Consider the following 121,896-nt stretch of genomic DNA (forward strand, 5'->3'; position numbering starts at 1 on the left):
GTGCGAAATAGAAGCATTTTTTCATGATTTCATTCTGATAATCTTTTTTCATGAATTCATAATGACAGATGTACCTTGCTGGTCTGCTCTGAGAGGCATACAACGTGACCCGACTCTGAAATTAATTTTTATTTGAAATTATCAAAGCAATGTTGCAAAACTTGAAGAAATAAAAACGAGAAGAAAATGCGAGATTTAAAAGAAAGCTAAAGAAAATAAGCAAAAAAATGCGTTGGTTAAGAAAAAGGAAAATATTTTTTTCTTTCTAAAGTATAAAAGGGGAAAGAAACAATATTACAAAAACGAATCCAAGTCAAGGACCATGTAAAGTCATTATTATCTGACGTGAGTTCAGCTGCAGTTTCATTTCATTAGTTTGCTGTCCTCTCTGATTTGTTTTAAGTCTAAAATTGTAAATCTTTTTGTCAATTTCAATCATCGAGGATTGGGAGATTTTGGGATCTATTGAAACATTCAAAAAATGACAAATGCAAAGAATATTTTTTTTACATATTCATTATGATTAGTATTTCTGGTAGGGCGCTGGGCCCATGTCCGAGAGTTCGTGGGTTCGAACTCCGCCGGCCGAAGACTCCTCGTGTAGTAAAGTGACTGATGCACGTTAAATCTGTCGAGTCGCAAAAGTCCTCCATGTTCCAATAACAAATCAAAACCTCTGGGGGTACTGGATTGGAGATCGATCGTTCTCTGATTCAGGTCAAAATTACGATCTGTGGATGAATGAATGGATGTATGAATGGGTCCGCCCTATAAACGGGTGCGACGTATGGTGTGGTAGAAGTCGAATTCTTGGCCATAGATGGCGCCACTGAAAAACAAGAAACGCACACTCTGCCTTAAATTTCCTCGGTTTCACCAAGCAGGCTTGCCCGTGTGGCAAGTAGCATTAGAACCAACCAACCATGAATACATTTCAATTGAAGTTGCAAAATTTTGTTCTTGAATATTAATCATGCCATGGCACTAGAAGAATCGATTGTTACTCCTAAGGCTTCACTGCTTCATGCGCGAGGAGCAGTATTTTTTTTTTTTTAATTTAAACTCCATTATCCGAAAATAATAATAAAATGAGGTGTACTCGTTTACCGTAATCGTTTATCATAGTTTAAAGTAAATTAGATCTTATATCGCTTTTTAAGTGAACATTGTTTATATGAACATTATATAGTTACTATTAGCAATATATATGAGCATTATTAGTATAATTAGTTAAGATTAAGAAGAAGCGCGGTAACCTTTTTAGCTATCATAAGTTCTGGTAAAATTTTATTCGGCAAGATATATTCATTCCGGATGAAAGCAACATATTAAAAATTTGAAAAAAGGAAGAAAAATATTTAATTTTTTAAAAACCTAAATTGTGAAAAGCTCTTCCTCGTTCAATTTTGAATATTTATTTCATGTAACTTTTATTATATAATCGTTATATCTTGCTTAATAATAGATAGCAACCGTTAAGGTTAGATATTATTTGAAATTGTGCAAGAAAAAAAAATAATATTTTTGAGACATGAAAAATTAACAAAAAAAAAATAAATAAGTAATTAAATAAATAAATAAATAAATAAATAAAAATCCAAGTTCACATTTAAAAAAACAAACTAAAAATTACAGCTAGATTTTAAAATTCATACTATCTTTTAGTAACTATTTATTATTATTTTTACCTATGCACAAAATATATAAGTACTTGAGGCTTCGGAAAAGAAACTTTAATGTTTTATAGGCTGCTAACATTGCAAAATTTTTGGTAAAAGAAAACCAAGCTTAAAGTTTTTATTACTATTAGGGCTATATTTTAGGGTCCGGGATAGCCTGGCTTATAGGCCCATGTCCAAGAGGTCGTGAGTTTGATCCCCGTCGGCAGAAGACTCTCCGTGTAGTAAATGGTAACTGGTGCACTTAAATTCTATCGGGTCACGAGTTCCTCCCATAACAAATCAATACCGTTGGTGGTACTGAATTGGAGATTGATCGTTCTCTGGATTAGGTAAAAATTACGATCTGTGCAGGAATAAATGGATGTATGAATGCGTCTGCCCTATAAACGGGCTATGACGTGCGTGCGGCTGAAGTCATATTCTTGGTTATAGTGGCACCACTGAAAAACAAAAAAATGCACCCTCTGTCTTGATTTTGCTAAGCAGACTGCTGGTATTTGGAAAATGGCGTTAGAAAACAACGACTATATTTTAGGACTGCTCATAAAATGTAAAAAAAGGAGAACTTTTAATTAAACAAAAAATAAATAACTAAAGAAATAACTAAAAAAATTACCAACATTTGCCAACATTTAGGTACCGTGTCCTCATAGTTAGCTTTTAAGATTAATTTCTTTTATTGTTTCTTTAGACTTTTTGAGAAAAATTATTAAGTATTCGGAAGTAAATATCTAAGACATAATGCTTTTGCAGCTGAACATTGTTGAAATATTTCTCCATATTTAAAAGTACCTAACTTATTTCGTGAATTTAAAAGACTAAGAAGAAAAATATAACGTTATTTCAAGGCGACAATCTTTCTAACGTCACGAGCAAATGTTTTACCAAGTGAATAAATATAGCAGACAGTATCGGTGTTTTTACGAGGATTTTCAACTCTTTCGTGAAACTAAAAATTCTGCAATCCCTATGAATCACACGATGAAGAAGAAAAAAAAACGTTAAAAAAATTTGCTTATGGGTTCCCAACTTCATCGTCGCGTGGGGATACCAAATGCTGAAATGCCAGCATAAATTCAGCATTCGCATCATCAGACAAACATAAAAAATGGGTATCGTTTGTTCACTTGTTTAATAAATATTTCTGGCATCGGGGTACTTAGCAAAACACAGCTGTAGATAGTTTTTCTTTGAATTCATTTAACAGTAGGATTTTTAGTGTTTAATAAACAAAGATGTTCTCATATGTGATTAGTTTATAAGTGATTTAGTTATGTATTTATTTTTTTGTTGACAAAATAACAACAGTGCTTTTTTTTTAAAAAAGAAGAAGATGATATTTTTTATTGTAAGGATATGAAACGGAGTCAGGATTTTCTGGCATCATTAAATAAATTTTTCATAAGTCATAATCATTCATAAGTAGTAATAAATCATTCATAAGTGGACGTAACATTCACAGCTTGTCTTAACTCATATAGTGTGTGTCTACATTTACAGACACACTGTAAACATATTTGCAGTGTGTCTCCCACTTTATTTAGCTCTATAATTGGACACAAAGAAAACCAATGTGTACCAAACATGCATATTAAGAAAGTTGTTATTCAAACGCATACTTACAAGGAGTAATTTACTCCTTGCCCCCTAAACAGAAAAAAAAAAAATTGATGAAGTAAAAAAGGAGGGGAAAAGAGTGTCTCATCGAAATAAACCAATTTCCTATTCCAGACAAAATATCAGCCACATTTGTATAAGACTTGAAATATTCGATGCTACTACTTACTATTATTACCAATAGCTGGAGGACAATAGCGTCAATATTATGCTAGGTTTCGATCATGGTAGCCTTCGATTCTGGCACAGACTAAAACTGCCCTTTTTTTTGGCATAGTGAGGCTGTTTACTTACGGATTAAAGTTAAAGGAAAAAACTTCCCATTCATGACAGCAAACTTTGAAAAACCAACACTTAGAAAAATTTTCGACACAATCGAGGCGTTATACTGCTGGAAAATCTGGCTTGGGCAACCAATTTTCTCTGCAAATGGCAGTAAATGGGATTCCAGCATTTTTTGCTAATCGGTAACCTCTCTAAGAGGAGAGTCCAGGTTAATCCATTTTAGGCCAAGGATAGAAATTTTATAAAATGTGGTATTATTTTCTTTGAAACATGCTTAAATTACATTCATTAAGACAACAAAATAAGTTTCGTGCATGAAAAATAATATTTTATTTAAGAAGTAAAATGGTGCGTTTACGTACCATTGGCCAGATCAATGAGCAATTCGTTCAGTTCAACAGTTATATTTTCAATGGAAACATTCGAAATATTTTGAATGCAAATGGACTTTACATTTGATGCATAAACAAATCGTGTAGATTTTGCGTACATTACATTGTCTGCGTCTCTTTTTTTTCATACTCACTTATTGTATGTTCGATTTTATCAGTCCGTATTTTTTCTGGTAGAGCTGCGAATGATGAGCGACCTTTGTTAGGATGAGTAACTTGTAATGTACTGTCACCAGATGAATTGTTCTTGGAATCAGATTTTAATAGGGCAATTGCTGTATAAGATCTAAAGTCTATAAAGGATATTTTTGAGCCAGTTGAAATTCTATGCAGCTTCCAGAAATTTTCTATAATGCTATCAATGATGTTTGTAAATAATGGCCGCCACCATTTCTTACCTTGTATCTTGATGCAGTATTTAGCTATGGCATTGTCATGCAGGTCCACACCTCCCATATACTTACTGTAATCCGAAATAACGTTAAGTTGTGAAATCGCAACTTCTTTTCTTTCTTTGCGACTGAATCGTTTCGCATTTACAAGGGGCAAAATGGTACGATTATTAGTAACAATTGTTACCACAGCATCATCGTTCCATTTTATTGCTTCGTTCTAGTTCTTTGCTAAGTTCTGTATCCTTGATGAATGTAAAATCGAGGAAACACGATGTTTTTTTTTTCCTTCATATTTTTGGTGCCATCCAATATACCAGCTATGCGAGTTTCGCGAACTGTACCAGATGCAAACAAACCTTTTTCTTTCAAAATTTCGAATAAACTTTAGAAAGAGAAAAAGTTATCAAAATCAATTTTGTACATCTCAGGTTTTGAAACAACGCTAAATAACTTCAGAACAACGCTTGTTCCGAATGGCATATTTTGTTGATCACTGTTAGCCTCAGCACAATAAAACTAACAATGAAACTAATAAATCTCTGAATATACAATAAAACTCTGCAACCTTTCATAATAAGTGAGTCTTCAAATTTTACCTATTTCTCATGCATTCGTCCAATGGTGCGTTAACGCACCATTAAATTTGAATTAAGAAATTTTAATTTTCTTTGTTTCATTTTAATTTTATTTTCAGAACGTACAACTTTAGCCCATTATAAAAACATATAATTAACCTTAAGTTAAATAATTATACAGTTTAAAAGAATGGAAGTTTTTCAATAACCGTTTGAGTTCAAAAGCTATCGTGTTTTGAAAATTTCTCAACAGAAATTATTCACTCCAATTGAATTACTAATATTTTATAGATGACTTTAGAACCCTTAAAAACAGCAGAAAAATAAAATTATTGAAAAATATTAGACATAGTGTTAATAAAAAATTATAGCCTTCACACACAATTAATGATCCTCCCTCTTGCTGCACAACGCAGACGAACTTCTTTTTTTTTCTCATGACATGCCAATCGCAAAACGGTCTGGATCATTCCAATTCTTTTTTTCTAGTCTTCTATGCTGTAGGATATCTTTCAATACTGCCACGACTAAAATACTTCTTAATTCTTTCATTTCTTAAAATTGTTTGCATGATATATAAAATGAAGTAGTAGATGAGAATAAAAGAGAAAATCTGAAATGTAACGCTGGAAGGAGACACTTTAAGTGTATGTGTATGCTTCGGTCATTGTGGTAAACTTAACGTGGCTTTTTTACCAGACCACATGTAGACTACCGAAAACTGCTTACCAATTTATTGCCATTTATTGAGAAAATTGATGAGCCCCAAGCCGGATTTTCCAACAGTAAAATGCCGTTGAAAAATTTACACACTATATTAGCTAAAGCAGAACAAGACAAAAATCAGATTGAACAAAATCAAACAGGGTAATAGAAAGTATAATTGCTGAAGAACTATGCCAAGAGTATACATTAAAAGTCACTTTCCTCCACCACAACTAGACCTTAGCTACTTTGTAAGGGTTATTTCAAATGGGTTTATTTGTAGCGCTATTTCGAGGTTAAACGTGATATAAAAATATGATACATAATTACAGCACTGCAATGAATCTTACAAACCTCTTGTGAAGGCTACAGGACGCATTCACCCTTACCCGCTTTTTAGGCTACAATTTTGGATAGTGATTTTAATTATTGCGGGGAGAGGGAAAGGGGGATTTTAATCTGAGATATGTAAGAAAATAGTGAGGAAAAAAACGAAAAATCGTGAATTTTAATGATTTTTTTTACAACAGTAAATTGAAAAAAAGGAAAGAGAACACAAACCCTTCAGTATTATAAACGTTTATGTTTTAGAAGTTTTCATCCCTAAACCTCTCAGAAGAGAACTGTTGGGTCCTCGCCCAAATCAAACTCATGGCCATAACATTATCTTAAAGAGAAAAAAAATTCCAACTAAAGATAAAGTTTTTAATTATCATTTTAGTGTAAATTGAAAACATTTTCCTTACCTTCAATTTGGTGTAAATTGAAAACATTTTCCTTACCTTCAATTTGCTCTCATTTTGTTTCATTTTGAAATTTTCGAATAAATAAATAAATATAAATAAAAGTAATAAACAAGTAATTAAAAACGTATATAAAAACTTAGAAATAAATAAATAAATAAAACTTTAAATTAATACCGTAAGAATATGATTTTCAAAAGAAATGGGAAAAAAAAAAAAACAGTTCAATAAGCAATCGAGTTGTTACCTTAAAACTTGTTGTTGTTGTTGCTGGCCCACACGGTTAGCGGAGCTAAACCAAGCCCATGACTCCAGAGACTCTGAGTAAGTCTGTAACAAAAAGTGGATCTGAAAAGAGGTCCACTTTAGAGATATTTAGGCATTGAAGTATATGTTCAGGAGTAGCTTGTTGGTCGTTACACTTAGTGCAAACAGGGAAAACTCTTGAACCATTACTGAACAACATAGTTCTTAGGTGACCGCTTCGAAATCTTGATATAACCGTCTGATCCCGCCTGCTGCACTGAAGGGTCAGGCTGCCACCTGGGCGGTTGCACCTTAAAACTTTCATGTTTTCATTGATTCATAAAATTTAAAATAAATAAAAAAAGAATTTGTGGAGGCAGACTGTATGTTGCATTAAAAAAAATATTATTACCGTAGAATATTTTTCAAAAATTATTCACCGCCATTGTTTCAAATAATTTTCTCCACGTGCTCAAATACTATTCGATTAAACTACTTTTTTAAAGAGAGGTTTGAGGAACATGATGATATGTAAATGATTATTAATTTAAAAATAATATTTTGAGTTATTTTAACTCTTTCCGGTGCAGTTTTACTGTTCTGGCAACACTTTATCCAAAAATGTTACAAACCACTAGAAATGTAAACTAGTATTTGCATCTGAGCGTTCCCCCATTTTTAGCTAACACTATTTTTCAAGCTCCGGCCGGGAGGCTGCCTGAATGAGAAGCCACTGGTTGAGGGTTCGAATCCCGCTCAGGGTATGGATGTATCCCTCCATGTTGTCCTCTGTTATGTAAATGTGGCCGATACAGAGATTCACAGATGCATGTGACCCTTAGCGTTTCATTTTATCTCTTCTTCGACCACGAATTGTTGCTCTGAAGAAGGCAAAAAAAAAAAAAAAAATAACCCAATTAGTCAAATCCAATGTTTAAAGAATTAAGATATAGTTAAAGCATAAGAGATATTTTAACACAATGTAATATTGCTTTTACAGATTGAAATTTAAAAAAAGGGGGAGGGCAAGATTTCTTAAAAATTGGAGCAAACTTGTCACTATAGCTAGAACTTTAATTTATTAATAATAAAAAAATATATGACGAACGTTTGTAGTACTGATTACCTATATAATGAATCATTTATGTTCATAGTAATCAAAAATGGATAAATTTTTTGAAAAACAGAGCGGAAACGAAGTAGTTTTACTACCATTTTTAAAACTTTTGTGTGGATCTCAGAAATTTCAAGTGACCCGCTTGCAATGCGTTAATAATACCTATTTTAGTTCTAAACATTTTCATTCTGATTAAAACCTTTTTTTAAACTAGTTTTTCAACATTTTTACAAGTTATTTCCGTTTTTGGTTTAATAAACTGAGGGTCAGACCAGGTCAAGTGTACGATTTTTTGTTAGACATAAATTTGAATACGCCGTTCAAACGTAAGTTTTTGAACTGTAATATAATAGATCGAGATTGGCTTTATCAGTTGTTTTTTTTTTCTCAATCTTTAAATAAGTAGTTTTTCAGTTAATATTTTTTATCTGAAAAATAAACCAAGAAATCATTCATTAAAAACCTTTAACAATCATTCTCTTACCTTGAATGTTTCTAAAGGCGACGGAGCGGAAAGTTTTAAATTTGTGTGTATTGTATAAAATTTTGCATTTCAATGACTTGAAATAAGATGCGGTATGGTGAAATTGAAATACGATACAATAAAGCCTATAAGAGACGAATTAAAATAACTAAATCATGCTACATTAGAAACAATCAAAATATGGCATTGGGATATAGGAGGCAGAATGAGAAAACAGAATTTGCTTTCTTTCTTTTTTTTTATTAAAAAAGAAATATATATATATATATATATATATATATATATATATATATATATATATATATATATATATATATATATATATATATATATATATATATATATATATATATATATATATATATATATATATATATATATATATATATATATATATATATATAAGCTAAAATATTGAGAAAATATGGAAAATAATAAAAAATAATGACAAGAGAAGGAAATTATTAAAAATAATTTTTCAAAAGTATTTAAATAATATAATTTTTGATATCTATTATATTGATATATTTTACTTTGGCTATATTAATACAATATTAGAAAGCACTCCTTTTTGCGGATATAATCGTGTGGGCTGATGAAGAGATTATATCTTTTTTTTTGTTTTGTTTTCCAGATTTTCAATTTTTTTTTATTTTTTAGATATGAAAAATTATATTTTTAAATAGTTTTGAAAATTATTTTTAAAAATTTTCTTCTCTTGTCATTATTTTTTATTATTTTCCTTTTTTTCTCAATATTTTAGCTTATTTTATGAGCTCTATATACTTGCAGCTTATGCGCAGGTAATAAAACTTATTAATTTTCATCGTTTTTCTCTTTGTTTTTATTGTGCTATCTCTCTCTCTCTCTCTCTCTCTCTCTCTCTCTCTCTCTCTCTCTATATATATATATATATATATATATATATATATATATATATATATATATATATATATATATATATGGGTCATTCCCACAAAAACAGTCATTTTCATGTCCCCAGTATATTTTATGTTTGTTTTACAGCTTACGAAAAAAAAAAATTCAGGGAAAGTGTCCTTCAGAATGCAAGCTAACAAAAGAATAAAAATAAAATTATCAATTTTTATTTTTTATTTATTTTAGGTAATTAAAATATACCAATATGTCATTCCCTCACTTGTCCCCACTGCTGATTTAAAAAAAGAAAAAAATTGTTTCTGAAATAAAAATTTATTTTTTACAAATTCGTGTTTTTTATTTCAGAATACTGAAATATAGAATTCAGAAAATCAATTTTAAATTTAATTTCTGATAAAAATATTAACACAGCACTATTTTAAACTTTGTCCCCAGTGTTTCGCGTCATTCCCTCACAACAATGTTCTTATCACCTGCAATCTTCTTAGAATAAAAATATTTTTATAAAAACTTCAGAAGTTAACAACTGGCATCATAGAACAAAATTGCAGTATGTTTCCATCTTCAACTTAAAGAAGCTTTGCTGTGGAATAAATTTGAATGAATCAAACCAGGTAAAATTTTTTGCATTTGCCATTCCCTCATGTCATTTTTTAGAGTAAAATAAAATACAACTTCATCGAGAAAGTGGATAATTATATGTTGCTTTCTTGTATGAATATAATTGTATGTGATTGACTTCAGAAATTAATTAGGTCTAACTGTTATTTTTAAATTTTATTGAATTCGTCATTCCCTCACTAGTGTATAAAGTGAGGGAATGACGTTGAAGTGAGGGAATGATTCAAGAAGAGTATATTATCAAATTTTTTTTTGTTCAATCGTGCCAGCCAATTTTATTTCCCAAATCTGTAAACACTATTAAATATATAAGACTAAATTATAATAAATATTAGATATACTTAGTATGTTATCATTTTCAAACTTTAGGTAGATGTAACTTAGATAAAAACATGTATTAAAATAAAATATCATTCCCTCACTATTAGTGTCATTCCCTCACTTTTTAAATAGTGAAAATAATTAATAATTAATTAATTAGTTTGAAAAATAAATTAAAAAATTAATTTATTAAATTAATTAATTTATTTATTAAATTAATTTATTTATTTATTAAATTAATTAATTAATTATTATAATTTAATTAATTATGAATTATTTATTTAAAAAATTAATTAATTTAAATATTAAGTATAATTTATAGGATATATACTTTCTTTATAATGCCATTACATATTTCTATTAACATTAAAAGTTTCAGAGCTTTTTATTCACTTTACTTTTTCGGGATTTTATGAACTGAAAAATGACAGTTTTCGTGAGAATGACCCATATATATATGTATAATAAATAAATAAATACAAGAAAACACGAAGAAAGTTAAGAAAAACAATAAGTTTCATTTAATGCGCTCAAGCTGCAAGTAAACAGAACTCATTAGATATGTTCAAAATGAAGAATAAAACAAAGAAAAATAATAGACAAATGAGAAAAAAAGGGGGGAAATAATAAGTAAAAAAATAACAAACAACAGTTTAAAAAAGAAAAAAAAAGGGTGAAATTTATTTAAAAAACCGGAAAAAAAAAGATATTATCTTTTCTTCAGCCCACACGATTATATCCGCAATTGCGGATATAATTTCATTTGTCTATTATTTTTCTTTGTTTTATTCTTCATTTTGAACATTTCTTTGTTTATATATATATATATATATATATATATATATATATATATATATATATATATATATATATATATATATATATATATATATATATATATATATATATATATATATATATATATATATACATATATATATACATATATATATATATATATATATATATATATATATATATATATATATATATATATATATATATATATATATATATATATATATATATATATATATATATATATATATATATATATATATATATGTATGTATATATATCAAAAAAACAGAAAACAAGAAAAAAAATAAAAGATATAATTTCTTCATCAGCATTGCCGTGCCTTCTAATATGTGTTGTGTCTAAAGTTAAAAATATAGAGAAAAGAAGAAGAAAAGAGAAAAAGAAAGAGATAAAGAGAAGAAGAAAATCTATGAAAATAAAATGACTATAGCCAAAGCAAACTATATCAATACAACAGAGAGGGAGAGAAGCACTCAAAAGATGGAAACAAAACAGAACAGATTAAGTAAAAATATGTTACGTAAAACATAAAAAATAAAATATAAAGAAAAAACAGAATCATTTACAGAACGAAATCTATAGGGCGAGTAACGAATTCAAATGAACTTACATGTACCGGAATCTTTCAAGAATGATTAAAAATATTTTCGTAATTAGATTGCCAGATTACAAAATATGATAACAAAAGCGCAACTTAAGGGAAGGAGTAAAAAGCGTTAATATAGGTATTTTGTTTTATTGCGCGTTCTCACTGCAGTACTGAAGCAGGTTTGATTTGCTAGTTACAAGAATAATCCTGAAAATGGATGTGCGCAAGGTAATAATATTATACTGGACAATTGAAAGAAGTTTATAATTGATAACGTTGATATTTAATTATACAATTTTAATGATTTTAGAAAATTAACATTTATTTTTAAGAAAAGAGGGAGAGAGAAACATGATTTGCCCGTTTTACACAGATTTTTAACTAAGGATTTGCCCGAATTGGATTTGCTCAGGGTAAAAATATAAATTAGCAAAGAAGTTTTTAGAAAATTTATTAATTATGACATACAATTAAATCAGTGATTTTATATAGAATTTAATTACTTTAGTTGGATACTCATTGTTTTTATCAAATTTTGAAAGAGCTTGTCTATTTAAAAAATTTAAAACTTGCCCTAATATTGACAAAAAAGATATAATTCATAATAACGATAACTCATAATCTGTTTAAAATTAAAAACATTATTTACCTGTGGCTTTTGTAATATGAATTATGTTGGAAGAACCAGTAACCCTCTTAATATTAGAATTAATCAACATCATTCAGATATAAACAGTAATAAAATTATCAATAACCTAGAACTGAATGATTTTAGAGAACATATTTTTAACAGTGTTAAAATTAATATTTTAGATATGGTCGAAGTTATCAATTTAAGACTACAAAAAGAAAATACATGCTTTTATATAAAACTATTTTGCCGTATGGGCTAAACGATACCTTCCAACATACACAGATCAACTGTAATAACTCCTCAACTTAATCACTTTTTCATATTAAAGATAAGCGTACAAATCGAGGTAAACGGAGATCAAGAAATATTAAAACTCTCTTAATAGTCACAAGTTAATTGTAAATGTTATTTTTAACATGAATTTTTTTAATAAACAATATAATATTAAACCGATGAAAGATTTTGTTTTCTCCTTTAAGAGTAATGATGTATGTAAGCTTCAAGATCTTATTATTAACTTTTCTTTTATTAATTTACACTTAAAAATTGTTTGTTTTGATCTTGTAAAAGTTAAAATGAGTCTTATCTCCCCCCCCCCAAAAAAGAAAAATTTAGATAATTTATATTTTGTTATTAACTTTCAAAACCCTATTTTCGATAAGATTCAATTTTATAATATTTTCGAAAATTTAAAAAATTTGTTTCCATTAAAATATTTTAACATAATTAAAAACTTTAATTATAATAAAGTATAATTCTAATTATAATTATAATAAGCATAATTATTCAATTATAATAAGCATAATTATAATAAATCTCTGGGTAGAACTATATATAATTATAACGATATTAGCCTGTATATAACGATATTAGCCTGGAAGAAGAGAAAGTGAAGAAGAGAAATATTTCGATTTTGTTGATAAACATCAAAACATACTGGTAATTTAAATATTATAGAAAACTTAGAGCTTAGGAATTTAATGATAAAAAGCACAAAATTTGGACACATTTACCATGTTGAAAATAGATTTTGATTAATAAAATTCTAAAATACTATCTTAATGATCTCAAAAATGTTTATTTAAAGATATCAAATAGATTCTCTTTACCTTTAGATATGTAAACAAAATGAAAATGGTCTGCTTATTGTCACGGTAAATTTTTTTTTTCAGTAATAAGAAAAATTTAAATAACAGTAACAATTCAACAAATCTTTCTGAAATTGTCCATAAGCAAATATTAAAAAATTTTTGCAATAACTTCCATGGACAAAGTTAACAATAATTATGCTATATTTTCTGTAAAAACTTTTATGTTGAACTCTTAAATAGGAAATTAAAAAATAGTAAAAATAGCAAGCTTAGTTATTTAAATAATAATATTATCATTGAATTTTTTTTAGCTTTATATAACAGGTTAAAAATTAAAATTAGCAATATATAATTTCCTTACTTAATTATTTGTCCAAAATTTCATAAAATTACTATAAGATTTTGAACAATCGCATGTGGGTCTAATACTTACCTAATTAAACCTAGCTCCATTTTCTCTAACTACTTATAAAATTATTAACAATATTATTAAGGAAGGTTTTTCTTGAATTTTCACTAATAGTCAAACAATTTTAGAATTTATTAAACAAAATGAAATTAATTTTATTGCGACTTTTGATTTCCAGGATCTTTTCAATGGAACTCCCCTTTTTAAACTAAAAGATGTTCTTTTGAATTATTTCTATGATTTTAAAAATATCCTAATACTTGCGATTTTGATTGTTGGGAAATTCTAATTAATTTTTGTTTTTTTAATAATTATCTTTACAATGGAAAATATATTTTTATTCAAATTGATGGAATACCACAAGGATCTAATGTTTCATCTATCTTAGCTAACTTATTTTTACACTATTATGAAAAAAATTATACTCTTAATATTAAATTTGTTTTTGATGATTTAGTTATCTTTAATTTTCAAGATTACACAATTTCATTAAATAGCATTTAACCTGAGGAATTAATCTTGCCTCGTTAATGCGATGACAATATTAATTTTAATTCTGTGGATTTGGGTATTATAAAAGAAGAAAATATCTGCTTTGTTGATTTATACGATAAAAGAGATGATTGTAATTTTAATATAAATAAAATAATTACTTGGAATTCCAATATTTCAAAAACATATATTTAAATACTATTTTTAATCAAATTAATAGAATCAAAAGAATATGTAGTAATGTTTATTTATCTAAAAAACAAATAGACAAATTTTGTCAAAATTTGATAAGAACAATGGATACCCAACTAAAGTATTTAAATTTTATAAAAAATCATTCAGTTAAATGTATGTTATTATTAATTAATTTACTAAAAACGTCTTTGTTAATTTATATTTTTAGTATATGCAAATCCAATCCGGGAAAATCCGTGGCTAAAAATCTGTGCAAAACGGGCAAATCAAGTTTCTCTTTCTATCTTTAAAATTAATGTTAATTTTCTTAAATCATTAAAATTGTACATTTAAATTTCAACCTCATTAATTATAAACTTCTTTAAATTATCCAATGTAATACTATTACCTTGCGCACATCCATTTTCGGGCCAATCCTTGGTAACTATCAAATAAACGGACTTGAGTACTGCAGTATGAACGCGACATCAAACGCTTTTAACTCCATTTGCACTTCTGTTTTCATACTTTGTAATCAGGCAATCTTATTACGAAAATATTTTTAATCATTCTAGAAAGATTCCGGTATATGTAAGTTCATTTAAATTCGCTAGTCTCTTTATAAATAGATTTCATTTTATGTTTTGTTCTGTTTTTTCCTTACATTTTATTTTCCGTGTTTTTGTTTTATATATTTTTTACTTAATGTGTTCTATTTTGTTTCAATTTTTTTGAGTGTTCCTCACACTATTGTATTGATATATTTTGGTTTGGCTATATTGATACAATGTTAGAAAGCACTCCTTTCTGCGGAAATAATCGTGTGAGCTGATGAAGAGATTATATCTTTTCAATATTTTGCCAACTAGAAAATTATAACAGAATATTTGAAAATTCCCAAGGGAAAATGGAAGATTAATACATTTACGGAAATCATAAAATTTACAAGAATTAATATATTTTGAATGAGTAAAATCATTGGTGGTTCTGTATTTGTGTTTGTTGTTTGGGTTGATTTGTGTGATGAGTGTGTGTGAGTTGTGTAGAAGTAGTGAGTAGTGTGTAGAGTAGAGTGAGTGTGTGTTGAGTGTGAGTGAGTAGAGTGAGTAGTATATATAGTAGTATAGTATATATATATATTATATATATATATTATATATGTATATAGATATAGTATATAGTTATTATATATATATATATATAATATATATATATATATATATATATATATATATATATACTATATATATATATATATATATATATATATATATATATATATATATATATATATATAAATTAAAGTGATGTAGAAAAACAATTAACTTGAAATTCAACATATTTAATATTACTTTAAATTAAATTTTCTAGTCATTTAAAAACAAAATAAAATATTCCAAATTTTGCCAAGTTAGAAAAATAAATAACCACTTTATTGTGTAGTGATAAAATACCACATTTATGATAAAAATCAACTTTAAGGTTTCAACAAGAACATTAGTGCAAGTATTAAAACTGAAAACGTAATAAAATTTGCGAGATTCGGAAAAATTTGTGATTGTCAAAAAACAATTATTGAATAAATAAATAAATGTTCTCATCACTTTTAAATTGCAAAACTTCGGATAACTGATAAAAAAAACATCTCTTAGATAAAATCAAGAAAAGAGGGGATGTGAGGGGTGGTGGTGAAGGGATAGCTGTGAAACTATAAAGTAACATTAAAAAAAAAAACATGGATTTTATGTAAACAAATAATTTTAAGTCAATAAAGCAATATTGTGGAAAAAGTCAAAACTATAATAAAAAAAAAGCTAAGTAAAAAATTTAAAATATAATTTAAGAAATAATAATAATGATGAAAAATAAACTTATTTTAAAATAATTTAAATACTATAATTTATTAAAAAGTTTTGGAAATATAGTGAAATATTACAGATTTTTCCAAGATCGAAGAAAAAATATTCCCAAAGAAAAAAAATATTCCGAAGAAAAATATAACTTTTAAGTGATAAAACTTTCAACAACTGATAAAATCAAGTCTCTGATAACATTCAGATCAACATTCATTTAATGACTAAAATTATGCTAAAAGAAAAAATAGATATAAAAAAAAAAAAATCCTTCCAAAAAAAAAAAAATATTTTTACTGCTTTCTAGATATAGTACACCAAAATGTTAATAAAAATCTACTTTTCTATAAAAATTAAGGTTTACATCAATTTTACGCTTATTAGTAGAGATTCATGTGTAAAACTTCTAAAATTTTCTAAAATTTTTTCCAACTAAGAAAAGCAAGTTAAATTCTTTTGATCACTAGGAAATAATTTGACACTTTATGTTGAAATTTACTGAAATGCCTCAGAGAGTATTTTATCATCATACTGATCACTTTTTCTTATTGGAGTTTTAAGTAAATGCATAATCTCATTTTAAATTGCTCATAATTGTCAAATTTTAAAGATATAACTCTAGTAAAAGATATTTTTTCAAGTTCGTAATTGTTTAATTGGAGAATTGACAGTCTTATTTTTACTGACATGGATATTTTTACAAATTATAATGTACATTTATGTCTAAACGTAACGATTATACAAATCTAAAAAAAATATATGTACCTTGGAGAAATATTTTCTTAACATTTTAAAAAAATTATCTTAAATTTTTATCAAAAAAGAAGAATTGATACCACTTTTCACAAAAAAAAAATTGATTTAAAAAAAATAAAAAACATGTTCCTTAAAAATAATCTTTTTATTAAAATGAGTAGGAATATTTTTCTTAAACAGTATAAAATTTTAAAACAAATTTTTCCATTTTAATCGCAAAACCTATTTTCCCCTCATTCGCAAAAACTAAAACGTATATTTCCTGTAATTTAAATACATATTTTAAGGAAAATGTTAGAGACAGTTTTTTTTTAAAACAATATGTTTAGTTTTCGAGTATAAATACTCGAAAACTAAAATTATTTATCGAAAAAGCTTAGAAATAATAATTTTACTTTAAATTCAAATTTTATTTTTCTACAACTTAAAGCATACAATTCTGGAACAGTACCTTTTCTTAAACTAAAAACTTTTTTAAACACACAAAAAATTTACTTTTTTGAGAACTCAAAACAAGAAAATTATATTTTTTTCATATTAAACTAAAGCATTAATTTATATTTTTGCTTAAAACTAATTTATTTTTAAATTAAAATTCAAAGAAATTTTATTTCTATATTTCAAAAGAAAATTTTTTTTGTGTTTCACTAAAAATGAAATTTCTTTAAAATTTCTTTAAAACATATTTTTTTACAAAATAATTACAGGATTTACAAAACGACTTTTCTTGAGAATGGATTCTTCAGTATAGTAAGCTTTTAGAGCTTAACACTAAAAACTAATTTCATTAAAAATGTAATCTAACAAATGAACTAATTTAATGAAATATATACTAAGAAAATAAAACTTGTGACGAAATATATACTAATTTCTCTAAAATAGAACGTGGTAGGTAAGAAAAGTTTTGTCAACTTCTATTGTAGATAACGTTAAGGCTAAATAAGAAAACGGAACTGCGATAGACACTTATTTCTTCTCAAAACTTAGTCATTCATATTCTGAGTGTCTTGTGTAAAAACTATTTGATTCGGGCATATAAAAACCTGATTGTATTTTATCACCCAAGTACATAAATTGTGATAATGAGATCTCCCAGTCTATTTTTTATTTTTAACCCAATAGCCTTATTATCATTTCACGCAAGCATACCACATTTAATGTGGTATACTTTTACATAAGTACAATCATCACAAAATATAAAACCTTTATATCAATTTACTTTGAATTTATATTTTACAACCACTCTAACAAATTCCCTTTTAGAACTTGCAAGATTATTCTAAACTTTGCTACTATGTACAGCATAACATCTTTCTTTATCGACGAATTTGACAAGAAATGATATTAAAAATGTATTAAAAAATAGGTAAATATATGACATTAATTAAGAAATGGCCCCTGGAATCTGAAATGGATATTTTCTTAACCCTATACAATTAATGCCTCCCACGTAAAAATAGCATATCTATGGACTTGAGGCATAGGCATGATTCTGAAAACAATGTGTAATTTAGTTCCATATCACTTATCAAAAGTTTTCTTATTTACAAAATAAAGAATTCGGGATGTGAGATATGAATAAACGAATAAGTAAACTCTAAACCATCCTATCGTTGCCAAAAATAGCAAGGTATTACTTCAGATAGTGTCTCAGCCAATCAGAAAATACGTTATGCTTGACTTCGTACCACGAGAACGGAATTGTGCATGGATATATACGTCAACAACAAGAAATAAGATAAATCTTGTCCGAGTTCTAACCCAGCGTGCTTGTGACGCTACACTGTGTCATCAGGTGAAATAGGTACACCCATGGCGCGTGGTTTTGGTGCACATGGATAAACAGTATTGTTGCCAAGCAGAGAAAATAATAAGAACAGGAAGAAGGGGAAGAAATAATAATCTAATATATGATAAGGTTCAAAAGTGAAACATATCGATGAAATTGGAGTGGCTAATATTGATGTGCAATTTGTTTTTTTTTCCTGCTATACACGTGTTCATAATGCAAATGTTTCACTTATTTACGCAAACATCCAGAAGACAGTGGTTTAGATAACTAACTACTGTCCAATGGACACGTTTTAGATGACACAGAAATGATCCCCACTATAGACAAAAATATAAACTCTCACTAATTAATCAATAAATTAAGAAGAATTTACTAATGTAAATGTAATTCAATATATATATAAAATTATGCATTTTATTAATCGTATCTAATATTATGAAAATAATAGTTTATTATTTACTTATATATATATTAAATTTATGCTAATAATGTTAATTTATTTTTTATTAATATAACTAAAAATTAATATTAACATTGAAACTTCTTTTTTAAAAATTTAGATTCAATAATTTTTAAATTTATACTTATAAGTAAATTAATATTAGATCTTATACGTAATTATGCTTAACTATTTTAATTTATATCTTATTTTCCGTAAGTTTAAAATTAGATTCATATTTCTTTTTATTTTTTATTTCTCACATTCACACATAGATGGTGTCATCAGAGAACATTGTCAAACACATGATTTCTAAAGCGTTACATGACTCCATAATAAATAACCCCAGTTAATTTTATAATTTTATGAAAACCATCGTAAATTAGTGAAGTTCCCTACCCCTCACAAAAAAAGTATTGAATAAATCCATGGGCCAGAAATAACCTCCTGCCTCACGTAGGATTTTACTGTGATTAATATATAATATTAATAACAGTAAATTCTATATGAATTTACTGCTATTAATATCATATATTAATCACGGTAAAAGATTAAGAGTATTAATCACAGTATCATGTAACAATAAATATACCCAAGTAGCATCTTATATTAGATAACATCAGAAAATCGGTAAAATGTAACGTTATCTTGCACAATTTCTAACATTAGAAGGATACAAGAGGTCGCTGTTTGCTCTGCATTATGTAATATTAGATTCATTCTATGCAAACTAATATTATCTAGCTTTCGCCGGAATATTATTTTACATTAGTTTTGATGCCATATAATGTAAGATTTTGTATTTCCTGATATTATCTTGCGTTGCTTTTTATTTTTGGAGTAAGCAAGAGGAAGATTTGGATGGTAGTAGAATAATTCCGTGACATAATTTTACTTAATTTTCTGTATTGCTGTGAAGCAGCAAACATAGATCAATAGTTCTATTAGGTCATTCCATGCATTATTTACTTAGCAATACAGAAATACTAAATAAAATTATTTTAGCGAACTCTCTGCTACCATCCATTTTCCTTCCTCTTACTCCAAAGTATATCTAATGTTCAGCTGATTTTTTTGAATATTTCATATTTATTTAGGAAATAATACTGCATCAACTTTTATTGATATTTTTTTTCCTTTCTTCATACAATGGGTTTTCTGGCAATTTTAAATCATTAATAATTTTCAAGTCTTTAATTTTAAAATGTACTCTTAGCTTTTTTTCGGAAATGAGCTTATTTAATCAAAATCTCAATTGAATTTGTTAGTTTGTAAACCATATTTTATAAAATTTGTATCTTAAGCCATTTCAGTAATCTCACAATTATCATTCATTATTTATATTCTGAAATTGTAAATTAAGAAAACCACACTATATATGCTTTTTAAAAGAAAGCTCAAAATGAGTAGGGGTTTTCCACCAATTTCATTTTGTGCTATTAGGCAAGATTTTTTTTTTTAACAAATGATAATACCCTTCTAATGATGGTTCGAATACCGAAGTTTAATGGTATTAAGAAATAAAACACGCAAAAAAAAGATACGATAGAAAAGTGATGACACTGAATAATGCCGGTGTCATAATTATAAATCTAACAATAATACTTAAACTTTGTTTCATTGAAATTGTTAAGTTTGAATTCTAACAATTGTTTTTTTTCTTAAAAAAGAAAATCGTCAAATGGTTTTTTAGATACCTCTTACCTATGTGTGAATATTGCAACATTGTTTTGCTAAATTATTATTATATAAACTACTAAAAAATAATTTTTTTAATAATGAAAGTTATTAAAGTTTGGAAAAATAACTTTAAAAGAATTCTAAAATTCAGGAAAATTATTGGGGGGTGAGAGCGTATTCCCCACAGGCGCAACCAACTGTCTTTTTTTTCCTCGAATGTTTCTGTCTTGTTTTATATTGTTCGCCAAGTTTTCGATAATTGAAATAAATTTTTGGGTCTCCGAATTTATCAGTCGTGCTGCCATCTTTTGAAGAAATTAAGTAAAATTTAAAATAGTTTAAAATATTTATTTTGACGTAATATTGCAAAAATATATATAAAACTATAAAACCTAGCGACAAACGACACCGAAACGACACTCAAATGTACAGTAGTCAATTACTTACTCAAAACTACACTCATTATTATTTAATTGTTTATCATTTTTGAGAAAAATCAATTAAAAAGTTCTAAAAATTATCAAGTGCCAATTCTCTATATCGAACAAAACGATGTTTTAATATTCCCTCTTTCATTAAAGATATACTGTTATCCAATGATACTCTATTATCAAAAATTTCCTAAGTACAAAAAAAAAAAAAAAATCCAAAAACAGAAATTAAAAATTTAATATTAAATCCCAGACAGTGGGGGAAGAGGCCGCTCAACACGTTTTGTATGTAGTTCTAATTATATTTTATGCATCAAATAGAAAAGTGCACGACGCTTCAAAATTAGAGAGTTTTTTTAATGAAATTACGTACGTTTTTATTGCTTTTTTAGTGCTTTTTTAAATAGTTTTACACAGCAATATTAGGCAGCTTCAGTGTGTAAAATAACCGTATGCAAACAAATGAGCTTGGACTACCGTTTTAGTGATTCACAAAAAAACTGATGATTTGTGTGATGCTCATTGCAGGCCATTATTTTTTGAAAATTAAAGCGTTGTTCCAAAATAAGTAAATTAATAAATAGTAAATAAATTGATAAAAACAAAATTCATAAACAAAATATATTTTGCTTTTATAAATTTTAGGTAGAAGATATAATTTGAAATATAATAAATTAAAAAAAATACATATATTTTTTTAATCGAAAAAAGAATTTTGTGCAGTTTTGGCCAAATCATGAAAGGAAGTTTTCAAGGGTAAGCTTATTGAATTATGTACTTCAAGCGGAATTATTTATAATTAGGAAAAAAATAAATAAAAACTATTTCGAAAGTATAAATTTTATCGTGACTTCCAAATAGGTTTTGAAGTTATCACACGATGTGCAATAGGGCAAAGATAGTTTGAATTAATTTTTCTTTTGACTAGTATCAATTCAGTAGTTTTCACATTCACGTTAACTTCGATAAAATAAGCACGATGTGATATTAGAAATCTGCTACCTTTTCTTTCCCACAAAAAAATGAAAAATAATCATCAATTCGTGAATTTTTTAAATTGATTTTCGCCACTGTTTTTCGTGCAGTTATGATATAAAATCCAATTATTTACCTTTGCCTTGTTATCATTTTTTAAAATTCATGATGAGTTTCCGAGATCTTTAATTCAGGTACTTAAAATCAATTACCCTCCCCCGTTCTTTTAGAATTGATTATTTCATCTCGATTAATCAATCCTAATATTGATATTTGAATAGAGAAATTTTATTATTTTTTTATCAGAAGATTATATTATATTATTTTTGTTGAAATTAGATGGAAAATAGAGATTAAAGTTTAATCAGTTAAGTTGTTTTTTTCCCATTTTTATGTCTTTTGATCGTGATTGGTTCAAATTTAAGCATGGAATATTTTTCTTTTATTTTTTCCCTAGAGTTTAATTTCTTAATTCATTTATTTTACGTTTAATACTCATTACTTGCATTTATCATTAGACAAGCTGTTTTTAATTTTTTTTTTTTTACAATTTCAAGTTAATGAAGTTCGCACGCACATATTCTATTCTATTTTATATTATTTTTTAACCCGCGTTGAACAGTCGACCAAATCCAGAGTTTAAGACTATCAATGTTCAACTCCATAGCCTTGTAATTTTGAACCCTACTCAAAAGACAAGAGTCAAGCATTGGAGCAAATTAACCTTCTAGGTGGAATTTTTGATGACCTAACCCTTTATTTGAGTTACATGAAGAGGAAAGCCTCCCACAGTTAGCCCAACGGCAAGGAGATTCTATCCCATGATCCGTTCACCACTGAGGATATTTTAACGTCAGCAATTTCGTCGGTGCGAGTCGGTTGCAGAATTCGTATCAACCAGCTACAGCTTGGATTCGAACCTTTGTCACCTCATTGGAAGGAGAACGCTATAACTCCAGAATTCCTGCGACTCACGCGTACATATTTTTTATAATCATCGAAGAGCAGATCCACCTTTGAGTTTACGACTACCAATGTTCACCTCCCTAACCTTGTGATTTTTAACCCAATCCAGAAGACAAGGGAACTTCTGGATCAAGTATTGGAAGAAATTTGATTTCGTGGAGGTGCATTTTATGGAACAACCTGTATCTGTGTTACGTGGAGAGGGAAGCCACGAGAACCCATGGACTCCAACCCATGATCCGTCGTCTATCACTGAGGATATTTTTCATCAGCCCTGTGGTCGGGGTTGGCTGGGGGCGGAATCGGTATCGAGCAGCCATCGCTGAGATTTGAACCCGGTTCACATCTTAGGGAGGCGAGCTCTCTATCCCTTTAGCCAACCAGGCTCGCCAAATATAAATTCTCTTTTTAAAAATGTTGTTGAACACCTGATCCAATTTTGACGACCAATAACTGAGCTTTTGGATAACTAAAGATAACCATGACTAGGGATCAAAACATTTAGTGAACAAAAAGTCTAGTAACTGACGCCCATTATTTCAATATATCTTAACCTCTTTTTTAAGTATATTTCAATATAATTTAATATTAGCTGAATAAACAGGTCTTTTTATTCCCAATCTCAACCAACAGTCAAAAGAGTTGAGACGAGAGAGAAAATTCCAAAAATGCTTTTAATCCTTTTTATTTAATAATCTTTTAAAAAAACAAATCATCCAAACACAATCTGAGATAAAATGCGGGAGGTACTTTAGATTCTTTTATTTATTTCCCCCCCAAGAAATGTATTCCAATATAGTTCAGCAATCAACATCTTTGAAAGGTAGTTTGGTATTTATTACACGACACATATGTCTGTTTTTAAATTTTTGATAAGTTTTGGCGTAATTTACTTTAAAAAAGAACTTTTTTTGCGTGATATAAATCGCTTTTCATTAGTTTAAACTGTAAATGAACTAAATTTTAATGAAATCTAAAAATAGACAAGTGGGTGTAAATTTAACTTATTTGCAAACTTATCTTTATTATTATATTTTGGAATAAAAATATATTAGAAGCTCTAATAATTATCAATCATTATTTTTCTTAATCTAATAGAACGTCTCCTTTATTTTCTATCTTCCTCGACCTTTCTGAAAAGTATAGTACTGTCGAATTACACTCTATCATCACAAGTTTGTTAGAACTAAAAAAAATATAAATAAATAAATAAAAATAAAAAATTCAACAAAAAATATAAAAAGGCAATTGTAGAGGCTTCTTAACATTTCACTCCGTTTCCATCTTTTAAGTAATGCCCATTCATATTTCTGTAATTTAAAGAGAACAATGGACATTAAAAATAAACAGTTTTCGTTTTCAATAATAGAAGTTTATTTTCTTTTTTCGTATGCCAGCTATACAAGATATAGATTACATGAAATTTATACGCATATTTTCGCAAAAGTAAAATCGTATCTAAATCTGAGATATGTAAAGTAATCTTATTTATAATTATCCCGCGTGGTTAAAAAAAAACGATTCCATGCTTCTTTCACGTGCTATTTTGTGTATTATTATGTGTTAAAAACAACTTTTATTGAATAGAACGCAGAAGAATTCCTTAAAATAAGTGCACTTGATACGAGTATTTACTAAAGATACCTATTTTTATCTCAGCAAAAGTAATGAATAGCTAACATAAAACAATTATTTGTAGATTCATGTACAATCAATTTTTTTTTATCACCTTTGCGATTTATTTTGAACCAGTGTTATCTTAATTGATACTTGAACATCTTGACTTTTTTTTTTATCTTGATTAAATTTGTTTCATACTTCTGAATTGAGCAGATTTATGTATAAGAATACATATGAGTTAGTACGAAATAGTTTATTATATACTCAGTTTATTACATAGTCATTAGTTTGATATTAAATTATGATGCCACCAATTTGGGTACCAAACTCTTAACTATCATATTTCCACATTTGAATTTATATTTAACATTAAAACTATTAAGTTTTAAGAAGAATATCATTCATTCATTATTGCTATCTGGAGAATCCTTATTAAAAGTGAAACAAAATAGAAAGAAAAATGCGCAAAAAAGAAAGAATTTTTTTTTTTTTTGAAGTGAGACTTCTAATGCGACTTCCAACAAGGTTGCGTTAGGCGTTTAACGCTACCATGGCAACGAGCGGCTAGTGATCCTTGCAGGAGATTTTAATGTGAATTTCTCGTTACCTGAAGCTGAAACATTATTAACCTTCCTTAAAAACAAATTTGGATTGGAAATGATAAATGGTAGGAATGATCCAACAGGGGGAACTACCATTGATGGAGTTTTTGCAAGAAATATTGAAAAAAATAGAACTCAAACATTTCGTATCTTACTTTAGTTATCATAATCCCATTGTAAATGTTATAGATTTGGATATTTCTCCACTCGAAAATGATAATTAAAAGATGCGATCAATTGTGAGTTGTAAGCAATGTTAATAAAGTTTGTCTTAAAGAAACAATATGATTTCACTAAATATCAATTTCTACCCCTTCCTATTTTCATTTCCACTCAACGAAGTTTCACTTCTTCCGCGCGGAGGGATTCCACGCACTATTTTTTTTTTAAATAATCGGCAGCAGTCTGTCCATCCGAATAACCGTAAAGTTTACGGTCAAGAAAATTATTTGCCTTTACGGTTTTGAAACCGTTTATAGCTAGGATGGTTATAAAACCATGGATGCAAAAGTATACGTTCTTTTAACCATTTACGACTACTGACTTTTACGGTTTTGACCAATCTGTCAAAACCGTAAAAGAAAATTTAACTGGACATTGGAGCTGGGCTTTTTGTTAGATAATGGGCATTGGGAAGTGCCGGACACTGGAAACTCTTCATGTGTTAAAGGGAAAGGAATAAACATTGTGGTGTCAACGCTGGCACTTGAACCCCCTTTCTGTAGGTCAGACTGACAGATTAGTCTTCTCGGCTGTAATATGTGACCAGCTGCAAGAAACTAAGTGGCTTCCTTAGGCGGGTTTAGTTGGTGCGATAAAATTCTGGTTGTTAACCGTATTAGGTGCAAGCAGTCAATAAACTGTTTTTCCTACAATTAACTGCTTGAAGAGCGTTCCCTTATGAAAATTTAAGGTATATTTAAGGTTGATTTGAGGTATTTTTGAGGTATTAAGGTTGTTTTGAGGTATATTTGAGGTATATTTAAGGTTGCAGAGAAAACAGCAATAAAAATTATACCTCGTAAAGGTTGTAATTAAGGTGTACGAGGTTGATTTATATATACTTCAGCTTGTTTTGAGGTTGTTTAAAATTCATTTCAAATCAACCAGACTGATAAGGAGATTTTTAAGGTATACCAGGTTTATTTTCTTACACTTGAAACAAAAGAGGTATTTATTGAGGTATATGAAGTCATTTTATTTATACCTAAGCTTATTTTGAAGTTGTTTTAAATTCACTTCAAATCATCCAGACTGATAAGATGATTTTTAATGTATACGAGGTTGTTTCTCTTACACTTGTAACAAAAGAGGTATTTATGAGGTATAAAAAAATCAACCTTATTTCAACTAACGAGAGTGAGGTAATTACGAGGTATAAAAAATATACCTTTTTTCTACTAACGATATTGAGGTATTTATGAGGTATAAAATATACCTTATTTCAACTAAAGAGAGTGAGGTATTTATTGAGGTGTTGAAGTCATTTTATTTATACCTAAGCTTGTTTTAAGGTTGCTTAAAGTACACTTCATATTAACTAACTCACTTCCCAGAGTTCCATGTGAGCCAGCAAATGGCGTGTGTGTTGACAATCGAAAGTCTATTCGAAATTCGGTAAGTGTGCTTGACATTTATTAATTTAGTTTTATCACTTTTAATCAAATATGCTTCAATTTTGAAACTTAAATTTTATTATTTTTGTTTTAATGACGCGTCTTGATCTTAAATAATTTAAGTTGGAGGATATTCTTAGAGGCTATCGTTGTAGGCTTAGCAATAAGAGAGAATAACCGAAATATTTCTCGTCTCTGTTTTGGGTAACATTACTGGTGAATCGTTACAGCAGGCTATGCACAGTATATTTTATTGTTTGTAGTTCTGTCAAATCGAACTATTCTTTTTATTTTGCTTAAATGTATATGTTTTAATGTAGCAGTATGCACGCTGATTAATTGAGAAAAATGTTCACAATTTCTCTTATAAATAAATCATTGAAAATTGAAAGATTTTTAAAATAGAATAGAATATATATATATATATATATATATATATTATATATATATATATTTACAGAGCTTATCCACAGTTCCCTGATATTACTGAGATGGCCTAGGCTGTAAATAGGACATGCGCGGCGGCGCAGAAGAAGAGACAAGCAAGCTACTGCTCAGCCTTCCCCTAGGACAGTGTTTCCCAAACTTATGACTTTTGTGTACCCTTTCTAAATTTTTCGTTACGTTGTGTACCCCTAATAAAAAAAATGAATGTATTTTTTACTATAAAAAAATTTCACATAAGTTCAAAATCACAACTGGCAGTTGACACTACTAATTACTAACTGTTAATCTCTGCAAAAAATAGCCAATAGAAAAATACGTAAATTTTCATGGCTAGCTTTGTTTTTAAATAAAAAAAATTTTGAAATTTTCGTTTCTTGCAAGATATTTCGCATAAGAACACGTACCCCCGCTAAACTATTCCCGTACCCTTGGGGGTACGCGTACCACACTTTGGGAAACACTGCCCTAGGATATAGTACTGAATTTATACCTAAAAGAAAAAGTAATCTCTCCTAATAAACTACAGAATTCATGTAATTGTTAAAAACAATAGTTTGCTAGATATTTGATAATTGAAAACTAGCAACTGTACTAGCTCACTTCTTCATGTTTGATCACAAAACTGCTATTTTCACTACATGTTATTTTCTCGCATTTTACCCACGTTAATTATTTACTAAGCAGATTGTTATTACTTATTAGAATATTGGGCAGAATGAAATAAAATCCGATTTCAAGTTTATATGACAAATTGTTTCAAGGTTATGAGCTTTTTCATGCAGCTGTTTATGGTTCACTACTTCAAAAATGTGCGAATTTCGGAAATCTTAAATATTTTAGAAATAAGTCAGTATAGTATGCAATTTTAATCCTGAATTGAATAAAATCAATTGCAAATAAAGACATTTATTGTTAAAAGTAATATGCATTATTTTGAGTTTCATCCTATGGGATGTGTATTTATATTTAAACAAGTGTTTGTAACAACTAACTATTAGTTTTATTCTGCTTGGTGTTATAAGTTATATAGGAGATATTATACTCAACTTATTTTAAAAGTATTATTTCAAATCATTCTCTCTTAGACATTTTCTTCACATAAAATTACTCACAACTTTAAAATAAATGCTCCTTATCCGCTTGTAATTTGTTCTATTCGATTGAGTGTAAAAAAAGAATAAAGATTGGTACATAACTTTAAAATTTTAATTTATTAAACGATTGTAGATTCTTGATTACATTGATTAAAAATTATTAAAATAACTATTTTTTAAGAAACTCTGATGTGATTGACAATAACATAAGTCCTTTTCAGAATCAGCGTCAAAAATTTAAAAAAAAGCTGCTAGTTTCATGAAGTCTGACAAAAAGTTGAAAAATATAGACTAGGTTTATTGTGTTTAAAGATTTTTAAAAAAGAAAGGGAAGGAAATCTAATTATTAAACTTACAAGTACCATAATGTTACAGATGTATAGAAAAATAAAAAGTGTTAAAATTGCATAATGAGATTGGAATTATACAGGGTGTTTATAAAGTCCCGGACCCATTTTGATGTTTAATAACTCATAAAATAATAAAGATAGATTAAAATTAATAACATTAATGGTTAGATAGACTCAAAAAGTTTCATGACCCTTGTCAATGAACTTCCACGTGTGCCCCCATCGTCGCACGGAGAATATCAAGTCGATAGTCAATTTCAAGAGAGGTAGCTTTCTTTTTTACAGAAAAGACAATCTCATCAGTCGTATACTTAGACACGTTGGAAAACTTCGTATTTCCACAACTAGAAGAGCTTCAGCCACATGTCTTTTTGCAACAAGATGGTGCTCCACCTCATTGGGGTATCATCGTTCGTAGTTCTTTGAATGACCATTTTGGATGACAGGAAGATGGATTGGGCGAGGAGGTCCAATTCCTTAGCCACCCAGATCACCTGATATAACGCCGCTGGACTTTTTTTCTTTGGGGATTTATAAAGGACAATGTTTACAGGAGGATCGTGTCGAACATTGATGGCCTAAAAGCCAGAATTACAACCGCAATAGCCTCTGTGGATGCCGACATGCTTGCCGCTATCTGCCGTGAAATTGACTATCGACTTGATATTCTCCGTGCGACGAAGGGGGCACACGTGGAAGTTCATTGACAAGGTTCATGAAAGTTTTTGAGTCTATCTAACCATTTATGTTATTAATTTTAATCTATCTTTATTATTTTATGAGTTATTAAACATCAAAATGGGTCCGAGACTTTATAAACACCCTGTATATTTGAATTTCTGTAAATGTTGTTAATGGTAATACTGTCTTCAGTGTATTTTATTTTGTGGCTGTGATACATGTCATGCTTTTTAGCTACGAGGATTGAATAGAAATGGCAGAAGATATTTATCTGAAAAGGAAAATTAATTTCATCCAGTTAATTTAAATGATAAAAAAAATACTTTCTAATATTTTAAGACCTACCACTATTATTGTAAATATGACTTTCTTACTAATTTATATTTTTTTTCCTTTTAGGTTCCAATAATTACAAGTTTCAACATGTAGACGGAAACAGTATTTAAAATAATTTTGTTGGTTTGTAAAAAAAGTGAAATTTTAGTTTTAAATAAAAGTACTTTGAATTTCAGCTGACTAATTATTTAAATTTGTAGTTTTATAGCTTTAAAAATTCAAGCACCTTAGACAATTATTCTTCTAAAAACACGAGTATGAGCTCTCATAAATAATTTTTACTAACTGTAGAATTTGGATAAGTGTTATTTTAAGATGATTTAAATAAATTTATTAAAATTATAGAAGAATTATGCATTTGAAACTTTCTTTTATAGCTTAACAAAAGAAGCAATTATAATATATATAATATCCTTATATATATATTATATTTTTTATATAGTGAGTCTAAAAATTAATAAACTAGGTGGTCCGTATAACACCTCACCTTCGTAAGTGCTAAAGAAAAACATCTTTGGTTGATAAATTAATACTTCTAAAAATACAAAAATATATACTTGAGGTTACGAAATAATAACTTAAGGTAGAACATGGAACACATGGCGCTAATTAATAATAACCTTTCCAATTGTTGAAAATACACTTCAGGTTGATTTATAACAACCAGAAGTGTAAAATGGCCCACCTTAGGTTGAAAAATATATACCTCTACAAGCATAAAATTATATACTTGAGGTTGAAGAATAATTACCTGAGGTAGAACAAAATACATTTGAGGTTGATTTATAACAACCAGAAGTGTAAAACGACACACCACAGGTTGATTAATATATACCACTACAAGCATAAAATTATATACCTGAGGTTGAAAAACAATTACCTAATGTCGAGTAAAATACACCTGAGGTAGATTTATAATAAGCTGAAGTGTAAAATGACACACCATAGGTTGAAAAATATCTACCTCTACAAGCATAAAATTAGATACCTGAGGTTGAAAAATAATTACCTGAAGTCGAACAAAATACACCTGAGGTTGATTTATAATAATACTTCCACAAGTGTAAAAAAATATACTTCAGGCTGAAACATATATACCTCTGGAGGTATATTTAAGATATATTTGAGGTTGATTTTGAGGTATTCATTTGCACCCTTTTCAACCTTTACGACGTATTTAAACAACAACCTCCTTTATACCTTTAAAATATACCTCGTTTATACCTCATTTATACCTCGATTTTTTCATAAGGGTTCGCCTTTCTATGAGGTGAACCGGGTTCGAATCCCAGTCGATACGAATTCCGCATCCGGTTTGCATCGACCACAGTGCTGACGTGAAATATCCTCAGTGGTAGACGGATCACGGGTTAGAGTCCCCTTGCCGTCAGGCTAGCTGTGGGAGGTTTCTGTGGTACCGCAAATGCGGGTTAGCTCCATCAAAAAACCCTCCACGAAGGCAAACTTCTCCCACTACTCGATCCAGGTGCTCCCTTGTCTTCCGGATTGGGTTCAAGATTGCAAGGCTATGGAGTTGAACATTAGTAGTCGTAAACCCATAAAATTGGATCGGCTGTTCAACGACAGTTATAAAATATAAAATAAAATTAACTGCTTGAATGCCATCTCATTTACGGTTATTTGACTGTTTTGCTTAAATATGGTAAAATAACAATTCAATAAGTTGCTATTTAACCTTTTTTCTGAGAAATTTTTAACAGTGTATGTTTTTGTGATTTCACTATTGACAAACTTTCTATAAGTACTGTAAAAGCTTGTAAAAACGAGGCTGGAATAATACGGTACAGTTCCACATCACCGCCAAATTCTTACATTAAGGATATAAAAATTGCATGTTTATAACATGTTAAAAATTATTCATCTTCTACTATTTCGACAAAAAAAATTTCTAATAAATAAATCTTTTTTGCTGTTCAAGGGAGTAATGTTACAGGGAAAAGATTTAAATGGAAAACAATTTTCAAAACTATTCGTCTAAATCATTGTACCTCCTTTTTGACATTAAACAAAAAAGTTAAATGAAATAATAAAAACAACATATCTTTTTGATAAGCCGTCATTAAACATGAATGCATCCGAAATTAAGAAAAAAAGAGAAACATTGTAAATTTTTTTTTTTAAATATTTCTGTCTTGACCTTAATGCCTTGAATCACAGTCAGCAATCCAGAACCAAACACAGAATTAGAATGTTGTGGGCTGCGAAAGCCAGTCTTAAACTTTGCAAAAGCTGGAGGAGGCCTTTTCTTGGGGACTTATTGAATTCGTTCTTAGAATACACAATGATCTCTCTAAGGGTAAACGAACGGCTCTAAAAATGGAACCTGTCTGTTTTTTTTAAAACTTATTTTCTTTATTTTTTTCAGGTTACCCACTTTGTCAAAAGGAAAACAAACATGATGGAATGATTCCCATCGTTATGTTTGACTTTGCCCATTTATTCTTCCTATTTTTTTTAAGGAAAATATTATTCAACAAGCTATACGTTAAAAATTAATCATTGATTTTCAAAATAAGATTCGTATCATTTCGTAATGTAATAGAAAGACTGAAATCACTTCACGTAATGAAATCTATAATGTTTTGCAGCGTCCTGTAAGACTATTACTTAATTTTTTATTCTACCTATCCCAAAAAGAAATCCCGCATTACGCTACTGCTTTTGATCCTGCTAAAGACTACTACGAATGACAATAATAATAATGCATGCAAATCTATATCAGAATTTTGAGTAAACCATGCAATTAAATAACTAATACCGATTAAGGCCAATGTCCTCATTATGCGTGTTCTTTTAATTAGTCCTTAGAAGGACTATTAATGATAAAACAAAAATAAATCATAAAAATAAGTTAAAATAGGAAAAGTGAGAACGGTACTCAATGCTAAAAAATATTATTACTTTCAAACTGATTTAGATGCATAAATCGTTAAACTAGAGTTTAAAAATTAACTGTATTTCTCCTGCGTAAGATGATGAAGTCCCACTAACAATTCGACTCTATTTCGTTTCAAATACTTGGCCAATTTGATAACATTTATACTAAGGGAAGGTGGTGACAAATAGAGTAACAGATAGCATTTTTCTTATTTCTTATGTTTTTTGATATGTTTAATAAATAGTAGAAAAAATATGAACAATGTGTACAAATTATACTTTGTGTTTGTATTGAAAATTTCCTTAGAATACATGGCATAATGATAGGGACAGCAAAACACAGAAGTGGCATTTTACACATTCAAACTAGTGTTATCATAATATTTATGATATAATAAATCTATTCCTTTTAAAATGCGTAACGGAAAAAATTAAAGAATCATTATTAGAAAAATAAATTAAATAAAGGAAATTTAGTCAAATGTTACACTATCTGGAGATTGGCTTATATATATTCTCTAAATCGAGCAATATTGTGTAGTCGGCGTTGGCAACAGATTTTAAGTGCAAGGTAACTAATAGTGTTCTTGCTGTTTTTGCTTTGTTATTGAATAAAGAGCACGCAAATCAGAATATGTATGCAAATTAGCATACGTGGTTTAAAAACTTCTCATTAAGAATATCAATCTTTGTGAAAGCTGAAAGCTAGTTTATCATCGCTCTCGATTGTAATTGGTCAGGGCTAAAGAGAATAGAAGGGCTAGTTCACTCCGCTCTTAGAGCTGAAACTACGATTTTATTTCTTATGTTTTTTGATATGTGTGAAAATATTAATAGGGCAAAGGAGAATATTTATGCTTTTTTAGTGTTCTTGATGAATAGTAGAAAAATATGTACAATGTATACAAATTATGCTTTGTGTTTGCATTGAAAATTTACTTAGAATACCTGGCATAATGATGGGGACAGCAGAACAAGTGGCATTTTACTCATTCAAACTAGTGTTATCATAATATTTATGATATAATAAGTCTATTGCTTTTAAAATGCGTAATTGAGAAAATTAAAAAATTATGATTAGAAAAATATATTAAATAAAGGAAATTTAGTCAAATGTCAAACTATCTGGAGATTGGCTTACATACATTCTCTAAATCGAGCAATATTGTGTAGTCGGCGTTGGCAACAGATTTTAAGTGCAAGGTAACTAATAGTGTTCTTGCTGTTTTTGCTTTGCTATTGAATAAAGAGCACGCAAATCAGAATATGTATGCAAATTAGCATACGTGGTTTAAAAACTTCTCAGTAAGAATATCAGTCTTTGTGAAAGCTGAAAGCTAGTTTATCATCGCTCTCGATTGTAATTGGTCAGGGCTAGTAATTGGAACAGTGACGAAGAAGAAAGAAAGTGTCCAAGAAGCTCGTGCTGTTCGCTTTGCGATTTTAAGGTAAGTTTTTAAACAGCTGCATCAAATTGCCGAATATTGCCAGCGTTTGGAGATAGGGCTGTAAATCAAAGAATTGGTTTAAAGAATTCAGATTTGTCCGTTGAGGATGAACATCGCAGTGGGTGACCAAAAGCCTTGGATAACAAACTCCTTTAAGCGGTCATTGAGGAAGACAGTAGTCTAACTTGTGGTAAACTTGAAAGTCAGTTTAACGTTTCTGATAAAATAGTTAACTTCATCCTACGAACTGGCTGAGCTGGTGGGTCCCGGAAATATTAAATAATTTCCAAATCTCGTCGTTTCTCATTTTAGTGATCATGTATATCCATGCGATTCTAGGCAGAAGAAACTTCTTTTGAAATCTGAGGGTCATGCCAAAACAAAATAACCAATTAACGTCCACGCTTTGAAGAAGGGAACTGTGCCCTGTATAAATAAAACTCTGTCACATTTTTGAAAAGCGTTTATTGAAAAAAAATAGAGTGTGTATGTGCCAATATAAGACGTAGTCCTATATTATACACTAGATAAATAAAAAAAAATCACAAGTATTAATTTAAAACATAGAATTTCTATAAAAATTATACAACCTGCGTGAATTGTTGGATTACAGCAGTATAGTCAAGAATTGACTGTGATTTTGGAGTGAGTCCATAAATTTTAAACGAAAAAGGCATTTGGTGGAAAAAGCATTTGCAGGTTATAAATAATTTTGTAATATTAAAATCCAGTCTTATTATAAAATTAGGGCCCGATTAATTTATACATTTGCTCGGTATACCCTACACTGATATTTTTTCTTAAGGTCAAGTGCCATTGCCCGGTATATATTTGCCCGATACTCCAAACACTGATGTTTCTTCTAATCTATCTTCAGTAAGTATTAAAATATCGAATAAATGTAATTATATCCATGAATAAATTAATATAAAAGCGGATGACGTTTTGAATTTGTCATTTTTGAATGACATTTTGACGAATCGGAGATGTATTTTATACTTCGCTGGTTTCTCATTTGGCATTCTATAGAATGTCTAGGCAATGTGCGAAATATAAATCATTTCATACTTTACCGGCTAATTTTAGGCATTCTATACAATGCCGGTAACATATATATCGTTTGTTGTTATTGACGTGTAGGTAATGAAATCAAATAGTTTATTTAATTATCACATTCTGGCAGCATGGTGCTCACGTGGTTATAAAACTTTGCTTCATGCAATTTTATCATCTTAAAATATCTTATGCAATTTATTTCCCGCTCCTTTTGTTTTTCATTGAATCAGTCTCAGACAACAACGACATGAAGGCGCCACTCATCTTGTTGAAGGTAATTTAGAATTAAAAAAAGAAAGACGCCTTCCTCTAGAACACTTTTTTTTAAAAATAATCTTTCTCTTTCTTTTAATTGTTTAAGACTGCCTTGCAAATAAATTGCTCAGATATTTTTTTTCAAAGTTTTAAAATTTGTATTTCTAAAACAATGCTTATATAATCCTTTGTTTTTTTTTAATATTAAGAAAAATATTAAAAAAAGATAATACTTTAAAAATAATATTTTTTTTAATAAGTAATTATACAGTTCTACATAACAGTCAGTTTTATAATTTACACTCAGTTAATTTTTCATATGTCAATAATACTGTTAAATGAAAAACAATGAATAATTGTGATTATAGCTACGATTTAATTTTTTTTAAAGCTGTTTTTTAATTTATTCATTCAAATGATTATTTTTCTTAAAAAAAATATATTAGCAATTTATTCTTTTTTTGCGAAAAAAACAAACAATATATTTTATAAAACAGCAAAAAAATGCAAAACTTCGCATCAGTTTAAAAGCGTTATCTCAAAACTGTTTTTCATTATCGTGAATAATTTTAGATTCTAGCATTTGGTTTCTTTATCTGCTTTACAGAAAATTAGCAGTTTGTATGTTAATAATATAGTTTTTATTTCATGTGAAAAGTTTTTATTATTATTGTTATTATCATCGCGTTTAATCATCAAATGTTACACAAAAACTGAAAATAAAACCTTTTTGCTATAGATTTCTAAGCGCTAAATTGGATACGTTATTTTATTTTTCGTCTTTCAATGGTTTCTGAGGTATTTCTCGAAACCTTTTTTTGATGCATTACTAGAAAGACTACAGCCGCCAGGAAGTCCTTGTGTTGCAGAAGGAAAAGTGAATGTACTTTAATGCTATGTTTTTTTGTAAGACCTTTGCTTACTATTTTAAAACTATTCTTCAATTTTCACTGTATTTTTTGTTACGGTTTCGTAGGATTTGGATAATTTGCAATTAATTTAATTTGCAATTTCTTTTTTTATCTTTCTTAAAAAGCAACCAACGTAATTTCTTACGATAGCATAGTATTATGCTGCTATGAGCACATTTTATAAACTTTCTACTAGAACATTTGTAGCATATACCTTTTTCGAATGAAAGTAGAATTTGAACAACACAACATTTAAATAATTTATTGTTGAAATAAATAATAAGAAATAAGAAATGGTTATAAATAATTGTTCTTTATATTTAATATTCAAAGCGCGTAATGCGCGTGTTTTCTTCTGATATACTTTATTTCTTCTTATTATATATTTCTTCTAATATACTTTATTTCTTCTGATTATATATTTCATCTGTTATACTGTATTTCTTCCGATTATAGATTTGTTCTGATATACTTTATTTCGTCTGATTATATATTTCTTCTAATAGATATTTCTTCTGATATATTTTCCCCCTGAATATAGATTTCCTCTGATATACTTTATTTCGTCTGATTATATATTTCTTCTGATAGATATTTCTTCTGATGTACTTTATTTCCTCTGATTTTGTTCTTTTTCTGATAGATATTTCTTATGATATACTTTATTCTCTTCAGATTTCCCTTTGATTTAAAAAACTAAGAACAGCATGATTTCAAATTTATACATGTTTTTCAGTGTTTATGTTAAAATATTTGTGGTTGGTACAAATATCTTGCTTCTTTCAGGTAAGAATATTATTCTGTGCTTTTTTCTTCTTCTCATTTTTGAAGAAAAAGTTGAAAGTATGTACTTTAAGAAATTATTTTAAACCATTAAGGCTATAATTAAAAATACGAATATATTGATTCATACGTCACTGCTAGAATTTTCATTCTAAAATGATAGTAATATAACCGGAAGCAATCTGTCCATCCAATTAATCGTAACGTTCCAAATAACCGTTAACCATCCAATAATTCGCACTGCGAATAGCATTTTTTACCTATACGGTTTTGAAACCGTTTACAACTAGTATGGTTAAAAAACAATGAATATAAAACTATACGTTTTTTTACCATTTACCACTAGCATGGTGTCAAAACCGTAAAAGGGATATTGAACTGGACAATAAGACAATTTAGCACCTTTATGTGCTGCCATCTATGCGTGAATGAGAGTATCGTATTTTAACTTCCCAGGGTCACAAATTGGGGAGAGCAGGACACTGGAAACTCTTCAAGCATTGAAGGGAATAGAGGAAATATTGTGGTGTCAAAGCTGGAATTCGAACTCGTTCTTCGAAATTTCGTTCTGCCAGTCATGAGATCGACAGACTACCCCTCTCGGCTATAAAATGAACCCATCTACAAGGTACTAAGTGGTTTCATTAAGTGAGCCTAGTTGCTGCGATAAAATTCTTGTTGCTTAACCGTATTAGGTGAAAGCGGTTAATAAACGGTTTTTTTTCTCTGCCAATATTTTGAATACCATCTTTTTTAGGGTTATTTGACTGTTTTGTTTAAATATGGTCAAATAACAGTTAAATAAATTGTTATTTAACCATTTTTTTCAAGAAATTTCAGTGTTGTAAACAAAATGCTATGTGTAATAATAATGTTCTAATTTAGTAGTCATTCGCAAAAATAAGTTTAATTTCTATTAACATTGAAACATTTTTGTTTTACCAGAAATTTCAAGCTATGACTTTAAAGTGTACATGAACTTAGTCACAGAATCTGCGAGACCAAAGGAGTGACTGCTAATAGAAATGATGAAGGGGGAGGAGAGGAAGAAACGGATACAAATTAAATTTGCTGAATATAATTTTTAATATATATATAATTTTTATTTTTGTTGTGGTTTAATAAAGATGTTTTGTTTATGAAGTTTTTTTTTCTTTGCAAACGACACAGAAATGATATTAATTTAAACAAGCACATTTTCAAAAGCAACTTATAATTAAATGTTCTAATTCTCTGTTAGAACGCAAAAAACGATTTTTTAAAACTATTCCTATGTTTCAGGTAATGTTAAATAATGGTTGAGATGTCTTTAAAATAAAATATGGTAATTTTTTTAATTTTAACTTTTCTCATTTTCTCTAGAAAAATATTAATTGTTTCAATAACGAAACGCTTTTTTAAAAGAAACTAAATTGATATCTAAAGTGTTTTATGAGACTTTAAAAATTTAGTTAATTTACAGTTTGATACACATTGGGGGACACTATTATTAAGAACAAATATATTTATTTAAAAATTTCACAATTATCTATAAATATATAATAGTGAATATATCATAATCTGTGTAGTAAATAAAGTTTGTTGCATAACTGAATTTCCCAAATTATTTTTTTGCGTTTAGTTTTTTAAAGCCTAATGTTTTTAGAGCAAAAATTTGTTTTAAAAATATTAATTGGTTTTGGAAAATATTTTTAGTTTTGCAGAAAGTATAGAATTTTGCCCTGTATAATTTAAAGTAGTTTTTATATGATGTGTACCAAATCGCAAATAGTAATAATTTTAAAAAAAATTCATTTCTAAAATTTTTTTTAATTCTGTTTGTCAAACACAATTTTCAGGATTATATTGTTTACTTAAAGAGTGTAATATCTTTTATGCTATGGAAATACAAAACTGAAATTGGGGAAAAAACTTATTATTTAAGCGTGAAGATGTTTCATACCTTTTAAAGTTTCTTGGTTTAAAGCGATTTTTTTAGACGAAAAGAAATCGATAAGAATTAGTTGATTTTTTCTTCCTTCAGTGAAATTCGGAACTCATTACTAAAAATTCTTTTTCATGTTTAAGTTGGTTGTTTTTAAAATTAGTTAAAAATTGTTTAAATATCGTAAAATCTGTGATAAACAAACGATGTTACTGTAATATAAAAACTTCATTAATTCACAAAACTACTTCTCACTACTTTTAATAAGTACAGAAATTAGAGTCATTTTTTTCATTAGTGTATAATTTACATGATACAGGTCATCAGTTGTCCAAATATGATAAAATCAAAAACGGTTAATTTCCTTTTTTCAATTCCTTAGTCATTTTCTGTTGTTTCACAGGATATCCGCAGGGAGAAAAACTCTGGTAAAATTACCGTACTTTTTGGTAATGGTATTTCAGGAAAAATAGTATAATATTGGTTAATATAACCAAAAAATACGGTTTCTAAACTATTCATTAGGTAATTTTTCCATTCATATGGTAACGGTTTACCGGGGTTTTTGTTTTCATAATTATAGTTCTTATTACAGTGCATTTAGTAAAAAATACGGAGACGAAAAGCAAATTCTACCGAATAAATGATTTTTATGCCATGTTATGACGCATCATGATAAAATTGTCATATTTTACCACATTTATCAAATTTTATCATCGATTATAAAACCATATTTTATTGTTAATTTTACCAAAATCATTACCAAAGCTTTTCGGTAAAAAAATACTAAGGTTTTTTAGTGTTCTCATAAATCCAGAAACCATTTTACCATGGTTGTTTTGATCATATTTTTTCCCCACTACTCCATTAAAAATAGAATAAATGTTTTGTGATTAATCACAGCACTTGCTGCCGACTACAACTCTGAAATACCGCCTAGTTTGAGTTCTACGTAAGAGAAATATGTGTGAAGAAAATAAATAGTAAAGAAATTGGCTAAATTAGTGGATGCTTCCATAAACTATGTGTTACTCGATTTAAATACTCACAGTGGTATTGTCTTTTCTAAAATTCTGTGTTATGATTGTACATTATTAGAGAAGGAAAAAAAGAAGCCTAGTTTAATATGTCGATATCAAGCCTTTTATCTTAATGTATTCTCAGAGTCGAAACAAATTATGAGCTGAATACAGATTTCCACTTAAACCATATCGTAGAATCAAAACCGGACAATAATGATTGATGTTGTTCAAATAAACAAGGAACAGAACTGAATAAAAAAAAAATGTTCTGACGTAAATTTCACTTAGTTGCAAGGCCCCTATTAAGGTCAGGGTAGGTAAGAGAGAGAATACCGAGTCACGTGAAATAATCGTGTTATTCGTGTGCCACAATATCTCTCTATTTCAAGATCTCCCGCTGTGGGTCGGGGGGTCTTATTTAAATCTTCAACCCTCCTAGATAAATACAACTAAATTTAGATTCACGCATGCTGTTGGTGGGTAAGCAACTGGTTGGAATAAATTCAGATATAAAAGAGTGGATTTTTATTGATGATAAGAATTTCCGGCACGTTCTGGCACAGATATTACACACGACCCATTTTCAAATATTGATACGGATTGATAGATCTCTGCACACTAAAAAATCGCAAGCGACGCCTCCACTATTTTAGGCGTTTAAATTTGCGTTACATTTTGTTTTGCTGCTCAAAAACTATAAAACTTAAAATTAAAACACAAAAATTATAGGAATTTCCGACACGTTCTGGCACAGATACTACACACGCCCCATTTTAAAATATTGATACGAATAGAAACAAAATGTAACGCAAACAGCAAAGCAAAATGTAACGCAAATTTAAACGCCACCACTATGTTAGGCGTTTAAATTTGCGTTACATTTTGTTTTGCTGCACAATAACTATAAAACTTAAAATTAAAACACAAAAATTATAGGAATTTCCGACACGTTCTGGCACAGATACTACACACGCCCCATTTTAAAATATTGATACGAATAGAAACAAAATGTAACGCAAACAGCAAAGCAAAATGTAACGCAAATTTAAACGCCACCACTATGTTAGGCGTTTAAATTTGCGTTACATTTTGTTTTGCTGCGCAAAAACTATAAAACTTAAAAATAAAGCACAAAAAGTATAAGAATTTCCGGCACGTTCTGGCATAGATACTACACCCGACCCATTTTAAAATATTGATACGAATAGATAGATCTCTGCACATTGAAGAATCGCAAGCGATGCCGCCACCACTATGTTAGGCGTTCAAATTTGCGTTACATTTTGTTTTGCTGCGCAAAAACTATAAAACTTAAAATTAAAACACAAAAATTATAGGAATTTCCGACACGTTCTGGCACAGATACTACACACGCCCCATTTTAAAATATTGATACGAATAGAAACAAAATGTAACGCAAACAGCAAAGCAAAATGTAACGCAAATTTAAACGCCACCACTATGTTAGGCGTTTAAATTTGCGTTACATTTTGTTTTGCTGCGCAAAAACTATAAAACTTAAAAATAAAGCACAAAAAGTATAAGAATTTCCGGCACGTTCTGGCATAGATACTACACCCGACCCATTTTAAAATATTGATACGAATAGATAGATCTCTGCACATTGAAGAATCGCAAGCGATGCCGCCACCACTATGTTAGGCGTTCAAATTTGCGTTACATTTTGTTTTGCTGCGCAAAAACTATAAAACTTAAAATTAAAACACAAAAATTATAGGAATTTCCGGCACGTTCTGGCACAGATACTACACACGCCCCATTTTAAAATATTGATACGAATAGAAACAAAATGTAACGCAAACAGCAAAACAAAATGTAACTCAAAATTAAACGCCACCACTATGTTAGGCGTTTAAATTTGCGTTACATTTTGTTTTGCTGCGCAAAAACTATAAAACTTAAAAATAAAGCACAAAAAGTATAAGAGTTTCCGGCACGTTCTGGCATAGATACTACACCCGACCCATTTTAAAATATTGATACGAATAGATAGATCTCTGCACATTGAAGAATCGCAAGCGATGCCGCCACCACTATGTTAGGCGTTCAAATTTGCGTTACATTTTGTTTTGCTGCGCAAAAACTATAAAACTTAAAATTAAAACACAAAAATTATAGGAATTTCCGGCACGTTCTGGCACAGATACTACACACGCCCCATTTTAAAATATTGATACGAATAGAAACAAAATGTAACGCAAACAGCAAAACAAAATGTAACTCAAAATTAAACGCCACCACTATGTTAGGCGTTTAAATTTGCGTTACATTTTGTTTTGCTGCGCAAAAACTATAAAACTTAAAAATAAAGCACAAAAAGTATAAGAATTTCCGGCACGTTCTGGCATAGATACTACACCCGACCCATTTTAAAATATTGATACGAATAGATAGATCTCTGCACATTGAAGAATCGCAAGCGATGCCGCCACCACTATGTTAGGCGTTCAAATTTGCGTTACATTTTGTTTTGCTGCGCAAAAACTATAAAACTTAAAATTAAAACACAAAAATTATAGGAATTTCCGGCACGTTCTGGCACAGATACTACACACGCCCCATTTTAAAATATTGATACGAATAGAAACAAAATGTAACGCAAACAGCAAAACAAAATGTAACTCAAAATTAAACGCCACCACTATGTTAGGCGTTTAAATTTGCGTTACATTTTGTTTTGCTGCGCAAAAACTATAAAACTTAAAAATAAAGCACAAAAAGTATAAGAATTTCCGGCACGTTCTGGCATAGATACTACACCCGACCCATTTTAAAATATTGATACGAATAGATAGATCTCTGCACATTGAAGAATCGCAAGCGATGCCGCCACCACTATGTTAGGCGTTCAAATTTGCGTTACATTTTGTTTTGCTGCGCAAAAACTATAAAACTTAAAATTAAAACACAAAAATTATAGGAATTTCCGGCACGTTCTGGCATAGATACTACACACGCCCCATTTTAAAATATTGATACGAATAGAAACAAAATGTAACGCAAACAGCAAAACAAAATGTAACTCAAATTTAAACGCCACCACTATGTTAGGCGTTTAAAGGTGCGTTACAGCCTGTTGAAATGCAAGATTGACGTGCAAAAAGGACCATCTTTATTTATGAGCAAAACACAATTGTATTTTAATTCTTGTTTTTTTTTTCTTTCTTTTTTTTTCTTTAAATATTGTGATTTTTAATTTTTTCCTGGAATTTTTCTTATTTCTTAGAAATAAGTTAAACACTATTTAACCATTGCTGTAGTCAAATTATTTTATCTCTTTTGAGATCTTCATATTATTTGACTGTTATTGAAAAAAATAATAGTAATGAGAGAGGAAGAGAAAGATTAATTCGACGTTGCTAGATGTAAACATTTTTGTTGAAAGGCTTAAAAAATAAATTCAAGAAAATTCAAATCTGTTTCCCATTTGAATTTTTATAATAATCTAAATCTTGTTGACTAGTAAAAATTACTTTAATTTATTTTATCTTATTAAATTACACAATCGGTATTCCTAAGTTTTTGAACTTTTTTTCGTTGCAGGTATTGTTGATTATATTTCAATTCCAGGTAATCATTCATTTCGTTTACGATTAAATTATTTTCAAAATGTTCTGACATAAAATTATATTTACTATGTATTTTATTAGCCAAATGTTATTTGTTTTTTTTGTGAAAAAAAAATCCACCATTATGGGAAAAAAAAATAATTATGACTAAGGGGTAGTCACTGGGGTTGGTAAGCAAAGTTTCCTGGCCTTGAAAAAATTAAAAGGCATGTGTAAGAATTTTTTGACATGTGTAAGAATTAGGCCAGCGTCAGAGATATATAATTCGATAACGTATCCGTTTGACACGTGTAACTAATTTTTATATAAATGTCACGGTATTTCAAAGGAAAAGATCGTTATCAATCATAAAAAAAATATTTATAAAAAGAAAAAAAAAACGTTTATTGTTTAGATAATGAAAATTTATTTCGGGAGGAAAAAAAATGAGGGATCCATTCTTGTTTTCACGGATATTTATTGAAACTTTTAAATCTCCCTATAAGGGGCCTCCACGTTTTGGGTGCTCAATTTTATGTTACATTTTATTCTGATGAGTAAACAAAAACTAAAAGACTTAAAATATTAAAATTATGACGGTGAGTAGAAAAAATGCAAGGGTGAAGTAAAAAAAAAATTAACGTTTTATTATTAATTCGAGAATTGTTAAACTCATAAAAAAATATATATATATATATATACCATACGAGCCACTTAACAGGCAGCAGGAATGCAACCATAGAGTTGAAATTTGATATGCTGAAAGGGTTACATTTGTTTATGAACTTAACAGAGAGGTGTTAATTCTTTTTTCTTTCTTTCGAAATTCCACTCTGTTCGAAAATTATGGCAATTCTGTTATTCTTTAGCATTTTTCTTTCATTTTTTTTTATTTATTTATTTTTATTTAATTATTCATTTTTATTTAGTAATTTATTTTTATTTATTTATTTATTTTTATTTATTTATTTGTTCCTATTTATTAATATTTATTTTCATTTATTTATTTATTTATTTACTATATTTTGCTTTACGTTCCACTTTGCTTCGCTTATTTATTTTTATTTATTTATTTTTATTTATTTATTTATTAATTTATTTACATTTATTTATTTACGATATTTAGCTTTACGTTCCATTTTGCTGCTTCGCTGCACAAAATCATAACTTGTAGAAACTTTCAACTACAAGGGTGGGTAAATATAGTAAAAGGACTACGGCGGAATAAAAAAAAATTAAGTTTCGACAATTAGTAAGAAAATTATTAACTGTTAAACTTAAAGAAAAAAATACCATGTTTGGCCGATCTGAATAACGCTAAAATGCAACTACGGAGTTAAAATTTAACGGGATGAAAGTGCATTTTTATTTGATAACTTACAAAAATTTTGATTCAAAATTCCAATTTGACCAAACGTTATTTCGAATTAAATTGTTTTTTTTTCATCATTTTTTTCAATTTTTTGGTTTAAATATCTGTTTTTTATCCATTGTTGTTTGAAATTTATTTACCCCTCACAATATCTTTCTTTATTTAAAAGCTTGCGCTCAAGTGGATGTCAATCAAAAGTAACAAAAAAAAAAAAAAAAAAAAAAAAATACAGCGAGAGAGCAAGAAAGATAGAGAGAGATTACATGTTGCCAGATTTAAATCTTAACATTTTTAGTGAAATTTTAAAAATAAAAATAAACTCAATAACGACCAATAAAAATCGTTTCTTTTAATTATTGTAAGTCTAGTCAACGAGTAAAACACTTCTCATTTGTTTCTTGTTGAGACTAAGGTTAAAGGATTTTAGCTAAACTGTTATTCAAGTACAAATCATTATTTTTCACATTTAGGCGGCAATCGTATATTTCGTTACGTTCAGCATATTAAAAAAAAATGTTTTTACATAAAGCTACAATAATTGTATAGGTTGGAAACAAAATGTGCTGTGTTTTTGAGGAAAATATTGACGTTAAAGAAACAAAACAAAAAACAATAATGAACGAGAAGCAATTATGGGGGTTGGTGAGTGCAGTGAACAGGGGGCGGGGCTTCCTAATATTACTAAAAAATTACTTATGAAATAAAACAATTTCGGTTACTAAGTTGCCGGAACTATATGTTAATTTATAGATTTATTTTCACATTGCTGAAATGAGTTCTGATGTATTCTTTTTTTAAAACCAAAATTATTTATTTTTAAATCTTAAATTACGAGAACTTATTTGGGATTTGGTAGTAGAATGTACACGAAGCAATGTAAAATTATAAAGGAATTGTTTTATTTCCGCCACTTTAACATATATTTATGTATTCCGATAAATAGTTAATTTTATGATTGGGAAATATCAGTTCTAGAACACTTTTGAAAATGATATAGTTTACTTTTCATTTTCTCGAATGCAATTTAAGACGAGGAACAAAATAGTATACTACTTAACTAACTCCTTAATAGCAACTTCCTTAGTTTAATTATGCAAGCTTCCTGAATTAAACCGCCAATTTCATAATGCTTAATTAAGGCAAAATTATTTTTTTTTCTCATTTCTACTATTCCATAAATAAGAAAATGCAGAATAATAGTCAATGGTGTGGTTTTTGTGCTATAAAAAACAGCATTTCAAACACTTGTTTTTAATTGTGTCCATTTTCTTAAAAACACATTTCGAACTGTGTCGTGAATATAAAAAGTTCACCGATAAATTCTGTAAGACTAAATAAATTATGTTTACTTCTATTATAAGTTTTGAGTAAGACAGCGTCCAGGCAGCATATGAAGTTAAAACATCATTAGGAATTAACTTTTTACTTTATTAAAAGATAGTTTTTCGAGAGAAAAACATTTAACAAGGTTTTGGCATAACCGAAAATTAAATAAAATTTGAAAAAAAAAAAATGTAGATGAAGTTTCCAAAGAAACTGAGAAAAACTGAGAAGTTTTTTGTAAGACTGCGTCTGGGCAACATATGAAGTTAAAACATCATTAGGAATTGACTTTTTGTTCTATTACTAAATAGTTTTTTGAGAGAAAAAAACATTTAGCAAGGTTTTGGCATAACCGAAAATTAAATAAAATTTTTAAAAAAATGTAGATGAAGTTTCCAAAGAAACTGAGAAAAAGGACTAAACTTGAATTTTCTCTAATGACAAAATGACTAACCTTAAAATATCAATAAAATCGGGAGCTGAATATGTGAAACCAAATTTGCGTTAATTTGTGTTAACCTGGTATGTAATTTCGATGCATAATTGGTTTGTTTAGGTTATACATGGCTCTGTGCTTGTCTTTGTGTTAATGAAGAAATATACAGTGAAAGAATTGAAATATTTCTGACATAATCTTTGTGTATGAATATAAATGTGTAGAATTGATAGTTGACGAGCTAGGCTTACTCGAAATAAAATGGAAAGAACAGTAGATAACGTAAACAAATGCCACATTCCAACAACCAATCAGGATCGAGATACCTACACTACGTCACATGCAGATATCCCACTGAATACTTATTAATTTTGATGAAAGAGTATGTTTATTATATTATGAAAAAACGAAAAATGATTGGAGCAATCGCTGGGGTTGGTGAACGGAGCAAGCTGGGTCATAGTTCTCTAGTCACTCACATCAAAATTAATAAAAATAATCCAGCCACTTTTCAAAATTACCATTCTGAAATTAAAGAAAATTACAAGTTCGGATGGAGGATAGTATTCAACGGCATAAGAGACTGATTCTGCTACGTTGAGACACATCTAAACGATGTTTTTTAACCATGGCATTGAAATTGAAAGACGTCGCCAACAAAATCTGATAAAAATTTGACAAAAAAAGCTCTTCAAACTGCAATAACTTGCGAAGGAATTAGAACTTTGAAAAAAAAATTGAGTAAATGGACATGCCAAAGTTCAACTCCGTAGTTGAATTTTTCGAGCTGTAGATCGGATCGTATGGTAACATTTACTACAAGTTTAAAAAATTAACAATTCTTGAACTTGTGGCGTAACTACCACTACGAATATTAAACGTCAATTCACTGGTATATAAGACATGCTAACTCGATTCAAGCATGAGGTACCTTTTGATAGATGAAGGTTGGCATTGTCGATAGCTCCGCCTCCACATTGGTGACCCGGACGTGATTTGATCGCGCACTAACGACTACTTCGCAATCTCTTGACAGTAACGCTTACTTTGATGGATGATCCACATTTAACAGTTGACTTGCTACTTGTGATAGCGGCATCATCCACATCGTCAGTCTGTTGCTGCTCAGTCTCGTCTCGATTAAACACAATGTCGGCCTGCATACACTCGACTGCTAATGGCAACAAAGGAGCGACCACATCTGTGAAGTTTATACACCTCTCACATTCAGCACTCAAAAACCCGGTGACCTTAAAACCAGCTCTCCCGGTCCTTCGCAAGTACAGCAACTAGTGGTATCCGTTCATCGAATTCTATCCCTGATAAAATTCTGGTGGGGGAGTATTGTGGCGTAACTACCACTACGAAAATTAAACATCAATTTGCTGGTATGTAAGACATGCTAACTCGAGTCAATCACGAGGTACCTTTTGATAGATGACGGTTGGCATTTTCGATAACTCCGCCCCCACAAACTAATTAGTGAATGTTAATTTTCTGACTCTACCGTACTCCTTTGTACATATTTCTACACACCTTTAAAATTTTTAAAGTCTCCCATAGATTTTGCTCTGCAAAATAAAATGTAAAGTAAAGTTTAACTCTCAAAATAGCGTCATTAGCATTTTTTTTGTACAGAAATATGAAAGAGAAGCGTTAAGCTATTGGACAAATTTCTAGATTTATTTATGCTCAATGCCAAGCTTGTACCCGGGACCATATTATTAAAACAAACTTTTATAAAAGAAAAAAAAAAACTCTACATTTATATCCAGAAATATTCAACAGTTTAAACATGAAATATGAATACATAACACTGTGAGGAGATAATAATCAGTGCAATATAATGCAAAAATATAATTTTTTTGAACTTGTGGTTTCCAAGACGACTACCACCAAGCTGCCAATACAAAGTACAAAATGATTCATTTCCTGATGAGAAAAAAATTAGCCCTAAGACGATAATGGTTAATAATTTTTACCTGCCTTTCATTCTAATGCTTTGTATCACGAAAGAAATTAATGAAGAAATAAAGAAACGGAGCAATTTTTTTTTACAGTATCAATTTTGTGAGTTACATTATTAGCCTAACGGCGCATAGGATACCTGACGTTTTCCACAGTAACCCTTTCCGTGGATCGAACGTTTTATTCCATGCTGGGTAGAGTTACTTTATGGAGACTTCGGAAATAAGTTTATCTTTTTCGCAGAAAAGAAAAAATCTTGGAAAAAAATGCAATTTTTCCGATGCTGGACCTTATCTTACTGTCGATATAAATCCTGATCGCGTCCTTAGGAGCGAATATATCGAGCGTTTAAAATGTGATAAAGGAACTCAATTATCTAAGTCATGGTCTTTACATAAGGTAGGGAATCATAAGTTTATTTTAATGAATGTGATTGTTTTATTCGGTTTTTATTATCTTTTCAGTTTATGATCGGATATTTACGATTTTTCTTGGCTTGAGAAGCCTTAGAATCTATTTGATTATTGGATTTAAATATATGTTCAGTGCGCAAACCAAAAAAAATTTTTTTTATCTAACTATCAGATTCTTCCATAGTATGAGGCAATTTTAATGGATAGAAAGGATAAACTTAAATGTTTTAATTACTTTCTGCAGAAGATATTTTTAGATACTCAAAAGCGTACTTTCTTTGAATAAACATATCTCTTTCCCCCCGGCTGATTTGTAATCCTGACCCTTACAATATGGAAATCAGCCGCAATCTGGAAAATATGGCCAACATAGTTTAGATCAGAAAGCGGTCGAAAGTGTGGGCTTTTTAATGTTTATTTATTTCTTGCTTATTTCACATTATTATTAGAATGACTCACACGGAGTTTTAACGTAATTGTAAAAATTGTTCATCCAACTATAAATAAATAGAAAATGTCGATTCTAAAACTATTTATTATTTCATTTATTTATATACAAAAATTTTATAATCCTCTTTGTAACTTCATAAGAAATATGGCAATATGGACATGAAAACTTAAATTTCCGGTTCAAACTTTCGACCGAGTTTCTGTATGAACATTAAAGAACATTTTTAAGACTTTACTATTCCCTCCTCTTGTTTTGCGGTCAAGTAACTAATGCCGTCGGAAAAAAAAGTATGTTTGTTCAGAAAAAGTACCCTTTTGTGCCAATTACGTAGCCTTATAAGTAGTCGGCATTTAATTATAAATTATTTTGATGCAGACTTTTAAGTCCTTGTGATGGGCACTTAAATAAGGAAAATCCGACCGTACAAGAGATATTAGCGGATCGTTTCCTAAATGGAATGTGCTAAATGGAAACGTACGTCGGCAGCACGTTTCCATTTAGCACATGTGACGTCATAAGAAATCAGGGATTGTTTTTGACTGTATCACTTACCTTTTAAATGTTTAATAATTTAATAAATAAAAAATTGAGAAAAAAAACAATCAAATTTTCGGATTCAGCAGAGAATTTTCAATAAGTTAGGATTGAAAATAAGAATTTTTAAGAGACGCTGTAACTGTCCATTATAAGTGTAGCCAAATTTTGCAAAAACTATACCGTTAATTCATTATTTGGATGAGAATTGAAGCTCCGTAATGTTGCATTTAGGTTTATATAATTTTAGTTTCTAGAGAGGATTTAATTTTAAGTTGCATTGCATAATATCTAGTTTAGTTAATCTAGTTTTCAAAGAAGATACGAGTGGAAACTCTATAATGTTGTATTTAAGTTTAGTTAATTAAGTCTCTGGAGAAATTGCGAGTTGAAGCTTATGTTATTCAGTTGATTCTTCTAAATAGTTAATGCTTCTAAATAGAATGCATATTGATGCTGTATAATTGCTGTATAAATGCTGATGTTTAGTTAGGTTAGTCTCCAGAGAGCATGCGAATTGAAGTTCCATAATGTCGAAGTTTAGTATTCTAGGACAGTTAACGCAAGAATTGGCTATTTTCTCAAATCAATATTCAATTCAAAACTCCTACTACTCAACAAAATTTTTTATTGATAAGTTAATTTCAATAAAATGAAATGTTTCGGGTAAATTAATTGAAAAATCACAAAAAAATTATAAATTTAAAACTGCTCTTCAATTAATTTTACTCTAAAGCATTTTAACAAAATCAAAGCATGATAAGTTCTTTTTACCGAGATTTAATGATTTGATACAAAATAATGTTTTATTCCTAGGTCAAATAAACCAGGTCAGTTAAATCGAAGGAATTTGGTTCATATGGCTGGAAGCTCATATCGCCAAGAAGAGCACTTTACCGATAGCTCATATCAACGAAGCGATTACTTCGCCGATAGCACATTTCTAACAAATTTATATAGATATGTATTATAACCAATATAAAAACTAACTGGCGTATACTTTTTGTTGCTGCGCAGCATTGCATATCAAACAATATATCATTTTTCATAAACCGGTGGTTTGCGAACCCCAAAGCGTTCGCGAGTTGTATAGAGAGTATTTGCGAAAATATGGTTGTAGTGACGTAAAAAAACTAATAACTAACGTAAAAAAATAAAGAAAATAAAAATTGTGTTTAAGACTGTAAAAATTGTATGTAGATTTGTAGCTAGTGGATCAGATTAAATATTTTTCTACGCGGCACCAAAACAATCTGAACAATTATTTTTAAATTATAAAATTCGTTATTAGTTTTTAAATATGATTTATAAATAATAAGAACTTTCTTTTTTCAAAGCAAAGACTAGATCATGTCAGCAAAGAAACGGAATGATCATGTCGGCGATGTGAGCTGTCGGTGAAGTGTTTGTCAGCGATATGAACACTGCTCTATTGAAGTAAAGAATTAAATAGCACAATAATATACTCTTATTGAACAAAAAACAATTATTTTTGATAACAAGTGATTTCTAAATTATTCACTGCTTACAAATATCTAATTAAAAATTAATAATCATAACTTTTAGCAAAACCTCTTTGTCTTGATTTACAATTTCGCTAAAATAGAAAGGTATCAGATAAATTTTCATTTTCATTTACCCATGTAGAGCAATTTAGTCGTTTAAAAATACCTTATTTTTTTGTTGAAGAAATAATATTATAAAAAAAAAATATGTATTGTGATACACGAAAATTTATTTCCATAACAAAATTAGAATTTATTCAATGATGTATTTATCACTTTTTGCATTCAAAACAGCATTTAAGAACTTTAATTTGGCAATTGAAACTAAAATTTATTTAAAAAAAAATTGCAAACTCTCGTTATAATTTGCAATTTTGATCAATGAATTTGAAATTAGCGTATGAGTAAATTTTACCAAATTGGAAGATTGAGTTTGAGAAAAGTTTCTAATTTTATTCCATCAACAATAATGATTTACCAAAAAATTCTGAAATTATAGGTTTAGAGAAGATACATTATCATATCAGCAATTAAATTAAGGAATTAATTTAAAAACTTCGTCTGTGTTTAACACCAGCACACCTGTTGGAAATCTAAATCTTTAGTAAAAGCTTTTAAATTGAACATTATATATGTTGATCACCTGTCTAAGTTAACCTCAATGAATTAATTCCAAACTGCTGAAACAATAAAACGTTCTCTTTACCAATTTAAATGGACCATTTAAATATTTTACCGTAAGTATTCAATGTACACAGGTTGCACTGCATATTCGAAATAAAACAGGAATCGTACGTTGAAATCTACGATTATATAAAATTGAAAATATCCGTTTATTTACTTTCAATTTCCGGAGTTTTTTTTTTATTTCCGTGATTTTATTAATTTTTTTTTTATTCAATTATATCATAGCATTAAGTCTTTCTTTAAAATTCTGTTGTCATCTTCGCGCAAAAAGATTTTCCGGAAAAAAATAAAAATCAGAAGCAATTTGTTATTGAAAAAAATCTTTATTTTTTCGAGGAAACTTAAAAATTGAACCAACTGAACAATTACCATCGTTTCTTTACTAGGTTTCTGTATCAATTCTTTTTTCTTTCAGATACAGAAAATTTTTGTTCAAAATAGATGTTAAATGGCGAAAAAAAGGAGCAAATCTTTAACATTATTGCTATCGTTTTATTAATTATTTGGAATTACTGTAATTACATGTTACTACACGGTGTTTCTTGAATTTCTAAATTAAACTATTCATTATACTAGACTTATAAAAGACCTTGGTTAGAATTAGAATTATTTCTTAGCTCTGATAAATTTTCAAAACGGAATGCTTTTTTTGTCGGATAGAAAAAAGTATGTATTCACTTCATTTTTAAAGCACGCACTTTTTCTCAATACACGAATTACTAAGACATTGTATGAATAGACAAAAAAGTTTTTATTTTCATTTTTTTTTAGTCACACATGTTTTTCTTCTCACAATACTTTTATTGCTAAGATTTTTTTTAATTTTTATTATTATTTAAATTTATTTTTCCCCTGCACAGTACAGGGAGCTTATCCCAGTCAAACAACAACAGTATATTTAACCCCTTCCTTTTCGCTCCCATGAAAATGACGGGGTGAGGTTTCGCCCTCTATTTCTCGCTCCCGTTATATTTTCGACTGGAGTGCTCAGTAGTAACGCGCCAATTAGAATAAAACTAATTCATTTCTTTTGCCTGGAAAACATTTTATTTCTCATTTTACACACCAGAAAGCAGTACCAGGATATTTTTTAAATAATTGTAGATAGTTAGTTTATTTTAAACTAGATGTCAGCACCTATCAAATGGCACTAATAAAAAAACAGGCACTTTTATGACCGTTTTCTTGAAATTTAACCGATTGTTTAGAGGTTAATCAATGATGCATTTTAGTGGCGAGAGTAATTGGTAAAGATAGAATGATATGTTTGCAGGTGAATACGACCTCGAAGTCTACATGGTCTACAGGTATGGATCACAAGATGGGTGGTTGGCCTATTGAAGTAGATCCCAGATATGAAGATCAAGTATGGAGATACAAAAAGAAAATATACAAGGAAGAAGATTTTATAAATTCCATCAGAAATATGGCTGATGTGAGATTAGTTTTATGTCTTTTTCCGGTAGATAATAATTTGTTAAAACTGTATATATATTTTTTGTACGCTTTGTTACCGGCAAATTTTGAAATTCGGCATTCTATAGAATGCCTAGGCATTGTATATAATGCCTAAAACTAGCCGGCAATGTATGAAATGATTTGTATTTCACACATTTCCTAGGCATTCTATAGAATGCCAAATGAGAAACCAGCAAAGTATAAAATTTTCTGTGGCCATGCTAGTAAAGGTGATGAAATGGATATTTTGTGTAATATTTGTTTCTAAACTGAAAATAATTGTGACTTAATAGTGAATATTTTATACGAAAATTTTGTTTCCTTTAATAAGAAAGGCATAAATTATGTCTTGTACAGCTTTCATTTTTCTTTACGTATTTTGAATAAGTTTTTTTTAATGGCACTCTCATCATTTTTTCAGAATAACATTTTTATTTTTGAGAAATGAACATCATTTACATAATAACCTCATCAGAACGTTTTTTCATACTTTGCCTAAATAGCATTTGTCATTCTATATAATGCCTAAGTATTATATACAATACCTAGGGAAAGTATGTAATACTTCTCATATTTCATACCTTGCCTAAAAACATTCAGCATTATATACAATACCTAGGGAAAGTATGTAATGCTTCTCAAATTTCATACCTTGCCTAAAACATTCAGCATTATATACAATACCTAGGGAAAGTATGTAATGCTTCTCATATTTCATACCTTGCCTAAAAACATTCAGCATTATATACAATACCTAGGGAAAGTATGTAATACTTCTCATATTTCATACCTTACCTAAAAACAGTCAGCATTATATACAATGCCTAGGCATTTTATAGAATGCCGGCGTTTCACACTTTGCCGTTAACTTCATTGCCTTCTCAGTGAGCTATAAGCAAAGACAATAAATCAGGCATATGTGTACTGAAGTGGTATGTGCGCTAACCAGGAAAAAAGAAGGAATTAATTTTACTTTTCGGGTGTTTCGCCATATCTCGGAAACTTTTTAAGCAAATTGAAACATTTTTGTTTACAATTATAAAATTTGTTTACCCAAAGATAATTCCATGCAAAAAATAACTTTTAATGAAAAGTTATTATTTTTTATTATTTTATTTCATAATAGCCGAAAAATTTTGAATCTTAAGATATACAATTTTTACATCATTTTAAAGAATGTACTTTTACATGATCAAATTCAAAGTTTGAGTGAAATCGGTCGAATAGTTATTGTGAAATCGAAGTTTAAATATTAGACTTTTTTGAAATTTGATTTCTCAGGCCTTTTGTCGACCTTTTTTCTCACATTTTTATTTTGCTACGTAAAATTACATTCTTTAAAATGATGTAAAAAAATTGTAACCTTACATTTCAAAAACTTTTAGACTAATATTAAATAAAATAATAATAAATAATAACTATTCTCTAAAAGTAGTTTTTTTTAAATAAAATTTTCTTATAATTTTTCAATATGCAATTTTCGATTTTTCAATTCTCAACTTTTTTTAAATTTGAGATTTTCAAATGAGATAATTCAGATTCCAAATAATTATATTCAAAAATCGGAAATATTGAAAATGATATTCAAAATGAATAATATTCAAAAAACAGAAAATGTAATTTTTGAATTATGGATCGCTTGAATAGTTAGTTGTTTTTGATTGTCACATTGTGTATTTGTTAATAATATTAAATGAATGTGTTTTGATTTCATGAAAAAAAAGTATATTAAGAGACAGAAAGAGAGCGATTTTATTTTAAGCGAAAAACTAAACAGATAATACTAATATTTTGAATTGTATTGATTCATCTAACTTTTCATGCTAAAATACATATATAGTACAGGATTAAAAAGCATTTTTCTGTTAAAAAAGAAATTTTATGCTAAAATTTAAAATGCATGTTGTTAAACAGAAGCAATAAGCGTTTTTCTGTTTTTTTTTTTAATATGTAAAATTTAAAATGCAATAGAAAAGAGAACGTTCTTTTCAAAAATGTTTTTAAGAAAATGTTTGAATGTTATTAGAATGTTTCTACGATAGTTAAAACTATTTACGAGCCGAATATTTTTAGCAATATCTATTTTGATGCAGTTTTTAGTTAAAATTTTAATCTTACTTTCACAGTTGGTCGAAATGTTTATTAAAGAAAATAATTCGTTGAATATTTATGAAGATTATTTTGAAGGAGATGTTATTACTCATCACGAAGAAGCTCACTTCAAAACATTGAGTGTGTTCAGGTATTCATTATTTTTTTTTGTTCAAGAACTGTAAGATAATTATAATAATGAAAACTTATACTGGTAAATATATTATAAAAAATTATGAGCTCTTAAGAAAACAGTTAAGGGTATTAATAATTTAACAATGAATAAAACAGACGAAAAAGTGAAAAAATTAAAGCGAAAAAACAAAGAAAATAATGACACTTAGTATGAGAAGTTATGAGCAAATTCAAAAACGGAAGGTAACAAGTAACGGAGGATATTCGGATGTCCGCTCAGGTATTCATAATTTTTTTGTACAAAAATCGTGAGATAATAATAATGAAAACTTATACTGGTAAATATATTATAAAAAATTATTAGTACTTAAAAAAAAACAGTTAAGGGTATTAATAATTTAACAATGAATAAAACGGACAAAAAAGCGAAAAAATTAAAACGAAAAAACAAAGAAAATAATGATACTTAGTATGAGAAGTTATGAGCAAATTCAAAAACAGAAAGTAACAAGTAACGGAGGATATTCGGATGTCTGTTCAGGTATTCATAATTTTTTTGTACAAAAACTGTAAGATAATTATAAAAATGAAAACTTATGCTGGTAAATATATTATAAAAAATTATGAGCTCTTAAAAAAAAAACAGTTAAGGGTATTAATAATTTAACAATGAAGAAAACAAACAAAAAAGTGAAAAAATTAAAACGAAAAAAGCAAAGAAAATAATGATACTTAGTATGAGAAGTTATGAGAAAATTCAAAAACAACAGGTAACATTTTATAAATGCAGTCTCACTAAATTAATTTTAATTAGCCTTTTTTCAAAGGAATAAATTTTTTCCCCTTATTATACAGTTGTTTGATTATTTCATCGCGATATGCTACGAATCAAAGAATGTCATTATTTTTCCTTTTTTAACAAAATGCAATGTATGCAAGCAACAAATTATGCATCTTGTAAGAGATTTAAATGAAATATTTATTTCCGAACATTATTCCACAGCAACAATATTTATTTCAGTAGAGTTTGAACAAAATAATTTATTTGTGAGTGCTGGCGGATATAGATGATATATAAAGCGGAAGTTCTAGGAATAAAGCAAAATGTGGCTATTAATTTTCAGATTTAATCTAATAATTCCTGAAAATATAAGGTGAATTACATACGCATTTAGTATGTTTTAAGGAAACCTTCGCTTGGTGTAATGCATTTCTGCAATCAGCTGTAAAACTTTCAGAAATATCTTTTTAAGTCCTCATTCCAAATATTCTTCAATTCTGACGATCTTAATGTTTTCACCATTTTAATACTTGTTCCTTAGGCAAATATTTCTGTATCTATAACAAAGTGACTTCAAAAGAAGAGTATGGTGAATAATTCATCACCAAAACAAAAGAATTGCTGAATGAGGTTACTTTGAAGCATGTGAGCGACGTCGTGAGTTCAATCCTAGCAATCTATTAAACGACCGGCGTTGGTTGATAAGAATTCTGTTCCCTGCTGCTCTGTCGTCGATTTACAGTCGATTGCAGTTGTGCTATGGGTTTTGTGGTTTTCCTCTCTATGTAAAGCAAACGCTGCTAAGTATCATCAACAAGTCCTCCACGGTTTGTTCCAATGTTTGACGATCAAGGAAATTCCTTGTCTTTTGGGTTGGGTTCAAAATTACGAGGCTACAGAATTAAATATTGGTACTCGTAAGCTCAGAATTGGGTCGGCTGTTCAACACCGATCCAATTATATAGATATAATCGGTATACATACAATATAAAATTCAAAGTTAGATTGTTATTTCTTGTAGTGTTCTTTACAAGGAGATATTTAGTATGTTATTTTGTGCTAATGGTTTCGTGCTAATCGTGATATATATATCCACGCGGTCTGATTAGTGTAAAAGAAAAATTACGCAGCATTCCTAACATAACCAAGCCATTAAAATATAGATGTCTGAAAAACGGGACTAAGTGCTTGGCTATGGTTAAGGGATGCGTATGTAAAGTATTAAATTACTTTGCCAAAGTATAAAAGACAGAAATTATTTAATGACAACTATATCCCTGATTTCTGTTAGAGATACCTGTGAAAAACCTCGTAAGGTAACAGATATCTCTTGGTCACTGGATGGATCCAAGGTTGCTGGAGCCTATGCAGTGGATGAAGTTGTGGATTGCCGGAAATTTTATTCCGATTGCTTCATATGGGATATTGGTGAGTGCACTATTCAGTTTCAGGATAATCAATAATGTTTATTGAAATGAAATAGCTTCAAGTGAGTGCAAATGTGTTTCATTTCTAGATAACTGCAATGTGCCATACTGCACTATTAATTCTGATACATCTTTGAGAGTTGTTGAATATTCACCCAGTGATTTGGAGCTTTTAGCTGGTGGTTGCAGCACGGGACAAATAGGTAAAACAAAAGTAACTGTATCTTTTATTTTCCTTTTTATCTTATATCATGGTTGGCTAGCTTGAAGCGCGTACATCGCAGTGCGACCCAACGGACTTTTGTTGTTGATACTTATGCCACTTGCTAATACCAGCAAGCCTTCTTGAAACCAAACGAATTAAGGCAGAGGGCGTGTTTCTTAGTGGCGCCATCTTTGGCCAAGAATGCAACTTCAGCCGCATAAACGATACAGCCCATTTTACAGGGGGACCAATCATACTCTATTCATCCATAGATCGTAATTTTGACCTGAAACAAAGAAAGGTCAGTCTCCAATTTAGTATCAGCAGGTATTGATTTGTTATGGGAACATGTGGGACTTTGCGTCTCTGACAGATTTAAAGTGCACCATTCACCATTTAATTCACGGGAATTTTCATCCGGCGGGATTCGAACTCCCGTTCTCACGAACACGAGTCCAGCGTCCTACCAAGCAAACTATCCCTTCGTCTACAGATTTTTAATAGTGGCATTCAAAGATGGCGAAATTATTATCTTGTCTTCCAGAACTTGTTCAATTAAAAAAAAATAATAATATCCTTGTCAAGATTATTTCACAAATATATACATGATACAGCGCTTTTCTTTGGTTGTAAGCAAGCTTAACTGCTATTTAGGTGCAAAGTTCATTGTTTTGTTTCATTACTTCGCATTAAATTTATGCCATTCTCTTTAATCCTTTAATTATTTGCTTCATTTCAATTCCATAAAATGCTAGAACGATATTTCTTTAAGGTTGCCAGTGTTCTTTTTACCAGTGTTTTTTTTTATTTTATTTTTTTAATTCATAACATTTCTAACATACATATCTCTAACATTTCGCTTTGCTTGTTTTTGGTTTCTAACTTCTGACTTTTTGGTTTCTAACTTTGACGAATTTTATTTTCATTAGGTTTATGGGATTCGCGGATTGGTGGTAGACCTTATTACGTAACCAACTTGGCAACAAGTCATGCGGAGGATGTGACAGATATTAAATGGATTTATTCCAAGAATGGTCTTGTGTTTTTTTCAGCCTCAACCGATGGAAAGGTACTTTTAGCGATTCAGTTATACCAAAATATAATGAGCTTACACAATTTCACGTTAATTTTATTATAAAATTAATTGAAAATTGTTAAAAATAAGTTAACTTACTTTTAGCTTAACTTACCTAACATTTAATAATTGTAAACCTGTAATTAAATATAAGATTTATAAAATTTTACCTATTAAGGAAAATATACGATTACTTTAAAATTAAATGAAAGCAATATCATTTTTAGTTTTAATTTTTAAATTCCTTATATTAGTTCACACTCTCGCTATATATATTATACAAATTTTCAATCCTTAATAAAATGCTTTTTATTCATTCAAATTCAAATACAATCTTTTAAACTTGTGGTGAATGACACTTGATGTGAATACAATTTTTTCAAATATTAATTCAGTAATTAAATAGAAATGAGCGAAAAACGAAATGGAATTTTTTGATTGGTGAAGCGTTAGTCAATGTTTTAAATTTTACTATAAGCGATTCAGTTTTTTACATATTTTAAAGATAACATCAGCGATAATTTCTAACTTACAGCCTATTTGAACAAAAAAATAGTTTATTGCGCACACTTAAATATTTAATTATTTTATACTCGCTGTATCAGATAAATTCAATGAAGAGCATTACGTGGTAGCACGTGTGGTTCACGTCACAAAATTTATATTTTTATAGTTATCTGATACCACCCGCCTTTATTTTCAGTTCCTACAATTAGTTTTTTCATCTCCCTATATTTTTTTCTTCCAATGGCAGGCACTGAATTTGAATCTTTGCCTATGAAGATGCCGGAATTGTTACTCATTTAGCGTTACCCAGTGGGCACCTGTGAACCAAAGTCACGGAGGCGAGCAGCATTGCCCACGCCACACTGCCACAAACCCGTTTATAGGGTGGGCCACATTCACACATCACACACACCCACAACAGAGGACAGCACAAAGAGAGAGAGAGAGAAACATCCATACCCAGAGCGGGATTCGAACCTGTAGCCAATGGCTTTGCAGTCAGGCCTCGCTAACCGCTCAGCCACCTGGCCGGCGCATCTCCCTATATATTTTTATATATGCTGTTTAAATTTTCAGTCGCTAATAAAATACTGTTTATTCATTCACTCAAGTAAAAATATATATTTTTTTGAACTTGCAGTGGATGACAATTGATATTAATACAGTTTTTTCAAACATTAATTATTAAACTTAATTAATTAAATTAATTAATTACTTTTAGTTTTATATGGCATAAAAAAACTAATTATTTAATAAAATGTAACTAAAATAAAAAATTTTTGTAGACGTAAGCAGGAATTCACTTTAATTATATTAATTTTTTTAATTTACTTGTTATTATTAACTAATAATCAGAACGGAAAACATGAATTAATAATAAGAAAGACTTATAAATAAATATTATTGGTAAATATCGTTAAATAATGTAACGTTAAGAATTAATACCATTAAATATTATATAGGATAAGCAAATATTTATTAAAAAGTACTAATACAATTTTTTAAAATTTTAATTAAATTATTAAAGTCCATAATTTGCTTTGGATATATGATTAATTGTGTAAGGAATAAAATTTATAATAATTTATATTTGATTTATTTTTGATTTGATTATATTTGATTGTAAATCCATTAGTAGAAAGGAAAACTAAGAAGTTAGTGCACCTGATTTGATAGTTTTATATTTCTACGTTATATTAAGAAGAAAATTATTGCGGTCTTATTAGGCTTATCAGCTAAAATTTAAGTATTAGATTGGGTTAAGATTTGTACTTCCAGTTATAAAATATTAAGATATTAAAGAAACTTTGATGAACTCATTCTTGCTTAAAATGGTTATAGCGCCATCTTGTGTAAGATTATTAAGTTATCTATTTAAACAAAACGCTTTTAGTTCCTTAAATATCGAGATCAAAACAGATAATTTTCTTATGTGATACAATAAATTGAATTGTATTTCACATTTCAATAATAACTATTTGGTATTTTGTGATCGTTTTGTTTTTAATGGGGTATTTCAAATAAATAAATAAATAAAATAGTTTGTGTTAATGTTATACTTGAACAAACAATGATATATTTTATGTAAATTACAAATTAATGAGTAAAATGACAACTACTACACTCATAGTTATGGAAAGAAGTAAAAAGAAGTTTCGAAAATAGGACTCCATAAAATTTCGGGCGTTATGTAAAATTAAAAAAGAAAAAAAAAAAGGAGGAAAAAAGAAGAAGAAAAAAAAAAACTATCAAGATCAAGGTACTGAAAATCGCTTCCTCACAATTGCTATAAAAAATTTTGAAATTAGATCTTCATTTTTTCTTTCTTTTGCTCTTGTAATTTCAAAAAATTCTAATTAAAAAAATGATAAGAAACCTGTAAAATATGTACAACTATTATAAATTTCCTCTTATAAAAATATATAAAATTTAAAGGCAGTTATAAGTAATATGCTGAGGTACATAATAAGGTTGAACTAGATCAGCAATTTTAAGCTTAAATAAACAGCAAGTTTCTCTCTGTTAGAGGTGATGATTATGTGAATAATTTTAAGTTCCTGCTTGTCAAATATTTTTTTTCTTATGAAAAACTGGTTCTTTAAATAAATATACCTATATAATGATCGTTAGAAGTTTGAAAAAATATTCAGACTCATTTGTACGCATTATTTTGTAGCTTTACGTAATTGCACGTTGAAAAAATTATGTTTGTCAGGAATAAAAAAAAAACGAATGAAATTATGTTATTATGGTGTAATATTAGTTACAATTATGTTACCAAACCATATAGTTACAAATCATTTGAATTGTTTCTAAAAAATGTTTCAGAATTAATAATTATTAACTTATATTAAATATCTTATTATATTCAAATGGACAGTCACAAAACATATACATAGGGTATTTCCTCTCGCAGGCGTTAAAAGGTTTAAAAGTTATGTTTAAAAAAAAACACTTAAAAGAAGTTGAACGCTTTTTCATCTTCTTCTTTTTACGTAATTTTTCTGTGGTTTGAATGGTGGACGTATTAGCAGGGAATACTTAATTAGTCCTTTAATTTTACCACAAATGATAAGTAACTTACGATCAAATTAAAGTGTATAATTACGTAAGATTTAAAAAAATTTTTTTTTAATGGAATCATTAAATTTTTTTGTATGAATGAAGTAAATGAATATAAAATTTTTATCACTAATGGCTGATTTGGAGCTTTTAATTCGTACATATTTTTTTTTCTTCTTTAGATAATTTGCTGGGATATTAGAAACATGGATTATCCAAGTTTAGTTGTTGACTTAAATGAAGGTTCAAACGATTGCTCATCGTCCGATAGAATAACGTGTCTAGAATACAACACCTGCTTGGTAAGCTTTTTTTTTACGTCTGCATCAGTGTTTAAAATTAAGAAAATTGTTGTGTAAACTTTATTCTATCTCGAAATATTTTTTGAAAATATAAAATATCTATACAAAAAATAATCAGTAAATGTCATTTAAAAAATTCTGAAAAAATATCTGAAAGTTTGTCTCACTTTTAAAACCTTTTGTTTTTCTACAGATTATTAATTATCTTCAGATTTTATTTTGCAGAAAAATATTGTAGGAAATCTTCAGAATGAATCATGCAAAATATAAGTTTAAAAGATAGGTCAAAAACCTTCAGACTTACTTCAGAATTTACAGTTTTATTTGATCTTTAGGGTTTAGTTTATCGATTGTTATAGATAATTAAACGAAAGCTATGTGTCATGTGAATGAAGTCAGAATTGCACAAATGAATTCATATTTATAAATTGTCTTGATTTTTGACTGTGTGATTAATAGATAAAATAATTGAAATTCTACTTATTTAAAAATGCTAACCTACTGGTCGCCTGAGGGGGCTAGCTTAAGCATAAAAACAAATATTTCGATTTCAAAATATGAAAAAAGTTTTCCTTTTTTTATGCAATTAGAATGCTGAAATTTTTGTTCCAGTACTTTAATCAGCCATCTCAGCAACATTGTAGAATCTTCATTTCATTAGCAAAATGATCGATTATTTTTTATTTATGTCTGCCTATTCCTATACAAGAATGTCCTTTTCAACGGGATTTATTTTATAAGATATATTTTCAAAAATTTAAACGTTATAGAAAAAAATAATTATTAGATACACATTGGATATTGTTTTCACATTTACCTTATTTACACCGAAGAGCCATTACATTATGACCACCCTCCATCTATAACAATGGGCTCGCCCAGGTTTTCATGGTTTCTCGCGCCGGAACAATGTTTTCATGGGGCACATTAGGACCCATAATCCTCATAGAACAATCCCTGACGTCTGTAAGCTACTTGATCATAGTTGCAGACCAGGTTCACCCATTCATGGCAACAGTTTTTTCTGCGGGGGATGGTGTTTACCAACAAGATAATGCATCATGTCATAAGGGTCAAGAACATTCCAGTGACTTTCAAGTCATGTCTTGGCCCCCAAATTCACCTGGCCTTAATCTAATAGAGCATTTGTGGTTCTACTTGGAAAACCAAATTCGTGCTGCCACGCTACCCCCTCGCAATGTGAGGGAATTACAGGACCAGTTGGTGAGCGATTGGTACCAGATACCTCAGACTACCTATCAGCACCTTGTGGAATCAGTGCCACGGCGGGTGCTAGCAGTTTTGTGGGCTAAAAGTGCTCCTACATGTCATTAGAAGGGTGGTCATAATGTAATGGCTCTTCGGTGTATAACTATCATGTTACTGGATTCGTCCTTAATGGAAGTTTGGAGGTAAACAATTTGCTTATCAAAACAATTATTTGCAAAAACTTTAGTGTTGCCGAAAGCAAGGAATTAAAATTATCCAAAACTATTAAAACATTCTCAAATGGAAAACAAACTTATTTTCAAGCCTAAAAAATACCCATAATTGTGTTTGTTCAGTACAAAAGTTGACAATTTTTGTGTTAGACCAAAGTAACTACCGGAAGCAGTAGAGTAATCTCAGTTGATGGTAAATCCGTTTCTTATAAAAAATGAAATTAGTTGTTTAAAACAACGCATTTGATTATATTTAGCCTCACCGTTTCATGATGGGTACCATCAGAGGTAAAATACTTTCGTGCAATCGAAAATACACACAACCAAAGGAAATGATTGCAGCCTCATACTCAGCCAAATACTCGGATGGACCTATCTTGAAGATTCAGCGAAATTCCTTTCTTCCAAAAGTGTTCACGTCCTGCGGCACGTGGGGTGTTAAAGTAAGTGTTTAAATATTCTGTTTCATACTTTCACAGCTATTTTAGAAATAACTATTGATTTTGTGTTTGTGCTCCATTAATCTGGGCACTTTATATATACTGATTTATGAAACCTGTTATTTTTGTAAATTTGACCTGTTAGGCAAGGTATATTTATTTTTTAAATACGTTTTGTACTTGTTGTCAGCATTGTATACAATGTATGTACTACAATGTAGACAATGTATTACATTGTATACATTGTTTAGCATTGTATACAATGTCTGTTGTTTTTGGAAAAAATTATGAAAATTATTCTATACTTTACTTACGCATTGTATACAGGGACAGATTCAGTATACTATGGATTGTATACTATGCTTTGGTGTAAATAAATTTCTCTAGAAGAAACAGCAATTTATTTTCTTTGCCTTATCCTTCTTTTGTTTCTTTTCTTTATTTTTAACGAAAAATATTACTGAGTGGATGATCAAAGGTAAATAATATTTTTTTCATCAAATCAATCAATCTTTAGAGATTGATTGATTTGATGAAAAAAATATTATTATAATGCAACACAAATTTTACTTTAATCAGCTGATTTGGTTATTATCAATAACATTCGATTATGAAAGACACCAGTGTAAGGAATACCTTGTAACGTACCCCCGCCGGATTATTGTTCCGATTAATCCGGTTACTATTAATAACGCATGGAGAGTTTCAAATACTTTTTGACTTTCTTATTGCAGGAAACAAAATGTTAAATTGATCTTACTTTTTGTCCCAAGGAATTACTTTCAACTAATAGACTAACGCAAATAAATCATATTAACGAAAAAAATGAAACAATCATATTTTATTCTTTGCAAGCTAGCCATTTGGCATTGTATACAATGACTGGGCGTTTAATTATTTCATACATTGCCGGGCATTTTTAACAATTCTGTACAGAACTAAATTTACCAGTGACATACATAAATTGCCCATCAATGAATTTGTGGTCTAACCAGTTAGAAGCACATTGAATTTATGAAATATCTGTTATATCCCATATAATTATCACCCATATATTATAAATTGATTAATGTGAGATGCATTAAAATTTTTTAGAATCGTAGGTATTACTTAGAATATATTCCCTATTAAAAAAATAAAACTTTTTATCCTTATTATCCTTAAATTATTGAAACTTATATTCAATAGTTTTAACCACATAGTTTTAACCACATTTTTAACAGTACTTTATCTATAACTTCTTTTCTTTTATAACTATTCATAACTTCTTTTTCTAATATTTTATAACTTCTGTGGTCTTTAAAGCTCCTTAAAACTGAGAATATGAGGCAAACACAAATATTTAACAGAATAACTTCATGTTAATTTCCACGATTATCAGGGATAAGAAACTGATGTAAAAGATTAGCTCGTATTATTATTCTGAACACAGTTCAAAAAGCTTGTTTAAAAAAATGGACACAGCAAAAAAGGCGCGTTTTTAATGATCAATCCAAATCTAATAACTAAACGAATCTCGTACTTACTTTTCCTTATTGTTTTAAACAGTAAGCATATTTATTTCGGAGAAAAATCTAGGACTTCGGGGTCGGAGGACTGGGTATGCTACAGGCGTAACTTTTCACGTGACCTCTTCATATCCAGAATACTAAAAGATGAAGTGGTTTTTAAAAATCTAAATTAGTACAACGTAAATTTACTATCAGTATTATAAATTTATAGAATCCATAACTATATTTATATAAGCTTATGTTCAACTTATAAAGTTTTTTCAAAAAAGATTTAAATTAAAAAAAAAAAAAAAAAATGCTAAGTGATTAACGCAGATGGATGACCTCGCATAGCAAATTTATTTGAACCTATTAGTTCATTCTTTTTTTAAAAAAAAAGAAATGATTCTTACAAGAGAAGCCTCAGAAACGAAATCAAATGCTGTACTTATTTTCTTAAGCACGCATTTTTAGTTGTGTCCATTTTCTTAAACACGCATTTTTAGTTGTATCCATCACGCTCTTTTAGTTGTGTCCATTTTCTTAAACACGATTGAGTTGTGTTCAGAGTAAAAAGCTTACTGACGATCTGTTTGAGAATTCCAAAAAAAGCGAGCAGCTGTTAAATATAAGAATAAAAGAAATGACTGAAAAATTAAAAAAAAAAATGGGGGATTTAGCTTAGTTACTAGAAATGACTAAGATCAATTTGCTAAGAAATGATGATCAAAGTGGTCAAAATAAAGTTTAAACTGAATAAGTATGATTTTTTTTTATTTTTAAAAAAATTGAAATATAATTGAAATGATCGAAAAAATATAACGGAACCGTATTGTAAAAATAGTGAGAATGATTGGAGATTCAATTTATGTTTATATTTTTTTTAAAAATTTCATTTTTTTCGCCTTTCAACTTGAAAACTGCTTCAATCAGGTAGTTTTGACTAAAAAGCAATATTACTTAAATCAAACCCTAGCAAAGCGCATAGATAAAAAGTCATTTAAAAAAAAATAATTACCTTTAATTAAATGAATAATTTAAAAAAAAAGTTTTTTCCTCATAGGTATGGGCTGAGGATATAACAAGCTCTCCAATCCTAAATCTGGTGTAAGTATACAATGAAAAGTTAAATTCTTTGAAAGATTTTTCTAGATTGCTTATGACTATTACACCACTCTGCAATATTTTTTAAACCTTTACACGTTTTATTCGGATTTATTTGATTCTCATGAAAAGGATGTATCATTTGCCACTTTCCTATACATTGTTAAAAATTTCTAGGAAAAATGGTTAATAACCATAAATAAGATGGTATATAAAAAAAAATCATTTATTGACTGCTATTACCTAATACGGTTAAACAATCAGAATTTTATCGCACCAACTACACCCACTCAATCACATAATCAACGGGAGAGGGTTATACATTATATAATATTTTCTCCCTTTCTTTCAACAAATAAAGAATTCCAAGTATCTTTCACTTCCTAATTCACGCCTCTGAACTCTTAGAATACGATACTCTAATTCATGCGTAGATGGCAGCACCATGAAGCTGATTAACACCAAAAAGTCTAGCGTTCCCAGTCTCTTCCAATAGTTGAAGCAACCAGATAACCTAATTAAACCACATTACATGCTTTATTTCCAAAAACACAACTCAATCTAACTCCAACGCCCATTACATTTTTACGGATTAGAAACCTTACTAGTTGTAAATGATTAAAAAACCTTATAATTTTGTATTCATGGTTTTTTAACCATACCAGTTGTAAATGGTTTCAAAACCGTAATGGCAAAAAATTTTCTTTACCATAAACTTTACGATTAATTGGTGGTACAGACAGCTGTCGGTTATTTCACCCTAGTTTTAGAATGAAACCTTTAACAATTCAGGGACGCAGTAGCTTGGGCCTCTTTAATGGTCAGTAAGTTATGAATATTTTTGTAACCTGCTGCCCTTAAACTTCGTTTTTCGCAAATGAAATCAAAATATTATTATTTTTAAAAATTTTTAAATATTGTGATTTTTTTAATTGTATACTTGCATAAGTTTTCGTTTGCTTTTTCAGACCACAAACGGGATACGTAACAGATGCAGCATGGAGTAATTCTCGCTCTTCACTTATCTTATTTTTTATTGTATACTTGCATAAGTTTTCGTTTGCTTTTTCAGACCGCAAACGGGATGCTTAACAGATGCAGCATGGAGTAATTCTCGCTCTTCACTTATCTTATTTTTTATTGTACACTTGCATAAGTTTTCGTTTGCTTTTTCAGACCGCAAACGGGATACGTAACAGATGCAGCATGGAATAATTCTCGCTCTTCACTTATCTTATTTTTTATTGTATACTTGCATAAGTTTTCGTTTGCTTTTTCAGACCGCAAACGGGATACGTAACAGATGCAGCATGGAATAATTCTCGCTCTTCACTTATCTTATTTTTTATTGTATACTTGCATAAGTTTTCGTTTGCTTTTTCAGACCGCAAACGGGATGCTTAACAGATACAGCATGGAGTAATTCTCGCTCTTCACTTATCTTATTTTTTATTGTATACTTGCATAAGTTTTCGTTTGCTTTTTCAGACCACAAACGGGATACGTTACAGATGCAGCATGGAGTAATTCTCGCTCTTCACTTCTCCTCATGACGAAAACTACGGGACATATCGAGCTCTGGGATATTTTACTTGCTCGCCAAAGTCCTTTAATCTCTTTTAAGGTAAGAAATTAAATATATAAATTCATTAAATGTTATGGTTCGTTGTAACACACGCCTTTTAAATAGGTAGCAACTGAAGGTTTATCAAGCCTACAGTATAAGCAAAACAGTAACCAAATAGCATGCGGTACCCCAAAAGGCTGCATTCATCTACTAGAAGTACCCGAGTACTCTACTTTTCCTAGCAAACCAGAGAAAAATCTTCTTTCTTCTGTAAGTATAACCTGGTTTACGTAGTATACGTATAAGTCTATTTAGTCCTTGTATATATGTGTAAGTTGTTTGAGCATATGTAATAAAAATTTTTATACGGAGATGTTTTGTTATTTATGGATTTTTTTTACATTTTGCGAAATCTATTACATTTTTTCAAAAAGGAAAAAAAATCATATCAAAGATCGAAACGTAACCAATTATGCAAAGTACATATGAGTAATTGATAGTTTTCAATAAAACGTAACAGGGTGTTTTCAAATAATGAATATACTTTTAATCATTGGGAACTTAATTCTTATTTCAAATACAATGATTGCTATATATTTTGAAAATATGTTAATATTTCAGGCTTATCGTTCTGTATATGGAACGATCTACTTGTGAGTTAAATAGTGTGCAAAATAGAAATGCATCCATCTTTATAACAACTAGCTCGCATGAAACTTACTAAGAAAAATCGCTTATAGGTCTGATATGTTTGAAAGAACATGTTGAGTATCCAGTATGTTCGAAAAATATACTTGCCAAAATGTTTCTTTGCAAATCCTTTGTGGATTTTGTATGTTAAACAAGTACTTGCTAAAACGCTTCTCAGCAAGTGTCTTTAGTGCTTATGTTTCTCCTTAACTGTTTTATTTGTGGGGAAAAACATATACTTAATAAAACGTCATTCAGCAAATCTTTTGAGCCGTTTGTAGTCTTTGAGGGTAACATGTTTTAAGAAAGATGCAAAGTACTTAATGGATTTAAATAATATGCAAAACATTTACTCAACTGAATAATTAACTTTAATGACATATTTGAATAACATATCAAGCAGTCGATATATTTAAAACAATGTATTAACCATAAAGCAATTCAGCACAAAATGTTTAATGCTTTTTGGGTAAAACTTAACAGGTAAAGTTGCTGTTCTGATCTATTCAAACTCGAATGACTGTAGCACCCCTACGTCCTTTTCCCACTGATCAAAAAATGTCTCGGCAAATATACTTGATACGTTTCTCAATTGATGATAACTGACAAAAAATAATTCAAATTTGATTTCAGATGATTGAGAGGGAATACAAAAGAGAAAAGCTGTTGGAAAACATGACAAAAGAACAATTGCTACGTCAAAGTGAAGAAACCGAAAATGATAACATAACTCTGTCGAAGTCAGCTGATTACACGCGTGTCACACGCCAGTCTGCAATCACCAACGTTTATGAAAGACCTATCAACGTGCAAGAAATCATGGATGACTTTGCGTCGGATTTTGATTCCTATTTACAGGACTCTGACGGTGACCAAGAAGAAGATGAGAAACCATTTTTTGATTTTCAGACTGTTGATGTTCTTAAATACATGTCTGGCGAATCATCTATCGTAATCCCATAGCACTAAATTCAAATCTAAAGAATGAAGACGGTAGTAAATTAAATTTTCATCGTAACAGTACCTCTCAAACCGAATTTCGAACAATTGGTAAAAATTATTTCAATTGTGAGTCACAATAATTCTCACCTAGTTAACGCACTCATATTTTGGAAGAAATAGGTTTTATTTTCACCTTTCAAACATGAAATCTGAACAGTGCCGAATTTTTTCAATTATGAATAAGACCTGAATAATTTTTGATCAAATGATCTGTGATAGATAAAGGAAGTTATTGATAAGTGAAATATTAAAAATACGACTTTTTTATAAGGTTCGTATAAAGTACTCATACTATGGTAATTGACCTCTCACGGTCCCCGTTTCGGAGAAAATTATTTGCTTAGCATGCTAAATTTTGACAATTATGAGTTGGCTTTGAGCATGACAAATGATATTGAATAATATAGTTATTATTTATTTTGAGTGAATAAATTTTTAAAGACTTCTTTTTCTTAATCCAATAACTTAAAATCATGGGGAAGTGCAACTAATAATAATATTTGAAAGCAAAATTAGAATTATGCTAGTTCTACTAATTTTTTCGGTAAATGCATTTTAATTTTGTGTGTGATTTGCTAGTGCCGTAGTTCACCATTTCTTGTCCACCATAGGAAGAACGGTGTACAGCTAGTATAGTGTACAAAAATGTATAATTGACCTGTTTTTATCAATCATATTTAATATTATCGAATATATTTTGTTTGCTAAATATTTTAACTGTCGACAAATGATAAGAAACATTTTTGGGTTTGTGATAATTTGATTATTTATATCAATGTATTGTAAAATGATTAAGTAAATAATTAAACAAAATATTTAAAGGAGTTTTTACATCATTTTAAAAATATATTTCCAAAAACTTTAAAATGGAATATTTATGAATTTGTGTGACACTATATTCACGTTCTATAATGAAATTAAAATTGCAGTAAGACTTTTCTAAGAGTTAAAATAGAACTTATAAATTCTTTTCTTTTCCACCATGAATTCCTTTTGTCAAAACATCGAATGTATTGCATGACAATTAAGTCATGGTGGAAATATCACGTTTCCATGACAACGTGCCTCTTTATCCAAAGCAATACTTCAAAACCCAATACTGCAGCTATGTTTTCGGGATTAATGATTTGCAATCACATTCCATTTTACAGCAAATAATATAGCTTATTAAGTCATTCTTAAATTATTTAAACAGCGCTTTACAATAATGCTATATATAGAACAAAACTTATACTTCTTCCATATGGAAAGTTATTAGTAACGGTAAAACGATAGAGGTTATTCTTAGATACGTTTTCACAGAAAATGGAAATTATTTATTCGCATGTACAGCAAAGGAGGTTTTTTGGAAGTCCATGTTGTTTTTCAGATGTGGGACCGCATTTAATTGTTGACATAGATCCAGATCCGGAATTAAAGAAACAATTTGTTCAAGTTCCGACTGTAGCGAAAGAATCTCATTGTTCAAAAGATATGTCTTATCACGAGGTAAAACTTTTAAAATTTTTATTTTTCACGTAATTATTTTTATAATTTGTTTGTGCAATGGTATAATTCATACTATCCAAAGTATTAAAAAAATAATTATTATTTTTAAGCATACTGTTGCTTTTTCAGTAGTTCTGAAAAGAATAATCCCGAATAATTCCCATTTAATCCCGAAGCGCAATTTAATTATTATTTCGAAATATTATTAAATAATATATATTAAATATTTTAATGCCTGTAAAAATAAAAACGTATTTTTTTAGCTTGTTGTTTTGGTAAAATAATTTGGTAGTTTAGTAATAATTTTAAAAAAGTTTATCAAAGTAATTAAAAAATTTGGTGAATTCGGACTAATGAGAATTGAGTATAATAATAAATATATTATTCTTAAATAGATATTTTAAATAGATATTTTAAAGAGTTTATTAGCTCGAAAAATATAAATTGTGAAATAATCCATCTCTGAAGTTTGTATTTTGAAATATTTCTACTAAATGTAAGTAAATAATTGAACAATATTAATGCTAGAAATAAAACTAACGTCACCAAACCCTTTATTCGGACTAACTTCGGTGAATTCGGACTAACGAAAATGTTATAGTATAATAATAAATATATTATTTTTAAATAAATATTTTAAAGAGTTTATTAGTTTGAAGAATATAAATTGTGAAATAATCTATCTTTTAAGTGTATATTTTGAAATATTTCTACTAAATGTAAGTAAATAATTGAACAATATTAATGCTAGAAATAAAACTAATGTCACCAAACCCTTTATTCCTTTATTCGGACGGACTAACTTCGGTGAATTCGAACTAACGAAAATTTTAGAGTATAATAACAAATATATTATCTTTAAATAAATAATTCAAAGATATTAGTTTGAAGAATATAAATTGTGAAATAATCCATCTCTGAAGTTTATATTTTGAAATATTTCTACTAAATGTAAGTAAATAATTGAACAATATTAATGCTAGAAATAAAACTAATGTCACCAAACCCTTTATTCGGACTAACTTCGGTGAATTCGGACTAACGAAAATGTTATAGTATAATAATAAATATATTATTTTTAAATAAATATTTTAAAGAGTTTATTAGTTTGAAGAATATAAATTGTGAAATAATCTATCTTTTAAGTGTATATTTTGAAATATTTCTACTAAATGTAAGTAAATATTTGAACAATATTAATGCTAGAAATAAAACTAATGTCACCAAACCCTTTATTCCTTTATTCGGACGGACTAACTTCGGTGAATTCGAACTAACGAAAATTTTAGAGTATAATAACAAATATATTATCTTTAAATAAATAATTTAAAGATATTAGTTTGAAGAATATAAATTGTGAAATAATCCATCTCTGAAGTTTATATTTTGAAATATTTCTACTAAATGTAAGTAAATAATTGAACAATATTAATGCTAGAAATAAAACTAATGTCACCAAACCCTTTATTCGGACTAACTTCGGTGAATTAGGACTAACGAAAATGTTATAGTATAATAATAAATATATTATTTTTAAATAAATATTTTAAAGAGTTTATTAGTTTGAAGAATATAAATAGTGAAATAATCTATCTTTTAAGTGTATATTTTGAAATATTTCTACTAAATGTAAGTAAATAATTGAACAATATTAATGCTAGAAATAAAACTAATGTCACCAAACCCTTTATTCCTTTATTCGGACGGACTAACTTCGGTGAATTCGAACTAACGAAAATTTTAGAGTATAATAACAAATATATTATCTTTAAATAAATAATTTAAAGATATTAGTTTGAAGAATATAAATTGTGAAATAATCCATCTCTGAAGTTTATATTTTGAAATATTTCTACTAAATGTAAGTAAATAATTGAACAATATTAATGCTAGAAATAAAACTAATGTCACCAAACCCTTTATTCGGACTAACTTCGGTGAATTAGGACTAACGAAAATGTTATAGTATAATAATAAATATATTATTTTTAAATAAATATTTTAAAGAGTTTATTAGTTTGAAGAATATAAATTGTGAAATAATCTATCTTTTAAGTGTATATTTTGAAATATTTCTACTAAATGTAAGTAAATAATTGAACAATATTAATGCTAGAAATAAAACTAATGTCACCAAACCCTTTATTCCTTTATTCGGACGGACTAACTTCGGTGAATTCGAACTAACGAAAATTTTAGAGTATAATAACAAATATATTATCTTTAAATAAATAATTCAAAGATATTAGTTTGAAGAATATAAATTGTGAAATAATCCATCTCTGAAGTTTATATTTTGAAATATTTCTACTAAATGTAAGTAAATAATTGAACAATATTAATGCTAGAAATAAAACTAATGTCACCAAACCCTTTATTCGGACTAACTTCGGTGAATTCGGACTAACGAAAATGTTATAGTATAATAATAAATATATTATTTTTAAATAAATATTTTAAAGAGTTTATTAGTTTGAAGAATATAAATTGTGAAATAATCTATCTTTTAAGTGTATATTTTGAAATATTTCTACTAAATGTAAGTAAATAATTGAACAATATTAATGCTAGAAATAAAACTAATGTCACCAAACCCTTTATTCCTTTATTCGGACGGACTAACTTCGGTGAATTCGAACTAACGAAAATTTTAGAGTATAATAACAAATATATTATCTTTAAATAAATAATTCAAAGATATTAGTTTGAAGAATATAAATTGTGAAATAATCCATCTCTGAAGTTTATATTTTGAAATATTTCTACTAAATGTAAGTAAATAATTGAACAATATTAATGCTAGAAATAAAACTAATGTCACCAAACCCTTTATTCGGACTAACTTCGGTGAATTCGGACTAACGAAAATGTTATAGTATAATAATAAATATATTATTTTTAAATAAATATTTTAAAGAGTTTATTAGTTTGAAGAATATAAATTGTGAAATAATCTATCTTTTAAGTGTATATTTTGAAATATTTCTACTAAATGTAAGTAAATATTTGAACAATATTAATGCTAGAAATAAAACTAATGTCACCAAACCCTTTATTCCTTTATTCGGACGGACTAACTTCGGTGAATTCGAACTAACGAAAATTTTAGAGTATAATAACAAATATATTATCTTTAAATAAATAATTTAAAGATATTAGTTTGAAGAATATAAATTGTGAAATAATCCATCTCTGAAGTTTATATTTTGAAATATTTCTACTAAATGTAAGTAAATAATTGAACAATATTAATGCTAGAAATAAAACTAATGTCACCAAACCCTTTATTCGGACTAACTTCGGTGAATTAGGACTAACGAAAATGTTATAGTATAATAATAAATATATTATTTTTAAATAAATAATTTAAAGATATTAGTTTGAAGAATATAAATTGTGAAATAATCCATCTCTGAAGTTTATATTTTGAAATATTTCTACTAAATGTAAGTAAATAATTGAACAATATTAATGCTAGAAATAAAACTAATGTCACCAAACCCTTTATTCGGACTAACTTCGGTGAATTAGGACTAACGAAAATGTTATAGTATAATAATAAATATATTATTTTTAAATAAATATTTTAAAGAGTTTATTAGTTTGAAGAATATAAATAGTGAAATAATCTATCTTTTAAGTGTATATTTTGAAATATTTCTACTAAATGTAAGTAAATAATTGAACAATATTAATGCTAGAAATAAAACTAATGTCACCAAACCCTTTATTCCTTTATTCGGATGGACTAACTTCGGTGAATTCGAACTAACGAAAATTTTAGAGTATAATAACAAATATATTATCTTTAAATAAATAATTTAAAGATATTAGTTTGAAGAATATAAATTGTGAAATAATCCATCTCTGAAGTTTATATTTTGAAATATTTCTACTAAATGTAAGTAAATAATTGAACAATATTAATGCTAGAAATAAAACTAATGTCACCAAACCCTTTATTCGGACTAACTTCGGTGAATTAGGACTAACGAAAATGTTATAGTATAATAATAAATATATTATTTTTAAATAAATATTTTAAAGAGTTTATTAGTTTGAAGAATATAAATTGTGAAATAATCTATCTTTTAAGTGTATATTTTGAAATATTTCTACTAAATGTAAGTAAATAATTGAACAATATTAATGCTAGAAATAAAACTAATGTCACCAAACCCTTTATTCCTTTATTCGGACGGACTAACTTCGGTGAATTCGAACTAACGAAAATTTTAGAGTATAATAACAAATATATTATCTTTAAATAAATAATTCAAAGATATTAGTTTGAAGAATATAAATTGTGAAATAATCCATCTCTGAAGTTTATATTTTGAAATATTTCTACTAAATGTAAGTAAATAATTGAACAATATTAATGCTAGAAATAAAACTAATGTCACCAAACCCTTTATTCGGACTAACTTCGGTGAATTCGGACTAACGAAAATGTTATAGTATAATAATAAATATATTATTTTTAAATAAATATTTTAAAGAGTTTATTAGTTTGAAGAATATAAATTGTGAAATAATCTATCTTTTAAGTGTATATTTTGAAATATTTCTACTAAATGTAAGTAAATAATTGAACAATATTAATGCTAGAAATAAAACTAATGTCACCAAACCCTTTATTCCTTTATTCGGACGGACTAACTTCGGTGAATTCGAACTAACGAAAATTTTAGAGTATAATAACAAATATATTATCTTTAAATAAATAATTCAAAGATATTAGTTTGAAGAATATAAATTGTGAAATAATCCATCTCTGAAGTTTATATTTTGAAATATTTCTACTAAATGTAAGTAAATAATTGAACAATATTAATGCTAGAAATAAAACTAATGTCACCAAACCCTTTATTCGGACTAACTTCGGTGAATTCGGACTAACGAAAATGTTATAGTATAATAATAAATATATTATTTTTAAATAAATATTTTAAAGAGTTTATTAGTTTGAAGAATATAAATTGTGAAATAATCTATCTTTTAAGTGTATATTTTGAAATATTTCTACTAAATGTAAGTAAATATTTGAACAATATTAATGCTAGAAATAAAACTAATGTCACCAAACCCTTTATTCCTTTATTCGGACGGACTAACTTCGGTGAATTCGAACTAACGAAAATTTTAGAGTATAATAACAAATATATTATCTTTAAATAAATAATTTAAAGATATTAGTTTGAAGAATATAAATTGTGAAATAATCCATCTCTGAAGTTTATATTTTAAAATATTTCTACTAAATGTAAGTAAATAATTGAACAATATTAATGCTAGAAATAAAACTAATGTCACCAAACCCTTTATTCGGACTAACTTCGGTGAATTAGGACTAACGAAAATGTTATAGTATAATAATAAATATATTATTTTTAAATAAATATTTTAAAGAGTTTATTAGTTTGAAGAATATAAATAGTGAAATAATCTATCTTTTAAGTGTATATTTTGAAATATTTCTACTAAATGTAAGTAAATAATTGAACAATATTAATGCTAGAAATAAAACTAATGTCACCAAACCCTTTATTCCTTTATTCGGACGGACTAACTTCGGTGAATTCGAACTAACGAAAATTTTAGAGTATAATAACAAATATATTATCTTTAAATAAATAATTTAAAGATATTAGTTTGAAGAATATAAATTGTGAAATAATCCATCTCTGAAGTTTATATTTTGAAATATTTCTACTAAATGTAAGTAAATAATTGAACAATATTAATGCTAGAAATAAAACTAATGTCACCAAACCCTTTATTCGGACTAACTTCGGTGAATTAGGACTAACGAAAATGTTATAGTATAATAATAAATATATTATTTTTAAATAAATATTTTAAAGAGTTTATTAGTTTGAAGAATATAAATTGTGAAATAATCTATCTTTTAAGTGTATATTTTGAAATATTTCTACTAAATGTAAGTAAATAATTGAACAATATTAATGCTAGAAATAAAACTAATGTCACCAAACCCTTTATTCCTTTATTCGGACGGACTAACTTCGGTGAATTCGAACTAACGAAAATTTTAGATTATAATAACAAATATATTATCTTTAAATAAATAATTCAAAGATATTAGTTTGAAGAATATAAATTGTGAAATAATCCATCTCTGAAGTTTATATTTTGAAATATTTCTACTAAATGTAAGTAAATAATTGAACAATATTAATGCTAGAAATAAAACTAATGTCACCAAACCCTTTATTCGGACTAACTTCGGTGAATTCGGACTAACGAAAATGTTATAGTATAATAATAAATATATTATTTTTAAATAAATATTTTAAAGAGTTTATTAGTTTGAAGAATATAAATTGTGAAATAATCTATCTTTTAAGTGTATATTTTGAAATATTTCTACTAAATGAAAGTAAATAATTGAACAATATTAATGCTAGAAATAAAACTAATGTCACCAAACCCTTTATTCCTTTATTCGGACGGACTAACTTCGGTGAATTCGAACTAACGAAAATTTTAGAGTATAATAACAAATATATTATCTTTAAATAAATAATTCAAAGATATTAGTTTGAAGAATATAAATTGTGAAATAATCCATCTCTGAAGTTTATATTTTGAAATATTTCTACTAAATGTAAGTAAATAATTGAACAATATTAATGCTAGAAATAAAACTAATGTCACCAAACCCTTTATTCGGACTAACTTCGGTGAATTAGGACTAACGAAAATGTTATAGTATAATAATAAATATATTATTTTTAAATAAATATTTTAAAGAGTTTATTAGTTTGAAGAATATAAATTGTGAAATAATCTATCTTTTAAGTGTATATTTTGAAATATTTCTACTAAATGTAAGTAAATAATTGAACAATATTAATGCTAGAAATAAAACTAATGTCACCAAACCCTTTATTCCTTTATTCGGACGGACTAACTTCGGTGAATTCGAACTAACGAAAATTTTAGAGTATAATAACAAATATATTATCTTTAAATAAATAATTCAAAGATATTAGTTTGAAGAATATAAATTGTGAAATAATCCATCTCTGAAGTTTATATTTTGAAATATTTCTACTAAATGTAAGTAAATAATTGAACAATATTAATGCTAGAAATAAAACTAATGTCACCAAACCCTTTATTCGGACTGACTTCGGTGAATTAGGACTAACGAAAATGTTATAGTATAATAATAAATATATTATTTTTAAATAAATATTTTAAAGAGTTTATTAGTTTGAAGAATATAAATTGTGAAATAATCTATCTTTTAAGTGTATATTTTGAAATATTTCTACTAAATGTAAGTAAATAATTGAACAATATTAATGCTAGAAATAAAACTAATGTCACCAAACCCTTTATTCCTTTATTCGGACGGACTAACTTCGGTGAATTCGAACTAACGAAAATTTTAGAGTATAATAACAAATATATTATCTTTAAATAAATAATTCAAAGATATTAGTTTGAAGAATATAAATTGTGAAATAATCCATCTCTGAAGTTTATATTTTGAAATATTTCTACTAAATGTAAGTAAATAATTGAACAATATTAATGCTAGAAATAAAACTAATGTCACCAAACCCTTTATTCGGACTAACTTCGGTGAATTAGGACTAACGAAAATGTTATAGTATAATAATAAATATATTATTTTTAAATAAATATTTTAAAGAGTTTATTAGTTTGAAGAATATAAATTGTGAAATAATCTATCTTTTAAGTGTATATTTTGAAATATTTCTACTAAATGTAAGTAAATATTTGAACAATATTAATGCTAGAAATAAAACTAATGTCACCAAACCCTTTATTCGGACTAACTTCGGTGAATTAGGACTAACGAAAATGTTATAGTATAATAATAAATATATTATTTTTAAATAAATATTTTAAAGAGTTTATTAGTTTGAAGAATATAAATTGTGAAATAATCTATCTTTTAAGTGTATATTTTGAAATATTTCTACTAAATGTAAGTAAATAATTGAACAATATTAATGCTAGAAATAAAACTAATGTCACCAAACCCTTTATTCCTTTATTCGGACGGACTAACTTCGGTGAATTCGAACTAACGAAAATTTTAGAGTATAATAACAAATATATTATCTTTAAATAAATAATTCAAAGATATTAGTTTGAAGAATATAAATTGTGAAATAATCCATCTCTGAAGTTTATATTTTGAAATATTTCTACTAAATGTAAGTAAATAATTGAACAATATTAATGCTAGAAATAAAACTAATGTCACCAAACCCTTTATTCGGACTGACTTCGGTGAATTAGGACTAACGAAAATGTTATAGTATAATAATAAATATATTATTTTTAAATAAATATTTTAAAGAGTTTATTAGTTTGAAGAATATAAATTGTGATATAATCTATCTTTTAAGTGTATATTTTGAAATATTTCTACTAAATGTAAGTAATAACTGAACAATATTAATGCTAGAAATAAAACTAATGTCACCAAACCCTTTATTTGTAATGCATTCAGGTGAATACAGAGCAGCATGAGACGAGTACTACGGGAATGAACCATGTAGTTGGGGGCTGGCCATTCGATGTGGAATACAAAGATAAAGATCAAGTTACACGATTCACGAAGAGGATACAAAAAGAAGAAAATTTTATTGATTCCGTGAAGATGCTTGGAGAGGTAACAATTTTTAGAAAAAAAATATTTATACCTTTGGAAATAAATGCTGGGTGATTATAAAATAATTTTGCTTTTTTTTTGACTTACTGGTGAAGATAATGATCCAGGGATAGCTATGGCATAAAGGTATTATAAGGTATGAGTCTGGAAGTAGAAACTCTCCAATATAGCAGTGGGAGCTACAGATTAATATAGCATCGGCAAATTTCGATCTTTGAAAGAAAAAGATTTTTTTTCCAATATCTTCTGCAAGTTTATCCTTTTATAAATACTTTTTTTCCTTCTGATTGCTTTATTGTGTTAACTATGTACAGTCCGCAAAAAAAAAGATATCTGTACATCTATACCTGTACATCTATACCTTTTCATCTTAAGCAGACGTACTTATTTTTAGACATTGCCCATCTTTTTAAAACATCCCTAAGCTTGTTTCTAATCAAAATTATAAAGCTAAGTTGACGGAACAAGAAGTAAAATGAAACAAATATTGTAAAAATTTTGCTGGCTTTTACAGTATTGGGTTTTATTCCATTTTTCATAGCATCGTTTTCCGAAAGTTTAATTAAAACGAAGTTTTTGGCTAACAATTTTTAATTTTTTAGTTTTATTTAATTTTCTCTTATTTACAAATTTTGCTATACACTCTATTCTTATTATAAAATATAACTCTTATAGCTCTATCATAAAACTATTATAAATTATATTATAAAACTATTATGAAACTATTATGACCCTATTATAAAATATAACTATAACTCTTATTCTTATTATAAAATTAATAAGATTCGCTTATTAATTTTTAAAGTATTTCTTTTACCAAGAGCCATAAAAAGTCAATATTCCAATTAAGAGATTATTTTCTGAAGCTAGTAGGTAATAATTCTTGGAAGTAAGCGCTTTAAAAAAAAATCTGTCTTTAGAATTTGACTTAGCAGCGTCATCTGTTCAAACGAAGCAAGATGGCTAAATTTTCCCTTTTTAATGACGTTCGTTTACGTTAAAGATTTGAAACCAATTCCCTTTCAGACTCCCTGAATGAAGAGCAGGACATCGAAATGTTACGTGGTGTTTTTCATGATGAAACTGGTTTTACCGCATGAGCTTAAAAATATTGTTAAAAATGATTATCCAGCTTTCATGACACGAAAAATTCAAATAGCGACAGCTAGTTTTATTTTATCGAAAATACAATAAAACATTTTAAATGAAATTTTTATAGTTAACGTTTTTATAGAACGAACGATATAAACGTTTTTATAGAACGAATAGTGGGGATGCTAGATCGAGATGAAGAGAATAGAATGTAGTTCTGTTTTTTTTTCTTTTCTTTTTTGTACATCTTTTTGCTCTGTACATCGTTTTTTATTTTGAAATTGTATCGAAGTAATCATATGCACACAAGCAAAGTATTTTGAATATATTTTTGTGCAAATTCAATCATTGTATCATTTAACTTAGTTTAAAGGTGAAATAAATTTGCTGGATTTGCACGATTTAACTTACTAAGGTGTCAATAAATATGCCCTATATTAACTTAAGTACAATATGAGCTGCAAATATTCATTGCATTCTGACTTGAAGTATGCAATGGATATTGTGGATAACAGCATGTGATATAAACTATAAATATGTAAACTATAAATATATGTGATATAAACTATAAATAACTAAACACAGTGACGCGACAGCCCATAGAGGGCCAAGGTCTACTGTGCCCATCTCAGTTTTCTTAACCTTGGGCTCTGGGGTGCAGGAGCAGATGTTCCGGTCAGCCGATTGCGGAACCCCCAGTGTTTAGTTCCCAAGCATGCTTGGTACTCATTTATCAACCCACTGAAGGGATGAAAGACTGAGTCAACCTTGCCCTGCCCGAGGATCGAACAAGGGACCTGTGGCACGACAGTGCGAAGCGCTACCGCTCTGCCACCCGGCGTCATAAACTATAAATATGTGTATATTTATAGCTTGTATAGCGTTATAAGCTAAAAATAAATGTGAAAGCAGGCATTAAAATATGTTAATGCTAATTCCTTCCTAATTAGCTTAATAGTTTTTGTTTTAAACCACTTTTAAAATAAGTTAATTCTTGGCTCTCTATACCTCAGAGCTTTTCATAATGATAAATTATAAATTTGATCAAAGATTATAACCATTTATATTCTTTCTTTGCTTTTAAATTTTGTCCTTACAAACTTGATACATTATTTTTCATATGGTTTTGTATTTTTGAATAATACGTTTTACATTTATCGTTTTTTGTCTTAGCAAGTGGAGATGATTCTAATGGAAAATAATTCGGTCAACATTTACGAGGAATATTTTACTGAAGATTTGGATTTTCGAAATGATGAAGCGCAATTTAAAACTCGCAATGTATTTAGGTTCGTAAGAGATTTTTACAATTAATAATGATAATAATGTTATGAAATAACTATGAGATACATAACCTAAAGAGTGACAATTTCCGCACTTAACATAAAATTTTGTTGAAAATTAAATTAAGCGAACACATATGATACATATTTTACATTTATGCACACATTTACAATATATAATTCAAATTTTAAAATTTATGGTATGAAATTATTTATTTTAATCATTATATAGCCCAAAATCATTCATATTAAATATTTAATCATTATAAAGGGTTATTCATAAATCCCTCCGGGGCTTCGAAGCGTTATATTAAAAAAAACGAAGACGTTGGCAATAGAAGATATGAAGTTATTCCGAAAGTATTCAAGTTTTAATTTAAGCAGTTGCCGGTAGATGGCAGTAACATGTACCACTGAAGCCAGTTGTAGTAAAGAAAAATGGTGTTTACAGGCGGAGGGAATTATGAATAACCCTGTATAGCTTGTACAACAATCCTAAATATTTAAACAATAGTTATAAGGAAATTCACGTGCAATACTTGCTTCCATCTGTGGAAAAGTATAGTCTTTCTGTGTTGGAAGATTTTTTATAGAATGAAATTAAATTATCAAATGATAAATATGCTCTGAGCTGACACTTTATTATGGCCATTTCCTCAATATTTGTTGACGATTTTCTTCTTCTTCTTTAATTTAGAGTATTCTTGGTTTGGATTCTAACAAAATATTTATTGATAGGACGTTTTCTGCGCAAGCACTTTTTTATAGTGTGAGGCTGGATGGTTATGGACAAATGACTCTTTAAGTGCCTTTTACAAATTCTCAATAAGATAGATCTGAGGTTAGTGGAGCCAATCTAACAAAGTAAAATCTCCATGTTACTGAAACCAATTTTTTAAAAGACTAGCTGAATGCCGAGATGCGTTATTCTATTGAAAGAACTGCTGGTGGGATCAGTATTACAGGATGTACTTGTTCAAAAACGATGTATACGTAGGATGTTTAATCCAAACTATCACGTCAAACAGCGAACTTATTGAGAGACACTGTTCCCAGTAAATCAAGCATCACTGGTTGTGGTCAGTGAGGGGTGGGTAAGCAGTCTGTGAAGGAATTAACCCCTTCCTTCTCGCTCCCGTGAAAATGACGGGGTGAAGTTCCGCCCTCTATTTCTCGCTTTCGTGAAATTGACTGGCTGAAGTAGTAACTCGCTTATAAGAATAAAACTAATTCATTTCTTTTGCCCGGAAAACATTTTATTTCTCATTTTGCACAGCAGTAGCAGTACAAGGATATTTTTAAGGTAATTGTAGATAGTTCGTTTATTTTAAACTAGATGTCAGCACTAATCAAATACGTGTATTTGTGATATGTGATAAAAAAATAGGCACTTTTATGACCGTTTTTTTAAAAAAATTAACCGATCGTTAAGGGGTTAAGGGTGCACGGTATCAGTCCTCTTTAAACTGCTCTATCCTAAAGTTCGCAAGCAGGTCGTTTGACAGACAAAGCGGGGAGCCATCCCCACTGCAGAGGATCAAAATTGGGATAGCATGGTTTCGGATCATTTTTAGGAATGTTTCTTAGACCGTCGCCAGTACTCCATTGTTCAGCTTTAGTGCGGCGTAAATGAAGTACTGCTACCACACTACTACTATGTACATGAAGTAAAGATCCTAAACTATACTACCTCTCGAATGGCCACTCTATGACGCAAGAGCTGATTCGTATGAAACTGTTGGTTGGTCATAATAAAGTGACAGCTCAGCATAGATTTAATTTTCTCATACTATGTTGAATACTTAGATTTACGTATGATTTACTGATTATAATTATCATGTGATTAGGGACTTATGTGATATTAAACGGAAAGTTCTAGATTTATCATGGTCGCTGGATGGAAGCAACATTACTGGAGCATATTCAATTGACGAAATACATTTGAGTACATCCAGTTCCTACTGTGAATGCTATATCTGGGACATAGGTGAATGCATGTAACTTGATCACTTAAAATATAATCATATCCGTAAGCCAATATTTTTTTTTTCATTGCATAGAAATAAATTAATTTCATGATTTCTTCTTAAAAGGTATGCTGGAATAGCGTAAATAATATTCGTTAGTTATACTGTTTGTTTAGACAATATTAAATGCCTAAACTAAAAATATGAATTAAGTTTAAAATAGTCTTCAGTTTTTTTATAATAGGTCAAATTTGAGTTTAATCAAGCTTTAATAGTTTAAATTTTAAAATTATGTTTAGACTCACAGTACCCAAAAAATGACCAAAATATCGGGAAAAAAATTATTGCTTATAAAAAAACTTCAAACTATTTCAAATGCACTGAAAAAAAATCATCTCTTTATCTAAATTTTTAAAAAAATTTATGAATGATTTTAGATTGCCCTAATACAGAAACTTGCTCGGCAGACAGACTTTAAAGTGCTTTTTTTCGTAGATGATAATTTTGTGTTTTAATCTGTATTAAATCCCTATGGAGTTTTGTCTATTTAAGATAAAGCTTTGAAGCAAACTTTTTTATCTTAAGTATAAAACACTTATTTAAACTGTGTACAGATTAAGCACTTTATGAGGTATTACAATTTTTGCAGCATGTTAAATATACCTAACAGGAATTTTTAACCTTTCCTTCGACTTTTTTACCAAATAATCTATAAAAAATATTCTAATTGATATATCAACAAATGGATGCACAAAATTGTTAGGATGAATATTGTAAGCACTAAGAAATTTTTTTTTCTCGAAAATATGTTAAAATAAAAAAAAGCCTTAGGGATTTAAAAATTTGTATTTTTTAAATTTTTTTTAAAATTTCAAAAAAAATTAAACATTTTGATCATTTTTTGAAGATAAATTATTGATTATAAGTTAAATGAGCATGTAAAGCATCCACAAAATGAATGATTATACCTTTATTTAAAAAAATTGTTGTAAGGGTACTATGACCCCTTAATTTCTTTAGTGTGTAAATTGAAACATGAATTGTTGTTGCTAGGTCATATTTTTGTTTGAATATTGAATAATATTTTTATTTTTTAATATTGTTCATGCTAATAATTATAATGATGATAATAATTTAGAAAGTTGCTCATGAATTTCTACACATCCTCTTTTGCTGTAATGAAAAAAGTAACTATCTAAAAAAGTGGTAGCTAATTTGTGGATCACATAATAAAAATAATAAACCGTATCTATTTACTTTTACATTACTCTAATTATTTTAAAGAATATTAAGAATATCTAATAGAAAGGAATCTGTAAAATTATATGTTTGTTTGTTTATGTTAGAATAATTTAGTTCTTCTCTAATTACCACCGTCATTGTGCAGTGTGTAAGGTTTATTGGAAAAGAGTGTTGGAATATTTTTTGATCAACCTGACACTTAGTAAAGTTATTGCAAAGAGGCGATACGTCTTAGGTCTTATCAAAAAAATTTTATTGCGCAATTTGCTTGACTTACTTTAGGTAGTTTCGAATACTAACATTGTCGTGAAAGCTTATTGTAAATAATTTGTAAAAGATAAATTTCAAAAAGCCTACGCGAATTCTTTCTGATTGTGTAGGCTAATTGCGATCCACACTGTTCTTAATTAGCCTAAAGGCATAAAGAGTCTCTAAAAATATCAGTAAATATCGAAAAATACTTAGGACTTACTTAGTTTACTACAGAGATATTGGTTAACAGCAGATTGGGTAACTTAGTTTTAATCTAATTTACTGTTTTTGAAATTAACAGTATAGATATTTTTTATGTAGCTCCTGTGCGTGCAATAAGTTTTTTATTATTACTATTTTTTTTAATTTTTCAAAAAAAGAACTCTTATTTTAATAAACGGTGTTACATAAATTGAAATACATGATTTTAAGAAGTTAAAAAATAGTTATTATACAAAAACTGTAAATACTGCGCATGCAATAGAAACTGCATTAATAAAATACAGGGGTTAGACAAAGTAATGGAAGTACTTTCATTCTAACACATTTTCTGATGTTGCAACTTATTAAAAAAGTTCGATTTGAAGATCTTGAAAATTTAAAAAGTTTCAAGCAATTTTCTAAGTAGTTTTCTTACTTTTTAAGAGAAAGCTCAAAACGATATGGGGTTTTCCACAAATCTCATTTCCTACTATTAAACAAGATTTATTATCAAATGATTATACCCTTCTAATGATGGTCCGTATAACGAAATGTAATAGAATTAAGAAATAAAACTTGCGAAAGAAAAGGTACTCCTTATCCTTTAGAAAACTCATTTTCATTTTGAGCTTTCTTTTAAAAAGTAAGAAAACTACTTAGAAATTTACTTGAAAAGCTTCAAATTTTTAAGATATTCAAATTAGAAATTTTTTATTAGTTACCAAATACGATTCGTTATGGAAAAATTTTTTTTTAAATTTTTATCCCGCATTGCCGTATAAAAGAACTATTTTAATTGCTCATATCTTGAGCAGTTTCAAACGAATTTTTTTTTAAATTTTAAGGCAATAATTATGTAATCAATTTTAAATTGATCCAATAGTTTTGTTTAATTTTATTGAATATTTTTAAAGTTATGGCAGAAAAACGTAAACAATTTTTTTCACAATTTTTATAAAAGTCTTTATATCTACATAAATATTTAAGCTAGCTTTACTAAATTTTGTACAATTATCGCCTGTAATAACCAAAATGATAGTTATACGTTACAAATTTTTAACTACATTTTTTGTCATAGGGTGTTCAAAATTTTTTTTTGTTTGTTTGTAACTTATTATCGGTCTCTTAAACCTTAAAAAGCTTCAAGCTTCATTGATATATTTGAGAAATGGCACGATATAAACATTTCTAAATTTATAAACTGATTCTCTAAATATTTTTTGAGAAATTTAAAAAAGAAATTTGCCAGCATCCAAGTGTTTCCATTATTTTATCCAACCCCTGTATATATTATTCAGTTAGTAAAAGAAATAATAATAAAGAATTGATGGATGAAATGTAGAGCTTTAGGGCCATCAGACACTGTATCAGCTTTACTGCATGAAACAAATAATGTTCTCTAGGGAAGTCAAATAAAATAAGTCAAATGTAAAAGAAAAATAAAGAGAAACGACGACATGCAAAATATTTTTGAATTGCTTTTTGATTTTATAAGTATATTTTATGCTTCCAGTGCATACCACAGAAATTCAATTTATGTGCAGGGTGCTCTCGTAAAGACCACCTTTAATATGTAATTTTAGAATCGTCATAAAAAAATGAAAGTGAAAAAGCGCACGCATTAAGGGTTGCAAACTAATATTTAAGGTATGAAAAACGGAAACGTTATCGATGTCTGATAAATTGCAGAACATGTAAATCAGTTGATCTCAATAAATTCAGGTTTGATTTTCGGGAGAAAACAGAAAGAAGTTGAAGACGACTGTTAAAAACTCCTTCAAGTTTCAACCTCCAATTAATTCCGTTTTGAAGTTGCGCATTCATATTGCATTTACATGCGTCATCCTGCACTGTAATTTGTCAGATTTCGATGGAAATTCGTTATTCTTCGCTTAAATATTAATTTGAGACTCCTTAATTGAGAAATGTAGATATTTTTATCTGAGTATAATATTATGTGGACCGCATTGTAAGCGAATTAAAGGAGACACATTGTTAAAAAATTTCTTATTGAATGTTATTAACCTGTAGTGTGAAGAGGTACAATTTTTACTTATTTTATGATTTAGAGAACTGCAATGTTCCTTATTGCACTTTGCTGCCAAGGGCTTCCTTAAATGTTGTAGAATATTCACCTCGAGATTTAGAGTTGCTCCTTGGTGGATATGGCAACGGACAAGTTGGTGAGTATGTTGAGGTTAAATTATTCAAAATTGTTAATTTAATAAAATGTAAACAAAGGAATTTTCCAACAATTTATTGAAAATAATAATTGACGATTAGGGTAGGTTTTTCTTTACAACCCAGTCACAGTGGAGCTCTTTAGAAACACTCAAACGGCTGAAGATCTGCCATCTTTCCGTTAATTTTGGCTTGTGTTCGATCAATCATTGTTACGATTTTACTGAACAAAACATGACAAGAAGATATAATTAACGTAAAGGTCAGGGAAGTAATTATTGAGATACAATTTACAGCAAGAACTAATAATTTAGAATGTATAGGTGAGAGTGGGGTCAATTGTAACATTTTTTACTTAACTATTTTTAACTAACAAAAAATCCAATATATTATTAGTATTTATTGACAGACGTGTAAAGTAGACTATCCTCTACTAGAAGAAAAATAAATACCTGATTTTAAATATTATTATATTAGTCATTAACAATTTTTGACAGTCGTGCACTTGTTACAATTGTCCCCACTTACGGGGTCAATTGTAACAGTTCATAAATTCAACTAAAACATAGTTAATTATACATATTATCATAGTTGTGATATATTTTTTTATTGATCAAAATAGTAGTGATATTTTAGGAGTAAAAATAATAATGAACAGAGACCTAAAGGGTTAAACTTTTAACTTTTAGGGGTTAAAAATTTTAATTTATGCTGTGAAAGGTGGCAAATTAAATAATGCACATGCAACATAATATTAATGCTACAGGAAACTATTGGTGGTTCTTAAAGAGTTAAGTAATGGTTTGTAAATATAAGATTATTTATTTTCAACTGTTACAATTGTCCCTTTACTTATTGTTACAATTGTCCCCAAGACGCCATTTCAGCTTCATTTGTTAAAAACAATGCTAATTAATTAGCAAAACTAATCTTTTTTTTATTGAAATGTTAATTAAGGTGTCCTCTTATATATTCGGTTACTAATTTTTATTTGTTTAAGCAAAATTACTTTGTTACAATATAGTATTCTAATACCAAAAAAATACTTGCGGGGCGTGAAAATATCTTTTGCGATGTAACTCTTTCAAAAGTACATAAAAATGGTTGCCATCAGGGGTGTAGATGTAGATTTGTTAACTGCACCTTGTGCGCCACCTAGAAATCAAATCTAGAACCCGACACTCGAAATTTTTGCTCTGTTACAATCGTACCCTGTTACAATTGACCCCACTTTCCCCTACTCTCATTAGTTCTTGAAATAAAATTAATTTGTTTGGTAATCCTACTCACATCACAGAAAGTACATTAAAGCGTATTCGAATTAGGTTTAACAGAACAAAAGCGTATTGAGTACATAAAATTATTTAAAATGGTTGACGGATTTAAGTAAAACTTTTTAATTATATTACACAATTAATGACATACATACAACCATTTGATTTCTCTTAAATGGTAAGCGACGAGCAATTCTCGTGCTCGATTCAAATCAATCTATAGTTGACATTCGACGATTTCCAAAAGTAGCCAAAATGGCGTTTTCTGTGGCAAACACAATTCATGAATCGTGTAAATATGCGTGAGCCTGATGTAAGCATTCTCCATTAATCGTGTTTAGCATTAAAAACATTACTTAAAATATGCAAAAGATACACCCGATTCGGTGTTCACTTGAAATAATGCATTCATTCACTCACTTTTTGGAATTTTCAAAAACCAAATTCGGAGTGGTATAACCATAAAATTTTTCTTGTGTACTTTCGCGATTTGACAATCTGAGTAATAAGAAAATTAATAGCTAAATTAACCGTAAGTAAATTTCAAATTTTTTTCTTCCTCGGAATTGTTTGAGGCAGGCTACTGTTAATAAACAGTGTGACATTCCGAGGTGAACATACAAAATCGTACCGTTTCTTTGTAATAATAAGTTCGTTTAATTTTTGAGTATGGAATTGGGCAGTTTCGGAATATATAAATTCATTTGTTACTTCAACATTTGTCAAAATTAGAGGTTCGTTGTGCCCTGCCGTTTTCATTCTAAGGGCTTAAATTTTCTTCTTCTTTTTTAATAGGTTTGTGGGATGCAAGAATCGGAGGCAAGGCTCAACAGACAACACCCATTAATGTCAGTCACAAAGAAAGTGTATCAGATATAACGTGGATTACATCAAAGAGTGGATTAGAATTCGTTTCCGCGTCAAGAGATGGAAAAGTCTACTTAGTTTTAATCTATTTTCTTTCTCAATATTTTATTACATAATTTTTTTTACTAACAAAAAAACTTTTTTAAACCAGTAATTGTCATAAACTCACCTCGCAGGTTTCCTGCCTGGAACAACAGACCGAAGAACAACGGACAGCAAACAACCTACAACATTCATTAATGTCTCTTTTCTTACATTATTAATCAATATAGAATAAAAGAAAAAAAAATTCCAAAAAATGTTTTATGATCATTAAGTTTTGTTGATCATTGAGTTGATTCATAACGAATGAAAAATATATTCCAAAATTATGAATAATAGTTGTTCAACAAGAAGAATTTGGGCTGAAAATCGTCAAATTTTGAAAGTTATCAATCAAATTAAAATATTTAATTTAAAAATTTAAATATTATATAAAAGAAATTAAAAAAGCTAAACAAAGTAAATTTACTGGTCATGACCTCTTTTTGGAATCATATATTAATGGTCAACGATCAACGAGAAATAAAGAACTACAGGGCTATTCATAATTCCCTCCGGGGTTTCGAAGCGTTATAGTAAAAAAACGAAGACGAATATGGCAAAAAAGAACATATGAAATTATTCCGAAAGTATTCAAGTTTTAATTTAAGCAGTTGCTGGTAGATGGCAGTAACATGTACCACTGAAGCCAGTTGTAGTAAAGAAAAATGGCGTTTATAGGCGGAGGGAATTATGAATAACTCTGTATTTGGTATATCCAGAAAAGAGAAGTTAGTTAAAATGAACTTGAATGTCGATATTTTCGTTTCAATTGAATATACTTACTGAGACACAACTACTTTTGTAAATATTCTTGTTAATTTGGAAAAAAGAAAAATTTCTGAAAATAATTTTGAGCTTTCGGAACCTTTTTTCAAAAACATTATGAATTTATACAAGCTTCATAAATTGTTCTACCGGGTAACTTTAAACTTCGCTAATAAATAGAGGACATGTAGGAATTTTTATCTTCAATTTTACTTAACAATGTTCTAAATAATGAAACATTTTAATAAAATTCTTTATTCATTTAATTTCTTCCTTTTCAGCTATACTGCTGGGATTCTAGAAACATGGTCCAGCCCAATTTATCAATGCCTCTTATACAAAATACAAACCCAGACGTCTGCTATAACATAACATGTCTAGAATATGACTCTACACTAGTAAGACACTTTCTTCATTTTATGTAAAAAAAAAGAATCTGTATGTTACAATTTGAACAAATTACAAGGTGTGTCTGAAACGTTCGGTATATGTATAGATGTCCTTTGGGACATTGGGAGCAAAGCGAAGTCACAATACGATCATATGCATCTGCAGATAGAGACCCATGAGGAAACGGCACATCGCAAAGGTCATTAAAAACTGAAGTAGATTAGTCTCCTACAAAAAGTTGATTGGGGTAAAAAATAAGCTAAGTTGAGATGAAACAGCGGATAAACAACGTTTTGTTACTAACTGGACACGTTTACGATTTGTTTTACAGTTTTCCAGGAAGAAAGGGAGGCCTTGGTTGATTATTTTCTGTTCGACATCCATGAATTGTGATGACTGATATTTTCCAACGGGATAGTCCCATGCTGTTGGATAATATCTGTCATCATATCTATGACCATATACGCATGACCACCCGATGGATATCAGAGGAATTGTGAATCAGCAATAACAGATCATTCGCAAAGATTTGGGTAAGCGCACGATTTGCCCCAGTTTTGTGCTATACCCATTGAAGACGAGTGAAATTTGTACTATATAATCGTTCTTAAAGTGACTTGTGCTCATACCAGCAGAACATTATGACCATGAACAGTCATTGTGAAGATCTGAGGTTCTATCCCCCCCCCCATCGATGGGTGCGCAATGGTGACCACATTGCACTAGTATGTCGTTGGCTATGAAATTGAGAAGTCTTATTCTCTATCAACCTTTTACAAAGGGATATTGCGGAAATGTATTTCTACGAAAATCACATTGCGCCAAGCTGATGGTACTTGATAAAAGGAACTGAACCCACTCTGAACTTTCCAGGCGCACCTTGTATATGCACTTTTTAAGGCAGATAATGATTTTAATTCATAAAATAGTATAATAACTTGGAGTATTTAACATACGGAAATGAAATGTAGACATATTTTGAAAAGTTTTTCAGAATGATTTAACTACATCTTTTTACTGAATGTAATTAAATATTTTTTTAGCCGAATCGGTTAATGGTAGGAGCTGAAGAAGGAACAGTTCTTTCATGCAATCGTAAATACAAAGATCCAAAGGAAATCATCACAGGATCGTACCCTTCAAGATATGGACCAGTACTTGATATTTCCAGGAATGTGTTTTTTCCAAAGCTCTTCGCATCTTGCAGTTGTTATGGCGTTGAGGTATGCTTTCTTAGCAATAAAAATGTTTAAAAAGTCAAATTATAAGTAAATAAAAAAATTCAAAATAAAAAATAATATTTTTAAAAACCACGTTTTTGTAGTGGGGAATAATAATTAAAAAAAAAATTGAAAAACGAAAAACGTGGGGCGCATGAAATACATAACAGTAATGTTATATTAGTGTGTGTATGTGTGCTCTTGAGAATATGTGTATGGTATAACTGTAATTGTATCAGAATCTGGATGTGGAATATGTTTGTGTATATGCAAATGTATGTTGATGTATATGTGTCTGTGCATGTGTATGAGTAAGAAAATGTGTATGTGTATATGTACTGTTATGTATTTCATGCTCCCCACGTTTTTCGTTTTTCAATTTTTTTTTAATTATTATTCTTCACTACAAAAACGTGGTTTTTAAAAATATTATTTTTTATTTTAAATTATAATTTTTTAAATTTTTAATTTTTGTTTTATATCTTTCAAAAATTATTACTTTTCAATTATTATTCTTCACTACAAAAAACGTGGTTTTTAAAAATATATATTTTTATTTAGACTATTTTTCTCAGTCAAGAGTAGTCATGACTACTACATGACCACTACTAAGATAATAGAACTTTCATTTTAAATTAGGGATGCAAAAATCTTTGTAGAAAAACAATACCATTACGACTTTCATTAGTTTTATGCTGATGACAACCAAAACAATCTGGAAATGAATGAGGAAAAACTGGATCCTACCACGTGATTTTTCAGCCAATAAAAATCTTTCCTCCTGACATTTAAAACTAATTTGAAATAATAGAATCGACAGCAAAAGACGAATTTTTTTTTAAAACTTTAATTTTATTTTACTTTGTACGTCTTTTTTCTCTTCATTTTCATGCATTGTCATCCAATTCTGAACTATATGTGTCAAATTTGAAGTTTGTAGTTAGTCGGGAAGCTAGTTTAAAATCGATTACAAAATTCCACCCGGACAGACATAAATAGAAAATCCATAAGCTAAACGCAAGAGAACTGAAACTAAATAATTCTGCCTATCTAAGTAAAACAACATAAACTAATTCTGCCTATTTGTAGAATTATTCTTCAAATTAAGACTCAAAGCAAAAGTAAAGTGAATGAAAATTATTTTCTACGCGAGGAGGAAATAAATACGCAATCAAAATCACTATTGAGGGAGGCGAGTGTACTAAATATAAAAACATGTTTGGTTGCCGGTTGAAGCTTACAAGTGTTTCTAATAAATAAGCGTGTTTCAACTTTGTTTTCTTTGATAATCAAATAAGTTTTGATGTTATATGCATTCACCTTCATTAATAGTAATTTACGAGATTAAAGTAAAAAAATTATTTTCTCGTTTGAGTATTAGTTAGAGATCTTCAATGTGTGCACTTTTTTGACGTAATTTTAACAAGGGTTCTAAAAATAGATAAAAGGATCACGGAACTCCTTCCTCATAAAACTTCCAGCACAGTTTAAGTTTGAAGTTTTGTTCTGAGTTTAAAGGTACTCAAACAGTGACAAAGAACTTTGCAGAGTGCCCTTAAACATTCTAAATGTTTTCATAAATATTAAATCATGAATATTAATCTTTTAAAATTATAATGTGTACAATATTCGTATTTGAGACAAACGTTTCCTATTTCAGGTATGGTCTGAGGACCTCACTGAATCTCCAATGATAAATTTAAAGTAAGTATTCAATTAGTACTTTAATTTTCTTTCCTCCTCAAAATGTAGAAAGTACATTGGATAATTATAACTTTAACTTTAAATTTGTTACCTTTAACCATGAACATACTTAAATATATTGAATAAAGTTAACATAGGTAAAAATAAATGAGTAAGGAATTCCAATACAAACGAAAATAATAAAACTTTTTTCTTTTAATTTATTCACAAAGTTTTGCAAATTTACTTGTTCCTAAATTTTTGTAAGTTAGTTTGAAATTTAAAATATCAGTATTGATGAACTGATAAAAATGCATATTAGGAGTACACCTAGATTCATCGTTTCTGATCTGCTACCCTAACGAGCACTACCCTAGACTTTAGCATAGGGAATTCAAATCCGATCCAAGCAATGATATGTGTGAATATTTAACCCTCTATCTCGACCAGGGCAAGCTTGATTAAACAATCAATCAAATAATATTGCTCTTTGACTGGAGGTTTTTTTTTTTGCACTTCTTCATTCACATTAAATAATCGCTCGTCGAGAATTAACATTTGCACTCACGTTTTATTACGATACATTTCGTAAATTAACAGCCTGGATAATTGAACTTCATCATTACATGTTATACGTTTTAATGCAAACCTCCACTTCCACATCAAATAATCGTTCATCAAGAGTCAACATTTGCATTCAAGTTTTATTATGATACATTTCGTAAATTAACAGCCTGGATAAATGAATTTTATCATTACATGTGATACGTTTCAATGCAAACCTCCACTTCCACATCAAATAATCGTTCATCAAGAGTCAACATTTGCATTCAAGTTTTATTATGATACATTTCGTAAATTAACAGCCTGGATAATTGAACATCATTACATGTGATACGTTTTAATGCAAACCTCCACTTCCACATCAAATAATCGTTCATCAAGAGTCAACATTTGCATTCAAGTTTTATTATGATACATTTCGTAAATTAACAGCCTGGATAAATGAATTTTATCATTACATGTGATACGTTTCAATGCAAACCTCCACTTCCACATCAAATAATCGTTCATCAAGAGTCAACATTTGCATTCAAGTTTTATTATGATACATTTCGTAAATTAACAGCCTGGATAATTGAACTTCATCATTACATGTGATACGTTTCAATGCAAACCTCCACTTCCACATCAAATAATCGTTCATCAAGAGTCAACATTTGCATTCAAGTTTTATTATGATACATTTCGTAAATTAACAGCCTGGATAATTGAACATCATTACATGTGATACGTTTTAATGCAAACCTCCACTTCCACATCAAATAATCGTTCATCAAGAGTCAACATTTGCATTCAAGTTTTATTATGATACATTTCGTAAATTAACAGCCTGGATAAATGAATTTTATCATTACATGTGATACGTTTCAATGCAAACCTCCACTTCCACATCAAATAATCGTTCATCAAGAGTCAACATTTGCATTCAAGTTTTATTATGATACATTTCGTAAATTAACAGCCTGGATAATTGAACTTCATCATTACATGTGATACGTTTCAATGCAAACCTCCACTTCCACATCAAATAATCGTTCATCAAGAGTCAACATTTGCATTCAAGTTTTATTATGATACATTTCGTAAATTAACAGCCTGGATAAATGAATTTTATCATTACATGTGATACGTTTCAATGCAAACCTCCACTTCCACATCAAATAATCGTTCATCAAGAGTCAACATTTGCATTCAAGTTTTATTATGATACATTTCGTAAATTAACAGCCTGGATAATTGAACATCATTACATGTGATACGTTTTAATGCAAACCTCCACTTCCACATCAAATAATCGTTCATCAAGAGTCAATATTTGCATTTAAGTTTTATTGTGATACATTTCGTAAATTAACAACCTGAATAAATGAACTTTATCATTTGATATTATTTATTTAAATGCAAACCTAACGACTAAATTGATCCAAAAAGTAGTCAAATTCAGCAAAATTTTCTGAGCTCATTTTTAAGAGTTGTTTTGAGTGAATTACTTTTAACATACTTTTTCTTTACTTTTTCTTTTCACAGAAGTCCAAAAGGGTATGTAACGGATGCGATCTGGAGCCAAAACCATCCGTCATTTTTATTGGTGACAAAAAGCACCGGTCATCTTGAACTATGGGATATACTTATTAAGCATCATTGCCCAGTTTTGTCTGTTAAAGTAAGTGCTGTGATAATGAAAAACTTCTTATTTAAACACTAAGTTTGATCACAGTTGCTCAACTACTGTAAATTATTTCCCATTAGTTTGAAACAGAAGGCTTGATTCGTCTGAATCACAAACAGCACAGCAATGAAGTGGCTTGTTCAACTCCGAATGGATGTATTTTACTGATTGAAGTACCAGAGTTTACTGCATTTTCCTTGAAGCAAGAAAAAAACTTAATGGCAGCAGTAAGAAAATAATATTAAATATATGTTAGGGAACTTAAAGAAAAAGCTCTCGTTAATTTTAATTACACTCTCCTGAGAAGCAAGCATTAAATGTGAAAAGTGCGATTTTTTTTTTCTTAGAAGAAAGAAAAAAATAAAACGCATTTTTGAGTAGCTAAGAACAAAGTAAACTCATAAATGCGAAGAAATATTTATTTAAGAATAATTTCAATTAACTAACTTAATTATCATTTTTTAATTATCGTCCTGTTCGGAAAATTTTTCGCGATGAAAAAGAAAGACAATTTTCTTATAGTGAATAAATATTTTATTGAATTATACAGAGTTATTCATAATTCCCTCCGGGGTTTTGAAGACGAATATTGCAAAAAAACGTATGAAATTATTCCGAAAGTATTAAAGTTTTAATTTTAGCAGTTGCCGGTAGATGGCAGTAACATGTACTACTGAAGCTAGTTGTAGTAAAGAAAAATGGCGTTTACAGGCGGAGGGAATTATGAATAATCCTGTATATTATCCATTCTGGTGCAATATATTTTGCAATCTTCTTTTGCAGTAGCGTGATTCCTAGTACATGAAACTTTTGTTCTATACAGGCAAAAAAGCTGATGCAGATTATTTTTGACTTCTTCATTTGAAGTAAAGGTATTACAGCCAAAACATTTTTGTAGCGACCCGAACAAATATTGCAGACAACCTATTTCAGATCCCTAGTGAGGATGCCCTTCGAAAATGGATAATTTTCTTGACATTTGAGAACCAAATCACAGACGTCTAATGCAACGGCTTAAATTTCTTTCTGTAAGAATATAAGAAACCCCATATGTCGAAATTTCAAAATCAACCTAGGCGTTTCAAATGATCATGTTGCTGTTGTTGATTTTCCTCTTGGTCTCTAGAGCCTTAGACCAAGTCCAGAAGATCATGTCGCATCAGCAAGTCATAGACAGTCTCTCTATCACTCATCAGTTGCTTCACAGAGGCACCAATGCAATCTAAAAGATGAGATGGAGAAGCGATGACCGAGCAATGACAATTGGCATAGATCTTTTCTTTCGCTCTGAAGGTCAAACACTTTATATGTCCGGTCTTAAGTCTTGACAAAGCTGTTTGAGTAAATCTAAGACAAGTGCACTGCAGGGATAATCCGGGGCATTTGGCGGCATACCAATCATGATCTGGTGGGTGTCAAATGATCATGAATGTTCGAATTCGACAAATTTGATCTGTCAACGATCTCACGAGTTTGCATAAGCTAATACCTTTATTGTGTCCTCATCAGTCTAAAATGACGTAGTTTCATCTTAATCGAAATTTCACCGAATCGATATTTTGCGAACCAGTTTTGGCACTGGCGCACAGTCAATACACATCGATTTTTTTTTCTTGCTTAAACATCACCTTGCTTTTCGTTAGTAAAATGGTCACCCGATTGACATTCGTCATTTAGGTATCAGTTGGGTAGATTTGTTGGGAACTCTTTCATGGGCCGACGTTGCTCCCACAGTTAGGACAGATAGTACAGAGAATGAAAGAACATCCATGCCTTGTCCAGGATTTGAGCCCAGGACCTTTCTGATGTTAAGTCAGCTCCCTGACCACTACACCTTCGGTCAGAATGGAAAAGAAAGGCCTAAAATTTTGCTTTTCACTTTCTGTCTTTGACTAACAAAAACTGCGTAGAATCAATCGAACTTTTTTACAAGTAAGCCTTCCTATATCAGCTTTCAAAATTTATAATGATTATACGGCTTGAAAGCAAAGCTGGTGGTGAAAAACTACAATGAATTCCTCTGTTGGTAAAAACAAAACTCAAATAACTCAATATAAAAAATGATAAATTTTAATTTTTAGCATTTTTTTACGAATGGATTGAAGTATAATTTAGTAGGGCATTTCTACGCTATTTGGCTAGAAAACAAAGTACACTAGAATTGCCATGAAACTGTTGAAAATGTAACTTGAATCAAATGTACTTGATGTAAATGTTAAGGCATAATTTTTCATTGCTATTGAAAATATGACAAGGTCAGTCTGGCTTTAATTATAATTAATCTACATTTTTAATATGCCACTTGAATACTCATCTTTGAAAGAACTTCGAAATAATTTACAACATATAACAAACTCAAGAATTTTATTTAAGGAACAATGAATGAGAATAGGGTGAAAAATAAGTCCTTAAGTAGTTTCTGCATGACTCAAAAATTCTCAGCCACTACAGATTGTGAGGCGGTCATTTAAGTATTTAAGCGTCGTTGTCCCCATTTTTCCAGAAATTAAATTAGCTAATAATTCAATTTATTAGCTATTATTTAGGATAAGAATTCACGAGAGTAAAGGATAATAAAAGTCATACCTAATATCATTGTTCCAGCTTTAATATTTCAGTTAGACTTTGTAAAAAAATATAACAAATCTTAACTCTAACTTCTTTAAAAGTTTTGTGACGAAAAAGAAAGTTTTGTGATAAAAAAAGTTTATTTTTATTGCATAAACGTTACACTATCATTAAAAATAGATTAACAGGAAGCTAATTCTATTGTTACTTTCTTAAAATCAGTTTTGAGAGTTTATTTATTGTACAAAATCAAAAGATAGTTAACATTAAAAATAAACAAATATTTTTCTCTACAGAAAAATTTATCAAAATTTGTTTGACCATTATAATAGTCATAAGAAGTAATAATAACTCATTGGAAAAAAATAGTTTTAAAATATCTATATTTTCATCATTTGTTTTTGAATTTTGAATATTTTTAGAAATTTTGAAAGTACTTTATTGAACACCTTAAAAAATTAGATTGTTTCTAAACTACACCCTTGTGCAAATTAATTGAAACAGACTCAATAAATTCAGGAAACTAAGAAAAAATGCTATTTTATTTAAATTTATACAAACTCAGAAATTTTTAGCACATAATATGATCTCCACGTCACTTTATTAACATTTGGACAGGATTCGGCACCGATTCCACTAATTTTTTGCAGTCATTTATAATGTTTGTGTCCTTGTACCACACATGAATCAACGCCGTGATTAGCTTCTCCATAGTTGTACAGTCCATATTTAATAAGCGATTCTTGTATATGGCCCAGAGATTCTCAATTGGGTTGATATCCGGAGAGTTCCCTGGCCATTCCAATGTCTCAATTTGATTCTCAGACATGAATTTCTTGGCAATTTTATACGTATGGCAAGGAGCTAAATCCTGTTGAATAATCCCTGTTCCATCAGGGTATCGTTTCTTCAACTCTGGAACAATTTTTTTTACCCAGAATAGTAATGTACTGCTCAGAACGCATCATACCGTCAATAGGCAGCAAAGGTCCAACCCCATTGTAACCGAAACAACCCCAAACATCTTCTTTAAAAAACACGAAAAAAAAGTGTGTTTCAATTAATTTGCACAAGGGTGTAACTTCTAAGCCTTGAGATTGTCTGTTAGTCATCACTATATGAGAATGATCAAGCGATAGTAAATTATTAGAGTAAATTATCCTGAGAATAGATTAGGTCATTTTTTCCTTTGAATTTCATTAAACTCATAGAGATTTAATGTAGGTAGAGTGAACTTTGCAGGTCAATTTTTTGTCCTAATAATAAAACGATGTATTTCTACTTTCTGTTTTTTGTTTTGTTATTGCAATGTAAGATTATCTGTAAGGAAAACTTTAATAAGAAAGGATTTTATACACTTCACACGTAAGCAATTTCTTATTGCTTACGATGCAGTGTAAAATAAGCAATTTCTTATTGCTTATTTTACACTGCATCGTCTCCAATATTGCTTTAAAAAACAATATTCTATAAAAATAGAATGAAATAACAGGGTCTAAGTTACTGTCATCTAGCTAACAAACATCTTGATCTTCTAAATTTGAATCAGAAAATGATTCTAACAAGGCCATTGTTTGTTGTATTGTTATTCATCTCTTAGACACGGAAAATTGAAGCAAAATTTGTAAATGAGACAAATAAAAAAAGGACACACTTTTTTTTAACTACATTAATAACAAAATATTTATAACAAAAATAAAGTAAAGCATAAGAATAAAAAAAAATTATCAATAGCGAGAATCTGTTCAATACCATGGTTGGGAACACAGTGACAAACCTCGTTAATGTTAAATTTTAATTCAATCATTGTTAAATAACACAAAAAATTATAAAAGCCCCCTAAAAGTTATCACCTTATCAGAAAGAATTTCTTTTCAAGAATCAAGAACAGCGAAAAACACTGTTCATGAAAGAATGCATATCTTCCGTTACTTACTAAGTATTCTGCACTATCGTTCTGTTATCAGCCCCAGTAGATTCATAACAAAGGAAGTTGAATCAAGACGCATGCATCCCGCCTTTTCCATTCAAGCATCATTTTTATCTTTGAATAAGTGTCATAATACTTATTGAATGAAACTCCCATTACAGCACCTAACAATGAATCACTTGAAATCTAAAAACAGAACCCTTGAAACGCCAATGTTCCAAAACTAGAACATTTGGTAATAAACTAGTATTTTGATTTCATGAGCTTAAAACAAAATTTTAATTTGGATGTCTATAAGAGAGGGTTATATTTTCCCCTATATATAAGTTTTGTAGTCGTATAATGACAATTGGATTTTTGGTAAATTATATTATAGGCAGATAAAAATTTACAAAGTATAACGAATTTCTAATATTCATAAAAAGTCAAACAGTTATGAAAACAAATACCAAAAATACTTCATGATAAACTGTATTAAAAATAGTATTATTCAGTGCTTAAAACTAGATAGCCTAAGGAAGTCATTTTGACAGCTTTTAATTTTCATTAGAAAAACAATAATGTATATCACGACACAATTTCTTAGAATTTTATGCAACATATAATTTTTTTATTGTTAATATTTACTAATAGCTTGTTATGTAACTGTAAATAATATAGAAAATATATTTTAAACAAATCTCTTCACACATTATTTATTCTTTTGCAATCCAGTCATTTTGATTGCTTTTGGGCAATATAGGTATATACTATAAGTTTCAGTCCTTCTAGTATTAATTTCTCTTTATGTTCAAACTCAAAGTCCATTTTTCATTTTTGCGACATTAACATATAAACGGTTAAGGTGATAAAATTCTTTTTTATCTCTAAATTTTAAATTATACTTTATTATTCGACTCCTAGACAAATCTAAAATCATTTCTAATAAATGTTTTAAGAAATGAAAACGTATAAATCAGTTTGTTTCAACCTGAAAAGATATTCATGATTTCACAAGTTGCTTTACTATTGCAAATTATACTCAAGATTAAAATTTACACAACACGTTTCTTATGTACTTCAATAGCGATAAATTAATTAAAAAAATTATTTTCAGGGCTGATACAAAATAAGTTCAGATGTTTCTGAAAGTTACGGAATCAAATTATAGCTAGTTAGATCACAAGATACAGCTCACCGACCACAGTGCTGACGTAAAATATCCTCAGTGGTAGACGGATCATGGGTTAGAGTCCGCTTGCGTCAGGCTAACCGTGGGAGGTTTTCGTGTTTTTCCTGTTTATGTAACTCAAATGAGGGTTAGTTCCATTAAAAAGTCATCCACGAAAGCAAAATTTAGCTCCCAATACTTGATCCAGGAGTTCCCTTGTCTTCTTAATTGGGTTCAAAATTACAGGGCTACGGAGTTGAACATTAGTAGTCGTAAGCACAAAAATTGAGTCGGCTGTTCAACTCTGCTTATAAAATAAAATAAAGTTTAGAAGGTCTTTAAAAGCTAAGCGTAAGGAAGTTAGATTAATAAGTAAGGTGTTGTTAGCTACAAATCCAAAGAAGTGAAATGGACAACGGCTTAAGTACCAAATCAATTTTTTTTGCGAACGTTTTTCATTTTTCAACACTCTAGAAAAAAATTTTTTCCTTGGATTTAGGTCGTTTTCCATTTCTAATCCACAATTTTTTTATGATATTATCAATTTGTTTAATTCGATTAAAAAAATCGTTAAACCTATAACTTTATTTATTTATTCATTTTTAGCGCAACTAAATTTAAGAAACGTGTTTTTACTTTTTAGATGATAGACAGAGAAGGAAAACGAGAAAGAACTATCGAAGGAATTACGAGAGAGATAAATGCTCGTGAAAAACACCCCGAGCAAAAAGTTGATTTGGATAATTTCAATTTGTTAGGATCCTCGGAAGAAGAAGAAGATCGTTTTCCAGAGGAATTCATGTCTAATTTTAATTCTGATTTTCCAGAAGAAGATGTGGAAGATGAAAATGAAGAGACATTATTTGATTTACACTTTGTGGACAACTTAAAAAAAGTATCAGAAGCATGCTAAATTGATTACTGCTTTCTAACTACTTAGAAACCATTAACCTTATAGTATATTTTAACATATATCTATATAGAATATTGATATTCAATACAATTAAGTGAACCCAATCAAGCGAAACATTATATCAAGATACACCTAAGTTTGACAAGAACGATAATAATATAAGGCAATGACAATTAATGTTATGAATTAATAGACATCACAGCGAGATAAATGTAGCAAAAAGACACTTGTGAATGGTTTAATGTGGGATATGATCCTCCTTAACAGCAATGAAGGTATCACAAGGACCTCTTACGCTTACTACTATTACGCAAATTTTTAAAAAAGTTTGGGACAATAAATCTCTCTTCCTTATCCTCTAAAAAAGCACTTATTCCTGGAAGGTTTCTGGGAGAACAGCATGCTGCAAACATGCTGTTTAGGTATGATCTCATTCACTTACTATATCCTAAGTATTAAGATATTCCTTGAAAAGCCCAGCCATGTGTGCCATTTATATAAACTAACTGGGTATCGGTAGTGAACGATCTCATATAGAGCTTCAATAAGGTAGCCCTAGAAGTCAATGTGCCTTACAGATCATAGAAGAGAGCCTGCCTGAACAGGGCAAATTCAGCACTTCCTGTTCAGTCTGTACTATTATTTTTGACCTGTTCATGGTATAGAGAGTAATGTATGGTACTGCCCTTGCACCATTATGGAAGTGAATCACTGTGGACGTCGCTCTGTGCCGGCGTAATGTTTGACTGTCGTATAGACCTGCACTTCTTTCTGAGTGACTCAATCCATCTGTACGTATTCGGCAAAGGATAGTGGGCATAGAAAAGATGTTATTTTTGAAAAATAAAGGCAGCTCTTAAAATTGAATGCTTTTATGTTTACTTTGCATCCTTGTGTATGTAAAGTAATTAAAGCTATAATCATTCATCTCTTGATAACTTGTAAAATCGACCGATTCACTACTGCACTTTGAACATAAAAGATATTTCTTTCTCTAATGTGTCTTGGAAAATGACTTTAAACAGTTTAAAGTGTTTCAACTGGATTAATTTAATTTTTCAAGTGTTTTAACTGGCTTAAATTTGAATGTAAATAAGTTATGGATAGATTCAGTGATTTATTGTCCTTCAAATGTTTTTTTTATTTAATTACAAACTGATACAATGATAACTATTTGAAATCCAGTGATTAAACAGAGCAACGATACAAAACAGAGAACCATCTTTGGATGAAAACGATATTTCCAGCCACAGAATCTACAAAAAAATTAAATAACATTAAAGTGTAAGATATATTAAAAGCTTTGTTCCGTTTACAAGAGGCGGCTATTATTTTCCTATATTTATTTAATTAACTCCCGAAAATACTATGTGAATTGCATACTATTTAATGTGCTATGAAATAACCTTACCATTTCACTTACTATAATGTACTTGGAGAGCGAAGTTTCAGAAGCAACTTCTAAGTTCTCTTTCAGACTTTTTTTAAATTCTGACGTTGGGGGTTTTCTTTATGGCTGCGACATTCTTGAATCTCGTTTCTTTAAAAATATTTTGATTTCGGATATTTTTGGGATAAATCATTCATCTTACTTTTTGGCAAAAATTCTTGCAGGACTTTTAGTTACGAAAATAGAAACTGCGATGCGGCACTGTATTTCGCTAATTTCCCGTTAATTAACATTCTAATTTATCAACTTTAACACACCATTTCGCTTATAAACGAGCTGACGTCATGAGTCATGTGATTTTCTTGAAGTGCAAGTACCCAATTAAAGAACTGCAAAGGGGATGCAAAATTTTCAAATGTTTTTATTCACATAGTTAATTCCTTTAAACATTTATACCCTTTAACATTTTTATTTTATGTTCTTAAATGTTAAGTTGGTTACCAAGAGATAAAAAACTGAAAGTGGAACTTACAATACTATGACTGTCAAGAAAACAGCAAAACTACTGATCAGACCACCTCCACAAATGAAAAGATATGTCTTATCACTAAAATAAAGAAGTGCAGGAATATCAGTGAAAAATTAGCATTGTTCTGTTAATTTTATCATAATAAAAATTACCTTCTTCTGTTGAAGCTTGGTAAAGTTTCTAACTCTAAAATCTTTTCCTAATTGTAATAAAAAGTTCATTAATGAAAGTGGAAGTAATATTTAAAATTTGATTAAATTCACAAATAGTAATGAATTTGTAGTAATTGAACTACTTTTTTGATTATTATATTCAATAACTGCACAAAATTTCGTAAGCCTAGCTCAAATATTTATAGAAATATGGACATTTTTACAAAAAAAAACGCATTTTTTTTGTCTCACATTTTTTTGCTGTAACTTTGAAAATATTCAATAAAATTAAACAAAATTTTTGGATCAATTTAAAATTGATTAGAAAATTATTGCAATGAAATTTTATAAAAATTCGTCGAAAGCTGCGCAAGATAATTTGTTTACTTAATTTTATGAAGATTATGAAAAACTATGCAAATTAATTATGTAGTTAAACTATTAAATTTCACACAATATTGTTCTATTCAAAAGCTTGATAACAATTAAGATAATCTTGACCTCATTCATTATAGTATTTATTGATAACATAAATTTATAATAAATTGTATTTGCGCAAATGAAGTTTTTTCAGTACAAGGTGATTTTAGTTTTGTAATTCAGCATTTAATCGCTATTACAACTCAAGTATTTTTCTTCAAAATATAAGTTGTCATATTTAGTTAAAAACAAGATAATTTGTTTAGTTAGTTTTAGAACTATGTAAATTATATAGACCATAGCTAATCCCACCCTTGATAACTACAAAACTAATATGCAACTCATTCGTTGAAGTAATTGATGACAGAAATAATAAAGTGACTATTCCACAATGAATAATTAAGTAATTAAGAAGAAATATGTTCCGCAATTCAGTTATAATTATTACAAGAAGCACTTTTCTTTAAAAAATAGAGTTTGTCTGATAAAGTGATGTCGTTTGTCATGTCGTGTTTGGGTAAAAATCACAAAATACAAATTATGTAATTAGAATTAAACTGTTGTAAATAATGCGGAATATGGTTGGAAAGTAATGGCACACACGGCATAATTTTAATAACTCTATTTCGTAAATATCTCAAGTTTACGAATCAAAGCATATAGTCTAGAAACCTTACTGCTTTAAAAAGTGAAGTTATTGATTTGAGTTGTAAAGGGTTCAACTACAACATATAAAAACTTTATTTCAGTAAAACTAATATCTGAATCATTTTTATTCAAGAGACGATGGTAGATCAACAATACTTATGGAAACAGGGTTAAGCCAGCATAAGCTAACTAAAAAAGAAATTTATTTTGAAATGGAGAAATAAACAGTTTTTGCCTTCTTTAATTGATATACCAATCGTATTTACACAGAAGAGCCATTACATTATGACCACCCTCTATCTATAACAATGGGCTCGCCCAGGAACAATGTTTTCGTGGGGCACATTAGGACCCATAATCCTCATAGAACAATCCCTGGCGTCTGTAAGCTACTTGGACATAGTTGCAGACCAGGTTCACCCATTCATGGCAACAGTTTTTCCTGCGGGGGATGGTGTTTACCAACAGGATAATGCACCACGTCATAAGGGTCGAATCGTCGAGGAACATTCCAGAGACTTTCAAGTCATGTCTTGGCCCCCAAATTCACCTGACCTTAATCGAAGAGAGCATTTGTGGTCCTACTTGGAAAACCAAATTCGTGCTACCACGCTACCCCCTTACAATGTGAGGGAATTGCAGGACCAGTTGGTGAGCGCTTGGTACCAGGTACCTCAGACTACCTATCAGCACCTTGTGGAATCAATGCCACGGGGGGTGCTAGCAGTTTTGAGGGCTACAGGTGGTCCTACGTGTTATTAGCAGGGTGGTCATAATGCAATGGCTCTTCGGTGTATATGAAATTCGCGAAGAGTGGGAAATTTTTCAGTATAAATTTTTTTTAAATATTTTTTTTAAAACCAAAAATTGATGTAAATGAAGTTTTTTGCTCATACCTGTCTGGAAATAGTTTTCTTTTTCGTTGAATCCCTTTGACGAATAAAATTGGAACTTTGTCTGACTTCATCGGTGTAAAAGTTATACGAGTCGTTTTTCGTAATAAATGCAAAATGTTTCAAACTCCAAAGTGAACCAATATCTTTTGACAGTGCATCTATAATATAAAGTGGTATAAAATTATACAATTATGGAAAGTAGAGACAATTTTCATTTTTACTTTAATCAAAACTCAGAGAAATGGGAATGGAAATTTCGGGAATTTTTTGTTTTTATAAAAAGAAAGTTTATGGAAATCAGTAAGAATTTTCAAAATTATTAACTAATTTTTGCTAATTTTAAGACAAATAGCTAATTACAGTTTTAAAAACGTGCTCTTCTTCATATCAATTAATACTAATTTCAGAATTTATATTCACAATAATACAAATATAAATTTTTAAAAAAATATTTTAGTACATAAAATTTATAGCAATGAAATTAACTTCGACACGTTAAAGTAAATCTATAAATACTTTTGTTATTGACTTAAATTGTTTAACCTTTTGCCCTCTGATGTCACCGCGTAGATATCAAAAGTCAACACTCTAAAACTAATTTATATATCTTAATAATTAATATTCGCCTTAATTTATGAGTTTTAGAATTCATATAAAACTACTGTAGTTGTAAAGTTAGTAGTATCATCACACCTCAATTGATTTCCATGACAATGTCGTAATGCCCATTGCAATAGTAGTTCATATATGACGAATTATTTCGTCATATCGAACGTGAGCGGTGGAATACGCAGAGAAACTTCAAAATCTATGAATTTTTTTTAGAGAAAAAATTTAGATATATATATATATATATATATATATATATATATATATATATATATATATATATATAATAAACTAAACTCAGCGGCGCGACAGCCCAAAGAGGGCCAAGGCCTACTGTGCCCATCTCAGTTTTCTTGACCTTGGGCTCTGGGGTGCAGGAGCAGATGTACAAGCATACTTGGTGCTCATTTATCGACCCACTGAAAGGATGAAAGGCTGAGTCAGCCTTGCCCGGTCCGAGGATCGAACCAGGGACCTGTGGCACGACAGCGCGAAGCGCTACCGCTCAACCACCGGGCGTGTCATATATATATATATATATATATATATATATATATATATATATATATATATATATATATATATATATATATATATATATATATATATATATATATATATATATATATATATATATATATATATATATATATATATATATATATATATATATATATATATATATATATATATATATATATATATATACATATATATATATATACATATATACATACATATATATATACATATATATATATATATATATATATATATATATATATATATATATATATATATATATATATATATACTATATATATATATATATATATATATATATATATATATATATATATATATATATATATATATATATATATATATATATATATATATATATATTTCTTTTAATAAAAATTTTGATGAAAAGTTTAAATTTTTATCTGAGAAGGGCAAGAAAAAGATAGTAGTAAACAATTAACGTAGTAAAACATTCTTACCCACATTAGTTTGATCGGACAAATCCAGTACATAGAATTGCAAAATATATTCTCTTGAAATTCGTGGATGAGTCTAGAAAAAACACTATTTATTTGAATAAAAGTCTACGAAAAAAACAGTCCACAAAAAAAAAACAGAAAAAAGGCTATGAGTAATTTTTTTTAAACAAAATTGTTTTTTTATACTTGACTTATTTTGGCTGTCCAAAATCCTGTTTCCATGTTGTCGCAAGCAATGAAGATGGAATACTGCTTTACCAAAAGATCCTAAAATACAGAAAAACGAATTATTAGAAAAATCGTAAAAATAGTGTCAAAATTAAATTAAAAAAATATTTTCAATTACATTCAGCTACCCCATGAATTAACTATGAAGTTTCAATTGCCGAAATTTTTTTTCACCGGATTATTAAATTACAAACAAATTATAGCTGAATTAGCTGCTCTACGGAAGGAATCCTTCTAAAGTGCTATTTTTTTGATATTTTTTATAACAGTTGTTCCAATTTTGAGTTCACAGCTACTATCGTTCAACTTTGAACCCAATCCAGAAGACTGGATCAAGCATTGAGAGAAATTTGCCTTGGTTTAGGACTTTACGATGGGACGGATCTGTATTTGGGTTACATGGAGAAGAAAACTACGAAAACATCCCAAAGTTAGCCAGGCAATAACGGAACTCTAATCCATGATCCGTCTACCACTAAGGATATTTTACGTCAGCACTGTAGACAGTGCGAGCCGGGTGCGGGATTCGTATCGAGCAACCATTGTATCGAGCTCGAGTTACCCCATTAGGTGGCGAGAGCTCTATTCTCCGAGCCACCATGACTCAAAAGTAAATCGTCCGAACGGGGACTTTCGATGCCATTAGGTTAATTAACGTAATTTTGTTAATGTTAGAATAGGTTGTATTAAGCCATAGAGCTTTTCTTATAAATAAATATTTTACTGAAACACGTATTTTTTAAAAAAAATTTTTAATTATTTTTTTTTAGGTTTTAAATATCGAGATACTACTTGAAGTTTTACTCTTCTAAAAAAGTGGACTAGGTGATCACTAATATAGCGGATCATCTGGAAACTAATATTTTATTTTTACATTTGCTAGGTAAATGGTAGTTAGCAATTAAAAGCTACAATGCCCGTTCCATACGGCTAGTAATTAAAAGTTACAATGTCATTACTCGCGTTGATTTTCAATGCTTACTAAAAAAAAAATTACTTCAAAAAGAAAAAATTATACTAAATTTAAAAAAAAATCGATTTAGAAATTCATATATTACGTCAATTCATATATTAAGAAGTACTTTTATATGAAACTTCTTCTGTCGCTATATCAACAATCATTTTCATAATCAACTGCCGTCGTATTAATGGCTGACATAGTGACGATCTATGCGATTCATAGCCAAAAAATATCTCGTCTCAATCCACCTTTTCCATTCTAAAGTGAGTTTTAAACCTATAATTAAATAACAGATTTTGATTGATTTTTAGCTCTTAAAGTAAGCTAAAGAATTCACGGTAAACGTATTTGATGATTTAATATTAACAAGTATCCAATGATTTAATCTGACAAGATTGATTTCAACTATGAAAAATTCTTCATAAGAACCATGCTGTTGTAGTTGTAGTTCATTTACATCGCATTAGAGCTGCACAATGGGCTATTGACGACGGTTTGGAAAATACCCCTGAGGATGAGCCGAAGACATGCCATCATAATTTCGATCCTCTGCAGAGGGGATGGTACCCCCGCTTCGGTAGCCCGACTACCTGCACGCGAAGTCGAGCACTTTACGGTAGAACAGTTAAACGAGGTCTCTACGCAGACTGATCCAAGTGGTCACCCACCCGCACACTGACAGCAGCCAGTGATGCTTGACTTCGGTGACCCGCTAGACTCCCAACCAATTTTTTTTATCCAATTTATTCTCATCTTTATTAGATTAACATACCTCCCTATTTTTATTTCTTCAATTTTGTTAGATCGGAGGTGCGTGCCACAGTGCACAGGAACTCCGTTGCCCACTAAGCAACACCCCTCGCCCTTGACTTCGGTGATCTGTCTTAACGAACAGTCCACTGCGGGACCTTTAAGAACCATGCTAAGATTTTTAAAATGTAAACAATTACCTTATTGCTTGCTTCATCTCTGTATGAATATGCACCGTATTTCTCAGCCAAAATGATTTCTGTGGATTCAAAACATCTTGTAGATTTAGTCGGTGATTGTAAAGAAATTTTTACTTCAATTGGACCACTTTTGCCTTTTAAGTGAACTACATTACCTAGAATAAAAAAATCATCGAATTAATTATTTTATTTATCACACTTATGCTCTTTATAAATAGAATATGCAAATGAAGGTTACATGATTAGTCCACTCTCTACTCTTCCCCTCTTTCGTTTCCCTGTTTTCGGAGTCCCGCAGTGGACTGATCGTTAAGACACGGTTCCCAGTATATCACCGAAGTCAAGCATCACTGGCTGCAGCCAGTGAGCGGGTGGGTGACCACTTGGATCAGTGTGCGTAGAGACCGAGGGTGTGCGGTATTGGTCCTTGTTAAACTGTTCTACCGTAAAGTGCTCGACTTCGCGTGCAGGTCGTCGGGCTACCGAAGGGAGGGTGCCATCCCCTCTGCGGAGGATCAAAGTTGTGATGACATGTCTTCGGATCATCCTCGGGGATGTTTCCCAGACCGTCGCCAGTAGACCATTGTGCAGGTGCGACGTAAATGAAGAAATCAAATCGAACCATGTTTTCGGCGAATCTAGCTTTTTTTCCCCACATAAGTATATTCCAATTCTTACTGAAACGTAATGCCGTGGGAAAAAAACAAGATTTTCAGCAACCATGGTAACAGAGAGAGAGAAAGAGAAAGTGTGGAAATCGTGTATCTTTGAGGAAAGTTATACAAAGAGTAGTGTATTGCAGTAGATGCCTTGCTATTGATTTTTGACAAATTCATACGCACATAAAATTTTTAACAAGCATTAAAGTTTTCATCAATTAGGGTTACTATAGCCAGTTACACGATGTTTTCACCATGATTTCTATTTCTCCGTTTCCAAGGTTACGGCAAATCTTGTTTTCCCCTTTTGTAATCATATTCCAATTTCTTCTGAAACTTACCGCAGTAGATAAAACGGAAGATTTGCCATAACTATGATAACACGAAAGTGTAGAGATTGAGGAAATCGCGCAACCTAGTAGTAGATACGTTGCTATAGATGTTCGACAAATTTTCATTTATATCAACATTTAATGAGCATTAAAGTACCATCGATTTGGCTTATTGTGGTCAATTTTAAACTTCTAGTAAAAGCTTTTTAAACTTCTCTATCAGTTATATAAATGAAATGATTTCCTGATTTGGTTCTGAGCTTAAAGCATTTATTTATGGTGTTTAAATATATATTCATTATTTTCTCTTTCAGTAGAAAATCAAAGCTGAATTCTAAGTTAAAAGCTAAAGATCGGCAAAATTATTCGAAAAGTTAATTGAAACAATGCCAAAAGTTTGACTATCAATAAATTTACATTGTCGATAATATGGTGATATAAATTATGCTAGAAACGGTCTGAAAATGTTTGAAATATGCGTTGTTAACAAGCACAGAGCTGTAGAAGATATTTTAGTGCTCTAGCTAGCTGCAAAGTGAAATTTGATAGCAAGATTTAATCCTCACAGACACGAAAGCGAAATAGTTGAAGCATTGTTAAAAAATGAGATTGTGTTCACTAAAGGTAAATAAAAAAATAATTCTAGCTACCAGACGCAGAATTTCTCAGAACACCAGTAATACTTATTTTTCAAAAATAAATACTGCCGTACTTTATGAAACAGCATTAATTTAATTGCCAGAAACACATATTCAAAGTAAGTCAGTATAAGAACAGGAAAATTCTCATACCTTTTTCGATAAAGGATTGCACTTCATCTGCTACAAGGAAATTTATAACAATCCCTCTGATATTAGACGAAAAATATGGTACCGGAATATTTTCTTGCAAACTTGCCCTAAAGAAAAGCAAGAGAGTATTTTCCAAGTATATACAGAAGAAGAAACAAAAAACATCACTTTGAATAATTTATATTCAAGTGACAGGATAAGTATGTAGTATGTAGAAATCCGACCGTGAAATCAAAATTTATTCCAGGTGTTCATTATTATTATTATTTTGCTCAGTGTATAGTGCACAAAATAAAAAACGAACCGCCCTGATTGACTTTTGATCTAATGATCGGATCTTTACGTTCTAGAACTCAATCTTAAAGGTTCAAAGGACTCACCCCAAGTATGCTTAGTGCAACCGATATTTTAAATTACGAAATCAGACATAAAAACGTACTTTCCGTGAATAAACACGCCTTGTTATTTTTTATTATTTTATTTAATAACACGTCTTTCTTTTCGACGGATTCGGATTTTTAACCCAAAAAACATTCGCAATCTGGGAAAAGTGGTGCTAATAGTTAGGTCAGGAGAGCAGTCCAAAGTTTGGATCTTTTAATATTAATTTTACCTTTTACGTATGTTTCTCGAGAACTTCTTAAGTAAATTGAAAAATTTTTGCACACAATTATAAAATTTGTTTATCTAAAGATATTCTATTGCACAAAATATTTGAGTAAATATTTGTTATTTTTTATTATTTTATTTAATAACACGCCTTTCTTTTCGACGGATTCGGATTTTTAACCCAAAAAACATTCGCAATCTGGGAAAAGTGGTGCTAATAGTTAGGTCAGGAGAGCAGTCCAAAGTTTGGATCTTTTAATATTAATTTTACCTTTTACGTATGTTTCTCGAGAACTTCTTAAGTAAATTGAAAAATTTTTGCACACAATTATAAAATTTGTTTATCTAAAGATATTCTATTGCACAAAATATTTGAGTAAATATTTGTTATTTTTTATTATTTTATTTAATAACACGCCTTTCTTTTCGACGGATTCGGATTTTTAACCCAAAAAACATTCGCAATCTGGAAAAAGTGGTGCTAATAGTTAGGTCAGGAGAGCAGTCCAAAGTTTGGATCTTTTGATATTAATTTTACCTTTTACGTATGTTTCTCGAGAACTTAAGTAAATTGAAACATTTTTGCACACAATTATAAAATTTGTTTATCTAAAGATAATTCTATCGCACAAAATATTTGAGTAAATATTTGTTATTTTTTATTATTTTATTTAATAATAAACGAAAAACTTAAATTATAAGGTATACAATTTTTTGTATCATTTTAAATAATGTAATTTTACATGGCAAATTATAAAATTTCAAATTAGTTATAATTAAACTGTTTTTTTTTTAATATTATCTTCTCGCCTCTGAAATATATTTAGTCTGAATTATATTTCCCCCTCAATTAGGATCCTTGTTACCCAATCTTACCCTATATGTTTTAGGAGTAGTATAATGTTTGATTGCTTGTATGCTTGGTTTGAGTGTATTAAGGGTATTTATAAGAAAAATGAAGATTGCGTCTAATTAAAGTTGTCAAATGTAAGCAATCCGAATCGAAAACGCAAGATTTGATGAAAATTAACAGTTCAATCACAATGCCAACTTTAATTACTGATCCATAGTACATTTAATATTTATTTTTCAAAAACTTAATCAACACATCATTAATATTTCATTTTAGCCTAAAACTTAAAATGATAATTTATTTGATAAACAGCAAAAATGACCCGCTAAAAGAAGTTATAAATTTTACCAGTTAGAAGAAGAATCTTGATTTTGTTCAATATTCCAAGATGACAAAGAAATCATTCGTAAATTTTCACTCTTAAAGCAGAGTCTAGAGTTCATTGATGGTTCCTGCAAAGATTATAATAGTATTAAAAAATCTTATTAATTTACTATGAGTACTAATAATAGAGATAACTGGAGAAGGATGAGAATAATATTTAGTTTTTGATGACAAGGGGATCGCTACAGAGGATAGCAGTCCAGCTTTACAATAAAGTGAGGACAAAATTCCATGTCTTGAAGCTCTTCATAACTGGCAAAGATTTTTTAGAAAGTCACTTTATTGATACCAATTTACTCCAGATATAGAGTAAGTTGGCATAATCTTAATGGTATGTTGTCATAGCTTGAGGGTCAACCGGACTTAAGATAAGCTCAGAAGAATGTTCTAAATGCTACATTTTAATTAGCTTAGAAATATCAGCTTTAGAATATATGGGTACGATTGGAAGCTGTTTACAATAAAATTCTATTGAAAATCGCCATACTTAATGATTTGCCAGAGAAAAATGTTGTAAACATACAGATGACCTTAAATAAGTTTTTAAATCTAAAACTTCCGCACTATTCATAAAACCACTTGACTTTCCAAATATTAAAATCAAAATGTTCGAAGAATAAAGTGCCATTCTAAATAAATTAGAGCCATAAAATGGCTGCTAATTTAATTCAATTCTAATTTTTCAGAAATTAACAATGCAACTCACAGGTTTAACAAATGCACAGATAAAAAATTATTACGATTGTGTTAACCTATTTTTTCCTACTATTCTCGACTTGTATAACAAAAGTTTGGTAAAGGATTCTTGACATAAATAGTCAACTGGTTAAAAATTAATAATATAGTTTAAAAATAAATAATACAGTTCATATTTAGTTTAAATGAAAATAATAAAAAATTAATAATATAGTTCAGTTTAAAACTTAGTAATATAGATTTCTCATCCCCACAATTCGTACGAAACTTAAGTTCTACTTTATTTATTTTAATAAGTGAATTGGGGAAAAGGTCTACTTGAATACAAGACAGTAGGAAGAAAAATGGACTGAATATCATACCTTTAATATTTATTGGCTCCCTGAACCGTGTGCTGAGGATCAAGGTGAAAAGTGTTTAAGTTACCATTAATATGAGTACTAATGTGTAGGTGTAAATCTTTTTCACAACACCATACTCGATTTCCCTTAAGTGTGCCCATCCCCCTTCCCAATTAAATTCCCTCAGAAATAGCTTTTTATCTCAATTTGCTTGGTTTTCTTTCTGTACAACTCCCGATAAATGTAGTGTACAAAATTAAAAAAAAAGAGAATACCCTAAACTAATGGGGTAATGATCAAATTTTCACGCATTAAGCACTCAATCTTATACAGGCTGTCCCAAAACTCATGGTAATTAAGTTAATGGTTGATAGAACACAATTAGGCAAGTGCAAATTACCATACTCATAGCAAATTACCACAATCCATGGACCGAATGCAAGTCGTAACACTCTAGAGAGTGTTTCCCAGCGACCGCTATAAAAAGTCTGTTCAGAAAAGCTGTCTTTCATTCGCTCTGTGAATCACCGATGAGATAGATGCGTACTCAAACCAGAAGAAGGCAGAGATGCATTACGTGTACGCAGCTGCTGGCGGCTATGCAAGGAAAGCTTAAAGATTATATCCAGAGCATCTTCTTACAAGACGCGTCCCCTGATGCTAGGACATTTCAACGACTACACCTACAACTCTGAGAAAGGGGTTATTTTTCGATATGCATGCAGGATACCGGACGTGGCAGGAGTATAAGAACGTCATCTGTAACGGACGACATTGAGCATCGTATCAGCGAGAGGCCTAAATCTAGCACGCGGGCACTGTCCCAGGCCGTTCACGTTTCTTGTAATGCGATGTGGCAAATGCTGCGAAATGGAGGAATTGTCCCCACCATGTGCGGAGAGTTTAAGGACTGGAACCATCAGATTACCAGACATATGACAATTTTGCCATATAGTTTCTTCAATAGACGGCTGTGGACCCGGAATTTTGTACACTTGTGTTGCTCACGAACGAAAGGACATTCACAAGTAAGGATATTTTAAATGTCCTCAACTAGCATGTATGGGCAACTGAAAACCCTCGCGCAATACGTCCACATTCGCTCCAGCAACGTTTCGCTCTAAATGTTTGGGCCGAAATCGTGCATGATCCTCTGATTGGGCCATACCTGCTATTAACACACCTGGATGGAGATTCATACCTTGTGTCTTTGCAAGTGTAGCCAGAAGAACTAAACCGTGTTCCAGCACACACCACACGACACATGTGGTTCCAACATGATGGGGCACCAGTTAATTACAGTGCAGATGGGCGTAACTCCGATAGATATCATTCGGGCGTAACTGAGATAGATATCTCCGATAGTATCCGGGGCGATGGGAAGTTCGTGGCGGTCCAATCAACTGGCCAGCCCACTCACCCAGTTTGTTATGTAAGGATTTTCTCTTCTGGGGTCATATGAAGAGCCTCATCTGTGATGATGGTCCCATAGATTCTGCTGAATACCTTGTTGCTCTGATATGCCTAGCTGCTGACACCATTAGAGAAATGACCGGTGTTTTCGCTACTGTACAGCTGTAACTCCTTTGACGGTGTGAAGCCTGCGTTAATGTTGGCGGGTGCAACTTTGAGCAATTCCTGAGATTGGGGACTTTGTGTTATTTAATTTCATGTTGTTGAATGAAATGTTTTTCGTAATTTCATCAGTTTCTTTTCATTTCATCTATCTCAGTCCTGTTCATCTCTGTCATTCTCATCATTTCCCGACACAGCATGTATTCTGCTCTATAATGATTTCGATCATGGATTGTATGGTGATTTGTGCTTGTCTACTTGCGTTCTATCACTCTTTAACGTATGCACTATGAGTTTTGGGGCACCCTGTATGTGCTTAATTTTATATATATATGATAATTAATATGCTGACTACATTTCAAGTTTCGAAATCTGGCACAAAAACGTACTTTCTTTGATTACCCACACATTGACTCTCACATTATAGAGAGTAGCCGTAATTTGGAAAATAAAGTTCCAATAGTTTAGAAGAAAGAGCAGAGCTACTTTAGCAAATCGAAACATTTTTGCATACAATTATAAAACTCGCTTATTCGAGGATAATTGTATATAAAAACAGTTATAAATAATCCTCAGCAGTCCCAGGGCCGAAGATAATTGCCCCGCTCTCTTTTCCCACTTACGTACGGCCTTGACTACATCACATGTAAATTACTTGCTTAATATTCTTAAATTGTCATATGAAATATAAATGCTACTTCTTCACTGAAATTCTAGTATTTCAAAATTTTCCTAGAATTAACACGTGTTCCCGGTCTTACCCTCTAGTGGGTAACTAGTAATTTTTAAAGAAATCATTTGTACAAAAAGTAGTATATATTTGACTTTTCAGGAATGATATATTGTACAAACAATGGATATTATGATTTAATGCGTCAGTATCTAAGTTAGTTGATCAGGCCTTTAAATACTACCTGATTTTACTTCAATTTCCCCTGTATTTGAAATTAAAAGTTTGTAAGCATTTCAATTCTAAATTTTTTTCAACTAGTATTAGACACTAGTGGACTGCGCCCCCTGCTCGCTGACGCTCGCCATACTCCGAAAATTGCTACGCAATCTTAAATGGTTTGCTTCCGTAAACCAAGCTCGCTTCACTCGCTACTAACTTAGGTACATTGCAAATGCACAAAATTCTAAGAATTCAAAACAATCATTCAAATCCATATAACAACTTTAAAAAAAAAAAAAAAAATTACATCTTTTTAGTAAATACTAAGTCATTAAAATAAATTTGAATTCAAATAATGATTTCAATTGAATTCAAATAATAAATTGAATAAATTGAATTCAAATAATGAGTAATTCGTTAAACCTATTAGAAATCTCTATAGTATAAAATCTTAAAGCGTAACAGCACGACTGAGACTCATTTTTCAATGAATAACTAATAACAATAATAAAACAAATAAATTCGTGATATAAATCAAAAATCGTCAAATAAGTTCGTGAAAAAAAAGCGCTTTCGACAAAATACGAAAATAGATATCTATCGAGAAAGACTACTCACTTCTGCCTAGCTTAATAGTATGAGATTGCCGCAGGTGAGAATGCTCTCTCTGGTTATTTCAGTTTCCGTTTTTAAAAGCGCTATATGTTGAGCCACCTCAGTAGATTTAGCATGTGACATTTTTAACGGCAATCATTGGTCGATTTTCTATCGACAGAGTTGGAGAGTTGTAATGAGACTTTTTTTGGTCGCCGTGTAAGAGAAATATATATAGAGATATTCACTTGCGTTTTTTAATATTTTTAATTATATTTTAAGAACATTTTTAAATTAAATTACGTCTTCCTCCCCCCAATTACCTTTTTGAAAATATGAACTGAACTATTTTACCGTAAGACTATCTTGTTTTAATGAATGTCTCTAATTGCAGAGTCAACTTACAAGCATAATTCGAGTTTTCTGTTGTTTTCCATCTGTTCTAATATACTAAAGAAAGAGAGAAAAAAATCAATTATCAAAAAAACTTTTAAATCCAGAAAACGTTATTGAAATGAATTTAAATATCTCACAGTTAAGAAGTCAATCCAATAAGTATAATCAATATTTAGATTGGAATGTGCGGTAATCAATTTAGATTGACACAATTCTTGCTGAGGAACCAGAGAAGGAACGATTTGGATATTCATCACGCTTTCAATTGATATGTCACTATTTATTTTCAATTCTTGCGAAATAATTTTCAAAGTTTCTTCCAATAAGGATCTGAAAAGAAGTTTTATATACAATTAAATGTATTTATACTCCATGGCAAGTTGCAAAAAAGATCATTGTGGTATTAGATACAAGTAATCATCCGCGACTTCATATAGTTCCGTTTTATTTCGTTATCAAATTTCACAAATATGCTTCCAAAACAAATGAAAAGCTTTTAAATGTTAAACACGCCAGTCAAAACTTCAATTCATGCTATCTTTTAGGATATACAGTAAAACCTCATTAAGTCGTCACTCCGCTTAAGTCGTCGTTTTCCTATGGTCTCGTCATAAGGCATATGAAATATAAGACAGATGATATGAAATATAAGACAGATGAAATATAACTATTCATGATTTAATTTCAACATTTTGTGGGTTGTGATATTTCCTAAGCTTTGATACATGAACTATTTCAAAATTGTGTTTACTTAAATTATTCTTTTATTTTTTTTTTTGTAATCGGTTTCTTGATCATTCTTTCTTTTTCCTATTTTTCTTTTTATTTTTGTTACCTTTTTTTCCGTCGATATTAACCTGATAATGTACGCATCCATTACCTAGATCTATTTTCGAATCATTTGAACTTTTTGGACATTCTTTCTTTTTATTTTTTCAATGTTTACTTCCACAGAAACATCATTAACTTTTATTTTTTCGATGTTTACTTTTACTGAAACATCTTTTTCATCATTTTTATTTTTTCGCTGTTTACTTTTACTGAAACATCTTTTTTGACCTTAACATTTTGAGAATTCTGCTGTCTAATGTGCAAAGATAAGTTGTCACTTTTAAAATTAGCTGAGATGATCAGTCTCTTACCAAATAGAGTAACAACTGGCCCGACACAATCAATAAACAAACAAAAATCCTTGCAAGTCTGCAGTCCTACTAAAGCATATGGTAAATTAGTATCAAGTATAAAAACTTGGTGAGTTAAAAATTTCGCCTATCGTAATAAGAGAAACTCACAAATTTTGTTTAGTGTTAACTGTCCTTTTGTTTGGGTAACAAATAAGCTTTCACATTTTTTAAATAGGAATATTTAGTTTTGACCATTTCCGAAAAAGTAAAAGAATTACAAATTTCTTTAAGTTTATTTGAAAACTCTTCATCGTTAGGTTCAAAAGAAAGTACTGAAAAATTTAGAATTTTGCGTGGTTAAATCTGAAAAAATCATTTGTAACAAAAGTTTTAAAAAAAATTAATTTTGTTTGCCGTCACTAGTATAATTGACGTTTGAACCACATTTGTTTCCATCAAAAACATTTTAAATGCACTATAAATAACAATATTATATCATAATTATTATATAAAAAATTATATAAAATCATTATTATATAAAAAATATGAATCATTATTATATAAAAAAAATAATATAAACACTAGAAATGCAATCTAATCATTAATAATATGCTATTGAATTATTCATAATAAAA

At 29.2% G+C, this 121,896-nt stretch overlaps 3 protein-coding genes across 3 annotated transcripts; 2 read left to right on the plus strand and 1 right to left on the minus strand.

Moving 5' to 3' along the window:
- Window positions 1–58,214: 58,214 nt before the first annotated feature.
- On the plus strand, window positions 58,215–71,498 carry LOC107447542 (dynein axonemal intermediate chain 2-like). The gene is made up of 9 exons (XM_087168722.1): window positions 58,215–58,380; window positions 58,469–58,582; window positions 59,514–59,653; window positions 62,911–63,030; window positions 64,730–64,915; window positions 67,466–67,509; window positions 68,995–69,130; window positions 69,197–69,343; window positions 70,397–71,498. The coding sequence occupies exons 1-9, from the start codon at window positions 58,215–58,217 to the stop codon at window positions 70,724–70,726; spliced, it is 1,383 nt and encodes a 460-aa protein (XP_087024848.1). The 3' UTR covers window positions 70,727–71,498.
- Window positions 71,499–71,898: 400 nt separating this feature from the next.
- Window positions 71,899–105,580, plus strand: LOC107447541 (dynein axonemal intermediate chain 2-like). The gene is made up of 12 exons (XM_087168723.1): window positions 71,899–72,253; window positions 80,772–80,933; window positions 83,199–83,314; window positions 85,156–85,295; window positions 89,040–89,153; window positions 91,221–91,405; window positions 92,417–92,539; window positions 93,575–93,754; window positions 95,412–95,455; window positions 97,526–97,661; window positions 97,748–97,894; window positions 103,959–105,580. The coding sequence occupies exons 1-12, from the start codon at window positions 72,071–72,073 to the stop codon at window positions 104,226–104,228; spliced, it is 1,800 nt and encodes a 599-aa protein (XP_087024849.1). The 5' UTR covers window positions 71,899–72,070; the 3' UTR covers window positions 104,229–105,580.
- Window positions 105,348–120,679, minus strand: LOC139426071 (uncharacterized). Its single transcript, XM_087167593.1, has 11 exons — window positions 120,275–120,679; window positions 120,147–120,191; window positions 115,608–115,711; window positions 113,798–113,904; window positions 112,016–112,170; window positions 110,063–110,143; window positions 109,877–109,949; window positions 108,264–108,421; window positions 106,300–106,346; window positions 106,151–106,225; window positions 105,348–105,484 (listed from the first exon to the last, which is right to left on the minus strand). The coding sequence occupies exons 1-11, from the start codon at window positions 120,389–120,391 to the stop codon at window positions 105,373–105,375; spliced, it is 1,074 nt and encodes a 357-aa protein (XP_087023719.1). The 5' UTR covers window positions 120,392–120,679; the 3' UTR covers window positions 105,348–105,372.
- Between the last annotated feature and the right edge of the window lie 1,217 nt (window positions 120,680–121,896).

The sequence above is a fragment of the Parasteatoda tepidariorum genome, chromosome 7 (genome assembly GCF_982258835.1).
Source record: "Parasteatoda tepidariorum strain Cologne lab strain chromosome 7, Ptep-v5.0, whole genome shotgun sequence".
In the NCBI taxonomy this organism is placed as follows: Eukaryota; Metazoa; Arthropoda; class Arachnida; order Araneae; family Theridiidae; genus Parasteatoda; species Parasteatoda tepidariorum.

Coding starts and splice junctions, on each gene's coding strand:
- LOC107447542 (XM_087168722.1), top strand. CDS start 58,215: ATGACAACTATATCCCTGATTTCTGTTAGAGATACCTGTGAAAAACCT. Junction 59,654..62,910: donor CAGCCTCAACCGATGGAAAG/GTACTTTTAGCG, acceptor TTTCTTCTTTAG/ATAATTTGCTGGGATATTAG. Junction 69,131..69,196: donor GTCCTTTAATCTCTTTTAAG/GTAAGAAATTAA, acceptor CCTTTTAAATAG/GTAGCAACTGAAGGTTTATC.
- LOC107447541 (XM_087168723.1), top strand. CDS start 72,071: ATGGAAATTATTTATTCGCATGTACAGCAAAGGAGGTTTTTTGGAAGT. Junction 91,406..92,416: donor TTTCTCAATATTTTATTACA/TAATTTTTTTTA, acceptor TAATTTCTTCCT/TTTCAGCTATACTGCTGGGA. Junction 95,456..97,525: donor TCTCCAATGATAAATTTAAA/GTAAGTATTCAA, acceptor TTCTTTTCACAG/AAGTCCAAAAGGGTATGTAA.
- LOC139426071 (XM_087167593.1), bottom strand. CDS start 120,391: ATGAATATCCAAATCGTTCCTTCTCTGGTTCCTCAGCAAGAATTGTGT. Junction 120,192..120,274: donor ATTGGATTGACTTCTTAACT/GTGAGATATTTA, acceptor CTCTTTCTTTAG/TATATTAGAACAGATGGAAA. Junction 106,347..108,263: donor AGAAAACTATTTCCAGACAG/GTATGAGCAAAA, acceptor TATTACAATTAG/GAAAAGATTTTAGAGTTAGA.